We start from the raw sequence: 144179 nt of genomic DNA, 5'->3' as shown, positions 1-144179 counted from the left end.
TTACTTGTAGAAAGTTTCAGGAAGTAAGAACGGTGTTGATTTTTGCTTGTTAAACTATCCAATTAAATAGTGCTTGCAATTAATCAAAATTTTGTGTAAGAATTTTTTCTCTTTTCGTTTTGCGCTGAATTTAATGATATATATTTTTAGCGGCAAGAGTACCGTTTTAAGAAATTCTTGCTATGCGTCATGCTTAAAAGCAACTTCTGTTAATGATAAGTTTGCATAAGCCTCAATTAACTCTACTTTTCTTGTAATTTCTATAGTGTTATTTCTCTTTTAGATGCATTTTTTTAAGTGTTTACATTTAACTGAGAGAGAAGACATTGTGTAAATTAGAAATAGCATTAGATTAAAAAAGATGGAACAAAATCAGCTTTTTTATTATCAGATTCATAACAATTTTTTAAAGGGACAAAGGTTCACCGAAACCCTCTTTTTTTTTTTTTAGTCCAAAGGGATTTCAGTTCCGAAGGACTATTGCTTTCGTTTTGGCATTTTGCGTCGGACTCATAAACGTCGCTTCACTTTTCAAACTGTTGCCACAAAATGTTAGAGTCCTGCATTATATTTGAAGAAATTAAATAATGAAAAATCTGCATAAATGATTGTCTATTTCTCGCATTGTGATAAAACAATGGTACATAGAGCCATCGAATTTTGTATGACGAAATCTTACTGCGAATATGGGCATCTGAAATCCCAAATTTGGAATTTTTTTTATTATAGATTTTATATTTTGTAAAACTTTAACGAATTTTTGATTTACAAACTCAATGCTTTAAAAGCGAGAAATGGAAACGTTATATAGAAAAAAAAATACTTTTATCTCCAGCTCGCGAGACTGTGTATATCGGAAATTCTAAAGATATGCTTCATTTAACATTATTTTGCGATATTGCTCTTGAACTGAATTAATTTTATGGTTTAAGTGCAAAGAACATGATATTTAATAAATAAAGGTAACACTCAAAACGTTAAAAAAACGCCCCTTTGGACGTAATTTAAAATCTGAAAAATTTCAGATTTTTTTTTTTTTTTTTTTTTTTTTTTTTTTTTTTTTAAAGCCCGAAGGGCGTTAGCTCAGAAGGGCTATTAATTTCGTTTTCTCATTTTGAATTGAAAACTTAAAATGTGGGTTCACTTTTAAAATTGTTGCCAATAAATATTTTCTCCCTGTGTTATATTTAAAGAAATTAAATAATGAAGAATAAATGTATGTATGTTTCTCGCATTAATAATAAATCCATTAATGTATGAATGTTTCTTGCATTGTGATAAAGCAACGGTACCTAGAGCCATCAAATTTTGAATAACGTAATCTTCCACCGAATATGGGCATCTGGAAGCCCTAATTTGGAATTTCAAATTTGTTTTATTATCGATTTAATATTTTGTAACCCTTCAACGAATTTTTGATTAAAAACTCAACGATTTTCAAGCGAGCAATGGCCCCACTGCGCGGAATAAGAAACATTTTTATATCCAGCGCATGAGACTCTATCGGAAATACTCATTTTAAAATCATTTTGCGATATTGCTGTTCAACTGAATTTTGTGGCTTAATTGTAAAGAACATGATATTTAATAAATAAAAGTAACGTACAAAAGGTTAGAAAAAGGTCCCCTTGGGCGTAATGTAAAATCTGAAAGCTTTCAGAATTTCTTTTTCTTTTTTTAAAACCTTATATGTTTGCAACTCTTAAACAGTTTGCGACGAAATTTGAAAAAGAATAATATGCAACTGATTTTCGGTATGCTGCTGTAGAATTTATAATTCTAGTGTAAGTGATAGCGTGTAAATGGGAGAAATGGAGAAAAGTTATATATAATATACGGTATTAGAATCGCTTTTTGCAGATTAGATTAACAATATAATCATTTACAAAAATAATGCGATTTAAAAGATGTCAACCCTGTGTGTGGAACTACGTATCAAATTATTGCACGGAATCCAAGTTTTAAACAGAAAGCATTTTATTAATAATCTTATTGCCATAAAAGAATTTTGAAATTGCCCTTTAGAAAAAATATACGCTTTTTAAAATGGTTCTCTTTTGTGAACATTAAAACTCCCTATACTTTTCCTTTTCCATTTCACATTATGCCACGTTACAGCGGCATTTTCAGTTTACACGCCCTCGCGAATTGCCGGTTCTGAAAGTTGTTGCTATTCCCTGAGCCTAACATCTTTAACTTATATTTCACCCTATAGCACTGCATTGCTTTCTGGTATTTAATTTTTTTTTAAAATGCGCCTTCTTAATATATTTCTTGATTAAAAAATATTCTTAAGTTTTGTACATAGATAGACAATTTTAGCTAAATTATATGTGAGATTATTGCATTTTTCTGTATCATGTAACACGGAAATCTAGAAGAGAGGATGCTATGCTAGATAAACAGGAATACAGAAGCAGGTCTATTTAACATTGAATAAATGGCATTTCACTATTTTGGCAAGATATTGCCAAGTGCCTTTGGCGACCAATTATTTTGCCGCCAATTTGTCGCCAAGTAATTTTTGGCGAGAAATCACAAAAATCTCCACGTGACGACCAGTTAGCGACATTTTATCGGGTCCCTGTATCACCGTACTGTGTATAGTAATTGAATAACTGTAATTGATCACTATATGAGCTGTAATCGTATCTGGGCTTCACGTATCTTCCAGTAATTTTGATAAGCAGAAACTACTAGAAATATCTCAGTAAAAACTATATAAGACGGGTAAAAACTATATAAGAACTAAGCATCAGTTCTCAGTTGTTGTTGTTGCGAGTGATTAGTTCAGCGTTAGTCGGAGTAATGAGATATCTCCGGGTTAGCTTTGCTCTTTAGATGCACTTTGCATTGTGTTGTGTTTAACGTTCATAGTAGTGTGAGATGCAGCTACTTTGATCTTACTGCGATATTTTAAAGAGTTGTACGACTATTTTTGTTAAAAGTTGCAGATTTCTGATTTGGGGGGGGGGGGCAAAATAAATTTTATCGGCCTATTATCAAAGCTGTGTGTATTCAATCTATTTACTTACCTGTACGAACGCAATAATGCTTTTCAACTCAAACAACCAAACAACATATTGCTTATAAATTAAAAAATATTAATTTATTTATTGGTATTTAAAAAATAATCTGCTGAATAATTTATACATATTTCAGTGAAAAAGCATTATTAAATATTTATTATATTGCGTAATGCTTATTTTATGCATCGTATCTCTTAATATAGTTCAGTGCTAAATAATGATCATTTTATATTAATGATTATTGTTTAGTATCGTGTTTATAAGTCTGTATAAAATGAAGCTTTACGCCATATGTTGTATACACATGGGCTATGGAAAGATGATTTGTCTGTATAAAAAATGCATGAATTTTGATTCTTATATTGATAAGCCATTTACTACTACAATAGATAAATAATTATTTATTTAGTATTTACTAGTATAATAGATAAATAAAAGATATAAAACTGCGTGTATCGACAACTTCATTTGTTGTCAACTGGAGACAACTTCATTTTTTGTCTGGACACAGGACTTACTGTTTCGCTTAATATATAAATAGTGGTGGCATTTCCTTGCTTATGTAAATAATAGTTTTCAAAATTCGGAAGATGCATTCTCCATAATTTGAAAGATTTAAAAGATATACTGCAGAGAAATTTAATGAGATATTCTACGAATAAAGCATATCCAGATCCACTTCTAAAAGCATTTACCATCTCAGGCGTTTGATGTTTACCTTCATCAAATTAAACATTCTTCTGCAGAAAGCATATTTTGGAAGTATTGCATAATTTTAACCGGCCTGACATCGTATAATGAGAGCTTCTTCTTTAATCATATCTAAGTTGCGAAAAATAATTTTTCTTCACGCCTGATTTAAACGTTAAAGATTTCATTCCAAATTACTCCTAGAATCTTAAATTTAATCAGAAGGTGAAGAAAATTAATTTCTGAAACGACGAGAAATATTTTATTCTCCGTAAATCTTATAATACTCTTAACTTGTGTTAGAAGTGGACTGAATTTTGAATTAGAGAAGCATTTCGTGCTAAAAATTTGCATATCTGTTGAGCAAGTTTCATCTATTCATGTGCAAATTTAGGAAATTCGGAAGGAAATTTGCAGAATTGCAGTTTAATTAAAGGAGAGACAGCGACTTTCGAGAATTTATTTTTTTTCTTATTTTATTACCCCTTCCCCAATTTACTTTTTTAACATATTTATTTCGAAGCAATTTCAATCAGAAATGAATGCAAATTATAAGCAAATTTTTTTTAATTAAAAAAAATATTCATACTAATTTTAAGTGAATGAGATATTCTTGAAATTTAGTTTCCTTTTAGAAATATGACTCCGTCTTATATTATTGTGTCTTTTATTAGAGTAAATATAACTTTACTATTTTTTAACCAATTTATTTCTAAAATAGATGAAAGACTAGGGGTTGGATTATTTGGATCATTATAAAACATGCAAGAGTTCTCTGCCTAACTGAAGAGAATGCTAGATGGAGGACTTCTTAAGAGAACCTCGCTTGTATTCACTTTACAGATGGAGAAAACCACAAGAACTGTCAGACTTCATTCTATTGGCAATTCGTCAGGATTTCAACAAGGGTCGAATTACCGATACTCAGCAGAGTTACTATCCTGTCGTTATTGGGCCGGAGTAAAGACAAATATTATATTCAGTAATTTTTTTATTTATTTATTTATTTTTTTTTTTTTTTATTTTAAAGCTTTTTCTATAATACGATTGAGCACCAATTGTCAGATTCTTTGTTGAAATCCCTTGGTGCTATACTGTGGCTGGTTATTAGGCTGATTATTATCTAGTTATTCAAATATCTTGGTGCTATCGTGTGTCTGAACACCAGTGGTTAGATCCGGTGGCATACTGGATGACTGTATGCCATTTTCATAGATTCATAGATTTTCATAGATTTTTAGATAATAAATTGAAAATGAGCCAGCTTATTTTAGAAACTGTGACTAATACTTTTACAGTACTTTACTGTAACTTTACATACGTTTACTGTAACTAATATTTTTACAGTAATTGCTCAAATTATTTCTGCTCAAATATGTTTATATTATAATAATATACTTGCAAGTGTTTCCAAAAGTTTGTAGTGCAATGTAGATCTAGCGATGCATTCTGGGAACGTAGAAATACGGCTAAGTGATCTACAAACTTAGCGTTTGTCTCTTTATATGGATGTCTCACATTTGAGTCGTTGCCCTGCACTTAATGCTGGATCACTCTGGGACAGATGTTGGGAGACAAAACATACATTCATAGATTATATTGTGGACTGTTTTATAATTTCATCTTTGCTTGTCCTGTCTAAGTAATATTTCATTGGAAATAAAAAATAAAATAAAAAAAAATAATCCAAAAGTTCTACAAATATTGGTTACAGGAGAAAACATCGCAGCAAAAACGTTGCGAGGAAAACCACACAACGCGAAAACGTCGTTATAACAAAGCATCGTGAGAGAAAAGAAAGTAAGGAGAAAGCATCGCAATTCTAAAACATCGTAGTACAAAACATCGTTGTCGAAAATAAAGCTAATCAAAACCTTCGCAGTTTAAAAACATCGTCGTCGAAAATATCGTGTTAAAAAAATAAAGCGCTTACAAATCATCGAGTGACAATAACATCGCAAAAATGTGTTTTTCAGTCTTTAAAAGCTGTAAATGCATAATTGCGTAGTAATTTTTGGAATATTTTTGTTTTTATTTTTAGAATTAACTAATAAATATTTTGCTGAAAAATTAAGAAGGAAACTTAAGCAATCAGAGACTGAACAGGACTAGAAAACTAACACTACTTATAGCAGTTGACAGAATTTAATTATTTGAAATTAATTAAACAATTTTAACAGAGGTAATCGTATGCAGGTATGCAACTTCCTTTTTCTAATCTCTTTAGACTATATTTTGCATGGAAAATACCAATAAAAATTAATAAAAGAACTTATTTAATTAATAACCTTTATTAATTAACTATATTAGTTTAAAATTCTGTGAAGTGCTATACCTAGCTTTATTTTTCTACTAATTTTTAGCTTTTGAATATCTTTCTTATTTCTTAAACTGCGAAGTTTTCTCCTTTCTTTGTTTTCTCCCACGATGTTTTGTAGGATGACGTTTTCGCCTTGCTTTGTTTTCTCCACGATGTTTTCGTCTACGATGTAGTTCTTGCGATGTTTTCGGCGGACACCGAAATATGCGTTTTGTTTGTTTTTAACGTTATTTTGTGTCTAAGTTTCTATATTAAAAAGGAGAAGCTGCTTTAAATATTATTCAGATCATTACGTTAAAAAAATAGGGCACTTATATGTAATAAAAGATTTACGAGAAATCCTTTTTTACGATATACAGGTTATAGTATACTGCCAACAGCTTTTATTTTAGCCTCGAAATAAGAATTTTTTTAGATAGTTTTTTAGTTTGTTGATTCAGTTCTTGAAATTAATTAATTCCTTTCTACTGAACTGAATTTTTTGAAATTTTGCACTTACGTGTATCTGCAAAGAGATTAAAATCTCCATAGATTATTTTTAAAAATTATATAATTTTTTTAAAATATTGAATTTTATCTTACAGATCAGTTTACATTGAGGCTAACAAATGAAGAATTTCGAATTTTATTCCCTCATCTAAGAAAAATAATTTTCCAAATCAAGTCTCTTAGAAATTTTAATATAATTGATTAAGTTTTGGGGTTTTAAAAAAACTTTCGATTTTTTTAGCTAATACTTGGCTGCTAAGAATGACACATTTTTAAATCAAAAATTAAATCCCCCATTTTTATCAACCTCACAATTTTAGCGATCTTTCCTAAGGGTTTTAAAGCAAACAGATTTAAATAAATTGAGTGTAATGTTACACTATCGAACAGATCGAAAGACCTTGAAAAAAGCTATGTCACATTCTTTGTTGTTTGACGACAAGGAATAATTTTTCTACTCGCAGAAGAGGAGATTTTTCTTTCTTTATTATTTTCTCTCTTTTTTTAACTAAAAAGCTTGATAAGTCTAGATAAGGAAAATTTCCGTTAAAAGCTCTTGGTAAAGGGGAAAAAAAATTTAACACACACACACACACACACACACAAAAAAAAAAAAAAAAAAAAAATCTTAGGCAGGCTATATGGAGAATTATGTTACCATATTTACAATCTATTATGTGACGTCTAATAGGTCGGCGGTTATATAGTTAGTCATTTATAATCAAGAATGTTATAAATAGCTAAAACTTTTATTCTTTACTTTAGCTCAGTCAACTAAATCATTAATTAAAGTTCATATATATATATATATCATGGAGATATTAATAACTATCTCGTATTCGGAAATTAACATTTACTTACGATATATAACTTTCAAGCTTTCAAATTTGGTTCGTTTTAACAGCATTCGATTTTCTCGATTGTGTTCTTTAATGAAGAATAGATAAGAGCTAGAGATGAATAGACTAATATATTTTCTTATTTTCAGAATGTACATAAATCAAAAAAACAGATAAAGATAATAGAACAGGCCAGAACAAAAAAGTAATAAATCACGATTTTATTTTACGGTTAAAACTTCGTTTTAATCTACTTAATCTAAAAGGAAATATAATTTGATTCTGCTGGATTACTATCCGATACTGAGTACTGCGTAATAAATTTTGAGACTCATATTTCTGCGGGAAGTATATTGTCATTCTGTTCCAATTAAAGTTAGTTATAATCAGTGATTCATGGTCCTTTCGCTTTCTATTATTTAGCTAACGAAAATTTATTCTGCTCATTTTTCATTAATTTAACCAGATCAATAGACTATAGAAATTGAAAGGACTTACAATTTAATTGAATTTATAAATACGGGGGGGGGAGGAATTTACCAAGTAATTTATACTTCTCAAAAGAAAATTAAATTAAATTTAGTTTAATAAGCAAAGCGTTAGGGAACTAAAATAAGAGTTTTTAAAATGGTAGCAATTTTTAGTCGGAAGTTTTTGTTGATCTTGTCTTTGATCGAGGGCAGAACTATTGTTTACATCTTTAAAACAACGTGAAGGCATTTTGGAATTCACGATCTTTCTCCCTAATTTCGAAGTCTTAGCAAATAATAAACATAGAGTCGTCACATCCGCCAAACTGAAGTTCACAGTTGTCGTTGCCAGTTTCATTTGACAAATCTTAGCTGACATCGTCGATTTCGATCAGTTGAGACATCGAAATTGTCAGCCAAAGTTTTAATAATGTTTCACCGTTACCTTTCTAAACCGTAAAATTGGTGAAACATGGAAAATTCAGTAGAACGATGGTTTACTACAGTAGAATCCATTAGTAGTACAGTAGAACCGATTAATTACGGTAGAAGATTGATTACCCAGAGTAGTGTAAACTTGTGCTATTTAAGATAAATGAAAAATCAGATATTTTACAGACTCTTTATTTCAATTTAGATGATTACCCAGAGTAGTGTAAATTGATGCTGTTTAAGATAAAATGAAAAATCGGATATTTTCTAGACTCTGTATTTTAATTCAAACGATTACTCAGCGTAGTGTAAATTGATGCTATTTAAGATAAATTGAAAAAATCAGATATTTTCTAGACTCTGTATTTGAATTCAGATATTTTTAACCGCTCTTAACTGCGACATTTCGAAATTCTCGGCTGTCGTATGATTATTACATAAAATTAAGGTCGCAGAAAATTTTGTAAACTAAAACTCAGAACAAACAGTCAAAACGATTTCCCTTTTCTGTCTTAAACATAGTAACTATTTATAATGTATCTATTTAAGCCGAGTCATTTCAAAATGAACCCACATCATAAGATACTAAGTAACGCTGCAATACAGATACTTTTTATGAAATCCCTGAATAAGATTTCAATTGAAACCAAAATGTTTTTGATCTCTTCCACGTTTTCTTCCGAGTTCGTCACTTTCCTCGCTTGCTTAGATGCTGGTAATACCTTGCGACTAATATCTCTCTATTACCCTTTGTATGTTTTGAAATGTAAGCTTCCAAAAATTGTGGAGTGGGAATAGCGTCCACACAGTGCTCTCCAAATCAAATACCGCCTACTATTGCTTTGGACGTTAAACCTGGATTTATCCGTAAAGAGAACAGCCAGAGAACTCCTCCAGCCAGGACAGAGAACAGTCCTCCCAGGACATGTTGACAAGCCCATCTCAAATGTTCCCTTCTGTGATGTGACGTGTGCGTCAAGTAAATGGCTAGTCGCCTCGCGTACAGATCTCCTTCAAGAAGCCTTCGATGCACGGTTGACGTTGAAACTAACCTTCCAAAGCCTCCAACAAGCGAGGCTCTGAGTTGAGTTTGATTTGAAGCTCTATTCCTTTGTGTTCATAACAGCAATTATCTGTCATCAAGGCTCGTCGTATTGGTTGGCCGTCCTTGGCTGAAACTAATGGATGCCGAATCTGGGGTTAGAAATTGTTGTCAAAGTCTATGAACCACAGAAGGATTAGCCATTTAGAAATCTGGCCGCTTCTTTCTGACTTTGGCCTGCCTCTAGTCTCCCAATTGCTCTCCATCGCAGTTCTTCAGATAAATGATGCTTGAAGGTCATTGTTACAAATTGGCTATTCCAGATTACTTATCTCGCTATCACAGCGACATTTCTAGGCTTGCTCTGAAACATGCAATTTCATGCTCCTCGCAGATGGGTCATTTCAATTGCAGAATCACTAATTTGCATACTGCAGGTTTACTCAACAATTCTTATTTGACAACATATTTAAATTTTATACGGATTGGCTAATTTTTGAACGAGTTATCGCATTTTCTTGATTTTCCTTAATTTTTGGAAACCAGTGTATTTGTTAAATACATAACATAAGCAAAGTAAATTGAAATCATAGAATAATAAAGTGTCAAGAAGTACTTAATTTTATTTATTTATTTACTTTTTGAAAATGCAAAATACTGCTGCAAATGTTACAAAATGTTTAGACAATCCAAAGTGTATAAAAAAACACATATCTTGAAAAAATAACCTCAATAGTTAATTTCGTAAAGCAGTAAAATTAATGGATTTCACATCCCCCGGTTATATTCATCAGGTTGTTGGTGGAGCGAAAGAAGTAAAAGAAAAGGAATGGTAGGTGCCCAAGTATCATTCCTTTTCTTTTACTTCGAAGTTAATCTTAAAATATGATTGAAATTAAAGTAAATCAACATAAACTTCCCAAGTTGCGAGTGTATGTATATAAATACGGGGATATCTGTTCTTTGATAAATGTTCGAAATTTAAAATATCAGAATTGCATTCTTACACTTTGTTGTTGATTTTTATTACACCTGAAATCAAAATAAATTTCTTACTGTTGTTTAGTTTAAAATCAATCTGCTGTTTAGTTTAAAATTTAGCTAGCGTTTTAAAAAATGTCTGAAATATATAACTTTAGCACTCAATAGTAGTACGTTAATATTTAAGCTCTAAAGATACTACCGTCTCATATCGATCGATATATCGAGGGAAAGACCAATTTCATATTGCAAGCATGAAGCGAAATGGAATCTGACACCCTCTGATGTGTATGGGTTGTCTACGCTGAGTGCAGATATTATTCTATCCAGTTCAGACCGGAAACATTTCGATAAATTCAGAGAAAATTTGGCTGTGATGATCAAAAAAGGTTTACGAGCTTGTTGACTCGATCAACAATGTCCGGTAAGTGCAGCTTGTTGTAACTGAATCCGTGCTAGCACTCAGGAAAAGTTTCACAGGGATGCGACGTCTTTTCGAAAGCAAGCCTCCATGTTTATCGCCTCCATGTTTAACCACAACGGAAATTTGATAGTTTTCATCTTCTCTTTACGATAAGGAAAATGTTGTCATTATTTTCAAAGTTATGAGCATTGTCGCCTGTAATGCTAACATTTAATGCATATTTTAAGGTAACTTATCTATATATTATATATGATATTTGACTGAGATCTAACTGAGAGGTCAGTTAGATCTAAGTCAAATATCATATAAACTCACCTTTTAAGTATTTGTGTAACATAAACCTGTCTACTTATAATAAAAGAGTAAAACACGAATATAGATTTCATTTACTCAAACGAATCTCAGCAGTTCTTTGAAATAATTAATTTGGTCATGCATCAATATCAGAAATGTATAGCTATTAAATAAAGGAAAAATAAGGAATATAGTTGATAATGTGTATATAGATGATAAGCAAAATAAATAGACAAGTAAACAAATGAATGAATTAAATTTATTTTTAATTAAAACGATTTAAATGAAACTTAAAAATAAAAAGAAGGCTTTTATTAATTTCGTTTTATTTTTTTTTTTTAGCCGAGAGGAATAATTTGCCAAGAAGGGTTATTAATTTCTTTTTGGCACTTTGCGTTGGTTCACTATAAAAGTCACAATCACTTTTCAAATTGTTGCCACCAAATATTAGAACTCTGCATTATAGTTAAAGAACTTAAATAATGAAGAATCTGCATTTAAGGTATGTATATTTACCGTATTGTGAATAAACAATGGTACCTAGACACATCAAACTTTGACTAACGTATTCGTCCACTCGAATATTTACTCGAACGTAGTCGTCCACTCGAATATTTACTCGAACGTAGTCGTCCACTCGAATATTTACTCGAACGTGGTCATCCACTCGAATATTTACTCGAACGTAGTCGTCCACTTGAAATAATCTGTAAGCCCAAATTTGAAACTTGGAATTTGTTTTATTAGCTATTTCATATTTTGTAAAACTTTAACGAATTTTTAATTAACAAACTTAACGATTTCAAAGCGTTCCATTAACATTAACATCGCATGCATCTCCAAGCACGGATATTTTATGTGTGAGGTTTCTTTGCATTTCTTACTGGTATTATGTTGGTAGTGTAGCAACGCAAAGACGTTACAATGTCTAACGGTATTTTACATCGAATGATTTTGAATGTCTGTATCACTTTTCAAATCACCTGAAAAAAACTCTCCTTTGGATGTAATACAAAATCTGAAAGTTTTCGGGTTTTATTATTTATTACTTCTTTTTAAATAAAGATTTGTTGCTTTTAGGTATTTTAAAATTCCAACAATTATGGATTAAGTCACGAACTCTGGCAATGTGCATACCAATAATAATAGTAACATTCTCAAAATGTATTCAGCCAGCGTTAGATTTTAGAGAAAGTGGTTTTATTCTGAGAAGTAACTATGAATTAAAAGTCATCTGTTTTATCCAATTCTTGCTTATGTGGGCGCAAAGTAGGTAGACTAGTGCTATTAAAGACTCTTCGGTATTTCTTGATAACAGTAGCTTAACCATTCATCCTACGCAGCTGCTGCCAGAAAGAAGAGAAAAGATGGTTTAATGATTGATTTCACATCCTTCACTTCAAGTCATCTAATAGGTATTTTATGAAATTAAGGTTAAGACTTTGGTAAAGCTATTGTAGTCCTTCCAGCGCATTTTCAAGCAACTGTTCTACACATATCCATTAGTATGACAGGGAATTTTTGTGCCACAAAAGGCAATAGTTCAATCTGTAATGTTGCCAACAATTTTGGTACGGTCTTATCAGCTATATCAGCTTATCAGCTTGTTATCAGCTATATTGAGATACGAATTGTCTGTATGTGGTTGGATATCCAAAGGCTCAAGTCCCATCCAGTAACATGGAGGCACCATACATTTATCGTGCCTCACCCGATCTTGGGAATTGACCCAGTCGAAGCAATCTTTTAGCTATCTTTGAATTCAAACATTTATTAGACATGAAGAGTGTTTATTTGTGATTCACCCTTCTAAACAGGTTTTCGCTTGTCTAAAATTCAAACACGACAAAAGGCATGCCAGTCCAAAAAAACGCTTTGAATTCACACTGTACAGTGGGGGCTATCTGAATACCCCACATTGCGCAATTTTTAACTGACGGTTACAATACAAATACAGTTCCATCAGCAGTTTCATATTCAGTGAAGATGGAAACATCAGAAGTAGGATGGGATACATTAATATTTGTTACTCAAGCTCTTATTTCATATTCTTGAACTTTATTCGGTGTTTCTAAAAGCTCTTATTTTTCTTTTTGTTGTTCAATGCTGTTTACATCGCTTTGCATCACTTGCAGTTGATTGTGGTATGACTAGCTTCGGCGGTTAATGTCTGGTAATGAAACATCATTACGGTAACATCTTTCGAATAACACATGCTGGATGGTAGAATGTTCATATGCATGAGTTATATTGCAGTATATTACCATGAGCATACACGGCAGTGCATCTCTCTTTTATGTGCTCTTAACAGATTTTCTCACATAGTATGCTTTTCAATTTTGCGGATCATTAGTAATCTCAAACTACATTTGATCAAATAGTGTGCTATGATACTTACTGTAATGGATGTTTTAGGCTTTAGAAAATTCTATCAGAACAGAAAGAAGTGCCAAGAAAGGGGAAATGACATAAATTTTAAACTAAGTAAAAATGATGAAGGTAAAGTAAAGGCACAATACCACCTGCTTTATATTACACCATATCCAGGTTTCATGGATATATACCTGAGTAATGATCTGGACTTCGTGATAAGTTACAAGGTTCCAGTGTAAAGATATCTAAAGCAATGATATATAAGATCTAAAGGTTCAGTAGAATCCTAAGCAGATATGCTAACGTTTTAATAGAAAAAATAAGACACATAACCTTTTGAAATTACACAAAGTAAAAGAGAATTCAGTTAACAATAGATGTTTTGTTTCTTATTTGAATTTGATCTTCAGAATGGCCTTAATTGAGTAATCTACCATGTACATAATTGTCACTTACTAGAAACAAATCCAGCTGTCATAAAAAAGAGAGATTCTTATTCCGCTCATTAACAAAGCCTAGTTACTCATATGTCTTCCACAAGGAAAGACCTGTCATCAAGCCATTTCTAGCACAGGGTTTTGAACGCTTAAACGAAAATAACAGCTGCGCGGTGTTTGAAGAGAAGACTGATGTCTTCATTCCTCTGGCAATGACATTAGACCACAGAAGAGCGGTAGGAAGATCTCCCCAGTAAAAAATCATGGTTAATTAAAGGAAAATGAAAAAAATTATGGTGCTGAATTTGTCGCTGTAAGTGCGTATGTACGAAGTAAAGGCGGATTTATGAAATAGCGTAAATTTAACCTCAAGGAGCTTCGGTTTCCAAAAGGATCCCCAATAAGTAATTAATTTGTGGAAGGATGTAAGCTTGTCGTGTAGCTTAAGATGAAGGGCCTCCAAAAGTTCAATGAAATGGGTTTCCCGCTTTATAAATCTATCTCTGATAGAAAAAATAATAATTAAAATTTGATTTAAGGTATTTTCTGAGACAGTGATTAGAGAAAATTATCACTAACTGCGGTATGCTTTCCAATTCTAAGTAACTTAAATTTTAGTATGTTCTGGGGAACTAGCTGAAACTTTATGCTGTGCTTTGGCCCCTAAACCCACGATGTATTGTTAGAATTTGTTAGCAAAAGATTCAGAAAGATTTGCATTTCATGTATAGAATTTAAGAAAAGAACACATCTGAAAGTACGAATGAGGCATCTTTGAAAATAATTTAAAGTGCAGCGTAATCCCCCAGAGTAATTTTTATTAACGCAGAAGAAACATTTCAGTGCTTCATATCCTTTTGAGATGTTACAGTTTACATTCTGAGACATTTTGCAAATTTTAAATACCATATTAAGTGAAAATTCATAATTTGTAAATTTTGGATAAAGTTCGTTAAGTACGTATTAGTATTTTTTCTGCTTAAGAATCTTTAGAATTGAAATAAAAAATAATAAATCTTGGAATCGCAAAAGCCTTAATGATTTTTTTTTAACTTTATCTTCACATTATTTTTAACGGAAATGAAATTTTGCTTCTTATTTCATACTTTTCTTTGCATGTGCATTAGCGAATCGATGATGAGTGGTATAAAATAGCGCTCTATATTCCATTATGCGATTTTTAATGGCGGAACAAAATCTAATTGTTCCATCGAAGATAAATTTAGAAATTTATCTATATAGAACATATGTACTGGTATTTTAATTAGTGCTGTCGACTATAAATTCACTTAATGCCTATAAAAGGTTTCGGGAATGAGTTATTTTAACCATATATTTTTCTCCGGTTTTTGTAAAAGCTTTGAAATAATTACGCATTAAAGTTTAATCTTTCTTGAAATGTTTCTTTGCTAGAAGATAATATTGGATCATTCCATTAATTAATGGCATACTGCTTAAAATAAGAAATATATACTTTGAACTCGAATTAATATTTGATAAATACTGTTTCTTGAATGTCGATGTTATATTGACGTTACCTTACTTCTGGCAATTTCCATCATAGCAAATATTTTTTAAGTCTTTTTGTAAATGCTTTTTTCATATATAATATAAAATGAAGAAGAAAAAGATTTTACAATATATTGTTTCGATAATGGTCATAATGGGACACTTCCACTGTCTCACGGCAAGTGCTCCTGTTAAACGGCAGCAACGCTTTAATACTCTAAGTGCAGCATTTCCGGTATTCGGGTGACTTCAAAAATTCTGATCAGGCTGCGTCATCTGTATTCTGGTGACAGTTCTTTGTGTACTTACGAGGTAACGTAGATATTTGAAAGAAAAAAAATGACTGTAATTGTTGAAAGATAGAAAAGAAAATGTTGTCGACAGCTAAATTCACTCCGTTTCACTAAACTGAACTGTACCAACTTTTCTTGTAAACCAACTTTTCTTGTAAAACATTAATAGTATCTACACCATATTCATTATGACTGCATTTATCAGTACTTGAATCAGAATCTGAAGATGTAATTTTGTTTATAATTATCTTTCTGAAAAATCCCGACTGTTTCTCATCGCTACTATTGAAATTTTTGTAAGTCTCGCAGCAAGTTTCTTCTTCACTGCTATATGATTCACTTAAAAAAATATTTTTTCATTTTTCTTCTTAGACATGGCAAAAAGTTAGAGCAACAATTTTAACACATACACAAATAAAAAAAAGTTCCATTTGTTACGACAGAAAAAATATTTGGAGAAGATGAAATAATTTTCGAATCTCACACCCTTTTTTGCTACTTCGTTCTTGAGGAACATTTTGCACTGAATGCATGCCCCAAAATGTTTCGTTCCAGACGTTCTAAACTACTACGATTGGGAATAATTCACGCATGGGTCAAGCAGCGCTCGTAGTCTAAAGAATATTTTCTTACAAAATCGCGTGGCAGTCAACATGGGAATTGTCATGATTTGGTTTGGTTATCTGAATATATAGCAAAGCACACACGTGCTATTTACTTAACTGAAGGGATGCGGTCGTGGAGGACTTTCTAAGGGAAATTAACTTGTATTCACACACACATAGGGGCAAACCTCAAAAACCAATCAAGTCGCCTGAGTTCGAACTCAGGACGAACTACTAGTCAGCTGTCTTCGGTCATTTTTGTGCTAACTATCAGGGAGGGCATCTTCAATAAATTAGGACTGAGCTTTGTTTTGTAAAGCCAAGATAATGATTTATTTAATCGTGTTCGGTTGCTCTTATTGCTGAGTACAATAAAAGAGTTATCTCATTTTGAAAACGAATGAAATTAAATGCCGCATTCTGTATTACTGATAAAAATCGCTAGTAGAGTTTATAATTATTATGGAATAAAGCTATATTATTTATTCCAAATTGCTTCCACCGTATCTGATTTCTTTAAACTAATGGAGCATGCATTAACCAAGAACTGTTGCTGTTGTTGTCTTGTCCACATTACATGGGGCAACAGTTGCCAGAGCCTACTCCAAAGAGTGTTGGACTTCTATATTTCCATCTCAATTTTGAGGAAGAGCACCCCGGGGGGGGGATCTGGAGGTCTGCAACCCCTTTCCTCTTCCACCAAACCACACGAGAGACTTTCGGATCGCCGCATATTTAGAGTGCCGCCATGCCGCATCGACATTTTACATTTACAAACATCCATGTCTTCTCCGGGATTCGAACCCCAGCCCTTCGCTTCCGCAGTAAGTTACCCTAACCACTATACCATCTAGGAGACAAACAAGAGTTAGTCATGTAAAATTGCTTTAGATAGTAAATGGCGAAATTAATTTATTTACCAACAGCTACTGCTTTGATCAAACTCGATTTTGGTCACTATTTGGCATTTGACAATCCTCATGTATATTTCACAAAAATCTTTTCCTGTGGTCTCTAATGGCGGGGATAAACAACCTAGCTAAATTCCGTAATCACATAGAATTGTAGGATGTTAAGTGCCGCGTCGCCAGTTTGCTAAGCCTAAACTTCGCTTACCTGCTACTGTTGTTGATGTCAGTTTCAATTCGTATTCCTCACCTGCCGTCGCTGCAGTTTAAGCGAAACATGTCATTTGTTGTTTAAAATGGAAATGGGAAAACGTAACTCGACTCGGCGATTTCGGACCGCTTTGCGCTGGACAAAGGATGAACCCGAATTTATTCTCGCTAAATTTACTCCTATAGCGCATTATCTGCATGATATAGCTGATGAACAGCTGTAGCGTAAATGAAAGGTTTTAAACAGCGTTTAATTAAAGTGTGGAACTTGTGGAATGCACGAGAGTCATTACACATCGTTCTCAATTAGGAACTCTAGGATTTGTAAACAGATAGTTCTGAAATTTTTTGACAGCATAAACAGATAATTTTGATAACTTTTTACAATTTGTCAAATAGTTTAATTTTATATTCCATTAATAATTCCGGATATACTCTTATTTTAAATAAGATATATATTTAGCTGTCATTTGACGTGAGAGGTATTGTTTGCCCATGTGAATGAATGATGCTTTAGTTTAGGATTGTTTTAAAAAAAATCTGGCTATTTTCCATGCAGTGTTAATTAAGTCTCACTACATATTGTTGCGAAAAGGAAAAATATGTATTAACGAATGAAATGTACTTATAGTACTGCTTTCCTACCAGAGGAGAATATGTTCTAAGAATCAAAAACGCTGACGTTAAAGCTGCGTAATAAAGCAATGTTTATACAACATTCATAAATATTGTTTGATTAATAAATTGCGCAAAGATATTTCCAGAATAAATTGGAGTAATAATAAAGTGTACTGTATGTTTACAATATATTTTCTTTGTCTGTTTCGTAGAGTAAAGATTTTGAAATTCCTGACTGTAGTGGTGTTAAATTCAATGAAAAATTGCACCATCACTGTATGGCTATTCAGAAAGAATGAAAATAAAAATAACACAAATATTTCATTCTACGGGTTCGTGGATCTGAAGCTATTGACGGTAATATTTGTTGAAGAATCAAAATAAATTCATTCACTAGTAAGCACTATTACACACAGCACTTTCAAAGACATGTTTACACTCGTCGAGAAACTAAGACAAACACGTTGAAACAATCCGCAAAACAGCCTTCAGGTTATAACGGTGAAGGCAGCTTCCCGCCAAAGCACTAATGTACAACTCCCGACTCAATCGATCGCTCTCAATCTCTGAACTCAGGATATTACTACAGGATATATATAGTTTTAACCTACCTTAGAGAATATTCCCGAGAAAACCGCTAAGAATACGTTCTAGAATGGTGTCGCTCCGTCTATGACATATCGCCAATTTTGTCGTCAATTAGCACAATAAATGGGCTATTTAGCACCAAATCAGACAACTGTACTTTTACCTGCCATTTTCTGGCAACCCTAATCCCGCTGTTTAGTTTTTATATCACCGGCATTTCGCAACAAATAGCAAAAATCTGCTAAAAGATGCTTATTGTTGTTGCAAATAAGATAAATATGTAAAGATATTAATTTTATAAAGGTGTAAAACGTACTTATTATCTCATGAAAAATAAAATTTTTACTTTTGGAATTTCAGGTCTGATCCGTTCTCTGACAAGGATTTTGAAGTTCCATTTGAGGAAATGAATTAAAAAATAAGCTATTACTTTATTGCCTTACTATTAATTCATTACATCTATTCATAATTTAATTTCAATTAAGAATTTAATTACCAAGGAAAATATATCCAGAACTGAAATTAAAAAAGCAGTTGACTTTGTATGCATTACTTTACAGTACATATTATATACTGGAATAAAGGAGTTATAAAATCCATGCTTTTCGTCAAAACTCTCCATAAGAAGTGAAATATCGGTTCCATTTGCTTATGTGCATTTTAATAATTATCAGAACTGATGTAGGAAGATATACTGAGCATTTGGCTGCCTGTATGGGTTTGCTTTCTTCAGAAAAGTTTGCTCTCTGCTCTTTTTACATCGTTTTAAGTTACGTTATGGTGTCAGATCGTCATTTATTCGTTTAACTATCTATGAAGCTTGGGAAATTGCTAATTCTGGGAATCATTGTAATTTTACGCGGCATAAGTTTTTAAATTTATTCTTCTCAACAGCATGTTGTTTACAGCAAACCTAAGAATTGATTAGTAATTATATATTTATAGCAAATGTTTATTTATAACTCTATACTATAATTAAAAAAAGATCTTCATGCCTGTAATTATATAATATCTACCCCAGAAAACTTCATAACGATTACAATGCTCGCAAAGCATGTTCTGCACTACGTCATTTAAATAATTTCTTAATCAGGTGTGGTGAGGGGGTGGCCCAACTAAATAACTAGTTTCAAATCTGTGGATACAGATACATACATTCATAATGCAACACTTTTAATACTGAATTTTATTCCTGTCAAAAGGTGTTCCAGTCACAGACTTTAAAAACCCTGCGCATCTTAATTTTTTAATAAGACTTCATCATTTTGAACACATAAGAATTTTTTTTTTGATGTGTGATACATATTATCTCCATCAGAGGTTTCTCCAAAAACGTGTATTCTAGAGTCAATTGGCTTCTTAAAAGACGTTTATTCTTCCCGACAATTGATATAGAAATTTTTTTTAGAAACTCTTTTGCTGGAAAAATGTCTCTTATGATAGAAGAAACACGATAGTTACTAAACGAAATGGTAGAATTGTACTAGAAATTAGGAAAAAAAAGCGTAAAACTAAGAAATAGAGCTCTGTTATATTCAGTAATACCTGGCAGAACCTTGTCAATTACTGCCCATCTCCGAAAAGTATGATGCACCAAAAATAAAAATTTATTTAGATGCTTTGAATAAGAATTTTTATTTTTCGAACAAGGTTGCAATTTTTATTAATATTTCAAAAAACTGCTAGAGGATAAGTTTCTAAAATAATGAACATTCTGCATCAAAAATACTAAATTCGTTTACTAAATATGCATCTAATTTATAATAAAACATTATGATTAGCTCAAAATAAAATCGCATATCTATTTTTATAAGACTCATGATCCAAGCGCTTCAAACTGTCCTTTAAAAATTATATCATTTTAAAGCTGATTTAGGGCAAAAAGGATGAATAAGTAGAATTTAAGAAAAACTATTATTTAGTGCACTCTGGTCAATCATTCCAATTTACTGTGTAGAGACATTAGGTATTTTTTTAAAGCATGAGATATTAAAAATGAGCAACATTTTCGCCGGTACTCGAACCACGGGCCTCTCGAATACGCGTCGAGGGTGCTGACCACTACACCACGAATGCATGCTAAGAAGGCGGTAGAAATACTTTATACACTCCCCCTTTTTAAAGGGTGACTGGAGTTTAGGGGACACAATCGCCAAATCCTGGTGGTGAAGAATCAAATCACCTTTATTAGTTCGGGGGCCACTGTAGAGATATTAGGTTATTTCGAAGTAGGCCATATGAAACATGAGCAATGCCCTCGCCGGGACTCGAACCACGGACCTCTCGATTACGCGTCGAGTGTGCTGACCGTGAAGGCATGCTAAGAAGGCGGGAGAAATACCTTATAACTGTAACTGAAAATTCGAGAAACACCACTGAAAGCGATGAAACTCAAAAAGCGATGAAGTAAAATTTAAAAGGATTCATTTTGGTGAGTGCAATATCATCTCTCTTTTCCTATTAACCAAGTACTATATCGCCATACGTCATATTTAAAGAAACTAAAGAACGAAGAATCTGCATGAATGCATGAATATTTCTCGGAGTGTGAAAAAAAGACGGTGCCTAGAGTCATAAAATTTTGAGTAACGTAGTCCTCCAATCGAACATGGATACTTGAAAGCCCGAATTTTAAATTTCGAATTTATTTTATTATCTATTTCATATTTTGTAAAACTCTGACAAAATTTTGATTAACAAACTCAATGATTTCAAAGCGAGCAATGGCAACACTGTACAGAAAAAAAAAAAAAAAAAAAAAAAAAATATTTCCAGGGCGCGGGACTATGTATCGGAACTTCTAAAGATATGCTGTTTTTAAATATTTTGTGATATTGCTGTGGATTGAATTTTATGTGGTTTAAGTGCAAAGAACGTGATATGTAATAAATAAAGGTAACACGCAAAACGTTAAAAAAACGCTCTTTTGAGAATAATATAAAATCTAAAGGCTTTTTTTTTTTTCTTTTTCTTTTCTTTTCTTTTTTTTTTTTTTTTTTCTTTTTTTTTTTCTTGTATACATTTAAATTGAAATTTTTCCTATCAATGATATTAAAATAAAATATACTTACCGTTGCTTATATTATATACCAGTTACACAGTTTTGTTCATATTTCTGTTGAAAGGAAAATTTTTACTTAGTTTCATACTTATTTCTTTATAACGAATTTTTTTTATATTCTTTTTTTTTTTTTTTTACATTTTTTTCTCTAATTTAGATGTTTTTATCTATTTTTTCTTTCCTATATGTGCGTAGGATTATAAGTAGGCAACTCACATGGGTAAGGAAACTACATAAAGAATATTTCTGTCCATTTTGTTATACATAAATTCCAGGTACAGGACAGAAGACAAAAGTTAAAAATCATATGTCACTCGTTTAGTACATTCTTTTTCCTTCTCAGGAGATACTTATAAATTTATAGCATAAGGTGAGTTATATATGCATCAAAAGAAACTTTAGAGCCGAAAAATCAAACAGAGGGCTATAAACTATACCAGCAGAACATTTCCTCCCCATCTTCCGCCTGCCTTTTATGATCGTTTGGCAGCTGCCTTGATTGTCACCGTAAAAGCTTTTCGAGAGCGATTTGAACCCAGTAAAAAAGCTGAATTTAGTCGGTATATATATATATATATATAAATCAAGAAACAAAAACGTGAATGGTTTTCCAGGATCTGATTTTCTTTCTCCCTCATTCTTATTTCTTGTCTTTTTTTCCATTGTAAAGAAGCAGTAAGTAATACAGGTTCTTTTGTATTCTACTACAGTCTCAGTTTTAGAGATGGAAGTTGGCACATCATATTATTTTTCATTCTTTTTTGCTCCGGGATTTGATTGGTTGATGTCGTGGGAGCAAAATTATGGCGCGGCAATTTTCTCTTACTTTATGGTCGAATTATAATGAATGTGAACTCTGTAATAAAGTTCAATGCAATTAAATGTTTCTATATTCTTGAACTCGAATGCTAATTCTAAGTACCTGCTCTACAATATTCTCTTCAATGTTCTGATGGCATAGAAGAAATTAATTACAAAAGAAGCATGCATATAGAAGACTATTTAATAACTAGCGTAATTAAAAGCAAAAAGCAGCAAGTCAAAAATACAAGTAATTTGTTTTTATTGTTAGAGCGTATGAAATATATTTTGCTACTATCTTTCGAGAAATAGAATATTTTAAATTAGTAATACTGACTTAAAATACTTTTACATAATGAAATTTTTATTTCGTATGAAACATTGTTAATAAAAAAACTAAACGATTCCATACGTAGTATCAGATGTTTAAAAATCTACTATTATTATTATTAAAGTAATGTTGAAATTGTTCAAATGGATGTCATAAATGAAATGAATTTAAATTATGTCTGTTAGCTAAATTATTAAAAGAAGTTACACCTAAGGGGATTCTCAAGGTCACCAGCGAGGTGTAGGTCACCAGCCTGAAGCAAACCAGTAAATTTAAACGGATTACTAAAACAAAATTAAACTCAAGAACCCCAGTGCCCGTCAAAATTCAGCGATTTGGCGAATTGACAGTCATCAGCAAGTCAAAGATATAGGGGCGGTGCAATAAATTTTTTCAGACTTATGTCTATCGTAGTTCAACACTTCTGGGGGGGATAGAGTTTAGGGAAAACAAATAAGCAAACGCGATTTTGCGAATTTTAGTGGTTAATGATTCCGTTTTGGATAAAGCAATATTTGATATTAAATTTGTACATGAGCCTTAAAAGTAATTATTAAGGTCTTTGAAAATTTAACGCATAAAAATTAGCATGCAAAATTTTTGTTCCTAACTAGGTAAAGAAGTTAAAATCTGATCCCTAATTAAATGGATATTTTACGAAATTAAATTTTTACTTTACGAGTACCATATAAAAATTATTGTTTGTTTCAGGTACTTACATATAAATAAAAATAAAAATAAAATCTGAAATCTTTCAAATTTTATATTACGCCCAAAGGGACATTTTTGTAACGCTTTGTGTTACCTTCATTGATTAACTATCATGCTCTTCGCACTTAAAACACATAAAATTCAATGCAATAATATTTCAAAAAATATTTAAAAACATCTTATCTTTAGAATTTCCGATACACAGTTTCGCACGCAGGAGATGTATATATATTTTCTCCTTTAGTACAGTGTTGTCATTGCTCGCTTTGAAATGGTGGATTTTGTTAATCAAAAATTCGTTAAAGTTTAAAAAAATGTGAAATAGATAATAAAACAAATTTGAAACTAAAAATTCGGGCTTCCAAGTGCCCATGTTTGGATTACGTTATTCAAAATTTGATGGATTACGTTACTCAGAATTTGGTGGATCTAGGTACCGTCGTTTTTTCACAATGCGAGAATTGCATTTTGAAAAAACATGTCTCCTTTATTTCATGCACATTTCTTCTTCATTTAATTTCTTTTAAAATAATATGGGGAGATAATATTTGGTGGAAACGATTTGAGCCTTTTACAGTGTTTCAACGCAAAATGCCGTTATGAGACTAATAGGCCTTCTGAGCTAATGCTGCTTTTAGTTAACAAATAACTAAAAGCAGCTTTTAGTTAACAAATAACTAAAAGTGTCGCCAAGCAGTGCGATTTGGCTACAATAATGTACAAACGTGACTTCACCAAGTATACATAAGATTTTCACTTTGATTTCATGTAATCGGGTAATTCCCAATAAGCCACTGTAGAAAGTATTCGAAAAGCCAGGGTGGAAGTTGCGAATTTTGCCTGTCGGGATGATTTGAGTAATACGAAAATTTTTAACTTCTGTCTGATAATCTCAAAGCTCTTATTAATTGAAGTTTTTTTATTTTCTGTATCCATAATTTTTATGTGTCGATTATGTTAACTAAATTAAGAGTGATTTGTGTCCTCCTTGCTCAGGGACCATGTTAATCTTCTCTGTATCATTCCAATTTTATTATATGTACTGCATAAGTAAGTACAGAGAGCTTAGGCAGTACATATACTAAAGAAGTTGTATCGTTCCAGTTTGTACTTGCTTCGGCGGTACATATGCTAAAATTGAAACTATACAGAAAGTGATCCGTGATCATCTTCTTAAGTTCTTCCAGAATGATTGCCGCAGGATGGTAAGATTTCCTTCAGCTTTATGATCAATGAAAGCCAACTTTGGCGCTCGACCGGAAAATATGTAAGTACCATGTTTTATACTTTTTTTTGAATTAACAGCAAATGAACTGCATATTGGAAATACATGTCCAGAATAAGCAGTTGTACAGCAGTCATTAGGTTTTGTTTTTAGCCCAAAGGGGCAATTTGTCCAGAAGGAGTATTAGTTTCATTTTAGCATTTTGCGTTGATTCACTATAAACGGCGAATCACTTTTTAAATTGTTGCCACCAAATATTAGAGGCCTGTATTATATTTAAAGAAATTAATTAATGAAGAATCTGCATAATTTTATGTATGTTCCTCGCATTGTAATAAAACAACGGTGCCTAGAACCATCAAATTTTGAATAACGTACGTCTCCACCGAATATGGGCATCTGGAGGCCTAAATCTGGAATTTGGAGTTTGTTTTATTGTCTATTTGATATTTTATAAAGCATTTATGAGTTTTTGTTTAAGAAACTCAACAATTTCATAGCGAGCGATGGCGACACTGTATGTGGGGGAGCTTTTTTATCTCCGTGCAAGACTGTGTATCGGAAATTCTAAAGATATGCTCTTTTAAATGTTTTCGGATATTGCTGTGGAATTGAATTGTATGGTTTAAGTGCGAAGAACATATTTAATAAATAAAGGTAACTCAAAGCATCAAAGAAACGCCCCTTTGGGCACAATATAAAACCTGAAAGCTTTTCGATTTTTTAGTTATTTATTTAAAGTAGGAGACGTGAAAAATGCGCATTGCCTTCTTCGCCGAGACTCGAACCTGGACCTTTCGAATATGTGCTGAGTGTGCTACCGTTACACCACGAAGGTATGCTGGAAGGAGGGAGAAAATATTTAAAGAGCGACTGGTGATTAGGGGACCCAATCACCAATTCCTGGTGGTGAAGAATTGTTGTTCACCACATTTTACGAGTTTTTTACTCGTAGTTTCTTGCCACTATAGAGACTTTAGGTTTTTTGAAGCAGGAGACGTGAAAAATGTGCAGTGCTCTCCCCGGCACTCGAACCATGGACGTATCGAATACACGTCGAGTATGCTTACAATTGCACCACAAAGGCATGCTGGAAGTGAGGCGAAGCTATCTTATACATTTAAAAAAAAAACTTGTAAGCACATTTTCGAATACCTAATGGGCAGCATTATTTATCTTTCTGGGTAAACAAAATGCATTAGAAAAATATATGGTTCATATTTTGAATTATTCTCATATTCATATTGTTCATATTCTCCTTTTAGGCAACAGAATAAATTTGCAATTGTGCAACAGTCTAAAATATTTCGATACGTGTAAAATATAATCACTAGATAATTGAGAATTTCACGTATTGTGCATACTGGTGGAATAAGACTTATTTTCATCCTAAGGTTATAACAGCCTGTCTCCGATATTTTTGCATTTTTGACAGTTCAAATGTTTTGATTTCCTCAAGGCACAGTGAAACCGTTCGGATGAACTTTTTTTCAGATCCGAATTATTCAGTTTCATGCAGAATTGTGTATATAACCGTGAGAACTGAAGCAATATCATCACAGATGGATAAGAATATTCATCAAAATGATTTGTTGAGGATACGCGTATATGAACAAATGTTTTATCATACTCTGCAGTTTTATTTTCTAATTTTGTGCTCTATTCTGAACGTATATTAAATTTACGTGTAAAATTAAATGTACTGGAGGTTACTGGATCTACTAATTTGATTATTATAATTGTCTATAGGCAATAGGATTTTGGAGCTGTAAATGTGAGAAAATCAGCTACGCTCCTCCCGGGATTTTAACCACGAATCTTTCAATTGCTGTCCCTTACCCCATGAGAACAAAATGCTATAATTCCTTATGATGTACACTAACGTTTTGTGAACATAAAAAGAAATCCTAAAGACATGTTGGTAAGAAATGAAAATTATGATTGTATGAAATGAATTGAAATATTTGAAAATATTAATGCCTATCCTCTACCCTTAGTTATTATTAATTATTTTCTTTATTTAAGACTAATTTAAACCTTTACTGAATTTTTTTCGTATTTTAAAATGCTATTATTTTATGCAATTTAATTCATAATTATTTTTTTAAACCTGTGCTTCCATTGCTTTCTACGCTGGAATTTCTGCACGTCTTCTGGGTTAAAAATTAAGATGAAGGAGAAGATATACTAAATTTCATCCTGTTTCTTTATGCATGGAAAAGCAGACCAAAACAAAACAGTGAGAATAAAATGAAGAGAAAATCTCTAGAAGATTTCAAGAAACTTCCAGAGCGTCCACCTTTTAAGTAAAACTTTTAATGACACGGCTAAAACACGTCTGCCACTTCTTCGTATAAAACTGGTCTTTATGAAGCAAGCAATTCATTAAGACATAATAGAAAAACAGACAAAGCGCTAAGAGCTTCAAGAAATTCCATAAGCTATCAGAAAAGCAAAATTTAAAGATGATACTTTTGTCACTGAGGCATTAGAAGAGAGCCGCCAAGTGAATCTTCCTTCATGCAAAGTGTAAAGTGAAAAAAAGAAAAAAAAAATATTGGGAGTTTCTTTTTTTAAATGTGGTTGCTAATTTCTTTGGAGATATTAAGAACATTCATTGTTCATTCGCATGTCAGAAAAACTCGAAGCTTTAACATGCGAATGATTATAAAAATTCATTTATTATATAAGTAGTTTTACTTCTTCCCAGAAAATCAGTAACATGAGAAACAAAGGAAACATTTCCATCAAGAAACTAAAAGGCTGAAAAAAAGCAATGCCAAAGCAAGAAGAACATTAAAACTTTGAGAGTTTATTGTTGTATGTTGGCATAGTAAAATTTTAAAGGCAAGGGATGGAAACGAAAAACAAAAAACACGCTTTTACTACCAACAAAATAAAATGAAATAATCAAAATAAAAAGCAAAATAAATGAAAGAGATTTCTAATCCTTTTGACTAAAGTGAAGATGTAAAAAAAATGTAGTTTTATAGTTTTTAGTAATAAATAACGTCGGGAGCTGACAAAATAGATTCCGTATGGTAATTTTTCATTATTAATTCCATTCACTCACATATCACAACATAAAAACGACAAAGCATAAAAGTGGTTGAAACGTTCATCGGACTGCAAATAAGTTACTGAGATCTGACCATTTTATTCTTTTATGGAGCTTTCTAAAATTTAAGAAGGCACTTAAGTCTGATCTTAAAATTTTCTTATGGCATCTTAAGTAGCAAGGTAACCTTACTTTATTATAGGTAAAAATGAAACCAGGTGAGGCAATGTACGCCACCGTATGCCTTCCTGTTTTAAAACCTGCCCCCCCCGAAAAAAAAACCGCTGCAGGAACAAAACGGATTACGTGTATAATCCGAGCTGAGACTATTATATCCGCCAATGTTTGTGTTTATTTGAAGAGGCCAAATCACATCAGGACTATCTGCCTAGTAAAAGGGACTTTAAGAAGGAAACTGTCTTCTGGTATAACGCGGGACAACCATGAAAATTGCGTTGCCATATTTGCCAAGATTCGAGCCAGGATCTAATTACCAGCGAATTTTTCAGTGCGGTTCCTGGGAGGGAGGCGATATTTGTGAGAATGTTTACAGTAGAGAAAAATTAAGGCTGATAATGAAACATGTTTAAGAAGTTGAAAGATTTTCGAAGCAATAAACTGCAAGAACGTCTTGATAATGACCCGGCTCAAACACTGGTAAACTTGTTGTCACTTAACTCACTTGTCTGACGGTTTCATCAGAGCAAGCCCACGAAATTCATCGTGGCAAGGAGCTCAAGATTGCTTCTGTCGTTGGCAAAAACCTTGAGCACCATACAGGTGACATTACGACTTCGCTCAGTTCCGCCCCCCAATTTTGACGGAGAGCACTCCGGAGAAGGACGGATCCAAGAGTCTTCCACCCCTCTGCGTCTGCCACAACCTTTCGAGAGGACTTTCGCCTCGCCGCGTATTTAGAGCACCCTCATGCCACACAGACTCTACACATTTACAAACATCCATGCCTTCTCCTGGTTTCAAACCCGGGCCCTTCGGTGGGCACTAAAGCATCGCTAACCAATATCCCGGTTGGGCTGCCTGGATAACTTGAAGTTATTTATCTTCCCTGACTCTTTGAAGTTATTTATTTCCCTGACTCCTTACAAAGACCGCCACCTTTTTTATAAAACCTACATTCATTTGTTTCCCAAAATATTCTGATAAACTTCAGTTTGTAACACTGAGCGATTTATCTATAAGAGCTTTTTTTTAGACAAGAAGCACTTGAGAATAATAGCATGTATTCTATACATATGTGATACATCAACTAGCAGCCAGTCCAACGCAATAATGTACTAATATAAAGCAAGACAAACGTACTTCATTAATAAAAACACTTTTACAGACCTCAAAAGATGCTTGAAATATTATATTTAGCAGAAATTCGGAATGTTTTATCATTAGTTACTTAAGAAACGCTTATCAAGATTTATATTGTACGCAAGTATAATTAATCACATGGATGGAATAGAAACGAGTAGTTATGTTTTGACATATACGTATAAGCTTTTACGAAACTTGATTTTAAGTCATTAAGCAACCTAATTTTGCTTTTATGTTCGTAGAATACGTTTTCATAACGTATTCTACGAAGCATTTAAACATAGTCCATGAATAGTTGTTAGGAATAAAAATAGATTGCTGATATTTTGTTCTTTCTTTGGGTAGCAATATTAGGCTGAGAATTTTCACACAATTGTATTCTTAGGCAATTTCAATTTGTTCAGGTCAAAATTCGAATAGCAGATAAAATTTAACATATAAGGCAAATTAAATTATAGTAAGGCAACAAAATGCGTGGTTCACGAAAGTTTTTTTTTAAGAATGAAAATCGAATTTTTCTCGTTGAAGGAAAAAAAAATATGTATATATATATAAATTCGAAAATTTAAAAAAAAAAAAAAAAAAAAAAAAAAAAAAAACTGTGAGAAATTTTTAGCCTTTTGAAATCTGAGACAGAACTTGTTTTGATGATTTAAATTCAAATGTAAAATTGAATTTATTTAAAATTCCAAGGAGCTCCCAAGACCTAACGGCATATACGTGAAAACATAATTAACTAACAACTTTGAATAAAAAGGTGATACCGGTGTGCTCTCATTTGCATGATACACATATATAGAGGGCAGTAATTTTGTCGGGAGGGAAAATTGGCAAAATTAATGGACAGATCATGGGGTAGATATTGAAATTTCGCGAAATTTTCGCAGTTCAAGATTTATACAAATAATTTCTCAACTCCGAAGAAATGTACTAGTATACTTTTCAGACAAAAATTTTCTAGCTACATAGCAATAAGAAAAATAAAATAAGAATTAAATAAGAAAATATATTAATAAAATAAATTACAAAGTAATTAAATAAAAAGTATATTATATTCTTTTAAAATCAATCCAATTTCGCTGTTATATAAAATCAAGTTTTTTTTTTAAAGTAAACGACTACTGAACACGTATATATGTATTTGATATATAATAATAAATATGTATATTGCGTATGCGTCTGTTTTCATCATTAAGTGGCACGTTTTTAAATTTAGAAAACATAACTTTTTTTTGCAAAATATGTTTATCTGGACAGTAACGGAGGACAACTTTACATGACTCTGAAAAACGCCTTTTCTAATATCACGGAAGTCTAGCAAAACTGAAGCATATGTAGTAGGAAAGTGACAGTTCAACGACAGGATCTCAAACTCGCAGGCGCAATGCGCAACGAGCTCGCAGGCGGACTGCCGATGAAGGCCAGCACGAGGAGGCGCAGTAGATAAGAGGGAGTGTGTTATCTTTCTTTATTTAGTGGATAAAACAACATCACACTTAGCTAAGAGATTATCTTTTATTAATTCTCTGGAGGTTCTTTATGTTAATAAATTTTTAGCCTTTGTATTTTTTCTTCGTATTCTAGCTATTTTATTATGTATATGATGCCTATTTCCTAGGTACCCATAACGGCTCTTAATTTCGAATTTAATGACTGATTCAGAAGGCTATAATTTTAGATGTAAATATTCAGTTTTTCCGTATATTTTAAACTAGAATTTTACTTTATTTCTTAAATCTTCTGTTCATAACACCAGATTTACTTTCCGTAATCTTAATTACATTATTCATTTTTATTATTTATTTCATTTTACATAGAATTTCTTTTTCCTGCCTATTAACCAATATTATTAATGTTAACGTGTTATATTTTACGAGTGTAATTACTGAACTACGCTTTTTTATTTATTATATTATTGAATGTTAGATGTAATTTTAAACTTTTTTCGTACTTTTTAACGTTTGTGATCTTCAACATATTCTGTATTTTAACTTATTTCATGTATTTTCTGATCCTATACCTTTACTTAAGTTTAGGTGTAACATTTTAAGCTTGTTTTGTACATTTTACTCTTCATAATATTTAATATACCCTAAGTTTTAACTAATTTATATTTTCATACTATATGCATAACTTTTATCTGATTCTTTTCATACATTTTAATCTTCATAAATATAGTCGTAATTTAAACATAATTCCTATATTTTCAGATCCTATACCTAACTTTTACTTAATTTTAGGTGGAGATTTTTTCTACTTTTAACGTTTTTAATTTCCAGCATACTCTAAATTTTAACTTTATTTATTTATTTTCACACTATGTACATGACGTTTTACTTCTTAACTAATTTCATTTGTTTTAACCTTCGTAATTTCAAACATGTTCTTAATTTTAGCTTACTCATCTATTTTCTGACCTTATATATGAGTTTTATTTAATTTTAGATGTTAATTTTAACTTGTTTCGAACATTTTAAACCTTCATAATGTTTAAAGTACTATAATTTTAAAACTTGTTTCATACATTTTTAACCTTCGCAATCTTAAATATATTCCTAATTTTAACTTAATTCATATATTTTCTGATCATATACATGGCCTTTATTGAATTTCGGATGTAATTTTTAACTTCTTTCATATATTTTAACCTTAATTTTCGATTTATTTAAGTTTTAATTCATTTTCACGTTTTTTTGCATGAATTGTATTTACTTTTAGATGTCATTTTCTGACATTTTTAGCATTTTTGTTTCCCTTGTACCCTTAATTTTAACGTATTTATCATATTTTCTGTTTATAATACATATTCATTTTACCATTTTACTTAATTTTACACATTTTTTCACATAATTTTACATGTTTAAACTTCTTAAAAATACATAGAACCGAGATATTATCAATTAAGCCTTTTATTTTATAACAGTTAACTACTATTCATATCCAATTCGTTGAATAACTCTTGTTTAGTCTATATTTTATAGTACTATTTTAAATTGCCAGTTCTACAATTTATCTTTTTATAGTAGTCTTACCATGACTGATTCTGCATATTCAAATATTTTAATATAGTTTTTAATACCATTTATATTTGAACTCCCATGTAAACATCCCGTTCGCCGAGATTTAAGCTCAAATCGAACTACCACTATTCAGCATCCTTATCCTCTCGGCTGCTCTTGGGCCTTCAACATGTGGGTATTAGGAAAAAAAACTATTTTGAACCTAAAGAGAGAGGGGGGGGAGGACCAAATAGCTCTGGATCACTAACATCGCAATAGCTTACATGTTTTTATTTCGTTTTCAACTGCATTTTAGCAGCGAATATTTTATTACTGTGTATTTTTAGAAGAGCTGAATCCGCTCCCCCCCCCACGAAAAAAATTTGAAAGTTTCAGTAATGCCAGATATTAGATGATCCCTTAAACCTCTAAACGTTTCTATTATAAGATTTTGCTCGTGCGTCATCTAAAAATATTCCTTAGAATCAGCAATTAAATTATTGTGGAGTTAGTGTAACTGGAAAATAATCTTACGTGCTAGAAATTTCTTATTCTCATGCAAGCATTTTTCCGTTTGTAAATAAGAAAAGAAAACATGAAATTTTTATTTTCATTAGAATGACCGGAAATATTCGATTTATTAAGTTTTCCTTTTTTTTTTTTTTTTCCAAAAATGTAAACTGAAAATGATAACAAAAAGAGGTTTGTTTCTATGTTTTTGTATTAAATAAGTAAATGTACTATAACATACAGATCATGCTAGCATATATATTGTTACAGATTTTGTATTTATTTAACTATTTTTAGTAGAATTCGTAATTAAAATTGTTTTATATCCCCGTGCAATGCAGCAAGAGACTTATTCGAAGAGAAAGCTACGCCCGAAAAATTAAAATACAGGAGCACGTGCATTTAACATTTTAATAAGCAGATATCTCGCAACTGTACTCTTTTGCTATCCAGAAAAATCGAGAAAATACGAGAATGTTTTCGTGCAGAATTAAAAAGATTATAAAAGCTGAAGGAAAACATCTCAATTCAGTAGTTTACTTAGTTCATGTTGATAACAAGTGAATTTGCGGTGAAATGGGATTAGCTTTCTCAATTCTGTTTTGAATTGAGTTCTATTGAAGGTTTTAGTATATTAAAATATAACTACTGTGAGATATTGCGATATTGTACGAATATCTCTGAGGAATTATAAGCATTTTGTATTTATTCTTGGGATAATAATAAATTTTATTAACTTCTTATCGACTTGTGCATTCAATCCATTACGGACCGGATACTCAAGCAACAATATATATTTTCATTGTAAATGACACAGACACGAAATAATCAGAATTTGAACAGTCTTCAGATTTGCAGCATCATGAGTCCAAATGTTTTGAAAGACAAGCTGAAAATTTAACCCACATCGCAACATCTCCTTTCAAAAAAAAAAAAAAAAAAAAAAAAAAAAAAAAAAAAAAAAACATAAATCTGTCATTAGCTTTATTAATACATATTTTCTTCCCTCACTAACAAGTTTCTGTAGGAATAAATAAATATTAATGTATTGATTTATTATTGTAATTAACTTGCTGTGCATTTGTACCTCATTTTAGACTAATCTAAGTATCTTAGATATTCTAACCGGAACGATTTAGTTGCTTGTGGACACTTTCTGAGATCCTCCGCTTCAATTGCAGATGCAAATTTAAAAGTCTGTTGTAATTTATACAATTATTTTACGTCGTTTTCCTGATACTTCAGAACATGTTTCTTAATTAAGTTGTATCTAATACTAGAAGGCGAACGGCAAAATGTACAAAATCATAGTATGGTAAGACAAAGCACACAAATCATTTCAGGCAATTGCACACGTCACTGGCAGATAAATACTACCATGAAAGCTGTCTTTCCTTGTTTGTCACTAATGTCGGAGCTTAAGAAAGCATATATGACCTGTCTGATTTCATGCTGTTATTGCGTAATTTCATTTTATGCGTAGAAAATTATGAGCTGCTTCATCTTAATTAAGATACTTACAAGGTAATAAGGAAAGAAATCTGTCTGCACCAGATGCTCAATATGCCATATTAGAAACATGTTTTGGGAATTATAATGAAATTGTAAATGTACGTGAAAATTGCCAGTTGAATATCGTATAATTTAATTGCATTTTGATTTACATCAATCAGATAGGTTGTTAAAAATAAAACTCAAATTTAAATTATTAAAACGTATTTACTGCTTTTAAACTACTCATTAAAAAACTAAAGACTGATTGAATTTAAAAGATAAATTAATCACCTTATACTTTGCATAATGGCAAGAACTGGCAAAGCACGTGGATGATATAGGCATAGTAACCTAAAGAAAAAATCTAAAATATTTAAAAAAGATTCCAATAAACGTGTCTACTATGTCAGAAAAAAAAAAAAAAACTTATTCGCCATCAAAATAAACATAACTGGGTTTTCTGTATATTTTAACTTACATTATATTTCTTTGAAATGAAATGAAATTTGATGGGATCGTCAAATTTCATTTTTAATAAAACATCTTTGATTGAGTTTTCATTAAAGCAGTTGCTAAATATTATAAATAAAGTTATGAACAATAACTCTCTAGAATATTTCATAACAATTCCTAAACTGCATTTTTACTGCTGTAATAAAGCAAAATTATCTTTAATATAAATATGAGGGAAGTTCTTTTAAAACATCCTCCACGACAACATTCCTTCTTTGGGTTAATAATCTTCGCGTCCTTTGCCTTAATTTTAAGCATTATAAGTAATTGCTTAAATAATGTGCATGAGGGCCAGAGAAAATGGTTATTGTAACGTAGTAGATGAACAGTGTAAATGTAGAAACGTTAAAGGGATGTAAGATTTTTCACTAGTGTATTTCTCAGTTACTGTAGAAAGTGACGAATCTTAAGAATTAGTTAGCGAGTAATCGCTTAGGTTCGTGTGACAAGAAACAAGAAGATGGAAGGGTAACTAACCCTTTATTATTCCAATAAGATTTAACAAAACTTCGTCTTGGAGTGTACAATAAAAGCCGATACTTGGGCTTGAACTTAAGAGAGTAAGAAATAAACTAAAACTAAGATTAATTAAAGAGATATAGCCGAAGCTATCAAGATTCTAATCGAGTTGGCCCCCTTAACTCTATTTGACTACGAAGCTTATCAAGGGCCTGAGTACAGTCGAGCGTAATAACAGCTTTGAGAGAGAGTAGCCAAAAGGCAGACTCGCGCAAATCAGACACTCTGATTCTCTCTAACTCAGCAAGTAGACTTCGCAGTTTAAATACCGCTCCTCCTCATTAAATATTCAGAGTGATTCCGAAACTACGTTCTGGCCGGAAGTAGTAAGTTGAAGTTAAGAATTTGACAGGAAAGGAACTTTAACTTAAAATTTAATTGTTAAAAAAATTAACATAATTCCTACAGGGTAATAACATTATGTGAGGTAGTTTGCGGTCGAAAACTTCACAATCCAAAAATCATCGAACATTTTAATCGCTCGAAATTCCTTTCAAAATATTTTTTGTCGCGCTTTAAAATTTAAGCTACTTAACACCACTTTACTTTTAAGAACTTAGTCAAATTCATCGAAATTAACAGCGGCGTTCATTTTTTTCCGGTGGAAAATCACTTCAAAATATTTTCCAAAATCTTCTGTTTAGGTTTAAGAAGTTTAGCATCTTTTATGTATTTTATTTATTTATTTATTTTTATGTTTTCAGATAATTTTATTAAAATTTTTGTATCCATCATCTGTATCCTCAAGGGACAATTTAAACTGTGTTTTGATGCCGCCGGCCCTCCTTTTTGTTATAGTATGTAACAAATATTTAGGAATATTTCAAGGAATAAAAACACAAAGTATATAAAAATTCTTGTATGTTTATTTCAAATAATCTTTGCATGAAGATAATAGTTAAAGGTATGAAAGTATACATAAATTCGTCAATAAGTATAAATTTTGTTAACGTAGCTACGGACCGTTGAAAAAGGACCTCACAGACCATATTCGGCCAGCTAGCCACCAATTAGCCGTTAACGTTTAAGAAAGGGCAAAACGAATATAGATATAGTATATGTAACATAATTTTAAAATTTTCTTTTCCTCTCTTTTTTTGGCAAAGGATAAAACTAAAAGGTGCTTAAAAACACTTCGCTTTACAAAAGCTTATTCCTTTTTCTTCCAAATTTAACTGTGCCTCTACACTTATACGTGTTTTTGTTGTTAAATTTTGGCTTTTATTTGCGCCCTTTTGTCACTTAGACCAGGGATGGAAAAACGTTTTCGGTCGGGGGCCAAGAATCGAAAAAAAAAAAAAAAAAAAAAATAAGTTTGGCTGGCCAAGATAAATTTTTCTAAAATTTTAAAAACAATATACAAGTATTACAATTTAAATATGTTGGTGAGATGAATGAAATTGCGATTTCATTTTTAAAAGTTCCTTGTATTGAGGTTCGAAGTGAGATGTACTGATTCTAAGGAACGAGGCTAAATGCTCATCCGTTAGTCTAATTCTGAAATAATTCTTTCTAAGGTTCATAGTTGAAAACACTTGTTCACATATATAAGATGAAGCAAACATATAGCACTGATTTTCTGGGCGTGAGATATTAAATTTGGGAAACTTAATTTCGATAATGATTTGTAAAACTCTAACTTTCGCATACTGAGAAACAACTGCTTGAGATGATTGTTAGATTGCAACTCAATTAATTCAAGCTCCAAATCTGACCTCACTGCTTCACAATTTACGATGAAAGGCATGGTAAAAGTATCCAATTCTGTTCGAATGGCACTGAAAGCTTGAAATCTGCGTTCGAACTCAAAATGCATTTTTTTCAAGCCATCTTCATAATTCTTAAACTTCTCTTCATTTACTGAAGATATTGAATTTAAGCTCGGGAAATGAGACAAGTCGTTCTTAGCTATCTGCCCAGGAAATGCATTAAGTTTTAGTTTAAAAGCTTTGAGATGGGCCCAGATGTCCTCGATAAATTGATATTTCCCTTGCATCTTGACATTCAAGTTACTCATATGACGAAGAAGATCTGTGAAAAATGCAGTCTGAAAGCCATTCTATATCTTCTAACATTTTGCACTCCGCAGAACACTGTTTCTCATAGAAGAACGACACAATGTCGTCTTTCAGCTGCCAAACTTGCTCAAAAACGCATCCTGCATTAAGCCAACTGACTTTCGTGTAATACAGTACATAATGCAGGTAATTAACTTAACATTCTACACAGCCGATAACCGAAGCATTACTGAAAAGAGTGTACTTCGGGAAAATTTCGGGGAGAAAAAAAAGGCCTCCTAGCTTTTCGAAAATTCGTTTTCTGGAAGCAAAATACTTGGAAGTTGATGGGAAAAAAAAAAAAAAAAAAAAAAAAAAAAAAGAAGAACTATCTTCGCGGCGTAAATTTTCACCAAGATCCATCTAGAGGATTTTAGCTCATATTTATGGTTCTGTTTCAGTTATCATTACAATTCCAACGTGATCTATTCAAGGTCAAACCATGTACAGCTTCTTACAAGAATAAACCCTTACAAACACAAAAAAATGGCCATCTATTGGATCAAATGAAAATACACCAAGAAATTACTGCACACTAAATGAATAAACAGATAAATAAAAGCAACACATATTCTTTCAAAACTCTATAAGAATACAGCCAAATAAACACAAATATTTAGCAAAAATTTGCACCAATATTCACAAGGTTTTATATACATTTTTGCTGTTACAGTTTATTACTAAGATATATGCCACAAGTCAAATATTAGAGCTGTTTCAGATAGATGGAAAGGATGCTGTCAAGAGGTTAGAAATACCGAAGGAAAAAAACCGAACACAACTTTCCAATATTCGTCCCAAGATTTAAAGGACTTACTTTTTTATATCCTGTGGTAAAGGAAATACGGCTAAAGATTATTTACAGACAGAAATATCACCAAAGCGTGAAAGACCAAAGGGGGGAAAATAAACAGGAAAACTGGAAAGGAGGAAAAAAAAACCTGTGAATAATCCAGCAAACGCTAGATATTCCTCAATATTTTCCCTTCCATCTCCAAATCTTTCTCCAAAGCTGTCTTAATAACACGAAATACTAGTACTAGAGAGTTGAGAGAAAACATACCAAAGACTTAGAATAAAAAAGAGATAAAAATGTATTTTTTTTTGTATAAAAAGAGGAAATACAGAGCCGGTTTTCGTCGTTTTGATCAAAACGGGAAAATTGTTATTTATGATGTGCGTTTTCTCTGAGTTGAGAAATTCCCCAGCTTTCCGCCAAGTGCGCGAGAAAAGAATAAAAAAATCCCTTTCTCCAGTGAGAAATCTTTTGCGCTTACAAACAGTAACTGAAAAAGTCAAGCAAATCTATGGCAACTTTTCATATTCAGGTATTAATATAAATATTCAAAATCTTATGAACTATTAATGTTTGCATTCTTTAAGAAATTTGGAAAATAATTCTGTACAAAGTTTTTTAGCATTTCAGCATTAATTGATTAACTAGAAGAGATAGTAAAAATTCGGAAAATTCAGTGTTAATAGTTTGGTGATCGTCAACGAGCTCAGCTAGTAATTCCAGTAGCGCATCGCAGTGGGCGCAAACGAACACAGTTCCCACTGTAAATTTACGACAAATATCGTGCATACTTGGGAAGAAAGAACTACTTAAGGTTAAACTACATCTTTTAACCTTCCTTTGCTATATGAACGTTTCAACTTCGCACTTAACAGGAATTCTAAATTTTAAGAACCCGCTCATTAGATAAAACTTAGTTAAAAGCCACACCTTATAGTACAAATTAAATTTAACAGAAAATAACTACTGCTACTCGCAAGGGTCTCAGAAATTCAAATATTTAACTACATACACCCAGCAACTAATTTTTAAAGATGAATTAACATGACTCCAGTTACCGTGGTTTCTATCCCTGTACTCTAACAAATTAAAAAAATCATTCAAAGCATTCATCGACCTTACGCATAAACAGGTTACTGGTGAGTTACTACTGTTCTCACTCTGTTTAAACTCATCTTACTTCTGGTGATGGTCTACAGAAAAAGGAGAACGTACAGAAGAGAATTAGTATAAAAATGCCGCCCAGACGGTATAGTGGTTAGGGAAGCCTGACTGCGACACCGAAGAGCCTGGTGTAACGTCAGTACACCCGTGTCGGGTGAAAGAAAGACAGGTTGTCTTTTAAATTATTTATTTGATAAACTAAAATAGATTTCTTGATTAAAACATAAAAATAAACTTATCATTACAGCCCTAAATCATACAATATCCGCTAACGCAGATTGGACGCAAAAAAAGCGTCCTTTTTACTGTAGTTACAGTATAAAAAAAACTATTGTTCTACAGAAACCACTGGCGTGGTTTAGAACGTAAAAGATGCGTCCTGTCACCTCAAAATCACATGAAGAACTCTTACACAAAGATTTCACTCGTTTTGTTATCTGCCAAGAGAAACATAATTAGTTCCTTGTGTCCGGAAACTCCCAGGGGGTTTTATCTGCAGTTCTGCTTTTTGCAGGTATGGTCCATTTTGTCCGCGAACCAAACAGGAAGTTATAATTCAGCACCTGTGCCCGTGGGGGGGGGTGCTAGTAGCTGTATCGTCACACTGGGTTCGAATCCCAGAGAAGGCATGGCTGTAACTGTCCGTCCCTTCATAGCAGGCGATAGTGGCCCACCTATTAGGTGCTTCCATAATAAAGAGACCACCATATCTGGCCTTGCATAGATTAATGGACTGCGTTACACTGTAACTGTTCACAATCTGTCATTGAAAAAAAAAAAAAAAATTAGTATAAAAATAACATGTTAGCTAGAAAGCTAGAATGAATCTTACACATAAGCAATTTTAGAATGTTTTATTATCCGATAAAAATAAGAGTGAATAATTGAAGCTAATAAATTTAACAACAAATTAAAAACAGAAGTTAAGTAGCAGAGGTACAATATGTAGAACGTTTATTAAAATTCTTTTATAAATTTAAAGACTAACAGCTTTCAGTGCACACACGATAGATGATTTGTTTTATTACGATAAAGCCCTCGAGGGCTCTCTTCTCAAAGGAAGGGATGCCTTCGTGGAGGACTTTCTAAGGGAACTCTCTCGTATATGTTGAGTTATGGCAAAGCAGACGAGAGCTATCTGCCTAAGGGGAGGGATGCCTTCGTGGAGGACTTTCTAAGCGGAACTGGCTCGTATACACTCTACACATGGGGAAAACCACGAAAACGCCAATGCAGCCAGCCCGTTCGCGGGATTCGAAGCTCGGACCGAACTACCAGTGTTAAGCGACTTTACCGCTCGGCCGCTGGTGGGCCAACTCTCTCGTATACACGTTACACATGGGAAAAACCATGAAAATGACCTTGCGATCAGCCCCTTTGCGAGATTCGAACCTCGGACCTAACTACCAGCGTTCAGCGACTTTACCACTCGGCCGTTGATGGGCCGCATACATGATAGAACTTTTTCACGTATACTTATAAGCATATTAAAAGCGTTGTGTTGAAGTTTTTATGAATTGTAAAATATGTTTAAAGAAAAGGAAAAAAAAAAAAAAAAAAGGGAAAAACTCATTCGTTTATCTATGTTTTAGCGCAGTAAAATTTAGTATCTGTTACATAGTTTGATAGACGTACTAATAATCATGAATCATTACAATTTTTAATCTAGGGAATATTGACGAACTTAGAATACCATTCAAAGAAGCAGTTGCAGCTATACCAATCAACATGATTGATTTGAGAAATATGTTGTTAAAAAATAAAAGGAGAAAAAAGGCACTGTTATAAAACAGTGTGAGCTAGATATATCGTTGAGCTAGAATATTTGAATATATCAAAGTAAAACAAGGCTATCTACCTAATTCATGGTTCACAATTCAAGAAAATAAGTATAAACAGAAAATAACAGAAAAAGCTAATTTAAACTAAAATAAATTAACTACAAGTATAGAACATACGGGGAGCTGTGCTGGGGACGTGGATGGCAGCTGAAAATTGCTCCAGCCTGTCTAAGATATTACGTGAGATATTAATGCAATCGCATATGCATTTCAAACATGCAGATTTTTCGAAGTAACTTCGGCCCATGCATGGATATGGTCCGCTGCTGGCTGTCTGTTCTGCAGTCTGTAAATGAACTGCCACTCCGCATGAGCACTGGTCATTTTCGCGTCGTCTGAAGCGATGCAGATTAGTCATGAAGGGACTATGCCCTGTTAGAAACTGGCTAACGCAAGACGAGCCACTTCTTAGAAGCTGACAGACTTTTGGGAATCGACCAGGTACTGATCTCGGTAATCACCAATCCAAACAATGTCGACTCTCATGAAGAATGAGTAAAAAATAACCATAATTAATCCATTTCATGTTTCACCAGCTGCCGTGCGGTAGTCGCTGAACACTGGTAGTTCGACCTGGGGTCGATTCAGGCAAACGGGCTGTGTCTAGGTGCGCGCTTTCGTGGTTTTCCTCATGTACAACGTTAAAACGAGCCAGTCTCTCTTAAAAATTCCCTCAAAAGTATCTTTCATCATTATAGCCTTAGTGTGCTTTGCCGTAATCAAGTAAACCAAACCAAACCAGTTAATCTATCTCAAAGTTTCTTGGAACAACTAACAAATCATTATGGACTAACTCAGTCCGTCAATAAAATATAAATAAAAACTAGAATGAGTATACAAAACTATATAATACAATTTTTAAACGATAAATAATGCAAAAAAGGTAACATATTGCGAATGCAATTGTCCGATCAATAATTTATCTGTAAATGGTTTTCCATGCTAATGTTACGGCAACTGGAAACCTGGATGAATCGAATGTCTAATATGCGAAAGAGCCTATATACCATCTAACCTGGTCTCTGGACGCAATAACTGTAAAAAACATAAATGAAACATCTTCTATAGCTGATTAGTACCGATAAGAATCATAACAAATTTAATTTAAAAATTTCTTTACGGTATAGACATCAAACTTTATGTTATACTATGAATAGTTGTTCTTTAATACATAGCAACATTACATATTAATAACATCCTATTTATTTTTAAATCAGAAAGCATTTTTCGGGAATGACTATCTGGACTTTTTACTGGTTTTGTTTAAAGACTGGTTTGTTTAAAGGCACAAAATGCAGGTCTGGTTTTGTGTGCTTCCAGCTTTTTTTTGCCAGATCTCCAAGGTATAGTTTTTATTCAGTTCCAGGTTACGAAGTATGGTTTTTATTCAGTTCCAAGGAACTGGAATACCGAAATCAATAGAATCTTCACTGATGGCATGCTTTGTCAAACTGCCCGGGCTGAAGTGAAAAATAAATAAAATGAATGTTTCAAGTATTACTTCTTATAAGCATTTTCGAAACTTTACTGATTTTGTATAACGTATTGTGGCTAAAAATTGTTTTTTTTAGCATTTTAATATTTTAAACACAATAATTTTACTCTCAGTTTACACATTTATTTATTTTCATAGTACCCACAGTTTTAGGCCATAAGCAACAACAACAACAACAAAAAAAAAGGGGGGGGGCTAGTTAACTCCTTAATGTTAATAGTTAAATAAGTGTAATACCGTCATTATTTCACAAATTAAACTTCCACATACATAAAATAATTCTTACTTTCGTGGAATAATAAGAGATTATTTTTTTCACCCGCATTATTTCTGTTTTTAATGTCAAACGGGATTAGTGCAGCGTAACATTTCAAGAATGGGTATTTTAAATACTTATTAAAGGAGGGGAGAATGAATATTTCATAAATAAAATATAAAATTTTTTTTAATACCGCAATTTAGTCACTAATTGTACTAGGGAGGGTGGTAAAAACTATGGTCTAGAAGCATAAAACGAGCTTTTTTTTAAAAGATGCCGAGAAGAAATAAATGCATAAACATAACATGCCTTAAATGAGATTTTTTTTTAACTAGAAAAGTACTGTGATTTTGTTTAAAACTCTTGATAATGAATTAGGGTTTTAAATATTTCTTTTCATTTGTCTGAATTTAGAGGAATAATATCTTAAATATTCTTACTCTAGAAAAATTTACATATAGTCATGCAAAGAAACTTCTAAACGAAAAGACTCTTCACTCGGAATTTTCAATATCTATACAACATAAATTTCCGTTTCTTGATAAGCTGAAATCTTGATAATTTTCGTGTCTCAGCGATTAATCAAAAATCAATTCTCTACAAAGATTGACAGCCTTATCAAAAATATGATACTTAAAATTCAGATTTAAATTTTTTTTCTCAATTATTATAGCATTATTTCTTTATTCGTGAAACATGTATAGCAACATTTTGTCTGTTCAGGCTATGTAAGTAATATTTAGAACAACAGTCGCCAAAATTTCTGTCGTAAATTCTAATAAGTTACTGGAGGATTTTGGGGAGTTCAGTAGAAACATTTTCCTACTAAGTTAATATTAAAAACCAATATAATAAATACATGGTTATAATAAATTCAAAGCATAATTCGCGAGTGACATGATGAATAACGCTGCAACAACTGATTGCCTTAAAACTGAGACCATTCAGATGCACATGGAATTATCCAGAAGTCAATTGGAATACTATTCGTTTAGATGTATCATGGAAAATTCATCAAAATCAGAAGAGCCTTGTCTCCTAAGAATACAGCTTAAACTGTTGAAAATTGAATTTTTGTTTCAATAAGAAGTTATGTTTTTAACCTTTCCAAAGCGTTCATCATCATTATAAGTAGAATACGAAAATTTAAACAAGCATTCTGTAATCCTAAATTATATCGCGAAGTCTTTAAACAGGTGGGTAGTTATCAAATAAATTAAAATTTTAGAATATTGCTCATGTTTATTGAATTAAGTATTAATACGATACAAAATGCTGTATTGGTATGTAAAATATTTTATGATAAGCTCTAGAAAAAATTAAGCCAAGATTATTAATGTATTCTGCTCTTAACGAGCAGAATAAAGCAGAGCAATCTTGGCTTTCGAATGAACGAGATAGAATCGAGTGTTGTCGGATACCACTGTGGATTGGGGGAAGGGTTACAAGTTGTACAGACATTAGGTTAATTTTTGGAAGCAGGCAAAATGAAAAATATGCAATGCCTTCGTCGAGAATCGAAACGCGGACCTCTGGAATATGCGCCCAGCGTGCAGACCGCCACACCACGAAGGCATGCGAAGAAATCGGGAGAAATACGTTATAAAGTGATTTTGGTGAAAAGGGGGGAGAGAGAGTAATCAAAGGGAGTTCGAATTGTTGCCTGTCGACGAGGGAAAGATTTTTTGGACGAAACGTCATTGGGCGGAAAAGTATATACACGTTCTGAATAACTCATCTGGCAAGAGCACCTATATGCGAAAAAGGGGACCTTGATTCAATCTTCAATTGGTGTACAGACCTTTAAATAAATAAATAAATAAAACTGTTAGAAAGAGTAGTCTTGTTTTCTTTGAAAAACCTCTTTTTCTTGGATTATGAGCATCGGCATTCCTAGCTTTAACTCGAAGATAAAGAGAAGGTAAATTGGACTCAGCAAGAGAAAGAGAACAATAGACTCACAATACTCTTGTTCGATCCCAATACAGCGAAGACGATCGGAGTGAGCTTCTGTATCTTGCCCAAGATTAATATCTTTCGGCCTGATTCCAAATAACATATCTCCAGAATCTTTATCTTAGCCTCTTTTTACTAGTATCCCTTTCTTTCAAGAAACTCCAACCCATTTTCGTCGAACCCTTTTCCCCTCATTTCGGTTTTTCTTTTCGCAACGATTGACGTCATATATTTTCCCGCCTAGGCAAAGTAAAGCCGCCATCTTTTCTTTCTTTTCCTCTCTTTCGTTCATTTTTTTTTTTTTTTTTTTTTTTTTTTTTATTTTATTTGTCGTTTGCCAAAAATGGCGAGGTTGTTCGAGGAGCGAAGGGAGAAGAACAAAGGGAATAGAATAACAGATAAGAGGAGAGATGGAATAAAATTTACTCCGTGTTATTGTGTGATTGGGCCATAAATAAAGTGCGGCCAACGACAGAGATATATATTTTTTTATTTTTCTTAATATAATTTCTATCCAATTTATTTCGGCTCCGAAGGATATCTCCAGAAAGGCATAACTTCCTGGAAAGCTTTTGAAATTAAATTTAATAAGTTATTTCCTAACTCTTTCCGAAATTAATGAAATATATCGCTATTTTTAATAAAAATTTTGGGTTTTTTAGTTAATAATTCCGGTTTTGATTATACAGTGATGGTTTATTTTTATCTTTTTATTTGAAAAAGTTATTCGTCATCAAATATCAGTAATTTCCGAATCTCTTTGTATCTGCAACGCAGTTTTCCATCTGGAGTGCAGGAGACAAACTTTCTTTGGGGAGGATACATATTCTACACTTTTTATTCTTGTAATGTTGTATTCGCAGTTTTTATTTTAAATTTTTATGAAACAAGAAACACTTTCATTATCCAGGCTTCTCTTTCCAGATTCAGAGTGTTTCTTTACAAGAAAGCACTTTTATTTTTTGTCCAAAGGGACTTTGTCCCTGAAGAATTATTGTTTTCGTTTTGCGATTTTGCGTTGAATCACTACAAACGGAGAATCACTTTTTAAACTGTTGCCATCAAATGTTAGAGTCCTGCATTATATTTGAAGAAATTAAATAATGAAAAATCTGCATAAATGTATGTATATTTCTCGCATTGTGATAAAACAGCAGTACATAGAGCCATCGAATTTTAAATGACGTAATCCTCCTACGAATATAAGCATGTGGAAGATCAAATTTGAAATATGGAATTTGTTTTATTATCGATTTCATATTTTGTAAAACTTTAACGAATTTTTGACTAACAAACTCAACGATTTAAAAGCGAGCAATGGCAACACTCTACGGGGGTGGGGACCTTTTTATCTTTAGCGGGCACGGAATTGTATATCGGAAATTCTAAAGATAGGCTCATTTTAAAATTATTTTGCGACATTGCTATTGAACTGAATTTTATGGTTTAAGTGTGAAGAACATGATATTTAATAGATAAAGGTAACATACAAGAGGTAAAAAAAGGTCTCTTTGGGCGTAATGTAAAATCTGAAAGCTTTCAGAATTTCTTTTTCTTTTTTTAAAACCTTACATGTTAAAAAACGCCTCTTTGGAAGTAATTTAAAATCTGAAACCTTTCGGATTTTTTTATTCCTCTTAATTTACAGCTGTAAATTAAAAGAAAAAAATATAAATGCCTTCATTAAATGGCTGCAGATTTCAAATAATGCATTCAAATTGCATTAAAATCATAGAACTGTATCTGAATATATGTTCTGTTGCGCCGTTTATGACTGATGGAGCTTCTTACAGTGAATTAAGATACTGGTGGGCAAGTTTGTGGTGACGAATTCAAATTTGGACTTCGGCAGTGCAAAGTTTCTGTATGCTGGGTACAGTTTCTGTATTCTAGGTACAGCTGCACAGAAGAAGCTAAAATAATAAAAATGCATTATGTACTATTGTCTTGCTTTCTTTATTAGTGTGACTGTGGGGCTACAGACAGTAATTATTAGTAAAATAGTATACATATAAATATACTAATATAAGCAATTTCCTCACCTGTGATTTTAAATTTAAACTTGAAAATTGCTCATATGGAAAAAAAATTAATTAAAATCTTACAGTTTACACTTTCTCCACGACAGACACAGCAAGCTTTCCAGTTATATAGGTACATGATAAAATTATCTTTATATACCTGGATACGATAACTGCATCTGGATCCGGTTAGATAACAGTGTCCGAATTTTTGAATATCTTCAATAAGCACAATACTTACAAACAACAGATTTTTCTTCTTTGGCTGATATACTGAATCTACTGAAAAATAAAACCACTTTGTGAGTTGCCAGTATTGCTTTAACTGTTTAGAGGAAATACACAAATTAAAATCTTTCTTAAAAATGTCCATCAATACTTTGAAACAATATTAATATACCAATGCTTTTGAATAAGTTCAATGTCAGGGCATACGGAGAGTTCTATACTTTGTTAGTATTCATTAGTTAAGTTCTTGAGTTATGTGGGATTTTTTTTTTTTTTTAAATAATGGCGCGCATTAGCCAATTTTAGGCTTTCGTCACTACTAAGGCCAGAAAGTAGTGGTCATTTTATTACTGAGGCACCCAGTAAGTGGCCACCGTTACCTCTTATGAGGAAACATACCATTTACATCCAGGCCTTCTCCAGGATTCGAACCGGGGCCTTTCGGCATTGCAGTCGGCTGCCCTAACCACTACACCGTCTGGCTGGCAGATTCATTCTTATTTCCATAAACTGTACAGGGGTTGGACAAAAATATGGAAACACCTTTAAAAAAACATGTTTCTTTGCTTAATATGGTGTAGGAAACCCGTTGGCATCCAAAACAGCTTGCAGTCTTCTCGGAATGGATAAATACAGTTCCTGTATGTTTGCCAAGGGAATATTATACAATTCTTCCTGCAAAACGGTGGCAAATTCAGATAACGATGTTGGCGGTGGATAACGAGAACGCACTTTCCGTTCCAATGTAGACCACAAAGGTTCGATAATATTCAGGTCTGGTGACTGTGGTGGCCAGGGGAGATGGGACAACTCATCCTCGTGTTCAGAAAACCAGTCCTGGACAATGTGAGCTGTGTGAACATGGTCTTTGTCGTCTTGGAAGACACCATCACCATCGGGGAACAAAGTTTGTACCATGGGATGAACTTGATCGGCCAAAATGTTCACATAAGTCTTGGTAGTCGTGTGCCCTGACACAGTAAGTGGCCACCGTTACCTCTTATGATGGGGCTAGCAGAGAACCACGATATGGCTGCCCAAACCATAACAGAACCTCCGCCATGTTTCACTCTTGGCAACAAGCAGTCTGTATTATAGGCTTGAGATGGAGTTCTCCAGACGTAAACTCGGCCAGAAGTGGAAAACAATGTGAAAGAAGACTCGTCAGACCATATTACTCGCTTCCACTGCTCTATAGTCCAGGCTTTATGACTTAACCACCTTTTCCTGTTACGGGCATTAGCATCACTGATGAGTGGCTTCTCAATTGCAGCACGGCCAGCAATTCCCTGTTTATGAAGCTCCCTTCTAATTGTTTTGGTACTCACAGGGTTCGGCAACACAACATTCATTTCAGCAGTAACTTTTGCAGCTGTGGTCTTCTTATTTTTCGTCACAATTGCCCTTAATGATCGTCTGTCACGATCACTCAGGACACACTTTCGTCCGCGCTGTGATTTAGCAGATGATGTTTTTCCACTTTTCAAATATGCGGAATAAATCTTCGATAGACTACCTCTTGAAACACTAACACCTCGGCTACCTTGCTTACGGAAGCACCTACCATACGTGCTCCAACAATTTACCCACGTTCGAAGTCTGTTAACTGACATAATGCAATGACAACCTCACATAACAGTACTCCGACAACAACTGAACTGTTTAGCACATTTACGAAGTTGTATAGGTGGCGTCAGTAGTCAAAAACGCCAGCGCCACCTACATATTTCATTAAAATCAATCTTTCTTTTCAAACATGCATTTCACAAGGTGTTTCCATATTTTTGTCCATCCACTGTATGATTCCTAATCTTGAACCGATCCAACTGATGGTTCTTTTGGTGTTAATTTCACATCAGCATTTTCTTTATATATTTTTTTGGGTTTCAGCTTTGCAATCAGCAGCAGCATCACATTTAGCGACATAAGACTTGTCGATGCTCTCGTAATTTTAACGACCTGGCAACTGATACATGATTAGAATAACAAAATCACCAATTAACCTTTTCTATATAATACAAATGGTTAAAACATTGTTAAATAGTTATGTTGCATTTTTTTTAATATCTTAAAATAATTTACGAATATATATTGTGAACCGTTTTATGTCGTTTAAAAAATTAAAATTACGTAAAAAACGAAGGAACAGAATAAAAAAATTATGCGTAAATAAAAACCCTACTTCTAAATACTCAATTTACCGAGAAGTGGATAAAATTTTTCTGATAATTACGCTTCTTTGGGCATGGAAAAGAACCTACTTAATATCACTTACATTACTCAAGTGGCCATCAGGAGTTTTCAAAACAGTTAAAATAAAGCAGTTAAAACGTTTTAGCCCACCTTAACAAAACAAAAACAAAAACAAAAAAGTGGGTGATTGAAAAAGGCCTCTCCCAACTTTTCATTCAGCCCAACTTCAATTTCTTTTCGGAAGAACTAAGAGCAAGTCAGCTAGCAGGTACAACGCCCCCTCGTGGTGATTGATAGCAAACTACAAAGCGTGTCAAAAGGGCTGCCAGATTCCCCATCGCATTTTTAAAGTGCTGAGCTTTGCAGCTTTTTATGCAGTAACGATAAAAAAAGTACTACAGCTAGATAAAGACTTAAAAAGACTAGAATACGTACTTTACTTTTTCTTGAATTTCACAAGTTGGAGAAGAAAGTCGATGAGAAGATTTTTTTCGCGATGTAATCAAAAAAAAAAAAAAAAAAAAAAAAAATTTTTTTTCTTTGTTATTACTATCGTTATTTGAGACGAGATTTTTCTTTGATTTTTATCTAAGTTTGATTCGAAGTCTTGATACTTATATGTGAAATTTAAGCCATATAAGCAACATTTAAGTTTTTACTTTTTAGAACGCTTAAAAATTTTAGTTTCGTTCTTTGGCCGGCAAAAAAAAACTTTATATTGGCTTCAGAATGGCTTAGAACTAAGGAAAATAAGATTTGTTCGAAAAGAAATACAAAATATGATACGTATGAAGTTAAAATTATGGTCGTGCTAAAGGTGGTGAGAGTGAAACTTGAGCTAAAAGTCAAAGTTAACTATTATGTGAAAATTGCTAAATGTAGCCAATTTTCAGATTTGCTGTAAGGGTATCTGTAGGCATGGCTTTACTATACGAACAGATAATCAATCCTTACTTACAAGTTTACTCCCTTTCTTGGACATTCAAATACTTGTCTTTTCTGTTTATAAGAATTCACTAAGTAGTTTTACGATAAGATCAATTCCATTTCGAATTTTACATAGCCCAGAAAAACTGTGTTGAGAATATTAGATTTCGTTTATGTGATCACGGCAAAGCCTCGAGGGCTGTCTGCCTAAGGGAAGGAAGGCTTCGTGTATGACTTTCTAAAGGAAGCTGGTTCGTATACACTTTACACACGGAAAAAAGCACAAATGCAGCCAACCCATTCGCGGTGTTCAAACCGCGGACCGAACTACCAACGTTCAGCGACTTTACCGCTCATCTGCTGATGGGCATGAGATTATTAGAAATTAAAAGCATTCTTTTCATGTGCTCATTAGGCGTATTTGTCTACTTACCCTGTTAACACCTGCTAGATCTCCGATTTGATTCCGAGTGAAAACACCTGATTTTCTAAGTTTCCTGCTCTTAAATATCCCAAATGAAACTGTGGGCGGACTCTATGGACCCAAATAGGGTTGAAAGAACTTGTAGCTATCACGTTTGCTGTTAGTAATCTTTCCCCAGCTCTGTTTGAAAGTAATAAACAGTGGCATTCTCACTAGCCGATGCTTTATCCGAGCACCGGTAAACTATCTGAGCCAGCTTATTCTATTTCATGTGTAGTCTTATGAGACTGCACATTGAATAGGCCAAGCTGTCTGTATAGACTAAGTTATCAACGCTTGAATTTAATAATCTTTTATGTTAAGACGATTATCCAGAAGTAGTAGAAATTTCATCTGTAGCGCAAGTCGAGCCTTTACACTCAAACTCTGACTAAAATGAGCTAAAAAGTTTATTTAACCCTTTTTCTATATTTGTGAGTTGTTTAAGACATAGCGGTAACTGGCTATCAGTCTAGTAAGGTTGGCAGGATTTTAGTTATTACTCCAGTAACAATAGCAACTCTACAATCGTTAAGCCTTTTAAGGTATAAATGATATTAGGGAAAATGAATTATACAATGAAACTGAAATATCTGTTGTGAAAAATTTCTCTCCTGAAGAGATTATAAAGATTTAGATAATACAGCGTAATATTTCAATGGATAATACACTCCACCTTTATATTTCACTTTGTATGCTTTTTATCAGATATTCGTAAAAAGCTTTCATCGTGGTTTTTAGGTCAGTTAATTATGCCTCACATGACAGCACATGATGAGTGATATATTTGAAACGTAAAACAAAGGATAATTTTGCATACTTTTACATGCTTTATTATTTCAAACTAAAGTTTTTATTACGATTATTATATTAAAATACAAGCATAGCTAAGTCTGCTGCCTTCTCCACCTCAAGTTTGTTTTATGATATTTCAAATGTAGGTTACAGGATATTTACTTTTATTTACTTTAGACACAAGTCATAGAATTAACTTCCGTGAAACACACAATTTCGTGTTATGGTAACTAAATAAAATATCTTATGCATATAACATTTACCGCTCATTGATAGCTTCTTACTAAATATTTCTTAGTATTCCTTTTTCGCTCTTAAAGTGCTCTTTTTTTTAGCCCAAAGGGGAATTTGCCCTTTTTCATAGTCCAATATAAAAGGGCGTTTCACTTTTCAAATGGTTGTCATCAAATATTAAAGCCCTGCATTATATTTAAAGAAATTAAATAATGAAGAATCTGCATGATTGCATGTATGTTTCTCGTACTGTTAAAAAACAACGGTACCTAGAGACGTCAAATTTTGAATAACGTACTCCTCCACTCGAATATGGGCATCTGGAAGCCCAAATTTGCAATTTGGAATTTACTAATTCAGAAGTCAAACAACAAAACTTTGTTGTTTGACTTCTGAATTAGTATTTATTCGGCGTGTTATTGTGTCTTAATTTGGAATTTGTTTTATCATCTGTTTCATATTTTGTAAAACTTTTTAAATTTTTGGTTAACTAACTCAACGATTTCAAAGCGAGCAATGGCAACTCTGTGCGGGAAAAAAAATATCTCCAACGCGCGATAGACTGTGTATCGGAAATTCTAAAGATATGCTCTTTTTAAATATTTTGTGATACTGCTGATGAATTGAATTTTATGTTTTAAGTGCGAGGAACATGATATTTAATTAATAAAGGTAACACACAAAAGGCCCCTTCTCCCTCGCCAAGAAAAAAAAAAAAAAAAAAAAAAAACCTGGCCCTTTGGACGTAATATACAATCTAAAAGCTTTCAGACATTTTAAGGTTTTTTTTCCCTTTTCTTTTCTTTCCCCCTTTTTTTAATAATCTAATAATATTTCACTTATAAAAATGTTTGTTTTACATTACAGTGCATTTCAGAAAATGCAAATTTTCCGATCGATGTTATTCCATTTTAGAATACTCAGTTAAATCAAAAGTAAATCATTTCTGAACATGAATTTAATTTAATTATAAGTTTTAGAACACCATTTCAGAATATTATCATTATTATATCATTTCATTTCATCATCGGAACATTCTGATCGTCCGAAAATTTTTATCATTTCGAAACACTGTCATTAATTTTAGAACATAAATTTAAATGATATGTGAATAAAAGTGTAATAGTTGCATTTTTTGCATGCTGATATTCATTTCTCATAACTACCAAACTTCTGCTCTTTCGTTTTTTTTTTTTTAATATTTGAACTTTTTGCCTTGAAAATTCTCCTCTGTTTTGTGAAGTATTTTCAGTTGGTCCGAGTATGTTTGTTTTCTGACCCAGAAACTAAAAGCAATTTTTGGAAGCATGCATGGGAACAAATGGACCAACTTACATTACGTCACACTTCGGGGAATCTAAGAAACAATCCACATTATAGAAATACCACTAACATTTTGAAGCATTCTCGCAGAAAGTGAGGAAAAGAAAGACTCATTATCCAGGACTTATGGCTCCGAAATTGGCGTCATTGAATTGGAGAAAGGTAGCATAACAACTCAGAAGCGAAGTATAATGATGTGATTCACGACTGATTGCCACTGCTTTAAAACCACAGGCCACAGACATTTACCAGGAAAAATAAATGAATAAAAAACGGAAAAAGAGCAGCAAAAAAACGTAAAATTCCACACCGTTTATGAACACAGTGACAACATCGGAAAAGACAACCACCGCCCGTCTTAACATTACGTTCAACGAGGGAAAAGAGAAAAAGATCATAGAAAAAAAATCTCATAAATCATTTTCTTCGGGTCGTTAGAAACTTAACTCACAATGCACAGGATCTTAGCACAAAAGAGCCCAAGATTTATAAAAAAAGTAAAAACAGCTTATAACAGCAGGAACAGGTAGACTATATTACTTTTCCTTCGCTTTTGAAATATTTATGGCACATTTTACTAGCTACGGAAAAATAAAAGCAAAAATAAAGAGGGAAATTGAAGCTTCTTAACACATAGAAAAGTACATCTTTGCAAAGTGGTGTAAGTCGAATGCTGTTTCCATGGTCATATTTGATATCAAGTGTGTAAATCGGGCGCTGTGTCCTTTCTATTAGAGCTTGCTCAAGCCTCGTATGAAGCACCAGCATCCGTTACTCTGTTGTGAAAAGAGTTTTGATTTTGTGCCTATTAAATTTGTGTATGAATCAATCAAACTTGTGATCTCAAAATTCACTTTAAATTTTCGAACATGATATTCATCCCCAAAAAAGTGAAACTAAAATGCAAAATAGCTTTTCTATGATTCGAAATGTTATTTGAAATGTAAATTAATTCTTGTTGCTTAAAATCTCATGAATAAATACATATAAATATATTAAAAGGGATGAATTTAATTTCTGCTTAAATAAAATTTATATTCTCATTTAATTAGCATTTTTATCTTCTATTTACACTTGCTATTCATTGCAGAACTTTAAGTATTTTTAAATGGAAAAAAGTGCCATGTATAGAAAATACACAGGTAAGAACGTCGACTCGAAAAATGAGTAAAATTCTACTATAAAATGGCAATACTTTTAGAAAAATGTTTAATGAAATTTGAGATAATAGAACACAAATCTCGTTGTTTCAGAGAATAAAAGTTTTCTACTAATTATTCATGATAAGTGCTTACGAAATTTCACATATTCAAGCATTGTTTGTTCATTGGGGAAAAGAGATCCGTGATAGATTTCTTTGAAAAGAACCAAACAGTAGTCCTCAAATTGCCGCCCACATGGTATAGTGGTTATGGGAGCCAGCTACGATACCGAAGGGCCTGGATTCGAATCCCGTAGAAGGCATGGTTGCACTGTCTGTCTACGAGAAGAACAGCTCCCGCCACAGTACTTGTGGCGTTCGCTATAGCAATAGAGCTAGTATATTTCAAACAGGGGTGAACCAAGGGTTGCCAAGACACCCCTACGGAAAATGGGTCAAGGCCCGTTTCTACGGCAACAGACAGCTGCAGATTAACTGGCAAGAGCTTTTCTTATGATAGACTCTAACTCTCCGTCCCTTCGTAAGAGGTAACGGTGGCTTTCCTATTAGGTACCTCCACAGTAAAATGGCCCCCACTTTCGGCCTTAGGAGTGACCAGTGTCAAAAAAAAGGCAAAAATACTGTCCGCCGTTCAGGGGGAAAAAATTTTTCAAATTGTGACCAGGAGGTCTTGAAAGGAATAGCAGTGATTTGCAAAATATTTCGCTGTAATCCAGCAGTGAATCATGGGAATATTTTTGGATAGGGCACAAATAGTTTTGAAACTTCTTTAACAAATACAGCAGTTTCATACTCTTGTTACAGGCCTTTCATGTTCTTGTTACATGGATATTTAATGCTACATTGTTGTTGTTTATACATAATAGTACTTTTTGAAGCCAGGTTTCTTTTTCGGAAAAGCTACGCGTAAGTCATCACTTGCATTAAAAAAAAAAAAATTCTGCTTTCTGTTTTATGTGGTAAATTGATGAAAATCCTATTTCACACAAGTAGGTGGTGGTGAACGGTAAAAGTATCTGCAGCGCTGTGGAATACTTTTACCGTTCACCATAACTGAAAGCCATAGATATGGTTCTAACTGACATCACCGGAGGTTTAATTTTTCAAATTTTATTTGCATGCATTGGTTCCTGTTTCTGTAAGATCAACATTTATTGCATTGCCGCGGTTCGTTGAATTCTAGTCAAATAGAAATGGACCTTGTATCCATTTCTGAACTTTGCCAATACTGGCAGTAAAACTCATGCAATGATTTGATTATTGAATTGTCGAAGGTGTATTGCAGTTTCAAGTATAAATATTATTTTCTCCTTTTGCAAAACAACTGAACCAAGCAAAGAAAAATTTGCTAAATTCTAATTTCAGGTCAATGTTTCCAAGTTTTTAGTTTCTTAGAAAGTGAAGACAAGTTTAGTTAGCTGTTGCTATATTCATACCATGCTAAATCCATTGGTAGGTTTAATTCATTCAGGAGGCTAAATATATCTGCTAAGTAGACTGGTTGAAATACTGCTTCTCCTTTCAAATTTCTCCATACGAATGAGGAAAAATATAGCAAAGTACAAAATTATACGAGCAGCTTTCCAAAATAGGTAGCATATGTTATTTAGGTAGTATAAGACTGCACTACCAACCATCAGAAGCAACATAAACATTTCTAGGGAAACGTGATTCGGCCTCATCGTTTTTGTCATTGAAAAAAAAGGCAAGAGTAAAGCGTAGCACGGATAAAATTCACTCTAAAAAGACAGAAAAACAAAATGTATGATTTGCTGTTTCCGTCGGTTTCACCCAATTTAGATTTTAGAGTGGCACATTTCGTGTTTCCCTTGTTGTGAATATTTTAACTATTTTTTTCTCTCTCTCTCTTTTTTATAAAATTTATGCGTTTATTCCTACGCTTTCTACAAAATATAAGTTGGAGAAATCTGGGAAAATTCTTCTATATCCAAAATGTTTTTAATAACTTTTGTCCCACACGTCGATGTAGTGTTCGCTAGACTCTTACAGGTAATCAGGTCAGAGTTTCCATCACAAGTTTAGAGACTTCTTTCACATCTCAGGCTAAAAACTCCTGTTCTAAATTGTAATCGATTATTTTACGAACAGAATAATAATAAGGGAAATAGCATTTTAGAACATTAGAATTAAAGCTTTGCTTAAAATAGACGTAGAGCTCTTATTTTCTTTTCTTTAGATGTTGTTTCGACATTTTATCAATTTTTAAGTGAATTTTTATTATTTATTTATTTATTTTGAATCTACAAACGCATTGCGAAGAGCAGCAAAGGCTCTGCTACGCCACTGCTGATACACGCCTCTTGCAATGATAAAAGTACTTTTGCCTATTCTCCTTGAGAAATTTAGTCTATTTCACATCATGTTGGTGGAGAAGAATAAAGTTTTTCAAATAAGCCTACAAGAATACCCGACAGAATTACGATCCAGGGATCCAATACGAATTAAGATCCTGGGAGCTTATAGGACAGTGTTCCTCAGTTTCTGGTACATAGCCAGGTAGGAACAAGCAAAAATTCATCAGTAATGGGTGAAAATAACAACGTTTTAAAATAAATGCTGATAAAAATCAAACTATTCGGGAAACCTGAATTTGACATTGATTAGAAAAAAAAGAAAAAAAAAAAAGACTAATTCTGATGTGAATGTTTCGACCAAATATGTGTTTAAAATGCAATGAAATAAGCTGTAGTTAGTCCCTTCCCACTTATGTCATATTACTCTATTCCGTATGCATCATATCTAGCCATTCCCTTCCTTGTTCTGTCACAGCATATCGTATACGGTTACTGCATTTTCAGTATTTAGTGGTAATGAATTCAGTTATATAGTTTCCTTTCTTTAAATTGTGATATGCGAGCCAGTGGAGCTTTGTTTGAAATCTGTGCTCATTTAAAAATGCGAACTGTAAAAAGCAGTTCATATAAAAATGGATAAATAATTAAAAAGATCTTTGAAGAGAAGAGAAATCACTTGCGGGAAGTGGTTTTGATTTAGTGCAAGCGCCAAGCTAATTTTGGGAGACCATTCAATGCAGATAAGCTTGAAAATTCACAAAGATGAAGGCTTTAAAGGCTTTTATAACTACTTGATGATTTTTTTTAAAGTAAATAAACTGAGCTTAAGATCACCAAACAGTTTCATAACTGTTTTGAAAGCGGCTGACAAAACCGATTCTAAGCTCAAAATTCTCAAAAATGTAAATTTCTGGGAATTATGCATTGAAAAATAGAATGAGATTGAAATACTAGAGACACTTCCTAAATTCCTGTAGGAAAAATTAAGTTTAATTCGCAAAAGAAATTAAAGAAAGCATAAGAACTCACTTAAAAGGCCTCCAAGAATCTTTCAAACATTATTTGCAAAAATGAAGTGAGAAGGACAACTGGATTTCATATCCTATGAATGAAAATTCCTTTAAATCAAAAATTATTAATTAATTAATTAAGATGCCTCAAAATTTAGATGCTCTGAGAAAGACTAACTTATATTTTTCTGACTTAAGAAGGATGTAAAAGACCCATTGTTTTAAAAACTAAGTAAGATGAGCAGAATGCACACCTGGTATTTACAAATCAACATTTGGTATTTACAAATCAACAACGCACTTGTATTTTTTCAGATAACTTCATCTTAATTTCGATTTTAAATATATTGAATATAACAGATTGCATAGTCTTGGCACATTAAAAAATCTGTAACAGACTCGTAAGTAAGAACCCGTAACTTAGATGTTTTGGTTTGGTTTAACTGAATGTGGCAAACACTCAAAGGCTATACCTCAGCGGAGAATGCCTTCGTGGAGGACGTTCTAAGGGAAACTGGTTAGCATCCACGTTGCAGGGGGAAAATCCATGAAAATATCCATTCAGCTAGCTCATTTACCTGAAACTGAACCTAGCTTAAAATTTAGTCGAACTACCAATACTTTACTACTCGACCGCTGGTGAGCCGAAATTCTGACGTTATAGATATATTATTTAGAACAGTAGTAGCAATTTATACTTCAATTTCTATTTTTTAATTCTCAGTGTCTGAAATAGGAATCCGTAAAGGCAGGCATTCCTAAATCACGCGAGATGATGGCTGTATCACGGTTCGAGGCTTATTCGCAAATGAGACGTCAAACTGTACTGGCATTTGTAAATACATTTATTCAATTTTTACGTATAATCAGCTTTTGTATGTAAACGTTCTGCAAAAACCTTGCTACTTGGCTTAATTGCTCATTAGTTATTATCTTGCGTTACATAAAGAGAAATACATAACTTTCCTGTTTGTCTCTATGTACATAAAAATGTCGCTCATCCTTAAATTTTGGATATGCGTGTTATCAGATGCACCGAAATAATCGTATATGTTATTACTTGCATGTATCATCATCTGCGTACTAAATCTAAGATAATGACATGCATCAATCTAAGATAAGACAGCATGATCCAAAGTTAAAAAATATTCTATTTCAAAAAGCATATGTTTAGCAAAATGTTTTAGAACTAACCAAATGATTTATCTTTATTAATTGTAATTATGTTCGTCAAATCATATTTTATCGAATATTAGTTAGAATAAGTTAGGTTAGGTTACTTTAAATAAGAGAATGCCCAAGAGGACTAATCTGCCAAAGCAAGGGTTGCTTTCGTGGATTATTTTCAAAGGGAAAAAGACTCATATTCATGTTATGTATAGGAAACAGCATGGAAACCAAACATGCAGCCATCCCGCTCGTTTGAAGACTAACGCGGGTGGAACTCCCAATATCAGAGGTTTTTAATCCGTCGGCCACTGATAGGTGTTGTACCTTGGAATTCTTCGCTTTAAAATGTCACTTTCAAATGTTAGCTTTATGATGACTTATTTCAAAATATTATTATTCCTATACCGAACAGAGTCATTAGGTTATTTTGAAGCAAGAGTACATGAAAAATGAACAATGCTATCGCCGGCACTCGAACCTGGACCTCTCGAACACGCGCCGAGTGTGCGTACCGATACTCCACGAAGGCATGCTGGAATGAGGGAGAAAATACCTTATAACATTATTCCAGCAAAATATTACACTCCTGAACTTTATGAATTCCTGAAAGATTTTTATGATATTTATCTTTACTGTTAGAGATCTATATTTATTTTCCATTCATTTTGTTGCATGTCGATTTTTCCGCTTCCCATTCTGGAGAACTCCTTAAACACATTTTGGGTATATTGAATAATTCAAAAATGTGTATTGATAAAATTTTTATGAATTCTCAAAGCATCAGATCCGTCTGCTTTGAAGAATCAAATAACATTTACGTATCAATATGAGAATAATTCAGTGGTTCAGTCAAATCTGGGAAATAATTACTCAAAGCTAGCAAATATTTTTTTAAACTGAATTGCTCTACATATTACCATATTAATTTAAAAACTTGAATTTTTAAGAAATCAGATGCGTTGGTAAAGCTTATTCAGAATTTCTACAGCTCCAGCTGAAGTTCACAACTTAAAATGCTTTTAAATTAATTGCATTAAAAATTATCACAAGAAAAAATCTCAATTATTTCGCTTACTACTACTTTAATGCAAAACATTAAACCTTTTACATTAAAGCAAACTTTTGCATAACCTTTGCAAAGTATTAGACTTTTAAAATATTTTATTTCAGGGAAAAAATTATTTATCGTTTATTTATAAATATAAAATTTATTTATAATATCATATTTATAAATATATTTATTTATAAACGCAAAAATTCTTGTACACTTTCGTCAAAATTTTTGAAGAGGTAACGGCAGAAAATATTGAAATAAATTGAAAATTTTAAATAAAAGGGCTCAAGAAGTTTTTTAGTCATAGCCCATAGACTTAGTTACTCAGCTAAAATAAATTCGTTACTTAAACAGCATAAGTGACTGAATAGTATTCCAAAAAAAAAAAAAAAAAAGTGAGAGCCAAATAAACCGCAGGTGACAAGTGACGGAGGACGGGGATATCTAGTGTCTAACAAAGGTAAGCAGGTGTATATCCCCCGCCCTTCACCAAATAAACTGCAATGGTCCTTCTGTAAGACCATCTTCTTCTGTTTCAGAGGATTTTTGTTTTCTTAAGGAAGTAGTGATCTCGAAGGGGTTACCAGTACTTAGAATTTAATTCTTCATGGTAATTATTTTTACCGTATTATTAATTAACTAGTAATCAAATATAAAATGAAAAAGATTAGCGAAATCTGAGGCATGATCTAATGGGATAATAGAGAAAAATAGCAGTTTGACATACACCAGTGTTCCAGGTAACTCTTCAATGCGGAGATCTGATACTGTATTGAATGGAGGCCATTGATTCCTTTCAGGACTTTATAATCCTTATTTATTTCCTAACATTTATTTTTTCGCTATTCATGTTAAATACCAGACATAAAAATAATGGTGTCAGTAATTAGAAAGAGAGTTCAAGAGTTCGCAATAAAAAGGGGAAGGGGAATTTACTTAGAATATATTACGGATTTAACTTTTGCGGCTAGATGTTAAGCGCCGTTAATTTTTATTAATTTAGGACAAAAAGAAGCGAAATAATTATATATCTTATTTTATTTCTAACACAGTTTGGAAAACTTCCTTATTTCGCATTCTCAGATTATAGGAAAAGTTTGTTTCTGTGAAGATATTTCCCACTCTTGACATCTTTATCGTCAGCTGCTTCACAACACTTCCCCCAGAAGTAAATGCTAAAAAATGGCGATAGAAATACATATGTAGATGCTAACTGCAACATTATAACAGATACTGCAATTTATTGGGGATTTCCTGCTGCGATAATCCGCAACCTTACTTTGTAGCGGGTACTCAGCCCACTCAAATGCGATATTTATTCTGCAGTTTCTAATACTTTATGATTAAGTAAAGGCCACTCCCTTTTAGAGCTTGGAAGTCAGATGTCTTCCCCATGCAGACATAAATCCAATCATCATCATCATCATCATCACTGGGTTGGGCTGATGCAGTGATCTAATTATTATTAAAACGATGAAATCCTTATTAATGTGTTATTTAGCAAAACTAAAAGACTTTTACTCAGCTGCTGAATGATATATTTAGTTAAAAAGGAAATGAAGCAAGTATAGTGCTATAGTAACGGTGAGAAAGTTATTAAAATGTAAGAAGATGAATCTTGAGTACAAAGAACATTACCAAATATAGAAGATTAGTTAACAATTAACCAATTTATGTGGATTAAAATAAATTTTAGACAATTTTCAGGATGGAATATTCGGTTTCGTGCCTGTTTTTTTTTTTTTTTTTTTTTTTTTTGAATGCAGTAAAGATAAATGCATCTGATGCCAAATTTCTAAAATTGTTATTCATCATTTATTTTTTATATGAATTAAAATTTATGGATTTAGGTAAAGCACTTTGGAACTTCTTACTCTAAGTAGACATATGTCTTCACAGAAGATTTTCTAAATTACACCGTGTAGTTTTCGCATTACACAGGGACAAAACCACGAAAATGCTGATGCAGCCAACATTGCATTGTCGCGATTTGAACCAAGACCGAATCAACGATGTTTAGCGGCATCTGTTTCTGAAGTTTTCTACTTTATATTTTACATCTCCAACTTAAAATATATTCCGTTAATGTGTCTAAACAATTAAGGATGTATATTTGAACAAGAGAGTTCAACTTTAAAAAACAGTGGGCATTTTGGAATTATAATCAACGGAATACTTTTTTTTTTTTTTTTTTTTTTTTAAACCATAGTGTATTTGGGTATTTTGAGCTTTGCCAAACAAAGCCTTAGAATTGTTGGAAGATTCAAGCCGTATTAATATGTTATTTTCTGTTTTTAAATAATGAAACACCTATTTTAATTTTTAAGATGTGCGTAATTTTGATGATTATTCCTTTTTTGTAATGCAAGAAATTAGACAAGAAAGACACCGGTTTGTCTTCTTAGTTTATGTAAGATATCTACCTAAGTGGTAACGTAAAGAATTAAGATGTAAATAGCTCCTTTTGCATTTCTATTTACAGTATTTCTTTTATAACAAAAGGATTGGTTTGGCTTATTCGACTGTGATAAAGCGCTCGAGGGCTATCTGCCTAGACAAGGATGCCTTCGTAGAGGACTTTTTAAAGAAAAGTGGCTCGTATGCTCGTAACACATGGGAAACCATGAAAATGCCCATAAAGTTAGCTCGTTCGCCTGGAATTGAAACCTGGTCGAACTACCAGTGGTTAGCGACCTTATCGCTCGACCACTGGTGGGAACTTATGCAAAAAGGAAAGGCGTCACGACTTTAATGAGGGAACCAGGCTAGCTAGAAAAGAAATCAAACGAGCAAGATTAAGAAAGAAAGCAAATAAAATAAACGGAAAAAATAAAAAGGTATTTATTTAGAAAAAAAAATATTGATTACCAAGAGGTTAATGATAATTAATTTGCATAATTCTGTTCCTAACTTTTTCGGACGAATTTGGAAAACCCAGTAGTTTTGATTCAAAGCAGTTCAGAAAAAATTTACGAGCTTTAGTTTGATCTAAAGGCTAAAATAGCGCCTTTTCAAAAAAAAAAAAAAAAAAAAAAAAAAAAAAAAAAAAAATCCCCCTTTAACCCCACAAAAAAACTTTTTTTTTTTTTTGGCAAAAATGAATAAATAAATAAATTTTAAATAAAATCTATAAGCTTTCAGATTTTATATTACGGCCAAAAGGGTGTTTGATTAACGGTTTATGCATTAGCTTTATTTATTAAATATCATGTTCTTCGCACTTAAACCATGAAATTCAATTCAACAGCAATATCGCAAAGTAATTTTAAAATAAGCATACAGATCTTTAGAATTTCCGATACACAGTGTCGCGCATTGGAGATAAAAAATCTTATTTTTTCCCCCTACAGTGTTGCCATTACTCGCTTCGAAATCGTTGAGTTTGTTAATAAAAAACACTTTAATATCCGACAAAATATGAAATAGATAATGAAACAAATTTCAAATTATGGGTTCCAGATGCCCATATTCGGTGGAGAATTACATTATTCAAAATTGAATGGCTCTAGGTACCGTTGGTTTGTCACAATGCGAGAAAGATACATACATTCATGCAAATTCTTCATTATTTAATTTCTTTAAATATAACACAGGGCTTTAATATTTGGTGGTAACAATCTGAAAAGTGAAATGGACATTTAAAGTTTTCGATGCAAAATGCCAAAGCGAAATTAATAGCCGCTCTAGGCTAACGTCCTTTGGACTAATAAAAATTAAGTAAATAATAAAATATTCCCAAATTTATAGTTATAAGAAAGACATCACTTTTAAAGCAATATTTTTTAAAGCAGTTTTAACTTTGACGAAGTAAAATGGCAGTATGAATTCCAGAAATTCCCCTTAATGCATTGAATAAACTACTTGGAATTCTTTCAGTTTTCCTTTTCAAACAGCATCTGACTGAGATACGAATAAAATCATTAATAAACTTCCTTAAAGAGGTATTTAGTAGTATTGCGGATTTAAACGAGTCCTTTTCATGTGATAAATTGGAATTATGATGACTAGGTGTGAAGATCATTCTGTCTTTACAACGCAAAGAAAGAAAAGAAAAAGTGATAAAATTTCTAAACCATAAAAAAGAGAAGCCACAGAAAATACTGACTCACTCACTAAAATTGTCTACTAGATACTACAAAAGAATTATTATTAACATTTAGGATACTGACCCCCTTCCAATCTATTAGCACATCTACCGAATTTCTGGAGCAAACAAAACACTCGACAAGTGCTCATATACTTGAAAACTTCCTTGCCATTACTCCATAATGAATATGGACGAGTAGTTCTGAATAGGTTCTGTATAAATACCTGAGAGAGAATCCTTCTTGGCTGAAGTGAATACCGCACATTCTCTTCCACCTGCAATCATTGGCTTGTCCCTGTGGATGCACTCGACCCTACTTCAGTCTTTAGAACTCGAGATTTAAGGTGCCTGTCGTTAATGAAATATTCGGAAGTAGGTCCCTCATCATCAAGATATCAGTATTCACGACAGCATACTTTATAATTAGACGTAAATTTAAAACGTGGGGGGATAAACGAAATAGTCTTCGCAATTAGTGAGCTATATGCTGCATTATTCATAGTTTGGACTTACAGCCTTGTTATGAAAAGGAGCTCTCTTTTGGTTTAATTAAGGGAGCACTCTAGATTCTCCAAATTTCGATATGTAATAAAGAGTAAATTATCAGAGTAGTTTATTTTAACTAAGAGAACGAAGAAACGAGTTAATCGAATCATCGATGCGATATAATCGGCAACTATACAAAGAAAAAAAAGATGGAAATAAATGGAGATTATGGCAGTTAATGTGAATTTTTTTATTCACTTTGTTTTTATTTATTTATTTTTAAAGAGAATTTCGAGAATTCATTTTTCTTGTATTGATCGTACGAACACTGTAGAAAATTTTTGCAAAAATTTACATTTATTTGTTTACAGTTTGGTTTCTATGTACTTTTACTTTGCTATATATTTGATACCTTTTGTGTGATGGTTATTTTATTCGTTTGTTATGTATTATGTTTAATTAAGGCTAATTTCAGCGTTTAAATCTGAACCGAATGGCATGGGAATAGTAAAGCTACGAGATTGAGTTAAACAGATGATTATGTGCAATCTAAACGAGTTTCGAGTGCCTTGTGCAGATTTGATATCAATTTCGTGACTTTTCGGTAGTTTCCATAACGCACGTTTGCGAAGCCTTAGAAGCGATTTCTAGAAGGCTGCAGAAGTGCTTACTTTATTATTTAAAAAATGATAGCTACAAGAACTAATGAAAAGCTACAAGCAACGCTAGGCTCAAATGTGAACCAGTTTTCTCGAGTGATACAATGTGAAATGCTGTTTTATACTTTGCTCTGTGAACGATTTGGTGACCTAGATTATAATGACGCGTTAAAGAAAAATTCAGTATATTTCTATGACCTCCATGAGCTATTTATTTTCTCTGTAAGAAATTTTGTTTACCTCAGATTGGAATAAAGTTTCAATTTATGCCTGGTCACCTGGTCTAGTTATTTAAGGAGACTGAATCACAGTGCACAGTAATATTAACCACTTTTCTCATCTTAAATTTTCCTGAGCATCTAGTGCAGAGATATTAGGTTATTTTGAAGCAGGAGATGTGAGAAATGTGCAAATGTGATAAAATATCTTGCCAGGACTCGAACCTGGACCTCTCGAATACGCCCCGAATGTGCTACTATTACACCACGAAGGTATGCTGGAAGCAGGCAGAAAATACCTTATAGACTCCCGTTTTTAAAGGGCGACTGGGGGTTAGGGGACCCAGTCGCCAAATCCTGGTGGTGGTGAAGAATTATCATCCACCACCTTTTAGTTAGGGTGCACTGTAGAGTCGTTAGAATTTTTTTTTTTTTTTTTTTTTTTTTTTTTTTTTTTTTTTTTATGCGGAAGACGTGAAAAATGTGCATTGCCCTCGCCGGGACTCGAACGTGGACCTCTCGAATATGCGCCGAGTGTACTACCGGTACAACACGAAAGCCTGCTGGAAAGGAGGGAAAGGGGGGAGAGAATACAGTATAGTATTTTCTATGACACATTTTTGGAAATTAAAAGAGGAAATAATTTTTGGAAATTATTTCATCAATGACTATAAAGTAAGACAAAAAAATAGCAAAAATGTAACTACGTCACCGAGAACGGAATAAATTTTTCCTTCTCAAGTGTTGACACAAATAGTTTAGGAAAACCAAAAGCAGTTAGCTTCAGGGTGCCCATATTTAATGGAAATAAACAGAATTACTTCACCTCATCTATAAAACATATGCTAATGGTAAAAACAAAGCGTGCAAAAGCAATTGCAGAAAATCAAAAGCAATTGCAGAAAAGTCAGAATTTAAAATCAGGAAGAAATTTGAGGTTTGAGAAAATACTAAATTAATTTCATTTTTTATTCTGCAACTAAAATCATGAAAAATATGAGGCATTTCTTTACGTATAGTACTTTGCATACTTTTTTTTGGATTTTTTTATAGTACTTTACTTTTGCATACTTTGCATAATTTTATGAGATGCTCTTTTTGCTAACTGAATATCTTATAAATTTAATGAAAGTTTTTAAATGTTTACTAAAGGATTAACTTATTCTATGACTTGCAAGATTTCTTAGAATTATTAATGCATTTGTACAAAGATTATTCTCATCCATTAACTGATGGTACTTATTAACTAATCTGGAAATAATTCATCCCTAACAGATTTCAGACTTAACTAACAACAACAGAATACAATATAGTTTTAATGAACAAAATGCGTATATCTTTTCGTCTTACTATCGAGCGTACCGCAAAAAATAATTGCAGCGAACAATTTTTAAGATAACCACTCACGGTTCCAGATAATTTAGGTCTCCTGTAGAGATGGTCATCTCAGGAATGTGATATTCAGTACTAATGTTTGTTTACGTTACCAGGAATACTGATCACCTTCTGCTATGGTAATGTTGTTAAGAAGATAGTCGCTACTAGAAGGATCATAGCATTTGCGATACTTTTTACGCAGCGTTTTTGAAAAATGAGCTATTGACTTTATATTTTTTAATTTAGATTTAAATAGGATCTTCCAGGTACTTACCCTATACGAATGATGTAGCGGATTTTTTAAAGCAGTTTTAGTTTTGTGAATGGGAAAGTTATATACATGCAAAATATAATATTTTATATGAAATAGTTTAGCAAAATTGCGAGTCAGTAAATTTTCACAGGGGTTTAATAAGTTAAACAAACTTTATATGTCTTTTACATGCAAAGTTTGTAGAGATATTTCGAAAGAAATTTGGAGACTTGGATATTTTTCATTGTCTATTTTCGACCAAATTCAACGCACCCTAAAATTTAAAGAGCATCTGCACGTTGCTTGTTTGGACAAATATTTGTTCCCTGTGCAGTAAAAAAGCATTTAAGATTAAACTAATAATTAGCTCGAAGAAAATGTCATTTGAATATATCCCTCGAATTTTTCGCACAAAGTTTATAAGTGCATTTTTCTGTTTAGGTTATTTAAAGCAAAATGAATATATGTTTTAACCGGGAACCATTTTTTTCTTTTTTAAAAAATATTTACAATGTAGACGCTGTAAATATTTAAAAAAAGCGTAATCAATTTCAAAGAGCGAGTCTTTTGTGCACCATTTTAGCTATTTTTGCATAAGTATGTTATTTCGTGACTATCGGGATAATGAATCATCTTTTCCCTTTATTCAGCTGTCAGTGTTTGGCAGATCTTTACAGTCTGACTTAATTTTATCTGGAGACAAATAGCCAACATATCTAGGCACATAATGTGACGTGTTAGCAATATTATAAATGATATACTTCAATACAGTAAGATATGTTATAACGTAAGTTAGTTGTAACATATAAGATATGTTGTAACAGTAAGATATGTTAACAGTAAGATATGTTGTTCTGTTACTTTAAAAAAGTAACAGAAAATTAAAGTTTGCACATTTAAAGCATTTTCTTCCTTACAGTGCTACCTTTTCTACAGCTTGAATGTACAATTGGATGCAAATTGTCGTATCAGAAATACATTGTGTTTATAAATGAATCGTGCGGTTTTAAAAATTAATAATAAATCGATGCATTACTTTTATTTGAGCAAACCTTACAGCATAAGCAGCGGCAACTGTCCACGTTTTGATACATTAATCACCATTAATCACATTCCTTCTATATATGCACCCTTGGCCACAGAACACACATCTTCACAGCTATCAAATTTTTCCCATACTTGGTGTAGCATGTCCGCCATGACAGTTAAGAAGTTCTTGTACATTCCTGTAAAAATGGGGTGGAGCACCGTCCAGTTGAAAAATGTAATCATCATAATCAGCGTTCACCTAGGGTAATAACATGTTTAGAAATTCCAATATGTCTAGAATTCCAACATGTCTAGGTTTTCAACATATTTAAAAATGAGTCACTGATCACAGTTTCTTGTTCCAAGAAAATTGGACCGTGCACTTTCTTACGGAACACAGGGCTAGAACTACAGATCTGGATACCTCAAAACGGAGTACACAGAAATTCTTTTCCTGTTTCGGCGCCATCTTGAAAACTGACTATGCGGCTGAGCAGTAAGCATGACAAGGAAACAGCAGGTAGCACATGAGAAATCTAGACAGTTGCCAGTGCATGCGGTATAGATTTTACACGGGTAAGGTTACATCGATTTATTAATATTTTTTAAACCTCACTATTCATTTATAAGCACCCTGTATATGACAGACATTACCATCTTCTTTAGGCTCCGTGTCAGGCATCGGTGGCCTGGTGGCATTCTCAGTTTTAGCCAAAGCTGTGCCATCAGTGCTCGGAGACAATTAAGTAAATTTGCAGGTGCAATGTAAATACAAAACGGAAAATGTAACGCAAACACAAAAACTCTCGGAAAATTCTTTCAAGAAGTTATCCTAGTTGCCCTCGTTTCCCGAAATGATTTGGCTAGCTAACCTGACTATTACAACGTTCATAGTTAGCTACAGCAAAGCAGTTAAATTTCCTTTATAGAATTCTTTGACTAATGAATAATTTACTTCCAAAATTTTTTCTGCTATTGTTTTTATTTAATGCCATTTCCATACTTTCAAATTATAGTAAAATATTAACTCCCAATTATTTCTAAGCAACCATTAAGTATTCCAACACACAATAAGAGGAAATTAAGGTGTTAAAAAGAAAGTAATACTCTGTAAAACTTTAAACAGTTTTTTGGCACACTTACAAGGCCTTCATTAATGGCTTCTTACTGTGTAGTTTCCCATTCATCACGCAATTACATTATTCTTCACTCACACGTATTTGCTTATTTCTATTAAAGGTTTTCTGTACGTTGAACCTAAAGGAACATATTACCTTTTAACAGCCATTTTTGCCAATATGCTATGCAGCAAGCAGTATAAATCCTAATGATTCCGAAAGACCAATTTGCGATAAATAGGCGTGTTCAATATGTCACCGAATTTACCTAAAACGCCAATTGCACAGCCCAGTTCCCGTTCCACGATCTATGAATTCAAGCCCCGATCGATATTTGTTCATCTAAAAGAAGACAGACCATAACACGATTATCGAGTAATATAGAAACTATTGCTTTTAATGATCATTACTGAATAAGTCTTTGGCAACAATTCTACTCATACCTCCAGAAAAATAAAACACCAACAATTTGCCCCAAAGGGGAAAGCAATCAAAGAAAAAATGAAAGCAGTTCTAACAGCTTATGTTCGCTACAGCATAGTTTCGCTCTCCACTTACTGTTCCTACCCCACACGCCCGTTAGCATTTTCCTGTCTTAAATTGATGTCTTTCGCCCATTCCCTTTCTCCTTTCCCGTATTTGATTTCGCAATAAAAGTAAAGACCATCTATATGACGTCGATGGGATTTTTAAAAACACAAAAATATTACTCCAATTTGTCATAAAAATGACTCTACTTCCTCTGTTTCTTTTTCTTTTTCTTAACCTCCTTCTTAATACTTTTCTAGTATAAAGCCTTTAGCATTATTTTAAGTAAAATAAGCTTCGGTTTTTCTTGGGCTAATAATATCTAGTTATTGAAGAGAGCTATTGAAGGAATAGAGAAACATCTAAACTTCTTTATTTGAAAGAACAGAAAGAAGGCACATCTGAAACATTTGTTTCCGAAATGCACCTTCCCTCACCCCCTTCGTTTATTCGCTTATTTTTCATGGGTGAGTATGGAGTTTTTACAAATCGGTTTTGACAATCGCTTGTTTTGGGAGGGAAAAACATTGCAGATATAAGGAGCTCTGTAAGTGTATACTGATCTTAGGAGGCTGAATTTTTTTTTTCCCACTCACTTCTTTACCTATTCTTTATTTTTTCCACCAGGTCAATGATAGCAAGACAACTGTTCTGAAAACTCTGGATCTTATACATGATGAAAGAAATCAAATAATTGGGGCTTTAAATTTGTTGAAAGAAGTCAAATAGTTATGGCTTTAAGCTCCAGTTTGAAAGCAATATTTTCGAAATTTGTTTCAAATCAATATCTAAACGGAGCGCAGTTATCTTTTTTGTTGATATTCAGTTAATTTTTTTCTCTTCTGTTAATACATAGTCTATCAACCATGTAAATAATTGCTTTTGTCGATAAATGGCTGAGTTTTTTACAATGCCGAATTTTGTAAAATTCATTACAGTTTGTATCATATTTGTTTACGTTTTTATTAAATTTATAGCACTTTAGAATAATTATAGATAATTTGAGGTTTTAACATTTTTGTTATGCAGTACAATTTCTTTTATACAGGGTGTATCAGCACAGCGTTGACAAACTTTCAGGAGAGATAGAGTACACCTAGACGATGAGAAATCACATAATGCAATGTCAATGCATGGTCGGAAACGCTTTCCCGACTCGGTAGTGACGACACAAAAGTCAAGAAAGAAAGGACACGAACGGGGTGAAAAAACATGTTTATTATTCGGAGTACAAAACAAAAACAAAGAAAAACAACATAAAATGACAACGATCATCATAAAAGAATGTGTTCGAAATTACGACCCGAACCGTGATAAAGAAACCGCGCGTCATGCATCTTCCATTCGTGATGCTGATCTTGCATGAGGAGATGCCTGTATCACGGTCCGGGGTCGAAATTTCGAACACCTTCTTTAATGACGATCATTGCTTGTTTTTGTTCTTATTTGTAGGTTTCTGCCGTACTAAACTTAGTAAAACATATCTTGTCTCACTGTTTGTGTCCTTCCTTTATTACTTTTCGTATTGTCACTACCGCGCCAGGAAAGCGTTTCCTCTCATGCATTCCTATGTGATTTCCCATCGTCTAGGTGTACTCTATCTCTCCTGAAAGTTTATCAAAGTTGTACTGATACACCCTGTATGCAAAGTGGTCATCGAATTTTTTCCACTCTGGGAACTCCTAAAACTATATTTTTTTTCTGTGGAACCTAAGAAATTGCGCTACCTCCCCTGTGGATTCCTCTCATCATCAGAAAAACAATTGCTAAAAAAAAAGAAAACATATCGATGCTTCGAGCGCTTTAAGTGGAAAATGGTTAGAAAATCCTATTTATACTATTCAAAATCTGTGCGCATTATCTCCTCCGTAACGGCGGGGAGTTGAGTTTCGAGAGAGGTACCCCTCTCCCCGGATTTCAAAAATTCGTAGAAAGCCATTTCGACTATTCTTATCTTCGTATGACTTTACTCAGCCGAGATATTAATTAAAAACTGAAGACCTTTTCGAAATTAATAAAAAATTTTATCGGAACAAAAAGGAAATGCAAATAAAAGTATAAAAATGCAATGAAGTCAAAAGCGCTTGTCAGAATGTAGCGACTACAACCGTAACGGTAGACGAATTACACGCCAACGAACAGATCATTTATCCTCTTTTGATTACACTGGACACATGCCAATCTTTTAAGCTACGGTCGCTTGGAGAATTACGACCTTGAATTTTTATGAGCTCTATTGGCAACAGGCGCATTGTAAAGTGGGGTCGTCAACACTAGTTACTTGCTTTTAAAACGTTTTAATTTTAAATGCGACCTTCAATTAAGAAGGGAAATCGCTTTTAGTTCGTGACACTTTTTAAGTATGGATTTTTTCATGTTAATTTTAGTTTTTATCCTTTAAATTTCAACATAGAGGGTATGAAGATGTTAGGAAAACAATCGAATCAAATAAAATGCCTATAAACTTGGTAGTTAAGCAGTAAAATTTATTACTTTATATCATATGTTAGGGTTTCACTGTAAATTCATCCGAAATATGGCTGCGGAAGGAAAATATCAAAAAACTTTCAAACCTTTGAAAGGAAGAAACTGCGAATCGTCTTTGATGGAATACAGATAAATGATAGATAGAGAAGATGATCAAATTCGAAGCGTAATCGAACCTCTGGTGAATCAAATATAAGAAATTTCATAAGAATTCAAAAAGCAAAATGGGCTTTACATACAATAAGAATAGTAGATATACTAATTTGTTTTCAGAAAAGCAGTCGACATGCAAGTCAGAAACAGAACAAATTTAGATTGGTGAAAGAAAAGACAGCTCTTGCGTTCTGAGAAACAAAAACTGGAGGATAATGGCCAGGAATCAATCAGCCTGGCATAGATTGCGAAAGAAGGCCAAGCCTCTTGCACCACTCGAGAAAATGCTATAAGTTATAAAATATATGTAGATTTCAAAAATACACCAAACATTCATTTTTTGGTTTGTCATGCATCAACACCAGACAGGAAACCATTTCAACGTCCTTCTCACATCCAAAATGTTTCCTCCAGCATAAAGACCAACAGAAATTGCAACAAGAACAGAACGACAAGGACGGCTCGCGTACTACTTCGTCCCAAAAGTTTCAGTCACGCAACACAACTCTCACTCGCTTGATCATTGACCATGGCGCATTTCTCTCGTACTACAAGAGGCACAATGTTTCAAATACAAAAGTCTGTGTCTATAGCCAAGAGGGCAACTCAGGCCATTATATCTACAACTGCCCGTTACTGAATCAGTTATTTGCTACTTCCATCAAGCAGCATTAAAGCGTATTATCGCTTGGTTGTACAAAATCGATCTGCTGTCAACAAAATTTGTACATAATCACAATAGTGGGCCAAGATATTTGCCAGCCTCATTCACTGAGCTAGCCTGATTAGTGAGAGCATAACAAACTTGGATGTGCAGACTATGTGCAACAACTCATATATTAGTATGCTTGTATGAGTAGTGTATAGTAAATTACGTTTATGTTTTACGTGGCTGTTTATGTACGTTTAATGCATGTTATTATGTTATGTAATGGATATAAAATTTTATTATGCAACCAGAAGAACCTGTATATCAGCTATATACACTCAAGAGCCAAAACATTATGACCACCTGTCAATAACGAGTTTTGCCACCTTTGGCGCGCAACACAGCTTCAACCCGCCTTGGCATGAATGCCACAAGTCCTTGATAGATGGCCGGAGACAGATTGTACCAGATGTTGTAACAACGGTCACGCAAATCCGAGATATTGCGAATTGGTGGTCTTTGACCTCTGAGCTGACGTCTCATGACATCCCAAATGTGTTCTATCGGATTAAGATCCGGTGAGTTAGGCGGCCAGGACATTAACTGGAAATCAGCATCATGTGCCTGGAACCACTCCAACACAATTGTAGCCTTGTGACACGGGGCGTTGTCCTGTTGGATCATTCCATTTACAGCTCGAAAAACAGAGGCCATGTAAGGGTGCAACTGGTCGCAATGATGTTCAGATACCCTGTAGCATTCCTGGTCTGCTCTACCACCACGGATCCCAGAGACGCCCAAGAGAACGTCCAGCAGAGTATTAAGTATTAAGTCTGGATGTATTAAGTATTTGTGCCTTATATTACAACATTTGAAGCTTGTTTCTATATGCCTTTAAGACACGCAGGAGTACAGGCTTTGCGTACAGGTAACGATTGTTTGCCGCCCTTTCCTGGATTTAAAGGTCTTGCAAAGTAAATTCTAGTAATAGAAAATTTTATTTAGAAACTGAAATTTTTTTAAATGTATGCACCTTTTCAAAGTGGGAAAAATATAAAGAAAGAATGAAAAGAAAAAAGGAACATACTTTATTTATGATTTGTCAGTTTAATTACTTGATGAAAAAAGTAAACGTTATTGACAAAATAACTTACATTTTAAATTATACTGCTATATTAATTGTTGAAAATGGCATTTCCAAAATTTTCTATATTTCTTTTTAAAATTTAAAACAGAAAATATTAGATTGCTATATATATATTACATAAATATTTCCAATTTAGTGCTAAATTTTAAAATGCGTGGCTATATATTCAGATAAGTTTCAAATAGGAAACCTATTATAGAAATATAATTATAGAGCTTTGATGAAAAGAAAAGACGTTGAACAAAATAAATAAAAGAATTAATTATCTTAAAATGAAAGCAAATTTTTTCTCTTGCATTTTTCGTATAAGAGCTAATAGTATTGATAAAGAACAAAGAGTTACAATTAACTCTTCGCAAAATTCGATTAACGCGAAATAATTGAATTTATTTGAAGTCGATTTTAACATTACTTTCATTCTATGCGAACGTATAACAGTAAATTTTTGCCAAATACTTTCACTCTTTCTTAGCAGTAGACCATTGGTTTGGGTGCCTTTTTTCTCCACCCTCCTTCCTTAGTCGAGGTTTTATTTGTCTCTGGAAGTGCTTTTTACTTCGCTTAATTAGATCTTCCTAAAAGTCTTCCAGAAACGCTTAAGTTAAATTCTTGTTGTCGAAAGTTTCATTGTTTTAGAAGTTTAATTAGCGCAAACGTAGGGAAAGTTTTAAGGTCCTCAGATTAAGTCGCTAGAAGTGTAGGGGGTTGGAAAAAAGATAATTAAAATGCATTTGCATAAAAGGGGTTAATTATTTTAAACATTGGAGTTAATTGATGATGTAGCTTTTTAACATAGGAAACTAGGAAAATTAGAAATTAGCATGCCAGAAATCTCATTCGTTTTTTTTTTTTTTTTTTTTTTTTTTTTTTTTCCAGTTTTAAACAGAAAATTTCAACGTATACGTGCTTATATTTGCAAATCTCATTTGTTCTCAGAATATTTTTGAATTTTAGACACATTAGTGAAAAATAATTAATTTTTTTTTTAAATCTCAGAAACTGTAGATATCTTTTTAAAATTTTTTTATATAATTATTTTCTGATAAAAGTTTTAAAATACTTGGACTGTTATTAAATAAAAAGAAAGAAGAATATTTTTGACTTAATTAAAAACAAATAATTATAATTATAAGTAGAAAATGTCTGGTTTAAAAATGTTCCCATTTTCCAAACGTCAGTTCTCATGTGAAACAAAACATCAAGCCGATTTGATCTTTAAAAATTAGGCAAAATTCAATGTTATTGGCATAAGTTTTGCGCTGAAAACATCTTCATTTTGAAAGCTTCAAGAGTAAAAATATTCTGGACCCCTTTGCCGGAAAATACCATTTAAACAGGAAGAACAAAATTTAATAACAGAAAAAAAAAAAGCAACATATGTTTCTGAATAAAACAACAAAGGCATAATTAAAAATCGAATGCGAAGGAAATGATTATAGTTAAAATGATAAAAATACTTAAAAATGATATTAACAATTAAATAATTTTAAAATAATATTTAACCATAAAACCGATAATAAGGAAAAATATCTTTAATCTTCTTTTTAATCTGCATTATTTATTAGATTTTGCTATAACTATTACTTTCTTTTATTATTATTATTATTAACTATTTTTATTTCAACAATATAAATGAAGCATTTCTGAAATTGTTCTGAACACCAAAAACAAATGTCAGTTTTTTCCTGAATGCGAGAAACTTTACCCCTTTCAGCATATTTTTTTTCCCCTTTACTTTTAAGAACGTTTATCGCATATGAAACCTAATTTTAAAAGCTTAACGCACCAAGTAGTTTGCATACCGTTTTAGAAGCATATTAACATTATTAGTGTGTAGGGTAATTAGGATTTTAAGTAGGAAACAAGAAAAATGAGCAATGCCCTCGCCGGGAGTCTCGAACCTGGAGCTCTCCAATACGGGACGACTGTGTTACCGCTACACCATGAAGGCATGCAGAAAGGAGGGAGGAAATACCTTATATACTTCTCCTTATATAAGAGCTTATATAAGAGCTATTGGGGATTAGGAACCCAATCGCCAAATCCTGGTAGTGAAGAATCATCATCCACCACCTTTTAGTTAGCGCCACTTTGGTTATTTTAAAGGGAAAAATGAGCAATGCCCTTGCCGGAGCTCGAAACCTGGACTTCTTGAATATGCGCCATGTATGTTAACCGTTACACCACGAAAGCATGCTGGAAGGAGAGAGAAAATAATTTATATCGAGCTAAATTAAATTTGGAATAATATAACAGAACTTTTGAAGGAATAATGAGAAAATCTAATGTTGAAAGACATGAATGAACTTTTCTCCTCTAAAACAGCGAAAAACGTCCTAGCCTTTATATGTTTATAAATAAATGACTGAAAGTAGCATATGCATTTTCGACGATTTTATTTCGTATTTATTCATATATATTGTAACGTATTCTGTTACTGTAATACAAACACAAGAATCCGTCTAAATGTATATGCATCCAGAGTAGCATGAAAATGACAGTTCTGCATCAGGAGGAGCTGAGGGCGTGGTGAATGACATCACAGAGGGCGGGGCCAAAGGCAACGTCATCACACTAGGAGGCGTGGTTTCGAGTGGAGTTGAGTTGTTGGTAGACTACTGATTGAGTTGTAGACCTCCTGCTTTTCATTTAAAGTTAGTTTTTTTATATTGGCAACGGGAAATATTTTCTGCATCTTAATTTTGATGAAATGGCGATGCTGCCCTCTATTAATGAAAAAGTGAATATGTTTTAGAAATATATTTTTACGTCTGGTGTTAAAATTATTCAATGCGCGACTCTGAAAACAATGTAAAAGAAACAAATATAAAAAAAGACTTTCCTTTAATGAAACTACAAGATAATTTTTTTTTATTACTCAATTTTATTCTGATGCTTTTATTCTTTCTAGTTTTTCCATGAAACTTTAACTTATTTCTCAGGTTTTCTGTTCATAATAACATATTCATTTACTGTCATATTTTTTTTTAATACTTAACGTTTCTAATTTGTAATATTTTATTTAATTTTCACATACTATTTTTTTTCATACCTTTCATAAATTTCAGCATACCCTGATTTTTAACTTATATATTATATTTCACAAACGTTCCCGCACATGCTGTTTATTTATATTTGTTACACTACTTAATTTTAGATGCAATTTCACACTTTTTTTTTAACGTTATAATGTTCAATATATTCTGAATTTTAACTTCATTTACTTTTTTTTAAACTATTCTAGTATTCTATACACATTTTAACTTAGTGGTATGAAATTGTATTTAAAAAGAAACGTTTATTTTTCGTGATCTTAGTTCTTTTACTAAATTTTCTACAGAATTTCTAATTTCTTTCACGTGTTTAACAATATCTTCCTTACATTACCGAATATTTTTAAAAAAAACTTAAGTCTATAACTGTTAATTGCTTTTCTTACGTTCATGATTTCCCTTCTGTGTTTATATTTCTTAATTCTAGCTTAACTTATTTATTATAATGTTTTTATTTCTGTCTCATCACCCGTAATTCCAACATTTTATCCCTTTTTATTCATTTTAACGATATGGATTGTTTTCATTTACTCCATATTCAAATATTTCCTTACAATTTTTATAATACTTGTTTTATTCCTCGATCATAATAGATCATCTACAGGTTTTACTCAGAAATTTCCATTCACAACTTTACAGTTTAATACCATTTATATCTAAATGTATTTCTTTCTCATATAGTTTTATGGTCTTCAAAGTTTCTAACATCATATTTAGTTTTAAATCCCGATTACCTTTAAGTGTGTTGATAATTTTCATTTCTAATTTTACAACCACGTTCAGTGTTTCATCCACACATACCAAAATATTTCTTACATTTTCTGATATTTAGTCTATGTCATATTTCAGTACTTCAAATGAATTTACATTGCTCACACTATTATTTTTTCATGTTTTAGAGACACTAACTATACTAATTTTACTATTTTTCTGCACTAATTGCATCTATGTCAGCACTCATGCTAAACTAGCAATTGTTTTGCATCACATGCATAAAGAAATTCTTAAAACCAACTTTTTCAATATCGTACTCAAATTACTGTTTTCCAGATGGGAATTACCAGTATTCTTTGGTTTTACTCTGTTACATCTTTTTAAATTTTAACATCTTACTTTTAATTCTAACATACATCTTTTAAACAGTTTTTTCTTTTAATGATAGCCTTACCTTATTTGTTCAAATTAATTCTTTCATTCACCTTCTTTACTACCTTTCAGTACCTTCATAATTCACTATGCAAACGCAATGTCTTTCACTGACATTCTGTTTAATAATACCACAAGTTTCCTTAATTGACAAAAAGCGAATTATTTCTCATTTCAAAATAGAACTACTATATTTTTGCACAAACATTACCTTTATCCATTCAAGCCACCCCTTAACCTTTAACTGACGTAGCGATAGGAAAGGAGATTCTTATCATATGCTCTTTCGACATTTGAGGTTTCTAGAACTTCTTTGACAAGTATATCATATACTTAACACTTTTACCCAGTTTAAAGGCAACATACTGTTATAAGAATGGTTTTAGTTAAATTTATAACACAAATAAACGCATTTTATGCTAAATAGGCATAAACATTTAGATTCAGAATATTTCTTTTTAATCCGATGTAAGACTTGAATTTCATTCATGATACGGATTGTCTCTTGATTTTCTTTTTGTTTACCTTACACTAATAGAAAATTTTTATTTTACAAGTTCAGCTTTTAATGAAATAGAAATAAAAACTACGATACACCTGCTGTTTTTAAGAAAAGGAACTTTGATATATTCCTGGAAATGTAAATGCTTTTAGAGTTTTCTTTCAATAACGTTGATTTTCATTACTTTACTAACTTCAATAATTCTCTTATTAGCTAATATGAATGAAAGAAGATTGTCAAAACTGTGACACAGTATAATTCTTACGAACATATGTACCTTTACCAGCATACAGATATTACCGATTGAAATGAAGAAAGATACGGATATTTTACTCCAATCTACATTAAATTAAAAAAAAATATTTAAACTTTCATACATTCCAGAGAATAAACGAAAACTCAATAGATACTGTCATGTTTGTATATATGAGATAAAAGTTTTATGAATGGTATCTAAAGTAATGCTTAGAACTTCATAAAAGCGAACATTCACTATGTTAATACACATATCATCAGTTATTTACATTAATCAATGTAATATTAATCATTACATGTACTATATGCATATATATTTAAAGTTTAATTGTCTTACAATTGAATAATTAACTATTGAGAGAAAGAGGTTCATATCTTACACTATTTAATTCACATGGAACAAATTTTTCCATCAACCACATTGAACCACGTTTATTAAATTCGCCAAAGCTCTTTTATTTCTGCATTTTCACACTCACGACACATTTTAAATGTAACTATTGATTACCATTTCAAACACCGATATCATAACTCAGTGTAAAACTACATCATAACTCATTTTTCCCCTACTAACTACAATTTTATATATTCAAGAAGTACATCTAAGACATGATCATTTTCTATGTTCTAGCAAATCGATTCAATTGCGAACATACTATTAAGACTTGCGATTTTAGAAGACTTGCATGTATTAACGATGTCAACGTTTCTTCGTTTTTGTAAGATTTGTATCAAACCATGTCGCATTCGAATGTGGTGTAAGAGATCACTTTTTCTTTTAAACACTTGTAAACAATGGATGCAATTTATAAGAAGAGAAGTATCATGCTGTTTCAAAACATCATTATCAGCATATTTCTGTTTCTTTTGACACCAGCAAAATTTAAAAAAAAAAAAAAAGGTTCGTGAGATTTTCTTCAAATTCTGTTTTACTTGAAAAAAATGTCCAAACATTCAATACGATGTAAAGATTCATATTGTTTTAAATTCTTATGCTCACTAAATATTTTTATCACGATTTACTCTTAAAAGTAACTTTATAAGTTTTCATATCCTTTTTACATGAAAAGAACTTGTGATTATTCACTACAAAATTCTAAGACGAGAAGCTTCGCGACTTTTCAAACTACAAACTTAAATTTCTTAGGACATACACTACATCTGATGTTTCTTTCATGAGATTTCAAATATCTCTTCAGATTACTCGTATTCAAGAAACCTTACAAATATATCACATAAGTTCAGCGAATAATCGCTTCATAAACTCTTAAATTTTCAACACGAGTGAATCACTTGAAGCATATACTGCACTGTAAACATACAATACTTAAAAAAATTGTTATAAAAAATAAAAATACATTCATTTCACCAAGAAGCTTTTCTATTTAAATACATTTATTTATTTCCAAAGAACAAGTTTCTGTATTATACATAAAATATACTTAGAATTTTCTTTCATTAGTTAATATCAAATTAACAACAATATCCATTTACTGATATTTGATATACATGTTTGCTTTAAAATTAAAACTAAAATTTCAATATATTTCTATTAAAAAAAACATAATGAAAAAAAAATACTCATAACATCAACCAAAGACAGAAATTTAAATAGAATAGCTGTACTTATATTAGTGCATTTTTATAATCTTCATAACATTTCGATTCAAAAAAACCTATTACAAAATAAATGAAACATTTTTTTCTGCCTTAAAGAATCTCTTATATTTTTAAAATTAATACATAAAAATATATCTTCACCAATATATTTAATTCTGTCCTCAACACTTATTATAATGCAATCATGTCTTGTTTGTGAAGGATGATTTACAATGCAACCTTCGCATTTATATAGCTTTTTTATCACTGAATTTAATTCAGTTTTGATAGAGTTTATGAGTTCTTTAAAAAGTTCATCATCATCACTTACCATATCCGAACAATTGTTTTTACATTTGATTTGCAACGGTAAAATAATTTCAAAAATACTTTTATATAAAGTATTAGATACATCAGGAATAATTTCTTTCAATTTTTTTAAAATATCACAGTTTACTTTTAGGTATGTAGGTTTTAGTTTAAAAGAATTTTCATCTTGTTTAAAAACTTGTTGAAAAATACACTCACCTTCTTTGTTGAAAACTACCAACTCATTATTGCAAATGATGCTGGCACTCATATAGACAAGATTAAATTCATATATTTTTGAGGAAAATTCTTGCCATGTTGCAGGAGTTATAACAACACCGCGTGTAAGAGGGTATAATATTTTATTTTGTTCCACACATTCACGTAGATGAATGTTCATTCTGTTTTCAAACTGATTTATGGACACAAAATATCCCCAACCAAGAGTCCACTGTGCAATCAACTTCGAACTTTCTTTTTTCTGTTCTCGATTATTCGGCATAAAGATATTTTCAGGAACAGACTTCATATAGTGGGCAAACCAGTCATCCTCTGGAAGTTCATCCTCATTATCTTCCAAGCGTCGTTTTTTAATTTTCGAAATTTTTATGTTTCGGAATGTGATACTAATTCTAGGATCTTTAACGTCAGGTTGAGAGGGTATTCCGTGCATCCAAAATTGATTCGTTGGGTGTTTCATTACAAGGAGAGTTCCATGAGTTAAGTCCACGCTTCGAGATGTGAAATTTCGCCTGGTAAATACCATTTGACGTTTTGCACCTAAACTGATGATAGGTATATCACTTTCAGGTTCGAGACAAGTTTCATTGTCTTTATGCGTTGAAATTTTCGCCACTCCGTCAGGATAATAGTTCAATAAAGCAAAATTATATTTTTTGCCAGTTATCGTTTCAACATAATCTTTTACATTTAGAAGAGTTTGAGTCCATGGTTCTGCACAAATGCTCGTTCCAGAGAATTCGTAACTAAGTCCTTCATCACCAAAACCGAGTACTTTTCTTCGTGGAACATACTGAGTCCCATTAATTTCAAAACTAATATTTTTAAAATCATAATTTGATAGTTCATCTAGCAAAATATAAGCTTCATGTCGTGAATAAAATTCTTCGTGTAATTCCACATTTAACTCTGTATCACATATATTCCTCATATTCGCTTTTGAATATAACGACAATTCTGAATGATATAGAAATACGTAGCATTCGTAAATAGCAAAATTTATCTAAAACATACATTAACGAAATGATTTCATCAACACTTATCGTAATACATTCTTGTCATGTCTTGTTTGTGAAGCCAGTCTTTCCGGCGTCATATGTGTAAAAATAATCATGATAGGATAGTGGGAAAGAGTTATAGTGTCCTAATGTTGTTATTCTGAACCTCGATATTACATATATGCATAAGGAGAATCTTAAAAGCATTATCCACTTATCATGATAGAGTAATGGAAAATTTCTAAAACTCTGATAATCATACGCGAAAGAATGTATTATCTTAAGGTTGTTGTTACTATTCCAAATTTGACAATACATACAGAGGTGAAAGAAGACCCTTGATGAGTGCTGCACGTTATCATGATAACGTGAAGTCTACAGCGCTTATCAAGGATCTTCCTTCACTTCTGTATGTACTGTCAAATTTGGAATAGCAACAACAACCTTAAGATAATACATTCTTTCGCGTATGATTATCAGAGTTTTAGAAATTTTCCATTACTCTATCATGATAAGTGGATAATGCTTTTAAGATTCTCCTTATGCATATATGTAATATCGAGGTTCAGAATAACAACATTAGGACACTATAACTCTTTCCCACTATCCTATCATGATTATTTTTACACATATGACGCCGGAAAGACTGGCTTCACAAACAAGACATGACAAGAATGTATTACGATAAGTGTTGATGAAATCATTTCGTTAATGTATGTTTTAGATAAATTTTGCTATTTAAGAATGCTACGTATTTCTATATCATTCAGAATTGTCGTTAGATTCAAAAGCGAATATGAGGAATATATGTGATACAGAGTTAAATGTGGAATTATACGAAGAATTTTATTCACGAAATGAAGCTGATATTTTGCTAGATGAACTATCAAATTATGATTTTAAAAATATTAGTTTTGAAATTAATGGGACTCAGTATGTTCCACGAAGAAAAGTACTCGGTTTTGGTGATGAAGGATTTAGTTACGAATTCTCTGGAACGAGCATTTGTGCAGAACCATGGACTCAAACTCTTCTAAATGTAAAAGATTATGTTGAAACGATAACTGGCAAAAAATATAATTTTGCTTTATTGAACTATTATCCTGACGGAGTGGCGAAAATTTCAACGCATAAAGACAATGAAACTTGTCTCGAACCTGAAAGTGATATACCTATCATCAGTTTAGGTGCAAAACGTCAAATGGTATTTACCAGGCGAAATTTCACATCTCGAAGCGTGGACTTAACTCATGGAACTCTCCTTGTAATGAAACACCCAACGAATCAATTTTGGATGCACGGAATACCCTCTCAACCTGACGTTAAAGATCCTAGAATTAGTATCACATTCCGAAACATAAAAATTTCGAAAATTAAAAAACGACGCTTGGAAGATAATGAGGATGAACTTCCAGAGGATGACTGGTTTGCCCACTATATGAAGTCTGTTCCTGAAAATATCTTCATGCCGAATAATCGAGAACAGAAAAAAGAAAGTTCGAAGTTGATTGCACAGTGGACTCTTGGTTGGGGATATTTTGTGTCCATAAATCAGTTTGAAAACAGAATGAACATTCATCTACGTGAATGTGTGGAACAAAATAAAATATTATACCCTACTACACGCGGTGTTGTTATAACTCCTGCAACATGGCAAGAATTTTCCTCAAAAATATATGAATTTAATCTTGTCTATATGAGTGCCAGCATCATTTGCAATAATGAGTTGGTAGTTTTCAACAAAGAAGGTGAGTGTATTTTTCAACAAGTTTTTAAACAAGATGAAAATTCTTTTAAACTAAAACCTACATACCTAAAAGTAAACTGTGATATTTTAAAAAAATTGAAAGAAATTATTCCTGATGTATCTAATACTTTATATAAAAGTATTTTTGAAATTATTTTACCGTTGCAAATCAAATGTAAAAACAATTGTTCGGATATGGTAAGTGATGATGATGAACTTTTTAAAGAACTCATAAACTCTATCAAAACTGAATTAAATTCAGTGATAAAAAAGCTATATAAATGCGAAGGTTGCATTGTAAATCATCCTTCACAAACAAGACATGATTGCATTATAATAAGTGTTGAGGACAGAATTAAATATATTGGTGAAGATATATTTTTATGTATTAATTTTAAAAATATAAGAGATTCTTTAAGGCAGAAAAAAATGTTTCATTTATTTTGTAATAGGTTTTTTTGAATCGAAATGTTATGAAGATTATAAAAATGCACTAATATAAGTACAGCTATTCTATTTAAATTTCTGTCTTTGGTTGATGTTATGAGTATTTTTTTTTCATTATGTTTTTTTTAATAGAAATATATTGAAATTTTAGTTTTAATTTTAAAGCAAACATGTATATCAAATATCAGTAAATGGATATTGTTGTTAATTTGATATTAACTAATGAAAGAAAATTCTAAGTATATTTTATGTATAATACAGAAACTTGTTCTTTGGAAATAAATAAATGTATTTAAATAGAAAAGCTTCTTGGTGAAATGAATGTATTTTTATTTTTTATAACAATTTTTTTAAGTATTGTATGTTTACAGTGCAGTATATGCTTCAAGTGATTCACTCGTGTTGAAAATTTAAGAGTTTATGAAGCGATTATTCGCTGAACTTATGTGATATATTTGTAAGGTTTCTTGAATACGAGTAATCTGAAGAGATATTTGAAATCTCATGAAAGAAACATCAGATGTAGTGTATGTCCTAAGAAATTTAAGTTTGTAGTTTGAAAAGTCGCGAAGCTTCTCGTCTTAGAATTTTGTAGTGAATAATCACAAGTTCTTTTCATGTAAAAAGGATATGAAAACTTATAAAGTTACTTTTAAGAGTAAATCGTGATAAAAATATTTAGTGAGCATAAGAATTTAAAACAATATGAATCTTTACATCGTATTGAATGTTTGGACATTTTTTTCAAGTAAAACAGAATTTGAAGAAAATCTCACGAACCTTTTTTTTTTTTTTTAAATTTTGCTGGTGTCAAAAGAAACAGAAATATGCTGATAATGATGTTTTGAAACAGCATGATACTTCTCTTCTTATAAATTGCATCCATTGTTTACAAGTGTTTAAAAGAAAAAGTGATCTCTTACACCACATTCGAATGCGACATGGTTTGATACAAATCTTACAAAAACGAAGAAACGTTGACATCGTTAATACATGCAAGTCTTCTAAAATCGCAAGTCTTAATAGTATGTTCGCAATTGAATCGATTTGCTAGAACATAGAAAATGATCATGTCTTAGATGTACTTCTTGAATATATAAAATTGTAGTTAGTAGGGGAAAAATGAGTTATGATGTAGTTTTACACTGAGTTATGATATCGGTGTTTGAAATGGTAATCAATAGTTACATTTAAAATGTGTCGTGAGTGTGAAAATGCAGAAATAAAAGAGCTTTGGCGAATTTAATAAACGTGGTTCAATGTGGTTGATGGAAAAATTTGTTCCATGTGAATTAAATAGTGTAAGATATGAACCTCTTTCTCTCAATAGTTAATTATTCAATTGTAAGACAATTAAACTTTAAATATATATGCATATAGTACATGTAATGATTAATATTACATTGATTAATGTAAATAACTGATGATATGTGTATTAACATAGTGAATGTTCGCTTTTATGAAGTTCTAAGCATTACTTTAGATACCATTCATAAAACTTTTATCTCATATATACAAACATGACAGTATCTATTGAGTTTTCGTTTATTCTCTGGAATGTATGAAAGTTTAAATATTTTTTTTTAATTTAATGTAGATTGGAGTAAAATATCCGTATCTTTCTTCATTTCAATCGGTAATATCTGTATGCTGGTAAAGGTACATATGTTCGTAAGAATTATACTGTGTCACAGTTTTGACAATCTTCTTTCATTCATATTAGCTAATAAGAGAATTATTGAAGTTAGTAAAGTAATGAAAATCAACGTTATTGAAAGAAAACTCTAAAAGCATTTACATTTCCAGGAATATATCAAAGTTCCTTTTCTTAAAAACAGCAGGTGTATCGTAGTTTTTATTTCTATTTCATTAAAAGCTGAACTTGTAAAATAAAAATTTTCTATTAGTGTAAGGTAAACAAAAAGAAAATCAAGAGACAATCCGTATCATGAATGAAATTCAAGTCTTACATCGGATTAAAAAGAAATATTCTGAATCTAAATGTTTATGCCTATTTAGCATAAAATGCGTTTATTTGTGTTATAAATTTAACTAAAACCATTCTTATAACAGTATGTTGCCTTTAAACTGGGTAAAAGTGTTAAGTATATGATATACTTGTCAAAGAAGTTCTAGAAACCTCAAATGTCGAAAGAGCATATGATAAGAATCTCCTTTCCTATCGCTACGTCAGTTAAAGGTTAAGGGGTGGCTTGAATGGATAAAGGTAATGTTTGTGCAAAAATATAGTAGTTCTATTTTGAAATGAGAAATAATTCGCTTTTTGTCAATTAAGGAAACTTGTGGTATTATTAAACAGAATGTCAGTGAAAGACATTGCGTTTGCATAGTGAATTATGAAGGTACTGAAAGGTAGTAAAGAAGGTGAATGAAAGAATTAATTTGAACAAATAAGGTAAGGCTATCATTAAAAGAAAAAACTGTTTAAAAGATGTATGTTAGAATTAAAAGTAAGATGTTAAAATTTAAAAAGATGTAACAGAGTAAAACCAAAGAATACTGGTAATTCCCATCTGGAAAACAGTAATTTGAGTACGATATTGAAAAAGTTGGTTTTAAGAATTTCTTTATGCATGTGATGCAAAACAATTGCTAGTTTAGCATGAGTGCTGACATAGATGCAATTAGTGCAGAAAAATAGTAAAATTAGTATAGTTAGTGTCTCTAAAACATGAAAAAATAATAGTGTGAGCAATGTAAATTCATTTGAAGTACTGAAATATGACATAGACTAAATATCAGAAAATGTAAGAAATATTTTGGTATGTGTGGATGAAACACTGAACGTGGTTGTAAAATTAGAAATGAAAATTATCAACACACTTAAAGGTAATCGGGATTTAAAACTAAATATGATGTTAGAAACTTTGAAGACCATAAAACTATATGAGAAAGAAATACATTTAGATATAAATGGTATTAAACTGTAAAGTTGTGAATGGAAATTTCTGAGTAAAACCTGTAGATGATCTATTATGATCGAGGAATAAAACAAGTATTATAAAAATTGTAAGGAAATATTTGAATATGGAGTAAATGAAAACAATCCATATCGTTAAAATGAATAAAAAGGGATAAAATGTTGGAATTACGGGTGATGAGACAGAAATAAAAACATTATAATAAATAAGTTAAGCTAGAATTAAGAAATATAAACACAGAAGGGAAATCATGAACGTAAGAAAAGCAATTAACAGTTATAGACTTAAGTTTTTTTTAAAAATATTCGGTAATGTAAGGAAGATATTGTTAAACACGTGAAAGAAATTAGAAATTCTGTAGAAAATTTAGTAAAAGAACTAAGATCACGAAAAATAAACGTTTCTTTTTAAATACAATTTCATACCACTAAGTTAAAATGTGTATAGAATACTAGAATAGTTTAAAAAAAAGTAAATGAAGTTAAAATTCAGAATATATTGAACATTATAACGTTAAAAAAAAAGTGTGAAATTGCATCTAAAATTAAGTAGTGTAACAAATATAAATAAACAGCATGTGCGGGAACGTTTGTGAAATATAATATATAAGTTAAAAATCAGGGTATGCTGAAATTTATGAAAGGTATGAAAAAAAATAGTATGTGAAAATTAAATAAAATATTACAAATTAGAAACGTTAAGTATTAAAAAAAATATGACAGTAAATGAATATGTTATTATGAACAGAAAACCTGAGAAATAAGTTAAAGTTTCATGGAAAAACTAGAAAGAATAAAAGCATCAGAATAAAATTGAGTAATAAAAAAAAATTATCTTGTAGTTTCATTAAAGGAAAGTCTTTTTTTATATTTGTTTCTTTTACATTGTTTTCAGAGTCGCGCATTGAATAATTTTAACACCAGACGTAAAAATATATTTCTAAAACATATCATTCACTTTTTCATTAATAGAGGGCAGCATCGCCATTTCATCAAAATTAAGATGCAGAAAATATTTCCCGTTGCCAATATAAAAAAACTAACTTTAAATGAAAAGCAGGAGGTCTACAACTCAATCAGTAGTCTACCAACAACTCAACTCCACTCGAAACCACGCCTCCTAGTGTGATGACGTTGCCTTTGGCCCCGCCCTCTGTGATGTCATTCACCACGCCCTCAGCTCCTCAGCTCCTCCTGATGCAGAACTGTCATTTTCATGCTACTATCCAGACAGAGCTATGCATTTGTTATGAGGATACACAATATAATTCAGCGATTTACAAACTATTCATTCTTCTTAAAAATTATTAAAACATTTTTTGACTGTACCATTGGTTAGAGAATGACAAATAACAGAAGCTATACTTCATTCTCTTTTCCAACAAAAATATACATTTCGGTAAACTGACGCAAATTTCTTATTTTTCTATTGTGCCACATCTTAGGAAATGAAGATTAGTGTTCGAATTTTCAATTTATTTCAAAGTTTTAGAGTAATCAGATTCTATATCTGTGATAAATTTGCATTGTCTAATAGGTTTATCGAAGCAGAAGACGGGGAAAAGGGTGCAATGCCCTCGCCAGGAATCGAAGTCCTGGATGCGCTTTCCAGTTACATCATGAAAAAACGTGGTAAGAAGGGAGAAGAATTTTATCAGGTTTGTGGAAATTCGGTTTTTTAAAAAAAGAGAGTCTTTCAATCGTTAGGAGAAAAGAATTAAAAAGAATGTCCTAAAAATCAGGTACATTACATCCGTTTCTGAAGAATACAGAATTCAACTGAATGGATAGGATATTCAGCACAAAATTTCGCCAATACTCTGCCTTACTCTCTTACATACCAACTGAATTTGAAATTAAGCGGATCACAGTTCTTTTTTCAAATATCGAACTATAGATTAATATGTTAGACATAGACAGGCCCTTGATTCACCGGAACATAATAGCCTGATAGATCAGGATCTGTATAGGGTATCTTATATTTAACGATCCCTGTCCAATCAGCATTGTCTAATGTAAAAGCAATTCTTAGATCGTTTTTAGTACGATGGTTGCAAATTGCTCTGGAGAAGGATGTTGTCCTATTATCACTTCTGATTTTTCAAATCATAAGTTTATGCAGATGATTAATTTTGGACGTTCAAGGATATGGCTGACCCCCAATGCCTTAATAAGCTTAATGAACCAATGAACCACTGTAAGGAATCTTTCTTCGCGCTTCGCGCTGTATGTAATAATAAACTGCTCTTAAAGTTCCCTGGTATCATTTTATCATTACATTATCATAAGACAATTTAGTCTCGAGAAAGATCGGTAGGGCCAACAGCTTAGCCAATGTAGTTGTAAGTGAATATCTTCCTTTCTTTATAATTACGTTTGGCTATTCAGCCACGACACAGATTGCTAGTGCTAAATTACCCCACCTAATTTACTTGTAAGCGTGTATCTATCTTTCTTTTTTTCTCATTATATTTGATTATTTAATTACAGTGAAGTTAGCTGTAAGTACCAACCATAACAGACGTACTTTCACGAAAGACTTTCTAAAAAATACTAAGTAGTATTAATATTAGACATGAGAAGAGTTAAGAAAATACCACGTGGATAGCGCTCTCAGGCATCGAGAATTTCGTTACGAACTAAGCATATTTGGTCAGTGAGCACCTAAAACATTACACTTATACATAGCCTGATTATCGCTATATCAATAGCATTTCTGAAAGCCAAGATCTCAGATTTAATGAGGTCCCAGAATCATGCTATAACTTATCATCATTCTTTTTTTCCAGCTGTTAAGACGCAGAAAGTGGGCATTAAGTGATCCTGAAAGAATTATATGTGTAGAGCCCCAAACCGTCTGGATTGAAAATGAATATATTCTATATGCGGCCATCCTATTTGCGTGAAAGTGAACTTCATGTCTATCCTCTCTTCTAGAACCCACTCAAGAACACCTTACTTCTAACCTTCGTTAACGCAACTTACGAAAGTTTTCCACCCTTAAACTCATGTAGGATGACCACGTGCTGAAAGACACGTCTTAATCATCCCTGGATTTATATCGAACAGACTTTTTTTTTTTCTTAATTCAACTTTTAGGATAGAATGCATAGATAGAGAAAAATGATGTAATAATAAAATCACTTCCTAACTCCTCGTTTTCAAGTTGCAGAAACTCTTATGAATTTGCATTTCGAATATTCCCACAAAAGCAACAAGAATACCGCACAAAGGAATTTATTCATGCGCTTTGTTGCCAACTGAGGAAGCCCTTTAAGGAACAACGCCGATGAAGAAGACAAGCAAAGAACAACAAGGAAAAGGAAATTAATTTTCGAAATAGCGAGATTTGCGGAACGAAATGGCAACTCGAGAAATCTTAACACGCGAAATGAAATGAAAGGAATAAATAATAAAAGACGCAGAAGAAAACCCAGGAGAAAGTATAAAAAGATTAAGAACGTATTAACCTTGACCTGTTTCTACTAAATCACTGGGGTTGAACCGATGGCACAATTGCAACCAATTTTTTTATTTTTATTTTTATTTTTTTTATTTATTTATTTATTTTTTTTTGCTGTATTTAGCCTCCAAAAACCATCTTCGTACCTGAGGTCACCTATAAAGCCATAAACCTTTCGCCTAAAAAATAAAAGAGAAGTTGAGAGATTACTTTATGAATAAAGGTTCTAAGCATTGCTTCTTTCTTTCTAGTACTCCGTCCTTTATTTTGATGTTTCATGTTTCTTTTTTAAAAAAATTGAATTATACGTGATGTGGTCCGTCGCCATTTTTAATGAAACAGCTTTTGTTGCCTTTTTTTAAGAAAGGTCTGTGTGCTAGAACGAAGTGAGTAAATAACAGGAAGTATAAATTTGTGGTATAAAATAATTTTGTTCTCAGTCTTGGACTGCTTGACTGCTTGGTTGTGATTTAGAATTCCGCTAAGAAAACATGTAAGGTTAAACCTAATTTGCACATATATATGTTTAATCTTTCTGGACTTCAGAATAATTATCTTCAGGTCTTTAACATAAAACCAAAAGTGCTAGTTTAATGTAATAAAATCGAAACAAAAGTTTATTTGTGTTACTAGCTTGCAGTTACAATTAAAACTTAACAAAACATAGTTCAGGGTTGCAGGGCTCCTAGCAAGGTTCTTGGAAAACAGCAAAGCATACATACGTACGTACAGATTAAAATAAAAACCTAGTAACTCAGTATCCAATAAAGTACTACAGCTACCCAGACAAGGGAATTATGAGAATTAAAGCTCTGCTGGTTGAATTACCAACGCTTTTTCTTTAATTTATATTTCTCTTATTATTTAAAATTTATTTAATAAGCAGTTCTTGAGAAATTAAAGGGAAAATAGAAGTAGTGGTCAGAATGAATATAAAACATGACGTTTTAATTAAAATAAACCTTACAAACACCTGAATATGTTGATTAATATGTTAGAAGCAGAAATAAGAGTGTTTATATTTTTTTAATCCATGATCTAAAATATTTGAAGCATAAGAAATTCAGATTTAAGTTAGATATTTAGAGAGACAGAGTTATTACATTTTTATCGCAGAGAAATAATAAGTACTACCCTGTTATTAATTAATACATACACACACACACCATACACATAAAACGAGGATAGTTATAAGTTTCAGTAATATTTGACAAAAAATTTAAAACATTTGACCGATGATTCCATTCGTAAACACTTCCATAATATAATCAATTCCCGGTTAGCCGGAGTAATAACGTGAACGTCATCTTTAACCTTAAATTCATTGATAAGCCGAGGGCAGTGAAATACATTGTTAGGATTAATAATAAAACTACTCACTCTTGAGCGTGCACGTGCACCTTTTTTATTTTTTCCCCCCTCGATGGTTATTTTTCGTTTTACGATGTATATCCGCTGTTGTTTTTGTTTACATTATTCTTGGGTTTTTGATATTAGTCAATGTGAAACAAAAGATTTTTTTAACGATATATTTTAGAATGCAAAATTTGCTTTTAGCAGAAGATTTAATAACTTATGTGTCGTCTGCTGTTATCTCACGCATTTTTTCGTATTGTTACGGAATTGTATTTAGTTGGCTATTTTTAGTAGAATTATAATTAAAATTGTTTTATTTCTACGTGAAATGCAGCGCTTGACGAACTTTAAGAGAAATCTACGCCGGAAAAGTAAAAATACAAGGGCACTTGCATTTAACATTTAATAAAAGTTTATCACCCTAATTGATATTTAATTTGAATAAATGTAATTAGCTACAATGTTAACTGTAACCATAATTCTACGCTTTCCAGAAATTGCTAGAACTCTTTCGTGCGGCCGATTTAAAAAGCTATAAAAGCCAGAGAGAGAATAGCTCAGTTCAGTTGTTGTTTAGATAAATGTTATTTGTTGATTGTGGCGAATTCGCGGTGAGATCGGATTAGCTTTCTCTGCGCTTTGGATTGCGTTCTATTTAATGTTTTAGTAGTTTAAAATATAACTACTGATTATATTGTGTGATATTGCGATATTGTACGAATTTCTTTGAAGAAAAATACAGCATTTTGTGATATTTCTTGTGATAAGAATAAATTTTATTTACATTTTATAGCACTTGTGCATTCAGTCTATTACGAACCCGTACGCACGCAACAATATTTCCCTTTTTTTTTTTTTTTTGTATTTCTTTATAAATTTATCAAGAACGCCTCACGTTTTTTATTAATCGTGATAAAATTGTAATTGAATTTTGTAAAGTGAATTATTTTACCTCTTGTTCTCATTAAATTATATGATAAATTATTTTTCCTTTTAGTTTATGAATTATTTTATGCGATTTAAAAGCTTATTCAGGAAAAATTTTTAAACTCTCTCTTTTTTTTTTTTTTTTTTGTTTTTTTGTTTTGTTATTTTTGTATAATTGGAAAGTAATACTTCAATTCTTTTCTCTTTTCTGGGACAGAGGGTAGTAGAAACAAAGTAGAATTGAATTTTCTTGCATTATCTTTTACAGTCTTGTATATCTGTTCAGCTAAAGAAGATTCTGTAGTATTCGTAAGTAAACCAATGAACCACTATGAATCAGATATCACTTTTAAAAACTACTGATGAATATAATTTAAATATTTTTTTGTATGGCTTTCTTATTTTATTTAAACAAGACGAAACACCACATTTTCCTCACCTTCTAGTGCATTTTTATTCAATAGCATTTTGATTGAAATGTAAGGTTACGTGAATGGGAAGTCTATTCGCAGAACCCTATCACACACCTTTTATTCTCAGGTTTTATTACATTCATGCCCAAACTTTCATCTAAAAACGAATTTGAAATTCTACAGCCTTCAAAAAACAGTTTGCTTAAAATGCTTCCAAAATTGCTTGTAAAGAATCTATCATTTCGCTAAGCTGAAAACGTGCACTTCAGAGGGGAAAAAAAGAAGCTAAGACTTCCGAGAAACTTTAAATATTTTTTCTCAGAATTCAGAAGCCTTTTTTAAAAAGTATTGCAGGAAAGGCGCACTACTTTCTCATACACTTCATTTTATTTTCGCCTTTTCATAACAGGCATGACGGTGGAAAATTGAAATCTGGCAACGCCACAGAGTGCAGACGATTTTTCCTCACTGAAAATGGCGGCTTCCATTCTCAACAACGGAAAAATTTCTTTCGTTTAACAGTTACCTTGAGAGAAGATTCAGAAAATTATCTTCTCATTTTTTTATATACTTTTTGTAACTCAGTTGGAGTCCAAACTTTAAAGCCAAAAAAAAGGTAGTTTTTCTTTTCATGATGTGTTTTATTTTCCTATTACTGAGACACCTTTTCCTTGGCGATGATAATCTTAAATTGTTCGAGGGTGAGAAGTTTGTTTTTTCTTTTCTTTTTATTTTGACCTTTTGGAAAAATATTATACGCTTTTACTGACTTTGGTTGTAAGTTTTAAATCTAATAATATATATTAAACAACAAAAAGCTTTTTGAATATTTATTTAATATACACTTTTTTGATAGCAAATAGAAGTTAGATAATATATAAAAATTTATATATATTTGCAATTAAACTGTACTCAAGCTCCTTGGAATAAGTTCTATTTGACATATGTGAATGAAGCTTGGTATATGTGTTATTGAAACCAAGCAGATCTGATTTTAGGCAAGAAGGGAATAGTTACCAATCTCCACTACAGGGCAAAATTATGACAAAATTATATACCTGTAAGGTAACAAACAGAAAGGTAACGTGAATACTATATGAATTATTTTGTTATTAACCAGTTATCAGTAGCCCTTTGCAATGTGCGATCTATTTAAAACTGATTTTGTTCATTTTGAGGGACAATGCATTGCACGTCACTCAGAATTAGGATAATCAGTATCATAAGGTCTCACAAATTACGTTCGGTTTTCTATCGATCTGCTTATGTTTGCCTTCAGGTCACTTAATCACTGAAGAAATTATTTTGCAAATATCTTAAGTCCAAACTTAGACCTGATGTGGGGCCAAATATCTGAAACTTCTAGACATTGTACGATCATCTCAGAAGTCACCAAGAAACAGTTCCTTGCCTTGTCTACAAGGATATAAATTTGTTCTGCTTCGCACTAAGACAATGTTTAATGTTCTAAGCATTCATTTTTGTAACCAGGAATTTTTTGTAAGACAGGAATAAATTTTTATGTGTGTCGATTGTACTAGCATTAATCTTGAAACACTTTAATTGTCTTCAAAATATCATCCTTTCAAAGAAAAATGTATGTACCGAAAAATAAATCAGGGGTAAATCTCCATATGTGGAATGCAACCAACATTTTCTCACCATTAGCTAAACACCATTTATGGTAAAACAAAATGCTCTTCGTTCGCCACGGATACAGTTTTCTATCCTCAGTCTATACATATACTGATGCTGCGGGTTTAATAATAGCAAGATTAAAAAGAACCACAGTACTTTATGTGTCGCGGAACAGAGAAACTTGATTAAGAATTTTTACTACGTCTACCTCTGCCAGTAATTAATAGCAACTACTTTGTCGAAAATAATCATCTGTCATCTTCCTGTTGCTAATCCTAAGCATGAATCTTCATTTTCTTCGGATTTTTTTGTAACATTAACTAAAAAATCTGAAGCACCTACTAAAATATTCTAATGAAATTTTACTTAGGAACCTACAAAATATCAGAAAATATTTTTCACGTCTTTCGCCTCTGTTCTTTAACACGTATTCTATAAACACCTCCTGATTATTTTGTGAGACCCGATTTCTTGAATGTCCTTAAAAAAACTGATAATAAAAAAGTACCTTCCCTACAAATTTACATCTTATTTCCCATCTTATTTTGAAAATATATCAGTCAGAAACACGCATTCAGTTTGCATTCGTTGTTCTGCTACCTGTAATCAGAGATAAAAGATGATTTTTCAGACTATGAGTTTTTGCTATTCTGTCTTCTCTGTAGAGGAATTTAAGTTACCTTAATCAGTTCTTTCTTGAGTTTTTGCTTCAAAACATTTCCATTACGCAAGGCTCGCAATTTTTTAATTCGCATTATTTTAATACGAGTACATGGATGTAGCTAAAATCCCAACTGCATTACAAATTCATTATATAATAGGCTATGAAAAAAACACTCGTGTGCAAAACTAAGAGAATTTCTAAATTATGTCTATTTTTACGAAAAGGATTGAACCAAAGATACTAAATAATGCCACCAAAAGATTATTCAAATATTCAGAATCGAATACATAAGCGTACACATGCATCTCTTTGGAGCTGTGATTGTGGAGGTGATGTAAGAGCATGAGAGGTTTTAGTTTATTTGTGCGATCGCATTCTTTCACGACATATGCTGTGTTTCTCGCAAGAGTCAAGTGGACAAGGTTGACTAAGATACATATTGACGAATGAGGAACGTTATTTGCCACTTTCACAGCGACACAGGATTGCTACAGCTTCACAGCTTTCACGTGAGTTGCATACTGCCATTGGAAAATGAGTTTCATGGTCTGCAGTTGCTAGAAAGCGTCATGAGATAGGGACTGTATGCCAGAAGTTCCGCTCTTACGTCTCATTCACTGCAGCAGACAAGATAGCGCGTTTAGCATGGTACAGGGAACATGCACCTTAAACCAGATTTCAATAGAACCCTTTGGTTTCTACAGATGCGTCAAGATTCAGCCTGGACACTGATTCTCGGCGTACCTATATCTGAACAGAGCCTGGAATATGATACCATCCCTCCCCCTCATCAGAAAAATACGTCATTGCAGTGGTGGAGGTGAAAGTATTATGTTGGACGGCCGCACACGCCTACATGTGTGGGACAAAGACTTCCTGACTTGGTATGAGGTACAGAGAAAAGATCTTAGAGCCCTATGTTCGAACTTTCAGAAAGTAGTTGGTCCTGGGTTCCTGTTGTTGGATGACAGCGCTCCTCCATATAAGACTCAACTGGTTGACAATTTACCTGAAAAGTGAGGCTATTTGCCTTATGGATTGGCCAGTCAGATCTCCTGAACTTAATCCTATACAGCATGTCTAAGATGCTGTTGGAAGGGCAATTTCATCTCATAATTTCCCCAGAGAACCATCTCGTAGTTGAAAATTGCCTTGCTGCAGGGGTGGGATCGACTACTCATGCCCATAGAGACTCCTCAACTTCCTCCTGTCCAATATGCCGCAACTCTGCACGATCTGTCTGGCAAACACAAGGGAACTTACTCTATATTACACTCATTTTCAGTTCGATATCATAACACGGATTTGGGACGACATCCCTGCATTTGAACTTTTCTGATAATAGTGCTGACTTAAAATGACTTTTGAATGATACATCTTTTTCACTGTTATAAATGCATATTCATTCAAAATTTTCTTAAAATTTGTTCATTACTTTTTCAGAGATTCAACATAATTGTAAATTCTCTTAATTTTGCACACGAGTGTATATGATAAGCTGACATCAAAACTCCGTGTGAGAAACGCCCCAGGTGAAATCCAGTTTGGGCACCTTTCAATAATATTATTTATAGGTAAAAAGAGACTAACCTTTTAGTGTCTACTACTGATTAAATTAATCTAATTCAATAATATAATAAGTTCAGTGATAGGCTTCAAAGATGCCTGGACTACACCGAAATTTTTGGAGCAAGACATGCAGTTCAAAAAATTCAAAAAAAATAAAATAACGTGCCATTTAGCTAATAACTTTAACGCTAACAAATTCTTTAGTAAAATACAGTTTTAATGTATGCTACATAAATCAAAATAAATTTAGAAATTTTCTTTTTTAAAAGTGAAGTAAAGTAAAAATTCAAACAGTACGCAACAACTATTGAGTCAGCATTTCCTAAAGGATAAAGCAACTTTTTTTCATTATAAATATGTCTGTAAAATTACCATTTGTTTTAGTTCTTTCATCTTTAGAAGACAAACAAATGAACCTTTTTTTGATAAAAATAATGTTTTAAAGCTTAAGAAGTGAGGATAATTTAATTAATTATTTCACGCATACTTTGCTATTTTTTAAATTTCTCTAAAGGTTTCTTATCCAGTAATAATTTTTCAAGGAACCAAAACTTAATGTGTTTTTAAATAAAATTCATTAATTCTCAATTTAATGGTTAATTAATAATGTTACTAAGCAATGCTGTGATCCGGTATGACACTTGCTGAATTCCAGGAATTTAAGTAATTACAGTTTTAATTATTTGCTGCCACATGATAGAAAGTGAATCACATTAGTTAACTAGTGAAATATTCAATAATAAAAATTAGCATAAAATATTCTCCTTTTTCAAATTTTGGAAATCTTTCTTAAAACGCGTAAAATATCTAAAATTCCTAAACTAAAATACCTTTATGATAAAAGAAAATAGTTTTCCTTTTTAAATGAAGCTACCTTTTTTTACAATTTTCGCACGTGCAAGAAACTGTTATTTCAGAAATTCTTATTTGTGGAGTAAGGAACGTATCCATAAATTCCTAAATCATATACTTTTTCGAAACTAAATTAGGCATTTTTATTAGAATAACATTATATCAGAGACAGACATATAATATATCTCAAGAAATATATTAGTTTATGCGTTGTGAAAGAACTTGGCTTCTCAGTTTTCTTTTTTCCGTACTAAATTCCCAAGCCTTCGGCGACACCAAATACTTTACCAAACGCGCATTAAAGCTTAGGAACTGTCTAGAAGGGGGAAATATGCAATAATAGTGCCGGGGGTTTTGTGCAGAAGTATTTTTTTAAGAGAAAAAAAGTCTATGTAAAATAAAACGTAGAAATCCCACCTTCTTTTCCCTTAGTTTGCGAGAGAGACAATTTGAATATATATTGTAAGGTTTAAAGCTTCTTCTCCTTGCATACCGAATTGTATGCCGAGAGCGAAGTAACGCAGTATATACACACAACGAAAGAGCTAAAAGCTTAGGCGGAGCACATATACATGAATTCTCTGCATTCGTTGGTTTATATACAGCAGGCGTGCATCTTACAGAGTAGCGTAAAGGTGGTATAAGTCAATGGCAGTTTTTTACTCTGTAATGTATAGATGGCGCATTGCTAGCTTTGTAATTTAGGTAATAAATTACCTTTTTTTCTTTCAACATCATTTATTTTTATAAAAATGTGTTTACTTTATGTTTTAAAAATAAACGCTGCAATAGTTAGTATAGACTTGACGTGCTTTATCCAGAGAATTCTCTATACTTTTTATCAAAATTTGGGATCCTAGTTTTTAAATTGCTCGTCGTTGGTTTCAAGCTGTTATGCATTTTGTAGTTTATTTTCATATATATCTTTACTTTTAAGTAGCCTCAAAACTAAAATTTAAAAAAAAATCTGTGGCCATTAAATCTAGCGATCACAATGGCCAACTAAATTTCGAATATTGATAAATTATGCGACTGCCAAAAATTTCTCTTCGCAAGAACCATCAAGAAAGCCTCAAAAGAGCTGAAAATGTTGAACCATTCGGTAATTGATTAGAACATTAGGCGCGTCTGCAAAGTTCTAGAACTAAGCTGATACAAAATAGAACGCTGAAGAAAACAGCTATCTTCAATATATAGTTTTCAATATACAATTCTTTAAAGTTTATGCAGTGCGTGGCATGTTCATGTAGTTGCTTTATTCCCCCGTCGAACTCATTTTTGGGATAATGATTAAGTATCTGTTTAGAGTTTTTGAATCTGTTGAGTGCTGTTGACACAATGACCTCAGGAGTGACTTCACTTTAGAGAAGGAAAAGTGGTCTGCAGGTACAAATCTAATGGATAAGTGGAGGATGAGTAGTTAAAAATTGTGACATTTTTCTTTGCTAGAAACTTCTCGAGGAGAATGAAATTGGGAGTGAGCCTGCATTGCTGTGCAGAGAATCCTAATTAGAATTAACTTTTCAGGCCTAACGCGCTGAATTCTTTGCAGAAGTCTATCCATTACGTTTCCATAAAATATGGAGTTCACATTATGTTCCTCAAGAACAAATTCCTTGTGAATTATAAATTTCCAATCAGAAAAGATTACCAACATGCTCTTTTACTCGAGATTCCTGAAACCAAAATTACTGTGGCTGTGATGAACCTTTTCCAGTCCAAGCAGATGATTGCCGTTTTGTCTGAGGATTATAAGCAAAGCATCAATTTTCGTCAAGACTTTCCGTCGCCAAGTTGGCGATATTTGGAAATTTGTGTTCTAACATGACGACTTTCTTGAAGGTTTGGGAAAACACACTTTCGAAGTTCTACGAACAATTCTTCCCGAAGTTTCCAGAAACTCGTGCTATGCTATGTCAAGATGGCTCCGAGAGCTACGGAGTTAGTTGTCATTCAGGCTGTGAGAGTTATCGGTTCAAAGAACATTAGCTGAATCGCTATTTAGTTTACTGTGTTAAAGATTTCAAAAAAAGAAAAATGTAAAGCAATCGATAACGTGTAAAGAATCTGTGTAAAGAACGTGTAGTCAACGTGTAAACAATCTGTGTAAAGAAATCGACAGCGAATCTAAATAATTTATTGACGACGTTTCTCGTGAGCTTAGGAGGAATAGCTTAATATACGCGTTCTACCTTGAACTATTTGCAATTATTTATTTGCTGCGCGTAGTTAATTTACGTAGTAAATTGTCAATGTCTTTACGTGGAATTGATTACTTAAAGAGATACTAAATAGCCCGAAGTCCGCAACAGTATTTAAATTTCAATTTACTTTTAGTTCGACAGAATAATGTTAGGTCACACCGAAAAAAGGATATTACAAATTCATTGAGAATTAAAATTTGGAATAGAGATTTAATGAATTGACAGCGAATTTAAATATCTCAGATTGGTGTAATTTTTTTCACATATTTAACAAATAAATTTAAACGCACGTGTTCCGTTTATTATTATTCTGCATAGGAGTTTATGTGTAGTGTATTTAATTAATGTGCATTTTGTTCGTATGTACTTGTAATTATGTACGTATAAAAATATGGCATAAATAGTTTGCGACATCATTATATTTGAAATACCCTGGTAAATAAAAGTGAAAAATAGCGTGTCTAGTAGAATATGTAGTGATTTCTAACAATGCATTATGTTTTAGAATCTATGAGTCGTGCCTAGTCGGCCATTCGAAAACTATTCAGAGGCAAGTATTTTAGAGGACAATGAATAACGTTGAAAAATATTCTTGCAATTCTTTTGTATGTGGTAGCGCTGTAAAACTGCAATCACTACTCACTTTGACACGGGACAAACTTTCTGACAGACAAGAAACAGCTATATAATCTGGGACCATAAATTTATATTTTTCTTTTACCATAGAAATAAGTTTCCAAATCGAGAATGTCTTCAGACACCGATGTTCTATCCATTTCTAGAACTGCTCGAGATGTTGGTAACTTCGGAGGAACCATTATTCATTGATGAAAGTTAGCAACCCTATTATTTATAAGTTGGAAGAGAAGAAATAAAAATAAAAATAAAAGAACCGGCTACAGAAATGTCTTGAGGTCAAAGCGAGTCACATAAATATTCGATTCATATCAAACTAATCTTTTTTTTTTTTTTAACAGAAAGGATTGTAAGAAAAAGAAATTCAGTTGTAAATTGTATAGAGAAGTTACATGTATATGTGTTGAAAAAAATCAAAGGAAATAGATGAAAGATGTAGTATATGCATGATGTACAGAATGAAAAATGACGTGCAATGGATTTCGGTAGCGTATATGTCTCTAAAATCTTTTTTTCTTGCCTTTTTCTTTGGAAAATGGATCTTTTGAGCTGCGAAGTCATACTGAGGGCTATGCAGAACTTGTATCGTTGTTGTAGCACAGCTGTGAACCGTAACAAAGATATTGTTAAACTATTCGTCACTGCAACGCATTGCGTTCATTATAACGGTGATATTACATAGAAAAGAATCTTCATTCAAATCCAGTAATAAAAGGTCTTGCATTTTAAAATATGATTTTGTCGAATTTAATTCGTATTGGTCCAATCACAGCTCTAATTGTAGGTTCCAGTTTTGTTTCTATCTACTTAGCTATCTTTTTTAATGAAAACAGACTACAGTAAGTAATTTTTTTTCCATTTTCAAATAAAAGTATTGATAAAAAGGAGCTTGTTGAGATAGACTCATCGTAGGTACAACAGGTAAAATAGAAAACATATTTATTATAGTTAGTTTTCTACATTTTTTTTTCTGCGAAATGTTTAAACTTTGGTCTAGAGGCTGAAGTTTTGAAATACTGATTTGCTCTGACTTCAACTCGTGCAGTTATGAGACGTTTATATAACATTTCAGGCGACACAGAGGCTTTAAATACATCAAAAAATAGTTTATTAAAATTAACACTTCAAGATATTTCGCAGTAGTTACATAAAAGTCGTAAGAATGGCATATGGGTACAATAAGACATGACATGCAGGAAAGAAGTACTCTAGAATCAAGATAATGAAATAATGACCTTTTTCTATAATTTTAAGATCGCAACCTTTACAGATTTTGCTTTCATCAGCAATTTTTAAAGTAACTTTTTAATTTCATTTTTAATGGATACAAGTAAAAGTGCAATTAAGCTCGATTTTCTGAGCATTGATTATCTGAATGGTAAGTTTTGAAACCTTCTGAAATTTATTGTTGCGTGCGTACGGCTTCGTAATAGATTGAATGCACACAGAATCGATGATAACTTGATAAAATTTATTTTACTAAAATAAACACTTCACCGTTTTGGAACTTTCCACAGAAATACTCGTATAGCTCTTCGGAGTACTGCAACGTACAATCAGTAATTACATTTAGAACATTCAACACAAGGCAATGCAAAGTACATTTAAAAGACGAAGGTTACGGCGCGAATAATAAAGGCGAAGTATCTTAATGCTCCAAATTCAGCTCTGAAGTAACAAATGAGAGAAGATGCTCTCTCTGGTCTTATAGAGTTTTTACCCGGCCGCCGAGAAATCTGAAGTAAATTCCATTTCTCGAAATTACTGGAAGACATATGAGGACCGGATACAGTTGCAGTTACATAAGGATCAATTACAGTTATTTACAATATCCATTGCGGTTATACAGGGGACAAAAATGTCGCCAAATAGTCACCAAGTTTGGCGACTTTTGGCGATTTCTTACCAAATCTGGCGACAAAAATTAGTCGTTAAAACCATCGCCAGCTTGGCGATAACTCGCCAATTAGGCGAGATAGCCATTTACTCAATGCTAAATAGACTTGCCCCTGTATTCTTACTTTTCCGGTAAATCCGCTTCTTTGGATTTTCACGTTATATATATTAAACAAAAAAGGAATAATACAATTTCAATACAATTATTTACATATGTAGAAAGTTCGTAACATTATTTAGACACATGGCAGCGAATTTGTGTGATACATGTCAGCGAATTTCGCAATCACCCGCATCCTTCAGAATAGGACGCATAAGGCGGCTCGTGTGGCCACAATATTTTGCACCCACTTGTTTGGCGTAATGTGTCGGTGAATTACAACATCTCTGTAAGATAAACAACTTTCCTGGCGAGTGGCGAGCATGCCGAACAACAGTGACTATTGCTTGAGTGGTAAGATACAGAGCCCGGCATGTAGTGACCTAGTAATGTTTTTGAGTTATAAGTACTTTTCACAATTAGCCAAGTAACTTGAATCTTCAAATTGTAGTTAAAATGCTAGTGATGGAGTTAATGTAGAAGTATCAAGAAAGACATATCCAATTCCCTTCTGCACCTCGGCATAGATTGCTGTTTGCTGCTTCTCTTCTTATCGTAACACTATCAAAAATGTAAAATGTTTAAAACGGGCATGATTAGAGTGGCAGTTGAGTTGTTGCCGCAAATATCAAGTGAAATAAAAAGGAATATTGAATCTGCTTCGGCTGCCAAGTTTACTGTTCACTAAAATGGACTTTCAAAGCTGAAATCTAGCACTAAAACAGCTGAGATGAATTAAATTTATTTTAGGCCTGTTTGGGAGTGAACTGTTGATAAAGAATTTCAATAAAGAGTCCAACTAGCTTTCAGATAAATTATAATAACAGCCCTACGCTCACTCATGCTTCCATTAAGAGTTAAACCGTGCTTATATTTTGTAAAATAGTAATCAAATTAAAAGAAGTACATTTAAATAAGTATAATTAAAAAGAACAATAAAAGCAATTAAAAAATCTCTAGAAATAAATAAAAAATAACTACAAATAAATGTCTAAAGCCCAAAAATTGCTTACTGGAACAACGTTCTCTAATTCTAAAATTAAAATTTGAAATGGCAGCTACAGCTGCTATGAATGACCATCCGTGGTTAAAAACTACTTTCCTAAAGAAAATGGCGGAGTTAAAATAAGGTTAAAGTAAGGTAAGTAAGTAATGATAAGTAAAGTAAGGCGAGTAAGTAAGGTAAGCAAGGTAAAAAGTACAGTTACTGTAAGTAAAATAAGGTAAAGTAAGTTTTGTTATTCTAGTTTATATGAAAGTCAATTGGGTTCTTCATTTAAATTCTATATTAACAGGTTATTCTTAAGTAGCCTTAGGAAGACAAAAATACTTAGTCAGATTTCTTTAATTATTATATGAGGAATGAAAATGGGTTAAAGCCCCCTGACAAACTAAATTTCATTTATTCATCAATAATAAATTTTATTATTTCATAATTTTTTCAGTTTTTAATTACTAGAACAACTTTTTTAGCTATTTTTTCTTTGCATTGCAACAGATTTTTCCCTCTCCATTTTACATTCTATTATTGCACAAATTAATCCGGGTTTAATAATCGAAATAGTTTGATAAATTATATATATATATATATATATAACAATTATTTCAATTAATTATATGTGGCATTTCAAAAACTTCTTTTTTGATTGCACTAATAGAGTAAGCATTCATAAAATTGTTGGGCATTATTAGCATGGTACTGTAAAATATGTATAGATAATATAGAAACTTATGGAAATTCATTTTAAAGACCCCATTTTTGGGGTTAGTATGCAAAGAATTTTTATATTTGAATGTCATATGTACAAAAATTGTTATATATTTATTCGCTTTTGTTTCCCTAGATTTGGTACTTTGATAGCAGATGCAATCTTTAAGTTTAAGATGCACATCAAAGACCTTAAACTCAAGAAGTGCCGATAGCTCTCAGATTCGTCTTGAGTTTGTGAAAAATGGGCAAAGCCTTCACCGGGAATCGAACCCTGAACCTCTCCAATATGAGTCGAGAATGCTTCCAGTTACACCACGAAGGAATGTGGAAAGGAAAGAAAAAATATCTTATAAGGTATTTCTCCCGCCGCCTTAGCTAGCCTTCTTAGCTCCCGTCTTATGCTTTCATAAGTGTAGCGGTCAGCACGCTAGGCGCGTATACCAGAGGTCCGTGATTCGATTTCTAGTGAGGGCGTTGCTCATTTTACAAGTCTCCTGTTTAAAAAGTACCTAATGTTTCTACAGTGGCACCCGAACTAAAAGGGTGGTGGATAATGATTCTCCACACCCAGGATTGGGTCTCCTAAAAACTCCAGTCGCCCTTTAAAAGGGGGAGTATATAAGGTATTTCTCTCGCCTTCTTAGCATGCTTTCGTAGTGTAGAGTTCAGCACGCTGGGCGCGTATCCCAGAAGCCCGTGTTTTGATTCCCGGCGAAGGCGTTGCTCATTTTTCAACTCTCCTAGTTCCAATTAATCTAATGTCTTTACATTGTGATAATGTAGAGACATTAGATTAATTGAACAATCATTGTGATAATAATTGTGATAACATTGTGATAATGCTCTTACAGTATTTACTCGACGTAGAGCTGTTTCTTGCAGCGTGCGCTATACGGGACTAAGTGATGTTGCTACATTCCAAATGAAAGTATCCTTATAGCTTGCACAAGGTGCTTGTAAGATAAGTTTATGTCTTTCTCAGTATAAAACTTGTCTCATTATGCAGAGTTATTATAAAATAAGGGTACAATTTCAATACTTTAAAATCTATCACGTTATGAAGGGTTATAATAAAAAAAGTGTATCGTTTCAATAATTTATAAAAGAAGAGCAGTGAAAGATACCGCAATGAAACTTGGAAAGGGTGTATAGCCACAGATGAAACTATTTTCTTTAAACATTTTAAGCCGTAACTTGGGCGGTCGCCGTACACCATGTGACTCAATAGACAAAAGGGCTAACTGTAGTGTAGTAATTTACATTTTTAGAATTCAGCAAAATGCAACTGCTTCCCGTGACTCCTCGTAAATTCTGTTATATTACAGATTCATTACAAACACTGTCATTCCACGTAAATTCTATTACATTTCAGATCCATTATATACACGGCCATTTCGTCTGCTGGGTTGCGTGATAATGGTGATAGCTTACATTGCAGCACGGAATGCAGAGAAAAAACTTCATATTTGCACGGTTACACATTAGGTTTCATTGTGTTACCTTTCACTGTGATTTTTTTAAAACAAATTATTGAAGTTGTGTACTTCTTATGTAACAACCCTGCGCAATTGCTGAATTAAGTAGGTTATAATGTTAGCAAATGGACTCCTTGGTGTAAAAGTTACGATGCGAAGCATAACTAAAATACACATGAAAGTAGCAGATAACATGGTGATTTTATAGGTCTGTTTCATTTATTGATTTTAATCAGATCAAAAATCGAATTAGATTGAAATTATGCTATATAAACTGGAATGATCTCCACCGTTTTGCTAGATGCATACTTATCTTAGGAGGATGTTTTAGGAAAATGGTAATCTCCCAAGTTTTTAATCTGTGGAACTATTTAACAAGGACTTCAATCATAAAATTTTTCCTTGCATGTCTTCGTTTCTTTATAATTGGTTAAAAAAATAAGAAAGAAGTATTCCTGGTGCAATTTCGTTACTGAAATATCAAAAGTAGAAGGGGAAGAGGAGGAGACTTCTCATGCAGAATTTCAGTTTCCAGTAACAGCGTAATATCTTTCGTTCAAAAGAGATAACGTTATCTTTTTGAGACATTTCCATCAAGAGTTATCAAAACATGGATGATTTTTGAATCCACGTACTCTAGGGAAAGGAAAATTTTGAGGAAGTTTTTTCCTGAGCTACGTAGGATGGAAGAAGATAAGAGTGGCACAAATAGATAAAATTTAAAAGATTTTATGAAATAGATCCGACAAAAATGTGCGGTAAAAAAAAGATCCTCATCAAAGAAAAACCTTTAAGGAAAATATTATTATTAGACAGAATGTTTCCTGTAATACTGAAAAACATATATTTTTTAAATTTAGCTATGGTTGAGGGCATGCTAATGACTTGATTGTAATCCCAATCTAATGAGCTGATTAAACTTTTGCTTACCTCGCTACTTTATCCTTAAGGAGCTGGACTTAATCGTATTTGAGTGATTTATCATCCATACAGTAATTAAAGGCCTAAAAAATGATCAGACAAAATTAAAAAAAGCATACTAAAATTTTATTACGCTTTAAAAGGCATAAAAATTAAAATTATAATTTAAAGCATTCGCTTTGAGAGAATGCATTTACCGCTCACAAATGTAGCATAGTTGTTCTTGATTTACCTCGTATTTTTCTGATCAGCAGGCACGGAGTCAGGACATTTCTCAATAAACTCAGTGGACGAAACGGCTACTGAAACCATTTCTAACCTGTAAAACAGTTGTATCTTTTTAAATAGTTTATATTTAGGGATTAGACAAAAGTAAAAATCGAAGAAACAACATCTGATAAAATAATGAAAACCTTTACTAGCTCTAATTTTTGCATTCAAGGTTAGCGAATTTCTTCTGGAAAATGGACAAATAATAAAGTTTGGATTTTGGATAATGGGAGGATGCTCTGCTATTTTTTCCGCAGAACTTGTTCAACGTTTTCTAAAGATGCTGAAGCCGCATCATATCTCGAATTTTGTCTCTAAAACTTACCATAGGGGTTTTATTGAGGTCTAACAATTTTGGAGAAAATGGAAGATGAGAAACCTCACTGGCATGCTGAGAAAATCCCATTGAATGATATGAAATATATGTTTGGGGTCTTATCTTATTCAGTGGCAATTACTGCAAGCTATTTGCAACGTAGTATGAACCTTATTCTGTCATAATGGATGGTCGCTCAAAATGCTGGACAGAGACATGACAGTCCTTGACAGAGATGTGACCGTGTGGGTTAATAATTAGATTGGTAAAATAATATGATATGGTAGACAATCTATGAGCAAAGTTTCGTAAATAACCATGATTCAAGTTTGGGTTGGTGTTCTTCATACGCTAACTAGGCCAGACGTTAGAAATCGCATCCAGGTCGATTCACCAGACCAGGTGGCAGGCTTCCATGAATATACAACCCAATTTTTTAATGTTACATCGCTTGTTTGTACAGTAAGGATTTGAAAACACGTTACTCAGTTTAGCAGTTACTTCTGAAACTACTTTTTTGGAGGGGGTAGAATTTCTTCACAATATCATTCGTTCTCCGTCAACATTAACAACATTTTCTTCCGTACTGGTATTACCCGAATGATGTTTTTCCAGAAATACAGTATGAGATCATACACCTGGAATCAACATCTCACTATATATCAAATAAATTTGTTATTTTAATCACACAAGTACCATACATATGGGCTCTAAGTTTTCCTTGGATGAAAATTTGTAAATTCGCACTTAAGTCCCTTCCACTTGCACAGAATGATCTCTAGAACGCAAACATAGCTTCCTATTGGTTTGCGAAATTTCTTACCATACCAGGAATATTAACAACTCACCGCTTTTATTTTAAAATAAAAAGGATTTGTCATTTATCAATTCATTTTACTTACTGATTCTTCACTTGTGTTCATCTCCTATATCTGTACATTTCTAGACGAACTTTAATCGAAAAGGATAATAAAACTTAACGAAAAATTCACTTATTAAGCTAAAAATTTAACATACTTTGTTGATATTCTGATAATTTGTCAGAAATCCAAGTAAATTTTGCTATGTTTTAATTTTACCCCTATGTTTTACATCTTAATATTATGAAAAACTGAACAGTATTCATAGATATATTTTCATCCATAAATTTTCATCCACATTTATTGATCTTGCAACATTTTCTATGTAGTTCATAGTTCTCGTAGAGTGCACAGACATTGCACTGATATTTATTAGTTGACAGTTTTCTTATTTCTTATTTTTTTTTAAACTACGTTATGTTCAAGATATGTTTTTCCTCTTTTGCACTCCAAATTTTCTCATTTGTTTCATATTATGATGGTTATTTTACTGTCTACCTATAGTTGAATATTCCCGCCACACCAAAATCTCACGTAATCAAAGTGACTATATTTACATTCTCTTACTGTCTATATTAAAGTTTATTTCTGCATTGCGGTTTATAACGCGTACTGTTTTCTTGAATTCCTTCATTTACTTCAACTTCAGTATATACATAGAGTATACAGCTAAAAACTACACAGAAGTGTTTTTTACACAAAGCAGTCATAATTTCACAGACAGAAGAACTATTTTAAAATGGTTACTACACGAAACGACTTCAGAACTTCTTTGATTTTTTATGTATACAGCTAAAAACTATATTTATTTTTATTCTTTGATTTTAATTTACTTTAACTTTATATACATATAATATACAGCTAAAAACTACACAGAAGTGTTTTTTACACAAAGTAGTAATAATTTCACAGACAAATGAACTACGAGTATTTTAAAATGGTTACTAGACGAAACGACTTCAGAACTTCTTTGATTTTTTATGGTCATTGATCTTGCATAATTCTGTCTCTCTAGGTGTACCCTCAACCTCTTATTGGGCGGGAAAGTTCGCGAGATACAAAGAACAATTCTTCATCATTCATTTTCCCTGCTCAAAATTTTATTGTGCATTTAACATCGGTGGGACAAGTTAAAACTTCCTCATCAATCATGACCTTTCCCATCTGATGCTGTGGGCGGGTTGTTCTAAGAATGTTCTGATTTGAAATTGGGGATTCTCTTGTGAGAGATGGCAGTAACCCCAGAACAAATTTTTCGAAAGTCTTGGTCCTGTCTGTCGTAAATAAGAATTCTTATTCTCACGTTTCCACTAACGAATGTGAAATGATCACTTTATGCTGAAAGTAATGTGGCCAGCTTAACATCAGAACGGAAAGACATTCTGATTATTTTAGAAGTATCTAAGAATTCTTTTAGTGGAGTAAATAAGTTGAATCCGCAGTAAATGTAATACTAAATAAGTTTTGCAAAAATTCCAAGTATTCTTTTTTTAGTGCTTCAGCTGACTTTTAGAGCTGCCTAATGTAATTCTAAAGTTTAACTCTTTCTCGATTAGTTAGATAATGACGAGTCATAATCATGTCGTAATCTAGTCGATGACTAGTCATAATCACTTGAGAAAATCTTCGCCGCTTCAGAACTAAGCCTACTAATTATTTTAAATTAATTATTATTAAATGAACAAAAGACGAGAGATTATGCATTTATTACTACGGAAGTAAAATATCTAAGAATAACTACTGTTAAGAAAACGAATAATACTTGAAAGTAATGTAATATTCCAGACCACTAAAACTATATCAAAATCTATATCACATGATAATAACAATATACACCTGACAGTAACAACATACCGCTGTTGTAGTGTTCTTAAAAGAGTCTTCACTTATTTGTATTTCATTAAGAGTTATTTCCTAAAGTCGCAGTTATGGCGTGTTATCGTCTTTTAGTTTGCACATGACATGATTTAAAATTTAACGCATCTTGACTACATTCAGTTTAGACTTGACATTTAAAAATTTAACTAAATCTATCTTCTCCCTGTGGGCTCAAGTTCAAAAGTCGGCACGTTATTTAACACTTTAGGCGACTTGCGACTTAAGGCGACTTAAAGGAGATATTTAGAGTACCCTGAACCGTAGTACGTTGTTTTAGAATAGACACTTTATAGTCATTTTCTGCCCCCATACCGTGACACATAACCATTGTAACGGTTGCTACTAAAAAGAGGTCGAATCGTCTAATTTACTAAAATCCTATAATTTTCTGTGTGTGGTGATGACGATGCATGTTACAATCGTAAATGAGGGAAAGGTTGCTACTACCTTGATGCCTCTGTTTCAAATGTAACAGACTATTGTCACTGTGATGGAGACATTTACCAACTTAGAATGCAACTGAGCTCGATATACGGCCTTCTACCAATAATTACTTTTCCCGAACAGATCTCTTACCAACGGCAAGGCATCTCCTTTCCTCACCAGGCACGAATTGCAGTTAAACTTGTTACCTTTAAACTCTGTGTTTAAACCCATTTTTAATTTGCATAACTTATTTTCTGAGGGATATATGGGATGTGAATCAAAACTCACTAACTTCTCAGCGAAGGAAACATTTAAATTTCGCTCATATACTGAAACTAAGACGATTAAAGGGCTAACTCAAATACTGGTAATTCCACGCTGCTAATATTGGTAATTCCACAGTTTTGGGAGAACTTGGACGCATCAAACATCATCGCAAGTCTTCTAAGCAGACATATCAACTAATTTCTATATTTATTACTCTGGTGCTGTTCTTATTTATATAGTAAACTTTTTTAAGCCGTATCCTTAATCATCCGTTACATCGCTTGTCACAGCATTTTTTTAAAAATATCTTCTGACGGACATATCAACTAATTGCTCTACTCTTTACCATACCGCGTTTTTATTTATATAATCAGCTAATTGCTATATTCCTTATTAAGTCGAGTTTTTATTTATGTGATCAAACTTCTTTAGCCCGTCTCCTAAATAACTAGTCACATCGCTTGTCACTTCACTTTTCAAAAATACCTGTGTTCTCATTCAGATAGCCTAACCTGTTCATCGCGTGTCTTTTCAAGGGAGAATATTCCTTTTCTACGTCATTTTGAATTGCAGTATTTACTGTGTTATTACTTTTCTTTTTGAAAAAATCGCTTAGCTTTCCAAACTGATTCATTCAATAGGTTCCGGAAAGATATGGAGCAGCGCCCGTAACTTGAACCCACTTCTAAGCTTTTCTTCGGCAACTCTTTCTAATCAGTATCCTAATCCTTCTTATGCGGGGTTTTCATTTTACAGAACGAAATCTAACTGGCTTAAAATTTTTTATTATCTATTATCGGAATTTTTATTGTTAGGAGTCCAAACGGTAGCTTTTTTTTTTTTTTTTTTTTTTTTTTTTTAAATTTCAAATGGAATGCTAGTACTTAGATCAGTTTAGAAGCCCGCTTGGCTACAAATTGCCAAAGTTTTAGAAGGATTTGGGTGATTATTTTCTTTGCATGGCTTCTGAACCTGGTAGGGAAAAACTGATTCAGTTATTCATTTTCAAGCGATGATGTTTGAGATAAGTATTTAACACCCTTTCATGAGAGATAAAGAACTTTGTTTGTCAAATATCACCGACATTAACAGAAAGAGAACTTTTAAGAGAACTCATAAAAAGCCACCATTAGCAAAAACCGTATTTTTAAGGCACTACAAGGTAGCAAGGAAAATTTTAAACACTATTGTTGCTGTTAAAGAGAAATATTCACTCGCACGAAAACTCGCACTGGAACTTTGATCGTATAACATATCAATCATTTCAATGCTTTTAAACAACTCCAAAAGCAGCAATGTTCTCATTTTTGGTAACTTTCTTAAATTAGCTGAATTAACCGTTGGGTATTGATACAACAGCCAAATTTATATTTTAAAATAAGTGAAAAAATAATGTGTAAATAATTAAAAGATTTTTTTTATATTTTAAAGTTTGAATACAATGACTTAATTTAATACTTTTTAATCAATCCGTAGAGTGACGTACTATCCAGGTAACCACTGTGGTAACTAAATTTGCATACTTCTGGTGTGAATTGCAATGAAAACGGTGACAGAAATCACAAAGCAAAATAAAACCATTGATTTGGTTAAAACTTAGGATAAAACTTTATACAATGACTTAACAAAATTTTTCTGGACAGAAATCTAGTCAGAATTTATGAAACATTAGAATGAAGTTTTCTCTGTCTTATTAGTAGTTTTAGGTTCATTCTTTTTTTAACAGACTTTATATATTTGCTCCTTCAGGTAACTTAACTCTTTATTATCCATAATTGAATGTCTCTCAGTCATTTCCAAACTTTATAGGTCTTTCCATACTTGTTTCCTAGAAGGTTTATCAATTTTCTTTTAAACGTTTTTTTATGTGTCAGTTCTTCATGGCGAAACGATTTTCCAAAATGCTTTATTTTTCCTCGTGTTGTTTTATCTCTCTTTACAATGCAGTGAAAAAAACCCGGACTGAGTTGACAGGTCTGGATAAATTCGTTGATAAACACTTCTTTTGATCCTGATCAAGGTATTTTCTCCTTCCGCTCTGGGAAATAGTAGAGAGAACTCTGAGAATCTTTATATATTTTCTTGAGCACTCTTTCAGACAACATGAAACGGTTGGGACTATAGATGGAAAATGGTGTTGTTATCCCGACGCTCAGTACCTTGTTCTTTTCTTATAAGCTACAAGATCCTCAGTCCTGCAGAGTGAATTTTACGCTAGAATTTTGAGCACATATTATTGCAGTTTTAGAACTTCCGTTACTATCACGTTCAGAACTATTAATCTTGGATAATAGCTGCCAAATAAATAGGATTTCCAATGTGCGAAATAAACATATTTACAATAAATAAAAATAATAATTCGCGTTTACCGATCATTAACAAATACTGAAATGAAGAAATAAAAAACACAAGACAGATTATTGATTAATAATAATGAAAAAAATCAAATTGATAATAATAGAATCTTTTTCGAGATAATTCTAACTGATTAACAAAGACCATCGTGTAAATAATATAAGTCAATGCAAAGCAGTAAGTTTTGCAATAAAATGTTGTTAATTCCTTTTTGTTTGTAACTTTTTGTAATCATTTTGAGTTTATAGGATTTTTATTTTGTCTATTTTATCATTATGATGGATTTCTCAAGAGAAAACGACTCGTAATTACGCAGTGCATTGATAAAATACTAAAAACTTTCATACAGTCTACTTATCCAGCCGCCGCCCAGACGGTATAGTGGTTAGGAGAGCCTACTGAGGTATCGAAGGGCCCGGGTGCGAATCCTGGAGAAAGTATGGATGTTTGTAAATGTAAAGTGTCTATGCGGCATGGGGCCACTCTAAATACGCTGCAAGTAGAAGGTTATTCTTGTTTGCATGGGTTCATGGTAGGGAAAGAGGGGCGGGAGATCCTCGGACCCGTCCCCTCTCCATCAAAACTGCGGGCGAATACAAGGAAACCCTTACCGTCACCAGTATAGCTGCTCAAGGCTCTTGCCAACTACAGGTGCAATTTTGCATTCCTTACCACGATAAATTTCGTGGTTTGTTCTGATGTTACTGTCAGACAAATGAGATAAGTAACAACAACAAAACTGAATAAAAAACAACCTTAGACTGACAAAGATTTCGAATAAATTTCTATCAGTTTCGAGGGCAATCGCTCATAAGCAGCTTTCTCAGGAGCAAAAATTGTTTGTAAAAATAGGAGTAGAAACAACCATATTTAAGGGAATTCAGTGAGCAGAGCTGAGAAAAACCGTGTATTAATTTCCAAAGTAGCAGGCTGGTCGAAAGGAAAATTATGCAGTGTGATTTAATTACATTATAGTTTCTATATAAAAAAGATTTCAGTAGGCTTAGTAGGATCAATAAATGTTGTGTTTTTGTGTCATAATTACCCCGGACTATTTCTGTAACAGAGCAATGGATTCATTGCAGATGAAACGTTAATTAATTTTTCGGGTTTAATAAGTTTAATAATGAAGCAATTAGTACACCTCTGTTCTTTGATTTTCAATATTCTTTTTTCTTATTTTTTTTTTTAATCCATCGCTCGAAATTAAAAAGACGTGGCACAATTTCGTGCTTTTTAGATGCGCAGTATTTAGCTTGTACAAAATGAACACAAATCTTTTTCTATCGCTAAATATATTTTTCTTCATCGTTTACAAATAAAATTATAATTAGTTTTCTTATTTTAATCAATAATGTCTATAGAGGTATCTTAAAAATCAATCGGCTTTTGCGAGAGAAAACCTTTACTTGTCTCTACCAGTAACGTCACAAACTACGTTTCTGTCGATTTTTTGACTCAGATGTGTTTGAAGAAGCAGATGATATGAGTTGAGACTTCCGAATTTATTTAAATTTTTTCCAAAATCGGGAAAAATTTGTGTCTTAAATCATCATAGTTCCGTTTTTAAATTGTTCTCTGTGCAGCGCTTAATTTAAAATAACATTCATTTGCAAAAAATGCACATGCACCCACCTACACAAAGAGGCAGATTTTACGTATGTGTGAGAATAGTTCGCCCATGTATCAACCATTTTAAAAATCATTAGCAACTGAAACATCAAATGGGAGGGAAATGCATAGTAAATCTCAGGAAAAAAAAAAAAAAAAAAAGAGATTGGTTTTGTTGGATTCTTTTTTTAAACGTCCCCGTGGTGAGAGAAAGGGAGCAAAATTCAAAAAATTGCTTGAACATATGAAATATGCGCCATTTTTACTTTTTATGGGTGATTAATTCGAAAATGGGTCGACGTATTTCATCCTGTCCGTCGTCCGGTACGTCCCGTGAGGGAAAAGAGGAATACGAAAAGTCCTCCACCAAGAAGAAAAATGACTTCTTTTTCCCTCGGACTGTACACCAAGAGGCGGAGGGGAGGTAGTCGAAGAGAGAAGTTGGAATTCTTTTCATTTCTTATTTATGCATTTCATTCTTGTTTTATTTCATTGGGAGTGATGGATGCCGTAATGGAATGAGCGGGGAGTTGGCGTTTCGTTGGAGTATTCCGTCAAGGCAAGGTTCAAGAACTGCTAATCGGAACTGCCTACCGACAATTGGCGATTTTGATTTTAAAACTTTTCGCTTTGTCAGTTAGTGTGAGATAAAATAAATTTTGCTTCCCACTATACATCAAATGCTGGTTATTATTAACGTTAACTGTTTATATTACATATAATATTTATAACTGATTTCGCCTATGTATTTTAGGTACCTAAAATGTGAGGTTAAATCCAATTCACTCTGAAAACTACTCTTTGTTAATCTTCTTGTGTTTAATTATTATTATTTAAAATTAAAATAACTCTAGCTAATGATGAATGTAGTATAATACCTGTTAACGATTGTTAAAGACCAGTGTTCTCGTTCATCGTCAACTGAACCAAACCTTGTTTCGGACTACTTCATACGATTTTTCCCCCTCCTTCCCGCATGCCTTTGCGGTGTAATTTCAAGCACACGTGCTAGGGAGGTCCGGAACTCGAATTCCAGAGAGGACATTGCGAACTTCTTCGGTTTTCTGACTTCGAAAAATTCTAAAAGATTCCGCAGCTTAACAGTAAGAACGCAAAGAAGAAATAAACCTTAAGTAAACATTTATTAATCTTACATCTTGTAGGCACAGTTTATATTTTACAAAACTTATCCAACGTTACTTGTGGAATCTTGAAAATACAAATGCTTAAATATATGCGGCACAAGATTTAATATCTATACAATCCGACTTCAATTAGTAACTGCCACTTTTAAGCATAAAGGCTGACAAACACAAGAAAGCATTTATCAAAATCAGCTCGAACAGCAGGTGGGTAACTCACGAGGTAAACTTGTACACCCATTTACTATTTTAAATTCACCTACTTTGCATTTTAGCGAAACTGAAGTAAGATGCAGATGTTGCAGGAAAGAATTGACAAAAAATAGAGTGTTATGTAAAATAAGCCTTGTAACTTTTATTTATAACAGTAATTATAATAGCGCCCAGCTTATGAATTATAGTTTGAGTTCTAGTTAACTGAATTCCATACTTAATAACATTTGTATAGAGAATATTATTTATGTATGTCACATGTTTGTAACCTGACAAGCGTTCATTGCAAAGAATAAATTCTTTCTTTTTTTTTTGAAATCATCGAGAAAATTTGCTGTCGATAGTTAACTGAAAATATAGTTTATATTGACAACTTCTATAATAAATATTTGCTACAACGTGTGAAAATCTGCTATGAGATAAGAATACAAACTCAACAGCTCCCAGCTCTCAGATTTACAAGTGTTATAATATGCATACAAGTGTTATAATATGTATACAAGTGTTATAATATGTATGCAAGTGTTATAATATAACCAGCGCTCTTCAAATGGTTTTTTCCCCCTCCGTTAGTTTTAATTTAATTATCACAGATTTACGAAACTATTATAAATTATTCTTCATGACTTTATTCTTAGCATTCATGAAATTAGATATTCGAGTGTAAGATAGAGTTTACATATAGTATTTATCGCTGTTAACATACGCATATATTTCTGTAATGTTGCAAGAATTCATATGCTGTTAATAAATATTCAGGAAAACAAGTGTTTTCAGACAAAAGTATTGCTTTTCATGCTCAGTAAAAAGAGAACTGAAACATCAGTCTACCCAAGTTTTGTTTATTCATTCAGCTTTACAAGTTTGATTTGTTTTGTAAGCGTTAACTAGTTTCAAACTTCTAACAGACGTAAAGGGAATTGTCGCCATGTCTGAAAATAACTTGTAGAGCCATTACTTTATTTTAAAGCAGGAGACATGAAAAATGAGCAATGCCCTCGCCGGGACTCGAACCACGAACCCACGGCCTCCACCGAGCTTGCTGGCCACTACACCACGAAGGTATGCTAAGAAGGCGGGAGAAATACCTTATATACCCCCCTTTTAATGTTGCAATTAAAAGAGCGATTGGGGATTAGGGAAACCAATCACCAAATTCTGGTGGTGGAGAATCATAATCCACCACATTTTTTAGTTCGGGCGCCACTGTAGAGTTATTAGGTTATTTTGAAGCAAGAGATGTGAAGAAATGTGCTGTTTCCTCACTGGGACTCGAACCACCAACCTCTGGAATACGTGCCGAGTGTGCTGACCATTACACCACGAAGGCATGCTAAGAAGGCGGGAGAAATACCTTATAAACTACAAAGACTTCTGTTCAAATATGTTTTCTAACTACAAAGAGTTCTATCAAATAAATAGGTATAAAACAACCTTTTTATTTGACAGAACTTAGAGCATAAAGGCACTTCTCGTGCTCACAGGATCAGCCATCATGTGTGGAGACGCAGTTTAAAGGAACAGTCAAATTCAAAATTTAAAATGTAGAGTAGTAGTCGAAAACTAACGCAATTAATTTTAAATCTAAGTTGGCTCGGAAGTTCTCACCACTATAACAACTTAAATGACGGCAATGACGAAAAGCCGAATAAAAGCAATCTTATCACAGCTTGCAAAACTAAGTGCCACGAAAGGTACAAACGCCCTGTCTTACAATTTAAAAAAAAAAAAAAAAAAAAAAAAAAAAAAATTCAGCCTAACCAATTAACAACTAACGTTGAGTTTTCAAAATATTGGTCAAAACAATTTTTTTTTTGTCTTCTGTATAGTGTTTTTTCTTTCAACTTTTTTGTATATTGTAGGTAAAACATCACTGTTTCTGGGCAAAAAATGCTGTTTCTCTTACATTAAATTTTTTTATAAAAAATAAATGATCCTTTCGATACTTTTTTTTTTGAAAAGTTTTTTTCTTTTAGTTTTGAGTAGATCTCATAGAAAGCACAAGCAATCAAATAATTTTATGAAGACACGTCAATCTTCTAGAAACATTAGACTGTATAAATGGTGTCAAAAGTTATGGTTATTATTATTTTGTTTTTGTTGGTATAAACATGCATTTTTTTAAATGTTGCGAAAACTCAACGTCCTTTCAAAACAGTGCCTTTATGAATATAAAAATTTTCCTAGATAGTAGTATTTTCTTTTACAGACAAAATAACTTTTCCAAACAGACAAATTTCTTTTACAGACAAAATAACTTTTCCAAACAGACAAATTTCTTTTACTGACAAAATAACTTTTCCGAAATAACGGTTTTTAACGCTGAATGAAGAATTAATAATTTATGAAGGATTGAATAAAACCGAAGAACTGGCTAAGGTTCATCTCTATTTAAATATTTTAAATGCCAATTTCATGCTATATGAGGTTTTCTTCAGCACGTATTTTTATAGATGAGCAAACAATACCTCATTTTGGTAGACGTTTATGTAAATGTTTCTCAAAGGAAAACCCATTTGTTTGGAGTAGAAGGTTTGGTGTTTTGTGTCTCTAATGAAGACTGCTTATATCATTCTGATATAGTATATTCAAGAAAATCTTCAAAGGCTTCGGCTGATCTGAACGGTAGAGCGTTGTAATAGAATTTTAAGGGTAGTTAAAGTATCTTCAAATTATTACGTATATATTTCGACAATTGTTTTACGTCACACTTGTTGTCGGAATTGAATGAGCTGAAATCTTATGCAGCTGGAACAATTATTGAATGAAGTTTAGAAAATGGTCCTATTATACCTGTAAACATAATGGAAAAATTAAAACATGGAACATATGACACCGCATTTGATAAAGATCATGGCATCGCAGTTATTCGGTGGACCGACATTCCGTCATAGCTATGACAACTAACTTTGATTCAATTTATCCGCTTTCAGTGACCATGATGTAGTCAAGAAAAGAAAACAAATCTATATTCTTAAAGTAACCTAAACTTATAGGAAATTACAACAAATGTATTGTTATGAAATGTCCAGGCGCGGTGAGATAGCTTCCCCGCAACGCAGGTTTAAAATTGCCATAAAATGGCAAGGAAACGCAGGTTGCCACATTTGGCAAAAAATCGTCCATTTGGCGACAAAATAGACGATATACTACAGACGGATGGAGAAGCTTATTGAACGAATTCTTACTGGTTTAGCTCAGGAGCTTCTCGAACATAAGCCAAAAGCTATATAAACCCTGCTGGTACTCTGAGAGTTAGTGTCTTGGCTAGCGAGTCAGTCCGTAGAGAGCCCATCGAGTTGCCAGTCAGTCAGCGAGTGCCGAGTGGGTCGTCGAGTGCACCGAAAGAGTGTATCGCGGTTAGTGCATTGTCGAGAGAGTGTGTTGAGCTGCGGGAACGACTGAACCAAGGAGTCGGGAGCTATACTCTGTGTGTCGTCGATTGCATCACAAGTTGTAGCGTGGAGAGTCTCGAGAGTACGTGGAGTTCCGAGAACGACCGAGTGGAGTCAGGTGCTGTACTCTGGTGCTTTGTAGTGAAGCTGTCTCCACCGTTATTGCATGGTACTGTGAAGGTTGTGTCGGAGTTTCAGCGTGTTTATAGTAGATCTCGACAACTGTAAAACGTGCTATTGGAACTGTTTTGAATAATACAAGTGAGTTTTGATACTTCATCAAGTGCTGTTGTCGTTATTCACTCCAAATCCACACGAATCCCGTACGAACGTGAAAGAAGAAAATAACGTAACAATATGGACGTTGGGGGCCTTCTGGACAATTTTATCGCATTGTATATATAGTGCAAATAAAAAGTAAGGAATGATGCCTGTCTATTTTTACGAATTTAAATTATGTAACTAAATGCGTGGAAACACTATCAGATTGTTGTTGATCCCAAAATTTCCTTGTTAGATTTTCAAAGAAGAATGTTGCGCTGGCATTGCTGAAGACAAGGGAAGAATATTCTAAAAATTCGCAGCTTTCATTTTCATATACCTATGCATTGGCCGACCATCTTTTTTCCAGAATTTAACTTCAGACCAAACGAGAAAGGATCCCATAAATCACGTTATCAAGAAAAATCCAGCAAACAGAACTAAAAGATGCAAATACTTTGGTAGTCAAATAATAACTGTTTTTAATAAATATTATGTCCCCTCTTTACAGCAAATTTTTCAAAGATGGCAATGTATGCCAAATAATCGGTTTTGACTGACGTTGCGTTTTCTCAACTTTTGTATCTTCAATATACTGTAATATGTTAAAAAAATTATTTTTGGTCATTTCCGTCAAGTGAAAGGGAGAGCAGTCGTTAATGGGTTAAACTCATTTACATTTCTGGTGAGCAAATGGAAAGGAGAAGTTATAGTAAAGGCTGAAATTACAAATAACTGCTTTGTTTAACTAATAATTCTTACACAGTTTTGACAATTAGTAAACAATTTACAGCTGACTGTTTCATGAGCTTTGAAAACCTACGCAAGAAAAGGTAACTCATTCTAACAATTCAGATGGATTAAAACAGATAACATTTGCTTTATGATTTGAGAATTCATATAAAATATCAATATGCTGTAAAGATTGTATCTGCATGAAACATAAATATAGTAACTGGTTAAGAAAGTCAAAAATATATATTTTTTTGCCAACTGTAATACTCGAAAGTATTTTAAAGCAAATAAATTAGCAGAAACTTTATGGCGTAATTAATACGATGCTTGTCTGTATAGCTTAAGCAAGGCAAACCATGATCACTTCTTTTAACAGCTGGCAATAAATATTATCTCTTCTTCGCTGATTACGCCATAAAATTCGTTGCTAATTCATTTGCTTTCAGTTACTATCTTTATAGAAGATAAGAAACTAATTGCAGAACATATTTCAGGAACTGTGAAATACTAGATCACCGCTAAAAACGGATGAAACGCAACAGAAAGGAACAACTTTCTAATGTTATAGCTTGCGCGTCGCAGTAACATCGCATCATTGCATTTTTTACGGCGAAAAGGGAATGTGATAGGCATGTACCTAACAATATTTTTTAACCAAATTGTGATTGGTTTAATTTACTCGAAGTTTATTCAAATGCACATTACTTGCAGATTTTGTGTAACTCATAAAGATAATAAGCGCTTGTAAAAGTCGCGTGAATTTTACCATAATTTTTTTTTAATATGAGAGTCTTTCATAATTTTACTCAGTATTTCATTCATGGAAAATTACGATGGCTGGAAGTTTAATAAACTTGCAGAAGTGATGAAATCCGTATGCTTAAATATTTAGGTTAAAATAACACGCCGAATAACGATTATTGGAGAGTACAAAAAAGAATCAGCGTAATGTTGATAAATTTTGCAAGAAATAGGAATTGATAAATTTTACAGGAATGGTTTAAACAGAGAACCATCGAAACAAGTTCTGCAAAATTTACAAACATTACGCTGATTCCTGTTGTTTAACTTCTCTAACAATGCTTAAATATTTTCATAGCATTCATGGAAATATTCACTAACGGCGTTAATGAAATTTGAATATGAGTACTGAAGGAAAAAGAGAAATGATAATAAATCTCAGAGAAAAGAAATCTTTGAAATTTTACGAAGATATTGGATAAAATATAAAGCAATGTGAATTGGGTTTGAAACATTAAACTATATTTTCCTGAACATGTTCTATACTGCCAGTACCACAAGAAGTAAAAGTGCATTAAATACTTCTGCTAAAAATGTTGCAACTACAGACTGACAAGTAGCTTTGCAGACGCCAAATATTTTGAACGCGAAATATTCCAATCAAAGCCAAATATTTTGAACGCCAAATATTCCAATCAAAGCCTGAACGCCAAATATTCCAATCAAAGCCAAATATTTTGAACGCCAAATATTCCAATCAAAGCCTGAACGCCAAATATTCCAATCAAAGCCAAATATTTTGAACGCCAAATATTCCAATCAAAGCCAAATATTTTGAAATTCTGATTGGTAAGAAATTATTCACGACCTTAGAATTGTGCAAAAACTAATTTGAACAGGCTTTCAAGGCACATATAAATACAGAAAAACGCTAAAAAATGCACTGTTAAGATTCAGATTTTTTTTTTTTTTTTTTTTAAATTCGGAACAAAAACTCATTTAATTTATTTAATGATTTAAATTTAAAAGTCCGTTATGAAAACAGATTTCATTAGCCTTTTCTGAAAACACAAATACATCCTTTTTAGAGCACAGCTCATAAAGTACAATACTCATGCTGGCTTAAAAATAATGAATAAAATAAAGTGTTTCCTTAAGATTTATTGTGCGTAGTTTCAGGAACTTTATCAGACCATTTTTATGAATATAATTAAGAATCTCATTAGGTTTTTCCCTCTCGAAAAGTCCCTCGTCGCTTGAAATTCTCGGAAAAATCCTCCCACTCTAGTTTTTCCATTCATTCTACATTACCTCCTTGAATTCTTGGAAAGTTGCCATTCGTTTAAAATATGTAGTCTCAGTTGGTCTGAAGAGCAAAATTTCGAACTTTCAAACTTTGCTAATTTCCTTGCTTACTAGTAATTTAGAAACTATATTTGTGGGGTTTTTTTTCGGTTATATAAAGAACCAAAGTATACAAGCTCAAATTGTAAAAACAAAAGCAGTATTCTAAATTAACAAGAACGTATGGTTTAAACTAATAGATTGAGTTCCACTTTAATGAAGCTTGCCTCCACATTTTATCAGACCACATATTTATTCTACGTCAGTCACGTAGAAGACTATGAATATTTGGTATATTTAACATTAGATATGAAAACATTTAATATTTTCATTCCGTCATTGTAGAAATATATCATATCTTTTTATATAAGTGCAAATAATTTCCTGACTGATGTGGTGTTAGATATTGAGTAAAGTTTTCAGGCTGTCTAGTTTCAAGTGTGATTGAATGTCTGACGGGATATTGGCACATCTTAAATTACAGATTGCGCGATTTTTTTTTTTTAAATAAACTCCACAAACTAAAGAAGTACGTTTTTTAGGTTTAGTGATAGAGTTAATCCGGCAATTCGCGCAGGGTTGTTGTTGCTATTGTCGTATCCATATTACATGGAAGAATGGTTGCCAGAACCTGCTCCAGAGAGAGGCTGGACTTGTATTTTCCACCCCAATTTTGATGGAGAGAGCCCAGGGGGGGAGTGGTCCGCTGGTCTCCCACCCCTCTTCTCTTCAACCAAACTACATGACAGGACTTTTGCTCGCCGCATATTTGGAGTGCTCCTAAAAAACCCCATACCACACTGACACTATACATATGCAAACATCCATGCCTTCTCCCGGATTCGAACCCGGGTTTTTCGGTACCGAAGTAGGCTTCCTTAGCCACTATTCCGTCTGGTCGACGATAATATGCAGTATTGATGTTTTACAGTATGGATTCTATGCTGCAGCGATTCCGCGCAATGACGGTCTTACAAATCCGCTTGCTCCTGAGCTGACGTATGCAACCCTCACCGCTTGTTGATGTCTCTCGCGTCGTGTAATTAAAAAATAAGAACTAGTTGGATGGTTTTTCAGAGGGGTTGACTATTTAATTTTTTAAAAAAAAGGCCGAGCGTTCAGTCCAAAGCAACTCATGAATAGTTCTTTAAAGAATGGCAACAAACGGCAACATTTGAAGTTAAATGTGAATTGGGGGTAAACTCGTATTAAGCGCAACACTTCACGTCACTCTAGAACTCTAGGCAGTCATGTTAATAACGAACATTGTGGCGTTCACTTCCATTTTATCAGAAAATGTGCGAATACATTTCAAGATTTCCTGAAAACTAATCGCTCTTTATGAAGTACTAATCTCACAAGTATATTGTTACTCATTTCTCAGTTTACTTCAGACTTACCTGCAAACTAGTAAATGGAATGCATAAAATTGCAATCATATGAAGCTGATTTATTTAAGTGGATTTTGAAAAGTTGCAACTACTTAAAAAAAAAAAAAAAAAAAAAAAAAAAAAAGAGAGAGAGAGAAAGAAAAGAAAGAAAGAAAAAATAAAATATATTAAAAAGTCTGAAATCTTTCATATTTTATATTACGTGCAAAGAGGCGTTTTTTTAACCTTTTGTGTTTTACCTTTATTTATTAAATACTATGTTCTTCGCACTTAAACCATAAAATTCTATTCAATAGCAATATCACAAAATATTTAAAACAGCATATATTTAGAATTTCCGATACACAGTCTCCAAGAACTGGAGATAAAGATGCCCCCCCCCTATACAGTGTTACCATTGCTTGCTTTGAAATCGTTGAGTTTCTTAATCAAAAACTCATAAATGCTTTGCAAAATATGAAATAGATAATAAAATGAATTCCAAATTTTTAATTTGGGCTTCCAGATGCCCATATTCGGGTGGAGACGTACGTTATTCAAAACTAGATAATTAAATTGGACGGATTAGTACCGTTGTTTAGCATAATGCGAGAAACATGCATACATTTATGCAGACTCTTCATTATTTAATTTCTTTAAATAAAGCTCAATATTTGGTGGCAATAATAATAATAATATATAATATTTGGTGGCATAAATATAATATTTGGTGGCATAAATATAATATTTGGTGCAACAATTTAAAAAGTTATTCGCCGTTTATAGTGAATCAACGCAAAATATGAAAACGAAATTAATAGCCTTTCTGGGCAAATTGCCCCTTTGGTCTAAAAAGCTTCCTATCATGTCTCTATTGAAGTACGTATAAATAAAGGATTCAGGTTTAGAGCAATTAATGATTTCACTGCTCAAGAACTCGAGATGACTCCTTCAAGCTCCTAAAGAACTCAAGCTTTTCAATCAGGGATGATTTCTCTCATTTTGAAAAGCAGATATTTTGAACGACACCTAAATATTTAGCAGTCACACATGAAAAGAACGAATATTTTTATATGCTCAATCACAGCAAAATTATCTGCAAGTATAGCAAATAATTCTGCTCACTTTTAGCAGTCCTCATTATTATAAAATTTAGTTTCCCATTTAATACGTTTTAATCTTTTTTTCACTGAATCCCCGTGCTGTAAATTTCAGCTGTATTTCTGTTTCCTTTCTTTCATTATTTTTTTAAAATTTTGCTTTATAAATTTTATACCGAGATAAATCAATGATTTATGAGATACATCCGCCCAATAAATCGCTATATATTGTAGTGAAATTTTGTTTTGCAAATGCCTTTTTGATTGCTGATTCGATAACCATTCATTCCACAAGGGAGTGGTCATCAAAAAATCGGACACGAAATGTTTTATCTTATGACGGCTTCTTATTTCCAAAGATGACTGGAATTGAAGCGGATTCAAGCTAAAGCAAGATTCTTTGGTTACAATTCATGGAATTAGAGCATCGACGTGAAAGAAATTCCTAATCTCCTTTACTTTCATTCGAGCACAAGATTGGTACGCCTTTGTTAGAGCGGATTAAAACGTAATATCGTATTAATAAGACAAAACCGCTTGTAAAAAAGGACGGTTTCAATCACAACTTCTGTTTGAGAAAAGTTGCACGTGAAAACCCTTTTAGTAGCATGGGTAAATCTTCATTATTAGCCCGTGAAATTTGGTGCATCATTGTTCATTTTTTGCGACTACTTGTTTGGTCGGTACCCAGGAAAAGGAAATGTTTCTTTTTTTTATCTCCGGAATATGGTACTTTTCGGAAATTATTATAACTAACTTCTATGAACTTAGCAATTGCTTCTTTGTGGGAAAAAACTGAAAGTAATAAGCTAAAATACAATATTTTAGGTGGCAAGGAATACTTAATAATTTTTTAGTTCCGCCTGATAGCCTTTGTTTGGACCCTAAGTCTGTATCATGATTTCTATGATGCATGGGCTTTACGTAAAATATTCCAAATGCATTGATTTTCACTTCCATTCTTCATTTTTCAAAGTGCATCATTCGTGGTGGGTTTGCACTTAGAAAGAGCTTTTTTCAAGAGAACAGAGGCATAGGTGTCCATAGAGGCGAAACATCAAGGTAATTTATAGGAATACGTGGGAATGGTGTACATGCAATACTTGTATCAGTCTTCATTTTTTTCAAGGAATGCAGTGGTACTTTTCGAAGTATGACTTTTTGGTGTGTCTCGGTGATGTTTTACTCGCTGAAAGTCATCGGGATAAAGAAATTGAATACTTTCTATCAATATCGGACGTAAAACGTTCTCTTGATTGTGCGTTGGGTTGAGTTTAACATTTTTTCCCACTTTTCTTATTTTAAATTTCTTATCGTAAGAGAATCTCGCTACAATAATAAGGCCGTTTTCCTGAAACTTTTTTTTCATTTATGTTAGTATATTTTTATTTCTTCATTTTCGATAATAAATAGATCTTTGTAGTCATTTAGGTAAACCCATGCTTCACCAAGTGTCACAATCTATATCCGTTTATCTCCTGCTAAATAGTTTTCATGCAGGATTCTATAAATTAATCTGTGTGGAGCCACATACGTCGACAAAAGCTTGTGAACATTAAGCTTTTTTTAAGTTGTAAATCTTGGTTTATTATTTTTTCATCATTTGGGTATATTCATCATGCAAAATTATTTCGCTATATCAAAATCCTGGGCAACATGTATATCATTGCTATCGGCTGGTTTGTTAGGCATTTATTCCTATCAAAGCTTGCCCGGCGACATAGTACTTCAACCCGGCATGGTAGAATTTTTATTATTTGTCAAACATATTATTTGTCAAAGCTAACCGACTGAACACCTTCACCCACGAAGGCTGAAGATCGAATCAGGAACTAACTCTATAAATTCCGTGGAATTCCAAACTATTTAACTATAGAAACATTAGAAACAGTATGTACCTTTTTCGTGTATTTTTGAACTCTTCTTTCCATTTGGGAGTAATGACTGACGGCTTTTTCCTTTCCGTTTAATAATGTTCCTCATTTTGCATTTAGGAATTTTAATACAATGCATTTCAAAACGTTTTTGAATTACAGAATAGGAATACTTCTCTTCGAAAAGCGCAAAAACGTATCCTTCAATCAACAACTTGTATACGCGCGACATTTTGAAAGAAAATTAATTTAAAAGTAGCAGACGATATTTCTTATTCCAAATAATAATATAAGCTTAACAAGAAAGCGAGTTAAGTATAAAATTACTAGAGATTATACCAAGGGTCACAATGTTTTTCCGCCGTTGGGCTTGTTGGCCTTTACTAACTTCAAAGTGTTTCTGCACGTGTTTCACGGGTTCTGCTTTAAAGGTATGCATCTCCAGTTAAGATCTCTGAGACAACCCTCGTAGGATGAAAAAACAACAATAGAAATTCGATGTTGGTACGATGTTTGGAATAATGTTTATTCGACGTTTTAGTTGCATGGATATAAGTTTGGTTTATTTGATTATGGCAAAGAACTCGAAAGCTATTTGCCTGAGAGGAGATATAGTGGAGGATTTTTTAAGAGAAACTGGCTTGTGTACTCGTTACATATGGAAAAAACTACGGAAACGCTCATGCTGCCTGGAATCGAACCCAGATCGAACTACCAGGGTTCAGCGATTTTATCCATAGGCTTCTGGTGAACCAAATAGACGTTGTCTTTCTCTTACTTCCATAAGAAAGAATGGATTAGATCTAACAGTCATGGCAGACAAAAAAGAGTATTTATAGTCCAGTTCATCGTTCAATGAAGGATCCTATCGAGAACTGAGAAAAACTGTCAGTGAACAGGAAACGTTTGAAAATATTCTTGATGACTCTTGCACATTCTTCGATGTATTTGAAATTACTCCAGCCAACAGCCACGAAAAATTCGCTTTTTCATCATTCCTTGAAATTATGAAGGACTAATTTTAACTAGTCACATGCATGCAAACTGTATTAGTTCACATGCTCAGGGCGGAAACAACTAATTTTAATTAATTAGAACTTGTACAAGAACAATTAGGAACTTAAACTTTTATATAAAAATGGCATTTGTTTTTAGTGTGATATAATTATCTGGGTTTATTATATAAAATGTGGGTGTGTTTTAATCAAGAGAAAAAAAAAGTTAGTACTAATAAAGAAAAAGGATTGCTGCTACCAAGTATTCAGATCACTGTGACAGTGGCACTGAAATATAAACTCTTACTGTTAGTGACAGTCATGATCGTTAGAGATATTTTGAATGAAACGCAAGATCATTCAAACACAAAGATAATTATTTCCAATTCTAGTCAGTAACTGTCAGTATCAGTATCTACGTATTCACCTGGGAGAGTAAGATCAGAGATGTTTAGAAACAAAAAGAAAATAATTATAACACAAAGAATAAATATGGATTTGAAGGATTCTCTTTTCGCATTCCAGTTCTGTAATCGACAGAATGAAAATAAATAACAGAAGCCGAGTTTTAGATGAAACATGTTCAAGCGTATCAACTCTGCAACCAGTTTATCTGTATCTTCTAACCGTATTTCGGAGATCATACATTAAAGAAGAGAGGAAGTCTGGAAGATACATTGATAGAGTAAGATAAAGCTAAATGGAAAAGATTGAGAAAGATGAATAGAGAGAAAAAATTGCACGAGTCATCGGAAGATAAAAAGATGAAGATAAATGCATAGAAACATAGTTAGAGAGGATAAAATATAAATCAAAAGGATGAGGAATTGAAAATGAGGAATAGAAGCATATAAGACAGACAGAGACGTAAATACAGGATGTATGAAGAAATACGTATCAGGAGATACACGTAATAATGTATTTAAGAAAGATAAATAAATATTTATGTATAGTCACGCATTAGAGAAAGTATATGCGTAGCCAGATAAAGTTGGATTGATAACTATGGATAGAGAGAAAAGTAGAATAGAAAAAAAGATAGACACGTAGTTCTTACGAGAAAGAATTTTTGAATGATTTAAAAGAACTTGCTCTCTTTTATAAAAAGTTAAGGACGTTTTTATATTGTTTATAGTTATCAAGCAAGGCTAATAATATATAAGTGTTATTCAGAATTAGCCTCTGGAATGGTAATCATCAAATTAAAACAAATCAACAGGAAGAAATGAAAGATACCTCCCGCCGCCGTCAATAAAGAAGAAAATGCTTTGAAACAGTTTAAAGTGAGCTAATCTGACATCTACGTTTAGAGATCATTAGACATTTCGGACATGAAAATATTTGTCATTAATTAAGTTATCACTTTTATTAAGTTCTTGCATTTTATTTCATTTTTAAACATTAATTATTTTACTTATTTATTATTTGTTAATCTTTCCCGATGGTCTTCCATATAGATTTGGTACTTTTGATTTTAGAAATTCAGTCCTGCCTCAACACATCGATATGAAAATCCACGTGAACTAAGTAAGTACCATTTGTATGAGAGTATTGGAATATTTCGTCCTGCCCCTATAAAATCACCTATATCTTCGTTAGGTGCTTTGGCACACATTTTAGGAATGACGAATGTAAGATTATTAGCCCAAGAGAGCAATTTGTCCAGAAGGGCTATTCATATCGTTTTGGTATTTTGCGTTGGTTCACTATAAAACGGAGTTTCACTTTTCAATTGTTGACATCAAATTTTGAATAACGTAGTCCTCCACTCGAATATGGGCAACTGGAAGCCCAAACTCCGAATTTCTTTTATTATCTATTTCATATTTTGTAAAACTTTAACGATGTTTTGATTAACAAATTTCATGATTTCAAAGCTATGAATGGCAAACGAGAATGGGGGGGGGGGAACCTTTTTATCTCCAGCGCGCGACACTGTGTATCGGAAATTGTAAAGATATGCTGTCTTTAAATATTTTGTGATATTGCTGTTGAATTGAATTTTAAGGTTTAAGTGCGAAGAACATGATATTTAATACATAAACGTAAAACACAAAAGGTTAAAAAAAAAAGCTCCTTTAAGCGTAATATAAAATCTGAAAGCCTTCCAATCTTTAGTCCAAAATAGATTTGTCCCAGAAGGACTTTTGTTTCCGTTTTGCGATTTTGCGTTGGTTCACTATAAATGTCCGTTTCGCTTTTCAAACTGTTGCCACCAAATGTTAGAGTCCTCATTATATTTGAAGAAATTAAATAATGAAAAATCTGCATAAATGTATGCATGTTTCTCGCATTGTGATGAAACAACGGTTCATAGAGCCATCGAATTTTGAATGACGTAATCCTTTTTCGAATATGGGCATGTGGAAGACCAAATTTTAAATTTTAAATTTGTTTTATGATCGCTTTCCTATTTTGTAAAACTTTAACGATTTTTTAAATTTTTGATTAACAAATTCAAGGATTTTAAAGCGAGCCATAGCAACGTTGTACAGAAAAAACAATTTTATCTCCAGCGCGCGGAACTTTGTATCGGAAATTCTAAAGATATGCTCAATTTAAAACTATTTTGCGATATTGCTGTTGAAATGAATTTTATGGTTTAAGTGCGAAGAACGTGATATTTAATAAATAATAAATGTAACACACAAAATGTTAAAAAAATCGCCCCTATGGACGTAATTTAAAATCTGAAACATTTCAGATTATTTATTTTTTAAAATTTATTATTATTATTTTTTTAAATGTTATGGACTTGAAATGAAAGTTGATGTTACGTATTCTATGCTCAACAATATGGCATTTTCTAATAGTCTATTCTAGACGAAAGCACTATAAAAAAAAGTGCTTGGAAAATAATATAATGGTAATTACTGCAATGTTTTTTTATCATCTTACGTGTCATTTATTATCTTCATTATTTATCGTGTTTTTTATTATCTTTTTGTCACCTTACGTGATATACATGTAACGAATAATCGGTGATCACAAATTAACTATTCCAGATGTTGTGCTCTCTCCTCTAAATTCAGCTATTCTCCCAAATTCGAGATCTTCCCATGTTACATAACATTGTTTGAAAAAGGTAACTAAAACTAAAATTAACCAATCATAGCTTGTCTCTACAATTGCACCTACTTCGGTATATATACCGCTCGCAAGTTAATTACGTCATTCTTTTAATAGCTGCCGCCACTGCTAAAATATCCCCGCTGCTATGCCCACTTGCCCTAAATGATATTGTATCCCTCTATCTGTGTATCTAAGAATGATTGTAATTGCTTATGATCTAGAAATATTTTATCTACTAAGAAAATTATTTGATATGCTTGAAAATAAAGATTGGTGATTTGTAAAAACTTAGTTGCGTCAACTTCGTTCTATACGCATTCAACCATCAGCCATGACGGATATCGAAAGCTGTTAATGTATACTGATTCCTCTTATGCATTAAATTATAGCATACATATGAGTAAAAGGACAGGTGGTCTTAATGAAATTTCAAAAACATAACTATTAATAATCTAGAGACGAATACTGTTGAAACCTAGAACAGGATGATAATATTTTAGTCATTTTAGCATTTACATAATTTAGACCTTAATATCTTAAAATCGCTTATAGCAATATATTATTTATATATTTTATAAATAATATATTGCTATAAGCAATATATTAGTATATATTTTGAAAAACTGAAGAATGATTTTGTAAGAGTAACATACAACGAATATTAAGCTGAAAGATGATATTTATGAAAATGATTCTCTTAAAAGATCATATTCCACGCGTAACAAATATCCGTTTCGCATTTTCAGATTTAGATCTTCTCCATATGTATGTCTAGACATCTTTTCTATGCAGTTTTAATGAATATTATTTTTCTCCCTCCCGCGAACTCGACTCCTGTAGCATAAATCCTCAGGGACGTTCCTTTTTGCTTTTCCAACATGAATCTGGTTTTCTTTGATAAATCTTATACTTAGTTAAAAAAAAAAAAAAAATCGCGTTTTGCTCAGATTTAGCTTATTTTTTTTTAATACAAAATGCTGATAATGTCAAATGTTTCTTTGAGAAATACTGTTTTACATACAGTCACTTCCATCTTTAAAATAAGTTAAATTATTCCGGCTCTCTTTTTTCAAGACATGTTTAATAACTGAGAGACAGTAACAGTGTCTGAACTACATTCTTTCAAGCTGAATCAGAAATTTTATATTTTATTTAAGGCCAAATTCTACGATGTTAAATAGCAAACGGAATTGTAAAATATAATAGAGTTTAAAAAAATATTAAAAATACTTATAGATTGCTTTCATACTGCTCTGCGCCCCCCTCCCGAAAAGCAAAATATTTTCATTCAGCATTCAGCATGCTTTTAATTTTTGCTTAATGTACCTTACATAACACTGAGTACACATGTAATAAATTTTTAAATCAAGCCTTATTTGTGAAATCATTACTTTGTTTACAGTTTTATTGCTTCATAAAAGCATTAATATCACTATAATGAATATAGGTGCATTATTTTTTTATTCGTAAGAATAAACCTAAAGTAAATCGAGAAAATTTCTTCAGCTTTAGAGCAAAAATGTAGCCAGAAAATCCGTTTAGAGACAAATTTTTGTTTAATACTGATTTTATATATTTATATATTTATTATTTATATTTTATAATATTAATATAAAATTATAATCTGAAAATATTTTAAATAATAATATTTGCTTTGTTTAATGCTACCTGTTCGTAGAGATTTTCTTATGTAGTTAGGCCAGATGAGGAGGAAAGGTTTCTGAAAGAAAAAAAAATAATAACAGCTTTTACAGCCAAAGTAAACAATTATAAATAACAAAATGAGAGGAACAGAGATAAGATAAAATTCTTAGGATACGAGGAATGCCTCAGAACACCAAAATCACACACAAGATCAAAGTACAGAGCAGAAAGCTCAACAGTATACTAAAACAGATAAAAGTCTCGATACAACTGAATCACGCTTGTTCACAGGTTCTGTTTATAGAGTTGCTCAAAGGGGAGAATATGCACTGTTAGAAGCTTCGAGAAAAGTAGTTGTGTGAACTTCAAAAATGTGCTTTCTGTAAGCTTTCAGAATTTCGTCAATTTAGTCCGATATTACCAGATATCCCCAGATAGGGACAATTTTATTGCCAAGGTTCGGTAGAAGTGTTTCTGTCCGTATCTTTAGTTAAAAATGAGCTATCCTTATAAATCAAATGCCATTCGACTCGCATTAGGGTTGAAAGAAAGTGGAAAGAAAAGGTTACCAGAATTGGCGCGAAATTTCCCATTTGGCGACAAAATTGGCGATATACCACAGACAGAGCGAGAACATTCCAGAACGAATTGTTACCGGTTTTCCCAAGAATGTTCTCGAAGGCAGGTCAAAAGCTATATATACTCTGCTTGAACTCGGAGCAGAGAGTATGTTGAGTTTAGGAGTAGAGAGTTAGATTTGTTTGAGAGCGACCGCACCGAGTCGGGAGCTGTACTTCAATGCTTTGCCGTGAAGCTCTTTACCGTTATAGCCTGACAGTCTGAAGGCTGTGTTTCTGATTGCTTCAGAGTGTTTATCGTAGTTTTTCGACGATTGTAAACGTGTCTTTGGAACTCTCCTGTGGAATGCTGGCGAATAAATTATGTTTTGATTCTTCAGCAAGTGTTATCTCAATTACTCTAAATCCTCTAACCAATAAAACGCAACAAAACACAATAAATAAATTTAAAATCATTACACAAAATGCACTAAAAATTAATATGTTAGTAAAAATTTAAAACAGATGTGTAAGAATATAAAATAAATAAATTCAGAAAAATAAATACAACTATTTAAAAAAGCGTTTAATATTATGAAAGAATGTTGAATCCAATTAAAAATGTGAGGAAAATAAAGTATGTGCATTTAGATTAAGGTAGGTGTGTTAAGAACACCTAAAATCATTCTGTTATTTGAAGAAATGAACTTACATTTACAGCTAAGCACATTTCAGGACTTGTAGCAGAAGTGCGCTAGGGAAAAACTTCAGTTCCTAAGTAACTAGACTGAATTAATCCTCTTGACTTTAAATTAAAAAATGTGTTCCAAAATTTTATAACAATGATAGCTTTTTCAATCAAACGGTTTGATATAGTCCCGGAATAAATAAAGCCAAAAATTTTTAATTATACGTAAAATAAATTACATTTTCCATATCAAAAATTCCTTAAAATCTAGATCCCATTTTAAAAAGCTGTTTAAAAAGAGGCATAAAAAATGCTGATTGTAAAAGAGAAGATATTAAAACTTAGAACAAGCATGTCTACTTAGGTCCAAATTTATGGTTAGATAAAATTGCCCAGATACATTTTTTTTAATTTGAATGCTATTTGAATAATAGCACGCGAATTTAATCAAAAGTTATTTTTTTCATTCTGACAAAACCAAACGAAATCTATATCTTACGATAAACAAGCAACCCAGAAATTATTGATTCTGTTATGGCTGTATGTATAAGGATGCAAAGTAATGCGGGTATTTAATATACCAGTTCTTATTTTGCCTGTTAACAGCTTCCAAGTGCACTTACGGTACACTCCCTTAAAACAGTGAGTATCCATAGCTTAGAATCACGAGTTGATAACCTTACAAGAAAATTGATTCCACAAATTGTAATCATTAACTGCTTCAACAGGCAGGGCCCGTATTCGGCGACCTTGAGCTGTTCTAGCAAGAAGTGTACTTGGTCGGCCAAGAACCTGCTTCGAGACGCAACACTTCCTGTTCTTCATAAAAAGGGCCATCTTGAGAGTGAGGCTGGAGGTCAAGGGGAGCGAGCCCCTCTTCCTCAGAGGTCATCAGCTCATTAACTCAACAGAAAATTCGCTGATGGTTTTTAGTTACACATAGAACATTGTGTAACGAAGAAAAATCTTTTCAGCTGGACTGTATATAACTGTACGGCGAAGAAATCAAATACTTAAAAAAGTAAAAATACTATGCATAATCAACACTTGAACCCCATTAGTATCATTATTATTGCATTCAAAGGTAGCATTTTACTGTCTAAGAGGTCAAAGCTTGCTATATGAGTCTTTATATTCCTCACGAAGCGCAAAGCAGAAATGTCTTGAGAGTTGTTCCTTTTTTAAGAATAAAGTTTCAAAACAATTTCAAATGTTTAAAAAAGAAAACTCAGAATAATGTAATTTATTGCTAATGATAGAAGATAGCATATATTTAACAGTATACAAGATTCCCGGAAAATGAAAATCTTATCTCAGGATGCTCGTAAAAGACGGGTTTGTGAAAAAAATTATAAAAATTCATACACACTTATTGTACTATACACACTTTAATTATTTTTTTATTTCCGTATACTACAAAAGAAGTTAGTTAATTTGCTTTGAACTGCTTTTGCTTGTCTCTTATTGTTCTTCGGAGAAGACTTATGGGATCTAAAAACATCGTGATTTGCACCCTTGGTTTCGAAAAATATTCGAAGTTTCTCTGCGCCCTCAAAAGCCATTGAGTATGATGGGGGCGGTTGAGCTTGAAATTCTTCACATTCGTCGTTATCATCGTTGCTTTATTTTCATCTGCTTTAGCTTGAATTTCAGCTTCAGTATCCTCGAGAGTAGGTATCTCAGAACATCTTCCAGGTCAACAGATACATAATTTTTATTAAATTCTTCTCTGCTCATTACCAGCACGTGTTCGCAGGATTTATGACTCATCACTAACTTTCCATTGATTTCGGAATGTAAAAGAATTTTTTTTCCAGGAAAAGATTAGCTGAGCTGAGAGGTGGAAGTCAATTGAAATTTTATGAACTACAAAAATATTGGTCTCTGTAAACGAGGGTTCTCCCGTAGATTTAAAATTGTACCAACCAAGTATTTCCGACTTCCTCGTTCAATTCGGGTTCTCGTCAAATCAAGGCTCATTATGAGCGAATTATACTGTATTTCCGTTATTTTATATATAATAAATTATGTCGGGCTTTTCAGAGAAAGAGACAATAATATGGTTATTTTCTAAGCTTTAACTGCACGAACATTTTATGAGGTTTAAACTCAATGTATAAGATTAATATTTTGAACTAAGCAGCTTAATTCCAACTATTGAAAAAATTTTTATTTTCGTATTTGCTTCAATGCAAGAATTTGTAGCAATACACAGTAAAAATAAAAATTCATTCTAATTTGTACGGCGATTTGAATTTGGACATGCGAGATAAAAAAAAAAAAAATAAGAATTAAAGATTGAGAAACTAGCAGTGTTGCCACATCTTGCGATTTTCCCCAAGTTTGCAACATTTGACGCATCTGTGCTACTAAAATTTAGGTCTTCGTGATTTTGCGAATTTTTGGCGTGGTCATCAATTTTTGTGTTACTTTTTGCTACCTTAAATATAATAATTTATTTGAATAAAAATTGTCAACTGGCTGTATTGCGATAATTATATCTTTTGTGTGATATCTTGGTAATGATAGGATTCTACAGATTATAGCATAAAGTATAGATAAATACGTATTATAGTATAAATTCTGAGTAATATGAGCAGCAAGCAGCCGTAATCGTCAGTCAAAAGATGTCGCCTCGGACGTCATTACGTAACAGAACAATAGATGATGTAAAAAGAGAACAAGGAGCCACGCCATTGACATGCCGCCGCCATCTTGGAACACGTGGTGATCGGAAGTGACGTAGTCGGGCTGAAATGACGTCATACACGATAGTTTTATTTTTTGTGGCAACGACAATATTTTTTCAACGTTTTTGTTTTTTGTGGCAAAGACCTCTAGAACCACGTGTTTGGGATGCCATCATCAGTTTTTTGTTTGGGCATGCTGTTTACAAAATGGTGTCAGAAGGATGACATTACATATAATTAATCTGTTTCAGCTTTTTATTTTACAAATCTTGATATTTTGATACGAACGTGATTATGCAGGTTTTCTACTGCGGCAGCAGTACTTTCCTGCAACTTGAGACGTTTCCACAATGGGCATGGTGATGAGGTTTACATGAGTAGATCCCAAGATGGGATATCAGCATTCAAAAGAAAGAAAAGTTTTACAAATCTGCCGTGCCATAACCTTTATGTGTCTCCGCTTGGGTGAACAGATACGTTTCTGTGGAACAATCAGATTCTCTGAGAAAAGACCTCACCGCTTCTTAGCCAATTACCATGCACATGAAATAAAGAGTTCCTAAGGCTACCCCTAGAAATGTCCAGTATTTCTGTCCTTCCTTTCGCCTGAGTTGTCTCATATTTATTGCTTGGACAATCAACTATGGTTGTTAATTCCTTCATCAGATTTTTATTTTGATTCTTCACGGGTTCTAATATGAATCCAGCACAGCAAAGATGCAACAACCCTACAGACGTAAGTAACTATTTGAAAATTACTCTTTTTTTAGAATTTTAATCTTTTAAAAATAATTTAATTTTCACTTTGCAATGTGTGCTTAATTTGTCTTTACTTTTCAGATGGATTTGGCAAACATGTTTGCGAAAGAACCCATGTCTTGAACGATAAAGTGTCGAATCAATAAAAAAAAAAAAAAAAAAAAAAATTAATTAATTAATAAAATAAAATAAAAATCCGAAAGTTTTCAGATTTTAAATTACCTCCAAAGGGGCGTTTTGTGTGTTACCTTTATTTATTAAATATCACGTTCTAGGTACTCAAGCCATCAAATTCAATTCAACGGCAATATCACAAAATAGTTTTAAAATGATCATATTTTTAGAATTTCCGATACAGAGTATCGCGCGCTGGAGATAAAAATGTTTTTTTATTTTTCCCTACAGTGTTGCCATTGCTCGCTTTGAAATCGTTTAGTATTTGAATAATAAATTCGTTGAAACGTTACAAAATATGAAATTGATAATAAAACAAATTTCAAATTCAAATTAGGGCTTCCCCATGCCCATATTCAGTGGAAGATTACGTTACTGAAATTTTGATGGCTCTAGGTATCGATGTTTTATCACAATGCGAGAACACATACATACTTTCATGCAGATTCTTCATTATTTAATTTCCTTAAATATAATGCAGGGTGATAATATTTGGTGGCAACAATTTGAAAAGTGATTCGTCGTTTATAGTTTTCAACGCAAAATGCCAAAACGAAATTAATAGTCCTTCAGGGCAAATTGTTCCTTTGGACTAATAAGGAGTGATTAAATAATTGAAAATAATAAAGAATATAAAGTTGATGTCATTCTAAACACGTAGTTCAAGAGGTCGTTGCCACAAAACAAAAAAAAAAAAAATTAAGGAGGTCGTTGTCACAAAATCGAAATAAAAAAAAAATTAATCGTAGTTGCCACCAAATTAAAAACTTTGAAAAAATATTGTCGTTGCACAAAAATCAAACTCTCATACATGACGTCCTTCAACCCGTCACTTCCGGTTGTCAGGTGATTCAAGATGGCCGCGGCGGTATATCAAAGGTGCGGTCCCTTGTTCTCTTCTTTCGACATCTATTGTTCTGTTAGGTAATGACTTCCCAGGCGGCATTCTTTGACGGATGCTTACTACTAATGTGAAACAATTCAGCACCATCTTCCAAAATACTTTGCTTAAAATTCCCATGTTTGAAAATTCCTTAAAAAGAATGAAAATACATAAGGTAAAAGCATATTACAAGCTATGTAAATCTGAACTAACAGCAGTAAAAAATATATCCAAAGAATTACAGAATAACAATCCAAATGGGAGAAAGTATCTAACAATGGATATTGTTACGTTATTTCCTCTTCTTCTGCTGACACCAGTTGTTACTTATATTCTTCTTTCACGTTCGTACGGGGTTCGTAGATTTGGAGCGAATAACGACGACACTTGATTAAGTATCGAAACACACTTTATTTAGCCAATATTAATCAGGACAGTTCCAATAACACTTACTTTTTTACAGTCGTCGATGAACTACTATAAACACGCTGACACGATCAGCGGAACAGCACTGTCAGGCAATAACGGTGGAGATAGCTTCTTGCAAAGCATCCGACTCTGCTTTCCGGAGTACAGCTCCCGACTCTGCTTTTCGGAGTACAGCTCCCGACTCTGCTTGGTCGTTCTCGGAACTCCACGTACTCTCGAGACTCTCCACGCTACAACTCGCGATGCACTCGACGACACACGAGCACAACTCCCGACTTCTTCGGTTCAGTCGTTCCCGGAGCTCAACAGGCTCTCTCGACGATGCACTAACCGCGATAGACTACGAGACTCCTTCAGTGGACTCGACGAATCACTCGGCACTCGCTGCCCGGCTGTCAACTCGATCGACTCCGCAGGGATTGACTCTCGATGAGAGACACACTTCCTCTCGATGAAGCACACTCTGACTGACTGCGGACCAGCACGGTTTATATAGCTTTCGGCTTGTGTTCGGGAACATTCTGGACTAAACCGGTAAGAATTCGTTCCAGAAGGTTCTCCAACCGTCCATAGTATATCGCCAATTTTGTCGATTTTTCGCCAAATGTGGCAACCTTGATTTCCCTTGCCATTCTATGGCAACCCTAAAACTGACTTTATGATGACGTCAAAGGGCAAGTGAACTCGAGTATGGACGTCACAAAAATCACGTCATCTCTGACGTCGCATGCTATTTTTTGCGACTTTTCGATTCTTCTCTTGCTACTTTTGCTAAAAAATTTCTTAGCAGTGGACACGCGCACTTCTTCTATCATTTAGTTGTTCTTAATTTTACTGTAAGTTTGTTTTATGGATGTGATAAGATATAAAGTACTACAAACACTTCATGTAAAATAAAATTCTTATAGTCTGAATCAGTTAGTGAGGAAGCCTAAATCCTTTGAATGAATTAGCGAAGCCATCTGCGGTTTCACGAGAGCATTTCTTTGATTTTAAACACGTGTCCGTAGCAAGACATCAGTTCATTGTTATTAGATTCCTGCATAAGTAAATGTATAAGGAATTTTATGTTAATTAGCCAATTTTTATGGCTTGGATCTCTACTATAACTTCTCCTTTTCGTTGCCTCTAACCCAAATGCAAATTTTGACACATCTGTTTAAGGCGATATTTTTTAATCATTTGTACATAGAGCTTGTGCAGTGGTACTTGCAGATTTACTCTATCGTCCAACTCTGTCAGTTCATATTCCGGTATTAGCCATAAGCTAGCCGAAGTTAAATCGCTTCATTTAAGTTTGAACCTTAGTTAGATCAAATTTGTGTCGTTTCGGACTACGATTCCTTTTTTAAATTGTAAATTCAACTTTTTGTTATTTTAATACTCGCATATGGAACAGTTTGACTCCAAGCACAAGTGCTGTCTTCATGCTTAAATAAAAAGATTTATTTAAAACCTTCTTAAGACGTTGTCGTTCATTTTCAGATGGAGTGATAACTAGTTTGCAGTCTGTTGTTGTTGTTACTTATTGTTACTTGTTGGCAAAGAGTGAAAAATTGCGCGTGCCGTTGGCAAGAGCTTTGGGCACCATACAGGTGACAATACGTCTTAGCTTGATTAGCAAATAACTGTTTAATTCTTAAGATCTTTAACGTATTTCTGAATACAATACATAAATGAATAATTTATTATTAAATAATTTAACATCACCAAAATATTTTCTTTCGGAAATTAGCTTTCCTCTACGTGTTTACGTTCCCCAATCTTTTAGAATTATTCATTTAATATTCGTGCAAAATTTCTTCTTCCTTCGGTAATTCATTTAAAATTACCCACATGATTTAATTTCACTATTTATTTTCCAGCTATGAACGCATCCGGATCAGAAATGCAGAAAATTGTTCTCAATCTAGTCCTTTTGTGGACTTCGCTTAAAATGTTTATCAGGAAAGGTTTATTATTTGATCATTGATACATTTTTCTGATGCAACAGAAACATTTTCAATATCGTATGCAGCAGCATGAACAAAAGCAATACCCTTTTTATTTACAAAATCCAGGAATATTTACAGAACGCAGGATATTTCTCAGGACGTAACCTGAGGGAAAATACTGCTTTTAATCCTGCAATCTGGGGCGTCGAATAGTTTTAAATTAAAAATAATTTTAATTAAATTTATCAGTTCAACTTTTACCATTAGCATAGATAAGGAAAAACAAAGATAAATTGTATGAAACGTGTTGCAAATAGGATATATACTAATTCTCATCAATATTCTCATCAACAAAATATGAAGACAAAGCGAAGTTCATGTATTAATTAATTAATTTGATTTAGCATATGGGATTTCTAATCTTCACGTTTTGTTGTTATGGATAACAATAATTTCTTATTATTTACTTTTCGATTTACTGTTATTTTTAGCCCAAAAGGGGCAATTTGCCCAGAAGAGCTATTAATTTCGTTTTGGCATTTTACTTCATCCACTTCACTTTTACACCCCGCTTCACTTTTCAGATTGTTGCCACCAAATATTAGAGACCTATTATATTTAGAGATATTAAATAATGGAGAATCTGCATGAATATATGTACGTCTCCCGCATTGTGAAAAAACAACGTTACCTAGAGATATCGAATTTTGAATAATGTAGTTCTCCACTCGAACATGGGCATCTGGAAGCTCAAATTTTGAATTTCGAATTTGTTTTATTATCTATTTCATATTTTGTAAAACTTTAAAGAATTTTTGAGTGACAAACTCTACAATTTCAAAGTGAGCAATGGCTTCACTGTACACAGACACAAACAAACAAACAAACAAACAAACAAAAAACTTCAGCGCGCGAAACTGTGTATCGGAAATTCTAAAGATGTGCTTTTTTTTAATATTTTATCACATTGCTGTTGAATTGAATTTTATGGTTTAAGTGCAAACAACATGTTATTTAATAAATAAGGGTAACACAGAACACGTTAAAGAAACGCCATTTTGGGCGTAATATAAAATCTGAAAGCTTTCAGATCTATTTATTTATTTATTTTTGTAATATGTTTTCAACGGTGTCTTTGCCCTTATTATGCTGAAGGGAGAAGCTGGATTTATAAAAGCTTATCAACCCTTAATTTTTCAGTGCTAATTTTGCTCAGCTTTACAACTAACGACTCCATTAAATGAATATACTTCTTTAAAGTTTAGTTTTTCTTTCTAGGTTTAATTCTAAGTTTTCTCTCTAAGTCAGTGAACATAGTTTTACACTTCACTGTATTTGTACACTTTCATACGCGTTCTTGGGCGTGATAATATAATGTTATGATATTTATAGAACAACTGAATAGACATCTTAATTATTTTAAGTTGTGCTTTACGATTTGTGTTAACCAGTGGATTTTAGAAATAGCTAAGTTCCTATATTAAATTATGTTTTTACCTCCAAATTTTGGAAGCAAAAATATGTTACCTCAAGTACGCACAGTATATTATATTTTCTATTTAAGACATGATATAAACATGTGTAGATACATTAGGTTATTTTGAAGCAGTAGACGTGAAAAATGAGCAACGCCTTCGCCGGGACTGGAACCACGGGCCTCTTCAATTCGAGTCGAGCGTGCTGACCACTACACCATGAAGCCAAGCTAAGAAGGCGGGACAAATACTTTACACATGAATTTAAGAGCTTATTCGTAAGTGTAATGGAGATATGAAAAGTACGGAAGCAGGAGCAAAGTTTAAAACTATGTGAACATTGCAAGAATGCTGCTATTCATAAGAACTTTGTAAAACCAATTTTAGCCTTGTGAGAAGAGACTGTACAATAAATTATTCATATCTAAAATGTCTCAAATGCTGCTAAGTTACCGATTCATATTTAAAACTGAATCCATTTTTTAAGTAATCATCGTAATGAAGAGCCAACAGTGCAATGTTTTCTCTATCTTTCTCCTTTTTTTTTAAGCCTATAATAACCTTTGGTTATGCGGTGATATTCAAACTAAGTTTCTTAACACGTTTTCAAGGTACTTCAACTTTTTTCATAAAAGTTTAAAATTTCCTTTGCTGTGTTATTTTATAATAGAGCTATCAGCTTTCTGTTACTCAAAAATTTCTACAATGTGATTTTAATCAATAACAAAGGTCTCAAAAGCCACAAACGTTTTCAAAACGTTTCCTAAAATTTCATTCTGGCCTCTACAGATGTATAATTCAATATTCAGCCCCCGAACCGATTCGATTCGTTTAAATTTCTATTCCTCTTAGAGTGGAATCACTACATGACATCTAAGCTATTGTATATTTGACTCCAGATGTAAATGATAGGAACACAAAGCAAAGCAAGAATTGCATGTAAAAATGCGAGTTTATGGTGGTGAACACATGAAAGAAATGCCCAGGAAGTAGAAGGTAATTTTTTGAAAAAAATTAGCATTTGAATGTTTTTTATTAGTATGTCTTCAGTTTGATGTTGTTTATTAGTTTCACACGTGGGAATTTATGCAGGTTTTGCGCGAGATTCGAAAATTATTTCAAGTATTTCTGCGGGACAAAAGTTAAAAAAACATAAGTTACTGAATTTCAGCAATGACTTGCTGAATTATTTTGAAAAGTTAGGGCGGTACCGAATTGTTATCCATTAGAATAGCATATAATAAGATAATACATACCTGGAAAAGAAGTCATGTAACATAAACAGATTTTTAATTTTTTTTTTTTAACCTTTGTACTTTCGGAAATTCAACGGGACACTTTACATGCGCACTCAGATAAAAATGCCATAAAATGTCTCATAATTCAGAAGTTTTCTCGCAACTCCCATACGGCAAAATAACGCAAACGCCGTGACTTAACATGAACTACTATGTGTCAAGTATTCGCATGACCCTACCTTTTGAAAGCAAGAGCATTCATGAATTTTCGAAAGAGTTATGGTAATGCGCAAGGAGGAAATGGTCTTTTAGCTGTTGCCAAGTTTCTTGCTCCCTTTTCAAATGGGCTCGGCTAATAAACACTTGAAGTTTAAGCAGGAAATTCCTGTAAAATAAAATTGCCAGGAAATTTGCTCAACTCAAGAGCGTCATTATTTTCTGCTGGTATTCTGAATGCAGGCTTAATTAACAAGCTTATTTGTAAAAGCTCTTAAATTATTCTCAAAATAGAATGGGTAATAAAAGGTTGTTAACTTATTAATAGAGGGGAAAAATGTGTTGTAATTGGACTAAATTGTAACGACCAAAAAATAAACGTCAAAAAATTTAATAATGCATAAAGAATAATGTTTTTAGTTTTTTTCTTCTCCACCAAATTGTTTTAGGGAAAA

At 32.6% G+C, this 144179-nt stretch overlaps 1 long non-coding RNA gene and 1 other non-coding gene across 2 annotated transcripts; both read right to left on the bottom strand.

The window, feature by feature from the left end:
- Positions 1–24405: 24405 nt before the first annotated feature.
- Positions 24406–24513, bottom strand: LOC118204278 (U6 spliceosomal RNA). The gene has a single exon (XR_004760763.1). It is a non-coding gene; the product is annotated as a U6 spliceosomal RNA (small nuclear RNA).
- Positions 24514–39197: 14684 nt separating this feature from the next.
- Positions 39198–132760, bottom strand: LOC146998028 (uncharacterized). Its single transcript, XR_015039988.1, has 4 exons — positions 132706–132760; positions 107045–107131; positions 106822–106895; positions 39198–39873 (listed from the first exon to the last, which is right to left on the bottom strand). It is a non-coding gene; the product is annotated as an uncharacterized LOC146998028 (long non-coding RNA).
- Between the last annotated feature and the right edge of the window lie 11419 nt (positions 132761–144179).

This window comes from Stegodyphus dumicola, chromosome 3 (genome assembly GCF_044657685.1).
Source record: "Stegodyphus dumicola isolate Sdum_Otavi_A_Nest chromosome 3, ASM4465768v1".
Taxonomy (NCBI): domain Eukaryota; kingdom Metazoa; phylum Arthropoda; class Arachnida; order Araneae; family Eresidae; genus Stegodyphus; species Stegodyphus dumicola.
This window is presented reverse-complemented; position numbering and strand designations above follow the sequence as displayed.